Source organism: Colias philodice, chromosome 22 (assembly GCF_061535455.1).
Source record: "Colias philodice isolate Cphi_HAF_F1 chromosome 22, ilColPhil1 Martin Lab GWU primary, whole genome shotgun sequence".
Classification (NCBI taxonomy): domain Eukaryota; kingdom Metazoa; phylum Arthropoda; class Insecta; order Lepidoptera; family Pieridae; genus Colias; species Colias philodice.
This window is the reverse complement of record NC_143107.1, coordinates 591,261-724,116: the sequence shown is the minus strand read 5'-3', so window position 1 is coordinate 724,116 and position 132,856 is coordinate 591,261. Positions and strand designations below refer to the sequence as shown.

Here is a 132,856-nt window from a genome sequence, read left to right as displayed (position 1 = left end):
ATTCTATGAATTATAAATAATTCTTAAGATAAATAGAAAACTAAATTCACAACAAATTAATGTTAAAAGCTCAAGCTTTTACTCTTTCAAACTTGTCCTTGGTTTTGACATTTAACGTTTATTTTCTGTCATGATACGGGTGGACTTTCAAATCTTAATACGACCCGTATCTTTTACAATGAATACTCATAACTTTTAACTGGATTGCTGTTTTTATAAATAAAATATCTCGTCTCTACTACAAAGAGTATTAAAAGTAAGTACACCCTTATGAAGAGTACTTTTAGTGGAATATGTTTTTCAACATTAAACCTTCACTGAATAGCAGAATATACTTTTTAATATACAAAGAAACAATACATTATATCTTTTATCGCAGTGTAATACTGAATACAGACGCAATGAAACCACAAAATATAAACGCCTGCGGTATATTATTAGCAATGACGTTAATAAGCATTGCGATAAAAATTATCGCAGGCACTTAAAATCTCTACGAAGAAAATCGCGAATTAATTTCACATGCAAATGCAGAACAATTAATTAATTGCATTACCATGACATGTTAATTTAGCATGATGCATCGCGTTTCATACTGGTCCATTAGAGTAATAAATCAGATGAAGTGTTCAAATAGGTTTGGCTTTAAAGAAACCACTCGAGGATTGTAAATTTATATTTCAAGTGCACTTGATGCATGCGGTACTATTATCTTAATACGTTGCCACAGGGTAGAGAAATTGGTTGTACGGTTACTGTGCTGTGTTTACTGTTAGGGTTATATTATGAAAAAGGTTTAATCTGTGATTATTATGCTTGGTTCTTACGACCACAGTATAACACTTTTATCACAGACTAATAATAATATACTACGTATACAACTTTTATATACATATACAAAATTTCCTCGAAGGTTAAAGGTTCTAAAATGCATTTAATTATCATACATCGATGGAAATAAGATTTCTGATTTCCATCGTATTAATACGAAAATCACTTACCTATCTTAACAATATAATATGAGCGTAGTTTAAGATTTGTATTAAGTATGGGAGGATCTGTCAAAAGTTATTTATGTAAAAATATATTTTACACGATGAAATTTTGCATAAACCAATCATTCAAGTCCAATCTTCACAAATCCAAAGCAGATTTATATCGTAAATTTATCTGTGTGTTTAATTTAGCTTTTGCGGTCGAAAAGAGATGTTATACCAACAAATACAATATTAATTTCGACCATTGGTATTCATAGTTATAATAATTGAACATTCAACATTCATAGTGTATTTTACTCTGTACGAGATAGAGAGGTAGGAACATGGTTTTTTCCGACGAGTGGAAAGCGTCAATGCCCCCTGGCTTGGAGTAAAACATGTGACAATGATTGAGGGGATATATCTGAAGATTTATATTTTGAAGTGAAACTTCTTTAGGCGCGTTGAGGGTAAAATTTCAAGATTATGCAATACAATGCAATCATGGCAATACAATCACGTTATGGAGTAAAACAACGATTCTGGATCTTGCCAAAAAAGTTTCATTTCTGACACGTGTGCTCGGCACACACGCTTTTTTTAAGATTCTCCACTCTTTCGATTTATTTGTCTGTGATTATCATATTAATATTAGTACCTAGTTAATTGGTATAAGTTTTGTTGAACTAACAGGAGCAGAAGTAAGCTCTAGTTCACAGATTATCTACCTACATATACCTAGTTTTGTAAAGTTGTAGAACAATGGGAACAATTGTATCAACGGTTCAGATAACAGTTGTAACACAGTTTAATTTTCTATAGGGTATTTATGATAAGAACAAAGATTTCAGCTCTTTAATAAACCTTAGTTTAGGTTTCTATACAACAATAGATGTAGGTAATAAAAATAACTCAAATTTTAAAAGTTTATTATGCAAAATGAGAAGCAGATATTCAGTTTCAGTATTATTTCAGTTCCAATCATATTAGGTACTCAAACACATTATTCATAAAGTTAATAAAGTTAGCTTCATAAAGTCTCACATTGACCACTGATTATTATCAGTTAATTCGGAATATCACCAATTACTGTATACAGATGCACTGAATGAATTAAAATCTTCTTTCGGTCATATCTCAAGACTTAACCTGAAACATAAATGCATTGTATCCTAAACTCGATCGACCGACAGCCAATAATTGATTGCAGAGATGAAACGGATATATGCAAAACAATAGGTGCGAGCGAGATGCTAAACTGAAAATGTACAGGTGCATTTTAACTGGGAAATATCTTACTTGCATGTGTTTAGGAACACTGTATGTGATATGACCTCCTTGTTAAAGTGGTTGTAGCTTTTCATTCGAGAGGTTCTGGGTTCGATCTTTGGTAGAGATAATATGAATTGTATCGGACCAGGACTAATCGTCATACATATTGCGTATATATAAAACGTATATGTATATAAAATATATAATAGATATTAGACAAATATTGTTGATTACTGAAGCATGTTGTTTTTTCTTAAACAATCACACAAATTTACTTAATTTACTCGTTTCAAAATAAAAAAAATCCTCTTTATAAAGTCAGTATAGATAATTAAGAGTTATTATGTACACACGTAATACATAATATATTAAAAATAACAACACCTAAAATTAACCCTACCCAAAAAGACTATACCTTAAAAAATACATCCTGTATTTTCAACAAACAACATACAGTGAGCGATATTAAGTCTTAAGCTGAAAAAACATGATACAGCTTACAGCCGCCGAGGCGCGAAATCAATGGGCCGTTAAAAAATATTACATACAGAGTGTTCTGAATAATTTAACAAAATATGACATTGAATGAATTAGTAATTAAGTTATTCCTTTATATCATTTATTTCTAACTTTATTATAGGTAACAATTTGATATAAACTGCAGAAAAATAATTCACGAGTACCTAACTACAAAATATTGAAATGCTACAAAATGTTATCGTGATTTTTATTGTAATTTTTTATCAATTAGTTTAGGTATCTATTGTATAATATTGCTTTAGTCCATAAGACATGCCTACATCGTACAAATGTTTTAATATAGCAAGACAAAAGCATTCCTAGACGTTATTAATATAGATTTCAATATACACAACTTAGTGTAGCCATGATACGGACTAAAATTGCATACGTCAATACTGTACTTCAAGGTAATTTATATTAAATTGTTTTAAGATTAATCGAATAAATTTCGTTTATGCTATGTATAGTTAACGTATTTAAAACTGATTTTTTTCAATTTTAAAATAATATGCCTGACGTAAAATAATAGCAACCCTCAACATCAGCGTCATTCACAATGTTGCAATGCAAATTACCAAGGCGTAACATTTTGGTTACAATTCTTCATTAATTATAAATGGATTCGATACGAAGTGTTATATAGTAAGATTTCCAACTTGTATACCAAAAAATGATAAGATGAAAATATAATATACAAGATACTTTTGTATAAATATTATTAAATTATACTTATGATAAGAATTCGGCGCCTACAGCTTTTTCTAATGCAACGAAGAATCAGTCTGTATAAAGTGACGTCACATGTAAAAAATACTTATTCGGACTACTAATCCCACGGCGTTCCAATTTGGCTACTTAACGTTTTTATTAACTTCTATAGCTATGTATTAGAAACTGTTAAATATGTGCAGCTTCACCACAGATTTTGATGGGGTCTTTAATAGATATAGTGATTCAAGAGACCCGACAGTTTCACTTTTACCGTGGTTTCATAAAACCAGACAACATTTTAAATATTTTTTTCAATTTCAGTACTTAAATTCTGAGATAAGATTATTCGAATGAATTCTGCAGCTTTAAAATGTTGGTAATACCTAGATATAGATTTGTATTTTACTATTAAATTTTCGTTACTTTATCGTTCTGAAATACCTATATGTAATTGTAATAAATTATACCTAATCTGTTTCTCATATAAAACAATTCCATTGTCCCTCTATATTTCAAGACGAGACCTCATTGTTCATACTAAGACTACCTTAATGCTGAAAAATACACTATAAATAAATGTTAGATAAATCATTGAAAATGTTAAGAAATACGTAGAAATATAATTTGAGTTCCGCAACGAATCGTAAGCAGTAATAATAACATCCGTAGTACCACAGTATTACCATTATTTCCTACAGTAAGGAATCGCCTTTGATGTCGCGCGATGCCGCCGCCAGCGTAGGTAATGACGCTGCCAAACGAAAATACGCTAGGGTTGAAACAAATGGGAAATAAAACAATTGTGATTATTAATATTATGATGAAATCTTTATTCATATGTACATTCAAAATAATTGCGATTATTAAATCTGATGTAATTATTTGTTCATAAATATATAATTACAGATATTGCACTGCTAAATATTATTTACGTGGACACTTTATTTTTGGATGTTCTTAATTGTATATTATAACATTTAACTAAGTAATGCATTCGCATTGGGATGTACAATCTGACTAGAAAATAATGAGGACAACATGTATAACATAGCTTTGATTTTAATTCAACAGATACAATTAATACAATCTTTCTGAAATATTGTTTCCTTCTGGGATTTCAATGTAGATTTACATCCGTAAACCGAACAGTTTGTGCGCGCCATAATAGAATATGTAAGTAACTATGTATAATAAAATTATTACACCAAAAATACGACTGCGTCATCCTTTCGCGCTAGGTAAAGCGAACTAAGCGTGTTAGCTTTACGCGGCCCGCGTCGCCCGACCCCCGCCAGTTCCCCTCCGTTTCTCTGCACAAGTACATTCGTCGCACTACTGTAGGAAATAATGGTAATACTGTGGTAGTACTTTATACTGTATATTTGTACCACAGCGAGTAAAGAGTAATGAAGCTATAGAGACAGAATATTATAAATTAATTATGCAGAGTTTTTAACATGACAAATAATTAATTGGACATATTTCAATCTATGTAATGCTTTCATATCGTGGATTCATTAAAAGTCACAATAAATTACGTCGGTGTAAAACATGTTGATTCGGTGAAATTTGAACGTTTTGCAATGTATATATTCAATCAGAATAAATTTTTGTCTTATCAATGTCTGAATTTAGTAAGTACCAACATAATATTATGAAGGTCAAATAAATCAAAACAAACGAAATCAGGACGATGTATTTAATATAATATATAATATATAATATAGTAGCGTATTCTTCAATAGATTAAATAGAGGGAGGAAAAGAGTAGCGCCCAAAAGTTTTACTCTATGTTCCAACTGAAAGAGATCCCTGGTCGTGGCTTCTATTATAATGAGTAAAAAAAAACTGAACATGGTGCAACGAAAATACTTAACAGTCACTCAGAGTTACGTCAATCCTTCGCTTATAATATAGTATACGCAAAAATGGAAGACTTCTACAATGTAGAGCCTTTTTATTTACCTACCTCTGGTTTTCATCACAGTGCTGTTAAATTTTATAATTTAACAATATTATCTTGTATGTACAAGTTAATCAACAATACATTTATAGTAGTGTAGTATATTCACGGGATATTTTGTACCTACAAGTAAATGCGTTGGTGGTGTAATGGTCAGCATAGTTGCCTTCCAAGCAGTTGATCCGGGTTCGATTCCCGGCCAACGCACACTTTTTATATCGTCTCATTTAATAATAAACATAAATTAAGTGAAGTATTGTCTTTACCTCGCAATATACATGATGCATAAAGTCTATGAAACATTTTTATTATTTTTCCCTTTTATATTTTGCCATTAACAAACTAACTATGTAGTTATATAGCACCTCAAACTCTACATTATTTCCGAACACCAAAAAATATTAGTACAATAATAAAAACGTCTACGTCAAAGCTGCTCTATGCACACCCCATTTAAGATGTAAACACATAAGTATAGCACACCCCCTACAGGGGGTTGGTTTCAGTCGCAGCGGCGTACTGCCGCGAACGGACGCGAAACGGCGAAGCCTACGCCATTTTGAAAAAGGTTAAAAAAAATAAAAAACATCCAGCCTGCAGTCAACAATCAATAAAAAATAAAAAATATGTTCTTATGCAGCCAGCCATCATATTCGACCTTTTTGTATTTAATTTACTTTTTTTGAAATTTAGAACTAAAGGTTTAAATATGATTGCTGGCTGGTGGAACAGATACATGAACTATTTTGCAAATATTTCGCTATAAAAGCTTTTTTAATGTGTGTTGTTTCATTTTTTTAAATAGGGGTGTATTTTGTTGGTTCGTCATGCCTTGAAAATCAATTGAGTAAGTATATGCCTATACATAAACAATGAATAAATGAATATGTTACAGTTTTAATTATTCATTATGTTGATATTTTCCCACATTAATTAATAAAAATCATTTCATATTACCTAAGTCAAGCTTTTTAATTTGTATGGAAAAAATATAGAATAATTATTTACTTCTGCATTAGTTAAGTCAGTCCATTTAGGACAATTATTAAAAAAAATCGAAATCAATATCAATAGCCCTCAGATATAAACTCAAAATAGAGCTTGATCAGCATAATAGGTATTAAGTATAAAATAATTTTCCTAAATAAATAAAATAAATAAATATTATAGGACATTATTACACAAATCGACCTAGTCCCACAGTAAGCTCAATTAAGGCTTGTGTTGTGGGTACTAGGCGACGATAAATATAATATTTAATAAATACATATATATAGATAATAACACCCAGACCCAAGAACAAATAATTGAGTTCATCACTAAATAAATCCTTTATATGTATCATATACTCTTCTATCTTTATATGTATATCGAAACATGAGCTTTTCAGTACTGTAAAACATATGAACGAAAAAAAAATCTTAATACTTAAATACAATTTTGGGCCAAAGCTTATTTCCAAAAAGCTCGAATATAATATAATACGTTATTTTAATACATTAGGGTTGTGTTTATGTGTTATTTTAATATGATTATCTGTACACCATCTACCCTAATAAGATGAGGGTTTGCTGTCTTCAAAGCTTGTAAAATTAATTCAAAAGGTCCCAAAAATAACTCTACAGATTTTAATATTTATTTTAACAGCAGAAAGCTTCGCTATTCCGGTGTGAAATAGGCTATATTTTCTTTAATTTAAGGATAGACCTAATCGTAGCCTGGTTAAAAAATCAGTCTTAAAAAAACATTAAAAAACAAACATATTTTTATATTATTTCAGAAGAAAATCCAAATCAGTATTATTTTTTTAATATTTAGTATTTACTAACATTATCTTAATCTTAATTCTTAATACTATTATAAAGGCGAAAGTTTGTAAGGATGTATGGATGTATGGATGTATGGATGTTTGTTACTCTTTCACGTAAAAACTACTGAACCGATTACAATGAAATTTAGCATACATATAGAGGGTAACTTGGATTAACACATAGGATAGGTTTTATCCCGGAAATCCCACGGGAACAGGAACTATGCGGGTTTTCCTTTGAAAACGCGGGCGAAGCCGCGGGCGGAAATCTAGTAGCTTATATAAGTCACGTACTAACATTAATGGTCCGTCATCTAATTGTTTCAAATAAATAAATAAGACATTCATTATAACTTAATTGTGTTTGAACAATGAATAAATGTTTGAATTCGAGTCTGAAGATGGTTTGTAAATACGGGTCCAGACATTACAGAATGTATTTATACCTTTAATAATTGAATTTCGTCTTTCAATTAAGTTGTTTAACAAATGGTAAATTTGGGCTTAGACAACATTAATGTGTGATATCTATACTGATATTATAAAGCTGAAGAGTTTCTTTGTTTGAACGCGCTAATCTCGGGAACTACTGGTCCGATTTGAAAAATTCTTTCGGTGTTAGATAGCCCATTTATCGAGGAAGGTTATAGGCTATATATCATCACGCTACGACCAACAGGAGAGGAGCCACGGGGGTGAAACCGCGCGGAGCAGTACTTATATATACTTTAAGTGTAATATATTCGTTTCCACTTCGGGATAATAGGCTTTTTATGAGGGTTAAAGTCATAAGCATAGTAAAATACTAGCTCGTTCGATCCGCGCGGTTTCACCCCCGTGGCTCTACTCCTGTGGGTCGTAGCATGATGATAATATTATATAGACATCCTCGATAAATGAGCTATCTAACACCGAAAGAATTTTTCAAATCGGACCAGTAGTTCCCGAGATTAGCGCGTTCAAACAAACAAACAAATTCTTCAGCTTTATAATATGTATTAGTATAATAGATTAGCTAAGTTGGCCAAGTGCGAGTTGGTAGATAAAATATTGAGTTTTTTCTTAACTACTTATGTTTTTCTTTGCCAATCTGAGCAATGGCGAACTATGAATGATTGATTTTTAACTATTTTAAAGTGAAACTTTTATTACATCGTCTCAAACTTTTTGGTCTGTGTAGCGCATGTCGCGTGTATAGGTGTAGGTATACCTACTCGGTAGCCGACCGACACGCGATATTTGCTACACAAAGCAGTGTTCGGAACCGTTCGAACAGTTTCACTTTTACCGTGGTTTCATAAAACCACACAACATTTTTTTGCATTTCCACTGTATTGGTATTTTCCGAAGTCTGTGATTACGTCCACGTTCTAAAAAATAAAAACGTATCTATCAACCAACGAGAGTCATATTAAAATTAGCCCAGCCGTTTTAAATATTACCCGGTGGCCGTGACAAACACAAAAACGAAAACGGTAGTATATTTTTCGGTATATTTTTAATAACAATAAATTCTCAAGAAAACATTCGTTCGAAAATCACAGTCATATCAATTCCACTAATACATTAAGATATTCTATTCAACACAATTACGGTCACAATCCATTTAAAACATCATTAATCACGCAATCAGTCAATACATTACTGGAATCAATTAATCAAACAAACAAAAGAACGAACACAAAGCTATAAATATTACCTCAACCGTTCTATTGTTGTTTACTTTTGTTCTCAACGAATTAATGTTTTTTTTCATGGCTTCATTGTACAAAAGCTTAGGTATTTTTACTTAACTGTATTCAGAGGGGTAATGCTTTTCGAGTATACAGGGTGTCCCACTGTTGGTATAATAAGCTCAAAGGAGGTTATAGTTTAGCATTTTTTAACAAGCAACCCGCCCAACTTTGCAGCCAGCACGTGAGCTATCGTTTAAGATTATGTTTTCATCTATTAGTCCATGGTTTTCATAGACAAAATGCTCATATCAGCGAAGCGGTAGGTATATGTCGGCTGCGCGAAGCTAGAGAAGAAAACATGGATTTTCAGGAAAAATTTAGCAAAAAAATTTTGACGTACTAGTAATTTCGTTGTTTATGTATTTTTTTCGTGATCAGTGTATGCAAAACTACAAGTTCTTTCGCGCTTAGTATACCAATAGTGGGACACCCTACTCCTAGTAATGTATTGGTATGTTAAATTATAGTTCCGTGTCCCTTGTGGGGTACAGGAGATGCATTTTACATCTGTTTCACTGATCGATTTTACTTACAGATATAGTATCATGGCAATTTAAGTGATCAGCTTTTTATGCTCTGCGAGCCTGAAAATTTGCTGTTTATCTTTGTAGAAGGTCGAACCGAGACAAGGATCAAGATGTCTTCCATGCTGGTTTAATAAATTTTTGTATAGGTTTTATATAAATATGTAGGTACATAAATTATATTCGGTAGGTACGCTCTGTAGTGTGCAATTTCATGAATTTTACTTCAAAAGGTGTCTTTCTAAATCTCTAAATATAAAGTAAAGTATACAATTGATGAAGTTACAGATATCTACACTAATATTATAAAGAGGAAAACTTTGTTTGTTTGTTTGTTTGATTGTAATGAATAGGCTCATAAACTACTGGACCGATTTTAAAAATTCTTTCACCATTCGAAAGCTACATTATCCACGAGTAACATAGGCTAGGTTTTATCCCGGAAATCCCACGGAAACGGGAACTATGCGGGTTTTTCTTTGAAAAACGGGCGAAGCCGCAGGCGGAAAGCTAGTCTTAAATAAATTAGACAAAAATATAGTATGCCTAACTCTACAAAATATACCATTACTATTGTAAAATTAATTTGACATTTAAACTAATATCATATGACCGAAGTCAACGAATGAAGTGAAAAGTTGTTTTGAAACTGAATTTCAGCAACTAGGTAACGTTGAAGTTTTATGAAAAATCGCCAAAGTATTTGTACGTTGAGAGTTAGCTTTTAAAAGTTATAATGATATACGTACTTCGAGTTGATTTCAGTTCCGCAATAATATTTCTTATTTTATAAATGTGTAGGATTATATTGACGTTATAGAAGAAAGTTCATTGAACCCAAATACATGTAATGAATTCTAGTTGCAAACTACAGAGATGTTTTGTGTCAATCTTGATTTCGTGGAGTTTTCAAACCAAGTGATCCTGGAAAACGTAAAGAATTATTATCTAGTCCAACTACACATTGATAAATCTACAGTAGAACTCCAATTATCCGAATTAATGGGGACCGGGACCCATTCGGATAATCAAATATTCGGATAATCGGATTTAAAAAAAAATTGCCATTGGAGAGAATAAAAGCTACGTTTTGATATTGCACTATTTTTTTATTGAATTAAATGAAAGAAACATGAAATTTTCACATGTTTTAAATATTTTTGCAATCATTTTTCTTATTTCCTCTAGTGACAACGCATCTTTATCATCATCATCCTCTCCATATTCTTGTTAGGGGAAGAATAATAGCGCAATTTTTTGTGATTCGGATAATCGGCGATTCGGATAGTCGGAGTTCGGATAATTGGAGTTCTACTGTATTTACTAGTTACTTAATGGACATTTTTGAAGGACTACATTTACTACTACATCTAAAAGATTGATAGAACAGTTATGAGTTATTAAATACTAGCGGTCCGCCCCGGCTTCGCCCGTGGTCCATTTTTCGCAATAAAAGGTAGCCTATGTTCTTTCTCAGGGTCTAAAGATTATCTGTGCCAAATTTCATCAAAATCGGTCCAGCAGTTTATACGTGAAAACCATACATACATAATTACAAACCTTTCCTCATTATAATATTAGCACAGTATTACAATATTATTTTTGTAATACTGTGATATTAGTATAGACAACCAAGGCCACTCCCATACAATTTTCCATCACTATTCCATACACGATCCGAAGATCCATCCAAAATATACACAGTGATAAAACGATACGAGAATGTTCCAATATATTGTGTGGGACGATAATTGGATTTGTTTTGATTTACAGCCTCCTTGCGTATCGAGTTACGTCTCAAGGACGGATATGAATACCATCCTGTAATTGAGTATTCAAATTTATTGGAAAATTTGCGATTACGAATTTTCTAAATCTGATATTAGGTATTGAATCTTTAAATAAAAGCTTTACTAGCTCTGGAATAAACAATTTATAAATTTAAAGTTAATAGTGATCGCAATGAAATCAGAAAGAAATATTTATCGAATTTATTGCATACTTACTTATTTTAATTTATCCTTTTAAACATTTTGGTAACTTAAACCGGAATCTGCTCTCGCTATTTCTATTAAATAAGGCTCTACACAATATACTACCTTTTTTTTTTTTTTTTTTTTATAGTGGGGAAATCTTCCAAAGATACCCACGGCCCCCGGGACACAATATACTACCTACTGTTTCACGAGATGCTCTGATAAAAGTTGCCTAGGTATCTTATTTTGTAGTTACTCAAATCATGTCCATCTTCCGTTTCTCTGTAAATAATGAAAAAACACACCAAATAACTTCAATATTAATCACCTGACCCATTTATCAATTTCATCAGTTCGAACCATAGGTTTGAAATATTGGAAAAATGTATTGTAAATTTTAATCTATTGCATACTATTCACATTCTTCTCTACTGAAACAATACAATATAGTGAATGCCAATTAAATTTTTGCCCAATTTCCATCAAATCAAACTAAAAGCGTATGCAGGTGATCCGGAATAATCCGGTTATATCCGCTTCGATCCAATAATTTCCGGATACAATGTGTGCGTGTAGCATTCATACATATTTCGCTGTGTGTGTGTGTTCAAATTATTTGCCGCGGTTTATGATATTTTCAATACAACCTTTGTGAATAAGCGTAGTTTTCGAATGATTAGTTCTATGTTTTAATCTAGTCATACATATTAGAGTTTTGATTTCCCCAAAAAAATCAATAGAATTTGAATTTTTTTAGTCGAAAAGTAACGTGAAATATATTAAATTAAAATATTTTGCCACGCTCTCAATAACATTTAGACAAAATAGGTTTCAATTATGTATTAGGTATAAGTTTTATTCAAATTTAAAGTCGATATAGAGCAACTTAGTTTAATTCTAGCAATGTTCTAGAAAATAATTGCTGTTCTACTACCATTCAAACCACGCGAGTAAAACTAGATTTCTGTAAACTTAAGCTAAGAGCTTTAGTTCTCGTAGTTGGAAAACTTGATTGATTGATACCAATCTTAATGATTGTTTGATTGATTGTTCGCGTTTGATTCCATCGATTGATTAATATTGTGGAAAAAATAGTTAATTTTGTAGATAAATTGATATTGATAATGGAAGTAATGCTTCGTTTTGGAAGTCACGATATTATTCGACGGCGGGTAAGCCAGATGTTGATAACATTTTATTATGTTGTATTAAAAAATACCTATTTCACAGCTTTTTTTATATTGGTGCAGATATTTATATTCCTTTTTACATAATATACGTATGTCAGTTCCAATCTAATATGGCTAAAATTAAAACTCGAATAAAACACCTTAAAAGCACAAACACATTGTGAATTGTATAAATAACTAGCGGTCCGCCCCGGCTTCGCCCGTGGTACATAATATTTACGTTTTCTCTACATAAGAACCATCCTCGTACTTCAAGGAATATAATAAAAAAAGAATCATCGAAATCGGTGCAGCCGTTCTCGAGTTATGCGCTTACCAACACATTTTGCGATTCATTTTTGTATATAAGATAATTGCTTGTATAAATAATAATAGCTTGTCCAAAATTCCTTCTAAGAAACCCATGTAAAATGCCTTTACCCATACCCTCGAAGGAACAACTTTAATTACATATTCCGTTCACATCTTATTGTCTTTAATCACTGAGGAAGAAACTAAGAGGCTCCATTTAATTTGTCTATAGCTTTTAATCTGGCTCTTAAATTTTCATTTGTTTCCACATTTCTAACTTTCCTTGCTTAATTTGTGAATGTTAATGTAATAAACAAACGCTATCATAATTATTTATTAATCGACTTAAAAAAGGAGGCGGTTCTTAATTCGACTGTATTAATTTCTCTTTGGGTTCGTTACCGCAGAACTTTCTACTGGGTGAACCGATTTAGATGATTCTTTTTTTTTCAATTTAACTCAAAACTTTCCGAGAATGGATATAAACATCTAGCTGCTCTTATAAGCAAAATTATTGAACAATCAGATTTGAATAGCAAAGTGTACCAAAGCACAGAAATAGATTAAACAGCGAGAAAATCCAGGATCGTGAACTTGTAATAAATATTTATATTTAAAAGAAAAGAAAAAATCCCGCAAAGCAGAACACGAATAAACTTTCAAAGATAATAAAATAAGTCGATTTACGCAAACCAACTGGGAACTATCCCCATATAATGTAATATATTGTAACTTGAACCCAGTCGCTTAAAAGAAATATTACTCTGCGAACAATTCAGACCGACCAAGGTCGCGGGAAAATGTCGAAAATTGAAAAAGCGACGTCTTTGTATGTCTAACTTGACCATATTTCACAAGCGTTGAGATTACAAAAATAACATAGTTTTAACTGTCCCAAATCGAGTTTATAATATGTAACTTGTATATGAAACTAATAACTATATACTATAGGTAATCAGAAATCCTATTGTTTTTGCGTTGTGTGTATCATTGCAGAGAATATTAAAAAATATTCGTAACATCAAACCAGACAAGCTTTTATGGCATTTTTAATGTAATTTAAAAATTGCCTTTTATTTCCAAGACTTTATAAATAAAACTATTCACTATCTAGTATTTTTTCTATTCAATTAGGTCATCTAAACATGATTAAAAACTTTCCAACAAACAAATATAATAAACGGATACATTGTGAGATTGAGAAGAAATTTTCCCATACAAAGCACACTACAATCAAGAAATGTTGAATTACGTACTGAATTTCCTGACATTAAGTAAAACGCTCTATTTTTATTTCTTAATGGTTGTGGAGTGCTTTGTCAAGCCAATTTATCAGTTTTTATGTATTCAGTAGGTATAAAAAACCTGATATAGGTAAGTATTATGTTACTAGTTGTGTCCAGCGGTTTTACTCGCATTGCTCCTATTGGTATAAGCGTGATGATATTATAATAAATATAGCCTTTCTCGATAAATGGACTATCTGACACTGAAAAAATTTTTCAAATCGGACCCTTAATTCCTGTGATTAGCTGATATTTTAATTATAATAATTTCGAGCAAAAAAGGGACCACAAGGCACAAAGTACCAGAAATTATTATCAAAAGTCATAGCCATTATTTCATTAATCTTCTCCAGTAAGTCCAGGGCACATTCTTTTTTACTCACGGTATACCTTTACCAAGGGACTTGAAATATTTTAATCCTCTATAATAAAGGCCAAGTTATTCTTGCCTAGAAGTATTTCGTCAGTTCTTATTGATAATATTTTCCGTATAAAAGACAGCATTTCTGTCGCAGTGCGACGACACGGCTGCCAAATGGCATTTTATTAATTGACATGCCTATCGGGCCTGCTCGACCAGTGAAATATTAAATTTTTGATAATGTAAACCTAGCTTTTGAAACTATTAAAAGGCTGGTGGAACAGCTATAACCTAAAAGTAATATTTTATTGAATACTAGCTGTACTCTGCGGTTTTACCCGCGTAGCTCCTCTCCTGTTTGGTCTTAGCGTGATGATATATAGCCTATAGCCCTCCTCGAAAAATGGGCTATCTAACACAGAAACACAGTTCCTGAGATTAGCGCGTTCAAACAAACAAACTCTTCAGCTTTATTATATTAGTAAAGATTTGTGAGGAAGTATTTCCGAGATAAAAAATTTGTGTCAATGAGTCAACAGAAGCTAGAAAACAATACCTTTCTAAGTTTCTACATAGTTGTATATCCAACGTAGGGATCAGAAATAGGAGCACCTAGCTCTTACATATCCTGCATGTTGTGTGCTTTTCATAATACAAGCTTAGTTGGCAAGCAAATCTGTGAAATTGATAATACTTTATAATTTTAATGAATTGTAAGCTTGACCATTTTCAGAATATATTTATTTCACGAAATTGATTGACCATAATATGGTCGGTCTGTTTACCGACAAGCAATTAATCTTTGTCAAACTGTTTTAAATAGTAGGTAGATATAATGTAAAAGGTAAAAAATAAAAAAGTACTTTTCTGCAAAGCGTTTCTTAATTAAAACAACAGTAAAATAATAAACATAACGCTCCATAAAAAAGCTTTAGACGATAAAGAATATTTTATCTAGGCGTTTAAAAACGCAGAACAGACAAATAACAAATTGATTTCCTCATTCTGAATTCACTTGAAACAGCTATTTCTGCAAAAAATCTTGTAGGAAAGTTAAAAGGCACAATTTAAATATCCTTATTGAAGATAGGAGATCGGAAATTGATCTCTTGCGAAAAAGCAGCTTGGGAAAATACGGGTCAAGTTTTTACTGCTTTTGAGGTTTTTTTAATGGTGTGGGTTTTTGAGACGTGTTGTGCTAAATATAGGATGAAACATTTTATTAAGCTTACATTTTGATAAAAGTAGAAAGTGCTCTCATAGCAATGAGATTGGCAAATTAGGATATTCTTGTTATGTGTAGTGTGTTAGTTGTAGTTGGTTAACGATTTAAACTGGTCTTTATTTTATCATTTTTATTTCATTCATTTTATGTTGAGGTTACTAGTTACGAAAATTATACAATTTTGTGAGTTGGATCTTCTTTAAAAATTTCGATGGTGGTATGCTGAAAAAGCTTCGCAAACTTACTATTTGTTATAATTAATTTTAAGTAGGTATTCTTAATAGGGTAGTAAGGCATAACTTTGCTTTTAGCTCGGCAGTTAGTTTTTAGGTGCATTTGTGTATTTTTCAATTTCTTCGAACATCATTATGGTAAGGTCACATAGTAAGTTTGACCTTGGTACTAGATCTAAACGGTTATTGTTAGTGTTCTCATCATAACCTAATTAGAACTAAGGTCGGACGTGCTTTGTTATCAAAATCTTGTACAAACTGGGTTAAGAAGAGCATTGCCATTATTAATTACTTTCGCTGAAAATCGTATCGTTTTTTGTTAAATTTTATCTCATTGCAATAATAACAAATGATATAATTCAATGGGTTATGCGATTAAGGGCCGATTTTTCAATGCTTGGATAAAACTTATCCGTCTAATAAAGTATTACACGATAATATTAAAATGTCACGTAAACTGTCAAATACGGGCAATTAGAATACGTTTTTAAAATGATAGTTTTATACACTATTCGACGAATAAGTTTTATCCAAGCATTGAAAAATCGGCCCTAAATAATTTATTGGTGAAGTTTGTGTGACTTGCAGTTTTAGTCTTTAGAGCTGTTTTTTAAAGTAACCTCCCGTCAGGCTCTAGGTGCTAAGACAGGCCGTTACCTATTTTTGTATAGAATGCCTGTATGTTTGCAAAAAAAAGTAGCAGTTTACTTATTTATCAGTCCATGCTATGCTGACCAATAAATAAATTGTTTAAATTGTTTGTTTAAATTGTTTAACTTATTTATCAGTAGTATTGCTCTACAATTCTATGGAATTTAAATAGATAGAGTTTTAAGGGGAAGGTTTTAATACATAATTTATTAGGTTTTAGACAAAGCGGGCGAAGCCGCGAGCGGAAAGCTAGTATTATATATTATAGTGGTTTTACCATAAATAATAGGATTTCCACTACCGTCGTATTTTCACCGGATGAAACACATGACAGTACAACGCTTCCCAAATCTTGTAACCTTGGCCTGGACGCAGAAGCTTATACTATAGCCAAATGTTTTAAATATAGGTTTATTTGAAAACATAAATATGCAGTTTTCTTTATTCTAGCACTTTGGTGAATGTATGTGGACTTTAGCCACATTTGGTTGGAATACAAGACGTAGTAGGTATTATTATTAACATAGGTAGGTACTTAATTTTTTATTTATTTGTTGTATTTCAGGTGACATTTTAAGTTTACATAATTCAATTTAAAAAAATATATTCGCCAAAATTTTTAAAAGTTACATTAGTTTTACTTTCGGTACTGTCATGGGTACGACCATTTTTTTATTGTGAACATTTTATTGTACAATTAGTATAATTTTACTAGCGGTCCGCCCCGGCTTCGCCCGTGGTACATATGAAAAATAGATGTTGGCCGATTCTCAGACTTACCCGATATGCACAGAAAATTTCATGAGAATCGGTCCACCCGTTTCGGTGGAGTATGCAGACTAACATTGTGACACGAGAATTTTATATATAAGACTAGCGGTCCGCCCCGGCTTCGCCCGTGGTACATATGAAAAATAGATGTTGGCCGATTCTCAGACTTACCCGATATGCACAGAAAATTTCATGAGAATCGGTCCACCCGTTTCGGAGGAGTATGCAGACTAACATTGTGACACGAGAATTTTATATATAAGATATTATCTGTGGAATTGTGAAATTTAGCTTATCCAGTTATCTTTAAATAGCACAGTATTAACTGTATGTAATTAAATAAGCTTACAGGTCGTTAATTTTAAAGGGTAATTTACTACATATAAGACGTTTAGTAAACGGTTACATTTAATTGTTTTGTACAATTAAGGGCCGATTTTTCAACACTTGGATAAAACTTATTCGTCGAATAATGTATAAAACTACCATTTTAAAAACGTATTCTAATTGCCCGTATTTGACAGTTTACGTGACATTTTAATATTATCGATTAATACTTTATTGGACGGATAAGTTTTATCCAAACATTGAAAAATCGGCCCTTAGACGATTAATATATCAATTATTTTACATCGTTCTATCATCATTACCATCTCATCGGTGAAGGAAAACATCACTAAATAATTTGGAAAATCCAAAAGTGCACGCCTCATAATTTTTTTTTAATAAATACATATTTATTAATTATTATTTTTGTTTATTTAATAACAATTAAACCACATCGAATCAGACCCTGAAAAATGAAAGGGTTCTATTCCTGAGCATACTCAAGCGTAAGAGAAAAAAAAAGACTCGATTAGTAAAGTATTTCGGTCGCTATCGTGTTAACAAGAAAAAGGATCCGCACATACAGACACACGGACGTCCAAGACAGAACTTTTTTAAACTGTTTTTTAACTAGTTTAAATAACAAAAATGACATCAAAAATATCATGAACGTTAAAAATAGTGTTTTTTCTTAATATGTGTGTGTATGTATTATCTTACAAGTGCAATGTATGATACATAAAGACATTTTAAGTTTGAAAAATCAGATGTTTTGCGCGAAGTGACAGTAGTACCCACCTCAACGCTTCGCTTATGAGGCGTGCAATAAAGATTATTAATGAGTTTAACAATTTTGTTTACGCTTTACTACCTTTCACGGCTTTTGTTCAAAACTTTCCAAAAAGTGTGCATGAACCTTCCTCGAGAACCACGCTATAATCCATTGGTGAAAACGAAATTAAAATTAGTGCAGTAGTTTTTGAGTTTATCGCGAACAGACAGACAGTGCTTTTATAATATGTTGTGATTCTGACAGCGACACATCAATAAACCTTCTTCTTCGTCTTTCTCTATGACACTTCAGATGTATAATCCTCTTATAATAATTCTAGTCCCTAGAATCTTATTTTAATAATCTGTGGCAAATGACATTTGAAACTTAGCCAGAGTATGGTAGATAGTACCAAAGTTGGTAAGGTTATCTTCAGAATAACATTACCCGGTTAAACCCCAAATTAGTCTTGTTAGGTACTACATAGCAGTGTGAAGATAGGCTGATGATTGATAAGAATTATCAGAATATTATTCGAGTTGTTATGTTCAATTATTCTGTTTGTTGCCTTAGGTTTTAGCTCAATAAATTGCTTTATCAAATGTAAGTTTTACTATTGAAGCTAAATTAAATGTTATTTATTTCAATATAACTAACAAATGCCTAATCCTCGATATAAATATGATTTTCTGAATAATGTGATCCGTTTAGGACGTAGTATATTATTATTAGTCTGTGGTTTAGGGGACGCTTTGTTGCCGGCTTATCGGACGTAAAGATTCGTACTGCACTGCGTCACTTGTAGTGATGTGCGGTGTTTATCGATATTTTGTCGACAATTTATCACATTTGGATGTGAAAAGTCTTTTCATCTTTTAAATCAGTACCAGTTGTTGGGTATCATGTCGGGAAAAGGCCGTGGTGAATTGAAAAATATCGTCTAACTTTAAAAACAAGTATTAGTATAAGTAATGTAATGTATAGTAATGTATTAAGTAATCGTAGAAAAATTTACTTAATGTTCTTATTTCGAATGAATTAAATATAGTTCTATTTCAGTCTCTAGTCCAGCTTAAAACCACTATCACGTTTCACGATAAATCCAACGGCCACAATTGGAAATACTGCATTGAAAATATTATAATGTTATTAATTTTTGTCAAATATGAATATTGAATAGTATCACGTTCACAAAATCATTCATTTAATTCAACTTGTAGGCATGATTTATACATCACAATATGCTCATTTTGATTTTCAACAACAAGAATCTATAAATAAAAACATCGACACATTACAACACTATTTGTCCCGTCAAAGACCATTTTTAACTCGTCAACCCCGCGTCTCGATTTACGAGACTCGTATGACTGTAAAAATGAATTTATTCATATAAACAAATTCTTCTTTGAATGCTCCGAATTTGTTGTACAAAGTAAAGTGAGATATTTATTTTGGGACGAAAGGTGAGAGGTAAAGGTACCTACTTATAAGTCACATCTATAGCACGGATAATCTATACTTACTATCTATACTAATATTATAAAGCTGAAGAGCTTGTTTGTTTGTTTGAACGCGCTAATCTCAGGAACTACTGGTCCGATTTGAAAAATGCGGTGTTAGATAGCCCATTCATAGAGGAAGGCTATAGACTATATATCATCATTCATCACGCTAAGACCAACAGGAGCGGAGCCACGCGCATGACACCGCGGGAATAACACTGAAAAAAATAAAAAAAAAGGTTCATAAAAAGGACGAAAAACATTTTTTTTAATGTCAGAGCAAGCATAGGGGCAAACATTTAGTAGAATTGACGAGAGATTTTCCTCGAACTTTAAAAATTTAATACTGTAATAATAAACACTCTTAACAACTATATTTTGTACGTTTGAGATATACTTACTACTATGACTATAAATCCAAATCATTTCTATACGTTCCAGATTTCAACAGCATCTAATAAAACGGTTAGCATCCGCTCCAACCGTGGTTATCAATTATGTTAAATCAATCGAATTTGCCACTAGCAATAATTGCATTTCGCTTGCAAATTAATTCATTGAGCAATGCGTTGACTGCGATGGTATTACACCAACTATTTTATTGACTGTATGATTTCGATACTAATTGTTTTTCATGTGTTTGGTATTGCAGAAAATAAGTTGTCGTGTCCATGCTATACTAAAATTAAAAGGATTTGCATGTAAAATATGTAAGCTCAGTTCTCTTAAAAAAGAAAAAATTACCTTTGGGAAAAGCTCAGAGAAAAGCTACTTATTTTACGATTATGTACCTATGATAATTTATTTATTAGGTAAGTTGCAATGTTTAAGTTCGAAGTGTAATTTAGTTGATTCGAAAGCCGAAGCTACTATAAAAAGTTGTTTTGTCTCTATAAATATCATACATTCATCTCATTTAATTCAAAGCCATTATTGCATCATTATTAACATTTTGTTTATTTATTTACTTTATCAGTAATTCAATCTTATACATAATCTGCATTAATTAACAACTCGATATGCTGTCCGTCCCTATAATTTATGCTTAAATCTTTAAAACAACGGAACGGATTTTGATACGGTTTTTTTAATAGATATAGTGAGTCGAGGTATATAATTTATTAGGTTTTAAAACAAAGCACGTAGGAAAGCTAGGGCGAAAAGGTAGTAATGAATAAATACAACAAAAACCAGCATAATAATATATCCTATCCTATCCTACTAATTAAGGTATATTAAGAAGAGCTGGAACGTCAACACATTTACACATTGCACATGTTAGGCCGGGAGATACTGACACAAAATTTCGGGTCATTTGTAACAGGATGGCGGTCTAGAGGGGTCTTAGTAGCAATGACAAAAAGAAAAATGATGGTCAGAACGCTGGTACCGGTGGACTAGTCGCGTGGGCGTTAGTCACACTCGTCGGATAAATAGCAAAAGTCCAACGATTTGTAACACAAAAATTTTAGAATTTACCGATAGCCCTTAAAAAAGATGTAGGCGGTAGTGTCATGCCATACTTTGACGATGTGACTTACAGTCCGCCATACCGACGTGAATGCGTTGATTAAAAAAAAAAACAATTCAACCATTTGTACCGGGCTAACTTTTGCACAGGTAACCATCGTCGTGCAGCCATTTACTAAAATCGCCATGCCATACTTTTCGGACGATTCCAAATGGTCGCCATACCGCGGAAAATCTGCAAATTTTTGAATTTTTTTTTCTCGCCAAACGATTTGTACCACCCTACATTTTTTTTCAACAACTCCTGAATGATTATAAATAGAAGTGTGATAATGCCATACCTGTGGGAGGTGACGAATGTGTATAAGATTTTTTTCTTATTGTAAGATTTTATTCGTAGTTTGAACGATTTGTAGCAGTATGGCACTAATTTTTCCCTCTATTAAAAGTATGGCAAATATAATAATGGTCACGTTGCATCATATACTTTCCAAAAATGCCGTACTGGTACAAATCGCCAATTCTTTTCATTTTTTTTTGCGTCTTGGCTTAAGTCTTACAATCATCCGCCCCATGTTTGCATTCTGCGATATTTTTTTCTAGGTAGAATTGTATACAAACAAACAGAATATAATGATCCCATACTGTAAAAAAATATTTTACGTATTGTACAGTCGTATTTTTGAAACGTGACGAATAAATTAATTTTTCAAGTATGGCAGCACTTTTTCCCCCTACTAGAAGTATGGCAAATATAATAATGGTCACATTTTATCAAATACTCTCCAAAAATCCAAATGCAATACTGGTACAAATTGTTTGGCGAAAAAAAAATTTTTTTTTTGCAGATTTTCGGCGGTATGGTGGCCATTTGGAATCGTCCGAAAAGTATGGCATGGCGATTTTCGTAAATGTCTGCACGATGATGATTACCTGTGCAAAAGTTAGCCTGGTACAAATGGTTGAATTGTTTTTTTTTAAATCAACGCATCGCGTCGGTATGGGGGGCTGTAAGTTACACCGGAAAAGTATGGCATGACACTACCGCCTACATCTTTTTTTATGGGCTATCGGTAAATTCTAAAATTTTTGTGTTACAAATCGTTTGACTTTCGCTATTTATCCGACGAGTTCAACTAACGCCCACGCAACTAGTCCGCCGGTACCAGCGTTCTGACCATCATTTTTCTTTTAGTCATTGCGTAATAAGACCTCTGTAGAACCGCCATTCTGTTACAAATGACCCGAAATTTTGTGTCAGTATCTCCCGGCCTATGTATGTGTCATATTTTTCAATTGTTTATAAATACAGGGTGATGTAATTGGTGTAGTACGAATATCTAAAAATCTATGAAGAATTTTGTGATACAGTAAATGGAAGAATTATAGACTATTTTACAGTATTTAATAAAATCATTTAATTTTTTGTTCATTTTCATTAGAAATGTCAATTTTTCTCACCAAGGTGGAAATTTAGATGATAAGGATCTTGTTAGAAAAATATAAATTTTGACTAAAATCGGCTTTTTTACCAATAACAGTGTGATAATGAGCTTTTACTAAATCAGGCACACTTCTCGAACTCTATATTTTCTCTTGTATCGGCTTTTCGGTAACATTTCAAAAGAAAAAATTTCATCTGATCAAAGTAACGATACCACAGCTAACATTTGACAGTATGTACATAAACAAAATGATGTCGATAAAAACATTTCAGGTCGTTTGAGAAATTTGCCATTGCCAAAAAAGCTCATTATCACACTGTCTGTATGCATTTTCTGAGTAAAAAATTTACTATGGTAATGTATATTATATTTTAGACCATTAGAAAGTAGATATTTCAACGAACAAAAAGCCCCCAAACTTTTTGTAAAAAGCTGATATTTCGACGTCAGAATTTTCGATTGAAAATTAGGTTGTTGAAGGCGAAAAAATAAATATTTTCAATCAAATAAATTGCAGTGTATTTGAGACACAATAAGGTAACTTTTCACCAAATATAGTAGAAAAAAAATTTTTTTTGAAAAAGACATAAAAAACCAATAACTTGTTTTTTTGAATATTTCACCTAAATTTTGAGGTTATGTGAAAAAATTGTTAATACAAAAGTACAACTTTTGTACTTTTTATTACCTACAACTTTGCCATTGAACTTTTTTCCATAGGACTTGTAGTTTTGTTGGAAATCAAGAGAAACCATTTTTTAGCCTTAAAAGCTCCCCCCCTCCCACTTCCCGAACTCGGATTGTCTGTAATTTATTTTTCCTTTAATTTTTATCACATTCTCCTCCTTTTCTAATGGGTTTCATCCTACTACTATTTTTTTTAGGTTTTTATCATTTTGGAAAGGATTGGCCCTGGTGTATGTTGGGAGTGAGCGCACGTGTTAGTTGTATTGTTTTTATGTCCTGAAATTTAATTATTATTTGATAATTGAATAATTATTAATACTTTTATCCAATTGATTATTATTAGAATAAATAATTAACTTCATCAATTGATTTACTTTTAAATTATAATTTTACAGGTAAATTATGAGAGCTTTCATAATTACTTATATTTGCATATATTTATCTTCAACGCACCCATTTTACAATTCAAGTCTAAAATGAAACTAGAGCCGCATTTATTTTTGAACATACTGTAAGTGAAATTGCATAAGTGTGAGTACTGTGAACATGCCAGCTTTCCTTAATTGACCGAATATCATACGATTGTTACTCTTTCACGCAAATACCGATTACAATGAAATTTAGCACACATCTAAAGGGTACCTTGGATTAACACATAGGATAGGTTTTATCCCGGAAATCCCACGGGAACGGGAACTACGCGGGTTTTTCTTTGAAAACGCGGGCGAAGCCGCGGGCGGAAAGCTAGCAATGAGTAAATAACCCAAAAAAAACATAATATTATACTCATACAAAATACGTATAAGTATAACAGTTGTAATATTTGGCAGAGTCACGACAACGCAAAAATTCGCTTCATTCCACACAAAAGTTCCAAGGTCTGCCGCTATGCGACACTAATTTCACATTCCAACCCATCCCAGAAACTTTGAATTAAATAAATATACTGAAGAATAATAGTTTAGTGGTTAAGGTTTAGTTCATTGAAAAGGTGAGACAACGTGGGTTTAAAAATTGAAGTGTATTTTGGTTTCATCCGCAGAAGGAATATTTTAGTAATATTTTTCATGGCTGCTCTGCATAATATAATACCTATTCCATAAATTAACATAATAAATTTGTAGATATGAAGCAAATTATCAAAGTACCAACATAATATTATTATTTATTTTATATCAACACTGATTAAATCGATGAAAGAAAATATTCAGAAAAAATGGGCAATGGGCATTTTCAGTAGATAAATTAGAGTAGGTAGAGTCTATTACAATTTAAAACTATTTTTTTTTATTTATCCCCGCTGCATAGCGGTAAAATATTAATTATTTATTCGATTCATTATTTTAAGAAAATGCCGCATTTCGTGAATATTGCGACGTTGTTGTAATTTTACGAAATAAATTATAGATTTTAGCTTTTCATAGAATAAAATTTGTTTCATTAACAAATGCCAATACTAAAATATTATATTCCTGAAAATTATAATTATAAGAAAAGTTTTAAATTGAAAGAATCTGCATCATTTTATTTAAAAACCAAATCTATTAGAAGTTTGAACTTATACCTTTTACAATACATGTAGGTACGTACGTAGTTAAATGCGGTTAAATCTGTCCCTACAAGTTACAACCTACTTCTATATTTTTTCTCTAACGTCTTTCTCTCTACGTCTGCAATGTCGAAGTCTCTTCAAATTCATAAGAATAAACGACATACAATTGAGAAGCATCCACGCAGTCAAATCCTCGTCATTAACTTGAGCGGTTCGTTTATTATTAAGAAGTATTTTGTATTGAAATTCCAAAACCTTAGGGGCTCAAAATGCGATATCTTACTTCTTAAATGGCCATTGACTCAAGCAAATTGTCGATCTAAATAAATTACTGTGGAATTTATTCGATTCATTATTTTAAGAAAATGCCGCATTTCGTGAATATTGCGACGTTGTTGTAATTTTACGAAATAAATTATAGATTTTAGCTTTTCATAGAATAAATTTATTTGTTTCATTAACAAATGCCAATACTAAAATATTATATTCCTGAAAATTATAATTATAATAAGTATTTTATTAAATTTTCATTTCTTTCCAGACAGCAGGATGGCCGGGTCGCGTGAAAGGTTACTGTACGACAGAAGATCAGACTTTGACTATGAATATGACAGAAGACGACGCTACGAGCAAAACCGCTACGAAGCATGCCGTTCCGAAGTAAACCGTTCCGAACCAAACCGGTACAGAAGTGAGAGATTCCAACGAATCGATCGTCCACGTAGAAACGGTTACGTTTACGAAGACATTTATTCCGACTTCGACGAAGCTCAGGGCCGCTTGTCATTATTCAGACCAATTAGACCAGAATACTTGAACCTACCAACTAATTATACTAAATACAACTCCCTACCCAGACCTCATTACAACGAAAGGAGATATAAGAAAGACTATTACGACTTTAGAATCGAAGAAAGAAGGCCGCGAGAGCCGTATGATTATGAACGAAATAAGCGTAGAACTGACTACGCAAAACCAAAAAATGTGGCTGTTTGTAAGCCTCTTCGTATACCAGAACAAAACGTACGTTATTGGACAACCGATATACCCAAAGAGAGGAAAAAGAAAGACGAAACGAAGAAAATAGTGAAGTTTTCAGAAGTGTCGGGTTGCCAGAAAATGGTGGTCGATGATCCAGTTTGCGGTAAGAAAACCGTAGCAGCTAGGGAGTTAGAGGTATCCTTGGACCAAATGATACAAAACGGTTATTTCGAGAAGCACAATATTCCGATACTGAATGATAAAAAGGATGATACAGTGAAAGTTCCAAACGGAAAGTGCTTATCAGCAGAGACGCCGGCACCGCGCAGATACCGACATTTACCCCAGGTATGTATGCTTCAGATTTTATCTTGTCCATATTATCTAATATGCTAAGCTACAATGCGGTTAGCAAGCAAGTTGAAACGGTTATTTGCTCTTGCAGTTTTTGGTGTCTGCATACAGATCTTGTTTTTAAATTTTAATTTAAGTATAAATAAAACCTTTTTACTTTTTAATACTAAATATTGTATACGAGAGAAACTTCTACAACAGGTTTTGAGATAACAATGTATAGCACTACATAGACGGATTTTGAAGCGGTTTTCTTTGAATATAGAGTGATTCAAGAGGAAGGATCAAAAACATAATTTCTAAAGTTTTTATAAAAATGACGAAGCCACGCGCGGAAAAATTAGTACTACATATAACTGAAGTACAAATTACAGTACCAGTAAACACTCAAGCTCTCAAATAGAAACATTATGACATGTAAAGTGATTATGAAACATATTTATATAGATTATGCCATTAAGTTTAGTCAAGATGGATAATTACGGGCATTAGCCGACCCGAGTTCGGGTCCGTCCTTGACCAAAGGGTCTATGTAGTCACTATGTAGTACATGATCGTTATATCGCTAAGTATTACATTAAAATCTGTTACATTTCAATTTTGCAAAATGTATTTTTCATTTTTAAGTACTTATAACTCAATTAAAATGAAAAGCTGGTTCAAAATTTGCCTGTTGTAGGCAACAAGTTACAACACACACGTACCTACCTACACATCTAGTCAGTTTATAACTTGCTTTATCAGCTGTTTAATTAACAGCCTAGCCATTTTATTTAACGATCCGGTTTAACGTTATCCGCGTTTTTATTTTTTAATCCATACTAATATTATAAATGCGAAAGTAACTCTGTCTGTCTGTCTGTTACTCAATCACGCCTAAACTACTGAACAAATTTGCATGAAATTTGGTATGGAGATATTTTGATACCCGAGAAAGGACATAGGCTACCTTTTATTGCGAAATACCACGGGCGAACCTCTAGTACTCTATAAAATCCGTATAAGTACAGGAAAAATATCCATCTAATTTCTTCCAGACCCAAAATTCGTAGCAGTAACTAACATCATATCCTCACAAACTTTCACGGATATAATAATAAACTTCTTACTATAGTAGGATTACCTATATTCGCCGAGACATTGTACATAATATAGCTATATAAGAATAGTATTATATTATCTGTGGCTATCTTTTCGATAGTTTTGATCTCTACTCGGGATAAGTACATAATCTATGAACATATTTATAAGTATTGGCTTAACATTTACTCTGATATTATGGGCGGGGCATAATCTTCATTGATTTTTACTTGACCGATATGGTAAGGCAAAATTTTCTTTAATCTTGGACTAAACTGACTGAGAAGACGAGATTTATGTTTCGTATAATATTATATTACACGTTTTTATTTTTCATTGTTCAAAAACTACTATACTTTCGCAAAATGTCTTTCAAACTCAAACTCAAACATTTATTTATTCAATTAGATTTCTTCTAGAAGCACTTTTGAAACTCATTAGGTACATATTTTTAACATTTACCACCGATTCGGAAAGCAGTATCTACGGAGAAGAATCGGCAAGAAACTCCATAGTTGCTCTTTTTAATCATGTCAGTTTTACAATTTTACAATTTACATATGTAACATCATATATTATAGTAATATGCCAAAGAACAATATAATATGCCTGTATTTCAATGCGATTTCCTTTAATCCTAATATCTGAGAATCTGATCATAGTTATGATGTAAGCTTTCTGATCCCCAATCGGCTTGACTCATCACGTTACAATTTGACGCAGAAATGATTTATTCTCTCTGTTAGTGGCAGATTAATAATTAGGTCAGCGCCATTGAACTAGCGGGTAAGAGAGCGGAGAGCGATTTGAAAAAGTTATAGGCAGTATTTTCTAGTGTTTGATTTTACGCGAGTATTATACATTTAGAAATTAAAGACTTTTTAACAGATTTTAAACGCGATTTATTCATAGTCAAAAGTTATAGGTGTTTTTGTTAATTTATCGCAATAACGTATCATAGGAGTAAACGAGCGAAATTTTCTTTTCCGAACATAGAAGACAACGCACGGTATAAAAAATAGTTCCATAAAACGCTGTTTGCGTAGCCCATCCCGTGGTAACCACAAAGTCCAGCGCTTAACGGATTTCTTCCCAAGAGAATTATTTCACGATGAATGCCAGCTATGGACAGTTCCATGACTTTATAAAGCTTTGTGTACAATTTGCCTTTTGTCAAGGAATTATGAAAGCGCTAATTGAAATACTAATCTTAGTTCTACAGCTTTGCAAGGCATTCCTATTGTTGCTTATGTTATAACAATTCTGATTTTATATGAAAATGTGAACATTTTATCTTTCATTTCTAAGCTCTTAGTTTCTCAAGGTCTTATGTTTTAAATAAATTTTAAAATATAACTTCTATTTCATCATGTATAAAGAAGTATTATAGTACTTTTTAAGTTGAATTTCTATAAGCGCGTTGAGAGTAAAATTTCAGTTTCGCGTCATGGCAATACCATCACGTAATAAAGTAAGGCGACGCTTTTGGTATCTTTGAATCTTGCCAAAGGAGTGGAGTTTCAATTCTGACACGTGTGCTCGGTACAAACGTCCTTTTTTTAATGTCATGTCAATGTGGATATCACGTAAAAAAATTTTAGAAAAATTATAGTAGAATAAGTTAAAGTATATCCAACTGATATTTTTATTTAGAGCCAATTGGTTCATATAATCGATAAAGTAGTAATTACATAATTTCAAGTAGGTACTTAATCCACGATATATTATATAAAGATTAAAACATCGCATAATTGAATTATTTGAATACATATCAATTTAATTTACATAAAATCTAATTACGCATAAACTTATTCAGAAGCTGTAGAAATACATTTGTTTGTTTTGTGGATTAACATCACGACCTTTGTATAAGTATATAAATTAAGTAATATTATGTTCTTAGTAAATAGTACCTTTAATACATACCTATTAGTAAAAGCCAGTAAATCACAATCGAAGTAGAACCATTTTTATGTTTACAAAATATATTATTTGTATACTTTAATTTAAAGAACATAATGTCATAATTATTTGCTTAAATAATTGTCTAATTATAATACAACAATGCTTATGTTTACAATTAATATTAACCGAAGTTTACAAACATAGTAATTAGCATGGTAACATTTTGCACGTAGTTTGCTTAATTAACCGTAAATGTAATAATAAATAATGAACTAAAAATCATAATAAAAGAACTATTCAATATTTTTTCTTTTGAATGTCAAGTCTAATCTATACCATTCTATACTAATACATATTATAAGCTGAAGAGTTTGTTTGTTTGAACGCGCTAATCTCAGGAACTACTGGTCCGATTTGAAAAATTATTTTGGTGTTAGATAGCCCATTCATCGAGAAAGGCTAGAGGCTATATATAATTATTAATTCATTACTCCATTTAATCCATTTCATTCATTCCATTCATTCATTCTGAATATTTCATAATCTGTTTACAATTAATATAATACTGAATTAACAAACTGTCAAACTCATTCGTTATTTCATTAATCAAACATTCATTAAATGAACGAAGTTTTAATAATAAATTAAAACAATTGAAATACGGTATAGTTTATTGACGATTTCATGATCTGCTGGCCACAGCCCACATCATGAAATGCGAGCAAATCTACGATATGGCCACGACATATACATACTTAGTTAAATAACAGATACTTTTTTAGATAGTCTTACTGAAAATACAATTCAATCATTAATTTATTTTTTATCGAATGACGTCCCTCATCATATTAATATGTATAATATTATATGGAAAATTGAGACTCCATCACATATCTCATAAACTTCAAAACACACTTTCTTCACGTTCCCTTACAAAGTAAATACACTTACAAGAAATAAAAACAAAATAATTCCATGTCACGCACTGTACGTGCCTAAACACTGATGGATATTGTTTACCGCTCCTTTAGGTGCCAAGGTACTTATGTTAACGGGAGTTGCTTGTACCATAATTTAATACTATAGTACTTGTACAATGTAGGTACATACAGTAAATTCTAGATTATTTTGTACTAGTAACGCGACCCGCGGCGTCTCGCGTGTGTACCCGGGTTTAAAGTAGAATATTTGTTAATTCAGATCTATCTATCTCGGAATCATAAACAGTTTTTGTGTAAAAGGGTAACAAACATCACACAAAATTTAGTATTATTAAAAATACTAGATGCTTGCACTAACGGCTTTTACTTTACTTAATTTTCAAATAGATGGCATTTTACCGTTTTACCAACATTTTAAATCAGTTTTCTGATCAGCCTGCGCGCCTGTGATCAGTCTGTTTTATTAAAAATACCGCGCTATTTTCAAACAAAATTTCAATTTTACGACAAAATTACCTATAAATATAATCAAGTTGGAAACTTATTAAATTTTTCATCGAATAATAACAAAATAGGTCAATAACCTTTCAAGTTTTTCCTTCGAAAGCATCGTTAACCCTTTTAAAATTGGATCCTTGAGTTTGGAAACGTTTGCAGAATTATTAATTTTGGATACGCCGATTTTACTGCCAAGTGCGATCAAGTGCCTACTCCATTTTAAGATGCTTTTTGTTGTGGAATTTAGGTATTTTATTTTTATCTGATGCTTTCTTAAAGTCTCTTGATGACAAAATTAATGTTGTTGACTTGTCCATATTAAAATTCGGTTATATATAAATTTTAAAACGATGGATCAGTAAATGATAGTGCAGTATCTCTATTATGTTGTGCAAGTTTGATTTTTACTTCTAATTTGCCTTTATTTTCATCCAGTGTTTTGCTGTATTTTTTTAAATTAAGTAATGTTCGGTCTTTATAAAAAAACTTTTAAAGCATATAGTAATATACAAAGATTTTCATGACCCGTTAAATATAATTGTTTCGTAAACTATCGAATTGTATCAAAATTTTCATCGATCGATTACCACATCCACATTTTCCCAGTTCCTGTAAACACGATGACGTAAGCAGTTTGGAACATAACCGGGTCAAACGTTAATGCATCCAAAGTTCAGCCTTTTTCACGATAATTTGTATTTCGGATTATTACGTAAATTGGAACGTTATTTTGCGAAATTAATAGCATCAGGATTAATGGCGGTATAAAATTTGTTAATAATTGAAGTGAAAAGTTTTTAACGAAAGAATTTTAAGCAAATCAGCAATTAGTAGGAATAAAGCAGAATCACTTCCCGCATCCTGTATGTATGTATGCTTATATCTTTAAAATTACACAACGGATTTTAAATAGATATATATCAGTTCTTTAATTAGATAGAGTGATTCGAGAGAGGAAGGTTTTAGTATATTATAATTTATATCGTTTTAGATAATACGGATGAAGCCGCGGACGGAAAGCTATATACCTAGTATAGGTAGCTTATAAGCCGTGTTGTGTTAGATTAGCTACTTATACATTAATCAGATAATACTTCTTAATAATACTTTTAATGTAACGAGACTGTACTAGAACAATATCGTTACATTATTATTCTCATTTCTATAGATACAATTTTAACTACATTCGCCATGTGTTTAAATTCGACCTACTCTCTCTAACGACACTCACATACATTCTGCGTCGAATGAAACACACATTTGATAAATGTGTATGAAAACAACGATATATTATGTAGCATATACGTGTAGAGAAATAACTGTGAATATACACTTGTTTATTTTATAATTTAAATGAAATTATACCTACCGATCCATATTAAATGCATCTCATCTTATAATACACGGGTACATGGCAGGCTTACATGGGGACACAGGTCCAACACGCAGAGGCCCTTTAGAGAATTTTAATGTGTTGTTAGCCACCAGCCGCAGCCTTATTATTGAAATCTTAAAACATATACATTTCTGTTTATGGTATGATAACTATGTATAATATGATTTTCTCTCTGCTGGAAACATGGCTGGAAGCATGTTTTATTTTATTATTTACTAGCGACTCCCCGACTTTACATGGGTAGATACAATTATGCAAGAAAAATAATATTTCAATATGAATCACTGTATCTATAAAAATCCGTAACTTCGTTTATAGATCTAAGCATACACAGAGCAGGCAGCTACTTTTATTTATTTATTTATTATACATTTATTTAGGAAACATTTTTACAATTCTTAAATACTAAACAATTAAAAAAATACACGTATTTAGTGTAGCCAGTCTTATAAATTGTTTTAGTACTAATTTCAGTTACTAAATTGTAACTTACGAATATTGTACAACTAGGCGGTTAAAACGTCAATATAATTTGGTCTTACTTTGAGTGTGGTTTACTATATGAGACATAATCAAACATGAGCTAGGCGAAACTAATTTGACTAGAGCTTTAATAACCGACTTGTGTGTAAGTTGGTAGAATTAGATTTATTAAGGCATTTACAAGGGAATATGGTAGTATTATGACAAACCTCTTGTATTAAATTGACCCGGGATAATAAATAATTATAAGTAGACTGTGTTAGTAGAGCAGCTTTTGATTTACATTATAACGACGTAACAGACAAAAGAAATTAATTGTTTCCTCTATAATAAATAAGTTTATATTTATATTTTGTTCATAGAGACGACAAATTTCGTGATATTACCTATCTACGAAAGTTCGAAGTTTTTTATAACAATTTTGGACATATTATGAATCTACTAAATTTCGTTAACGTCTTATGTTGTTTATTTTTCTGTATTTGCCATTATTTAAAAAAATGAGTAATTTTTCTTGCCTTTAAGCATTATAAAAAATACATTCAGAACCAAAACAGTTCAACAAAATCCGAAGGAACGAACATGAAATTTCTCGACGTAAAAATATGATATCTTCCCTCTATTAGGCGCCATGTTGAATTTATTATGTGATATAGTCTATCAACGATCAAGATGTCATCATCAATATCTCATTTCACAATTTTGAAGTTTTGCACAGATTTAAAAGTAAAATTATTAGACTTGTTTCAGTTTTGGCGGGGACATCCCCGAAAAACATAATATTTATTTGAATGGCCGAGAAGGACAATCGTACTAAAACCACGGCATACTAAATTTAATAATAATTACGTACAAAAACTATATATTTTAATAAATATAGTACTTAGTTAGATGTAAGTGTGAAATATAAATTACTAGCTGCGCTCCGCGGTTTCACCCGCGTCGCTCCGCTCCTGTTGGTCTTAATGTGATTATAATAATTATTATACAATTTTTAAATGTTACTTATAATATTTATGTAGATAACTAATAATATTTTAATGTATCCTACTTTTTCAGGTGATAGCAGCTCTAGCAGTCTCCCTAGCGCCGTTCTCAGCGGGTCTGGGTAAAGGTTACAGCTCGCCCGCAATCGCATCCCTCCAGGGTCCAGCAAATGCGACCAGACGCGACTTCCAACTGACAGACCAGCAAGCGTCGTGGTTGGCGTCGCTGTCCTTTTTGGGTAAGTTTTACTTTAATTTTTAGGTTATGATACTATAGATATATATAATGAAAACAGTGTGATATTACAACCCTTTAAAGCACAACGTTTAAAAGCATTAAAATATGTAGGTATCAGTTTATCACTACCTAAGAAAATGAACAGCTAATACATTTTCATAATCATATCTGATGTAGTCCAAGCTGTCCAAGTGATAATAAAGCCCACATTGTGGATACCTAATAATAGCAAAAATTTCTGAAAATAAATAATATCTCCAGAGACAGTCGACTTACCCTCGACTCTTAGAAAAACCTTTTCCTAAAAAGTGCAATCTTAAAAATCCTTTTCATAATATTACCTGTGAATTGTGATATTACTATTATTACTACTTTCACATATAACATGGATATAATAATTAAAACATTAATTAAACATGGATATAATTAATCATGAATTATTTTGCCAAAATAAGATAATACCATGCATTTTCCAAAAATCTGTTTTCATATTACAGGAGCGCTCTTTGGCGGCATGGCGGGCGGCGCGGCCATGCGTCACGGGCGGCGCCGCGTGCTGTCCCTAGCTGCGGCCCCATGCAGCTTATCCTGGTTGCTGACTGTGCTAGCCACGTCGGTTCGAATGATGTGTATTACTGCCTTCTTGGGGGGATTCTGTTGCTCTATATTGACTATGCTTTCGCAGGTATGTTATGACTTATGAATAACTTGTTGTTGTGTGAAAATGTGTGTTTGTGTTCGTGTATGTTTTCTTATGTTTGTCTAGGTCAATTAGATGTTAAAAAAAATAGACGATGTCAGCCACTTCATCTGCTTTTCTTACTTTTGTTTCAAATTAAAAATTTTCATCTCAAGTCTTCAAGTTACTATTATATTTACTAAAAATAACAGTTTTTCAAGTGATTAATTCCAAGTAAGTTCAGTCATACATACAGTCTTTGTTTTTCTGATTATTCGAAGTTATCTTTAGAACGGCTGAAACGTAACCTACGTCCTTAAAATATTATTATTATTTATTTTGTTTATTATTTTGAAGTTTTCTAAAATCTAAATCATGATATTATTCCATATTCTACGCTAGCACTCAATACAACTAGTTATATGAATATTTTATTATACGCAATAACTTCAAATTGACGAAGGGTATAAGATATTTCTGTTATATTAGGTCCCAGTCCCTAAAAAACCGATCAATAATACGGATGTCAAATATTATCTGCTCCATACCCGTCGAAGGAAACGAATTTTCTCTTTATTATAACAAATATCCTCGTCAATAGATAAAAATATGATTTCCATATATTTCATCTCCAAAACTCTCTATTTAGTATAATTTATACTGTATTGATACCTCTATATGGAAATGCATTTAATTGACTATTATTATTATTCACTAGTTCCACTTTTATTTCAATTTTAATTCGATTTTATGTAGGTAACGAAATCGATCGTATTTTGGCATTTTTTAAACTAATTTGGCATTAGCGAATTGTATGTTTCTTTAAAAAATCTTAACTCTATTTAGATAATTAATAACCCTGATATAAACTGTTCTTTCAAACTTTATACTGTATTTTCTTTAATTATTATTTTCCATCTAAAACTATCATAATGCATGCTGTAAACCAAATTACTAACAATATTCAAAGACTAATATATATTTTTTTCTACAATGTCCTTATTACATATCTCTATGAAATAATTTTAAATATTTTTATTAAATTGCTGAAAAAATGTGACCCAAATTCTTACACAGCTACATACTGTAAGTAATGACAACATTAAAAGCAATAACTTCCACACCCCCCTTAATTGATTATAAGAACTTCTAGAACTTTCCGGAATTCCCTCACGACGTCGTTGACTAATTTCGTAAAATTCCCCAAAAAGGGAAACTTTTACAAGATAACGTTATTATAATATACAAAGCCTGAGCCTTAATTCCAGGCTTCGAACTTTATATTAGGAAATCCGTAGAGATGGCGTAATTTAAAAAGTTTTCGGGTATGTTTGTTTATCAGGGCTTTGTCGTTGTTAATTGGAACGTTAGGACCAAGGAATGATAAGAAAATTCGTTTGGAATAGATCATCGTTTATTGATACGAGTTTGTAAACAACTTCATCAAATTAAATGTAAACATATCTCCGATTACCCCATCGAGGCGAAAATTCTTTTAGATTTGAAGCATCCTGTTTATTTTTGATTAAATAATTTTTTTCTGTATCGTTATTAGTTATTTATTTAGGTAATACGCAAAAGTTGCAAATAGTTTTATAAACATTTTGATGACAGGGCAAGTGAAAATGTATAAGGATTTCTTCCAAAGTCTTAGTCCAAAGTAGTTAGCGACTGCTTTTATCATTTAAAAGTATTATTTTAATTTATTAAAAAGCAAAAGCCATAAATATTAAATTGAACTTACAAAGAAACTTTTGCTTTTATTTCCTAAAATTAGTGACTATCCTAAACAATTAATTTAATTATTTAACTACTGATAATAATTGCGAGTTTATCCAAAACAGTTTTTATTTATTTTATTTTATTTTATTTTGGTACAGTAACAGATTGCAGAACAATTCCTTATATCTAGCTCTTATCTAATAATACATATAAATTCTACAACCCAATAAATACCGTACACAGCTTTGAACCAAAAAACAAAAACCGTTTACATTATGACCATGTTTTTGTTCCTAATCCATATCTATACCAAGCTATAGCCAGGAACAAACATAAACCGAGAAAAAAAAAATTCTAACAGAGAGAAAAAAAAAAAGCTACTATTTAAAATACAAAAAAAAATAAAATACAATACGTTGTTACAGCAATTTGTGAACATTACTTCTAAAAACATCCAAACTACCCAAGAATAAGTCACAATCCGGATCTAAATTATTATACAGGCGGCACATTCTGTGTACAGGATTGTTATGCGAAACATTGTTTTTGGTAGGTGGTATGCTGAATAGACGTGGGGTGCGTGAAGGGCGGGTAGGAGCTCTAAAGTTAAGGCTAGCCAAAAGCTCGTTCCCTAATAACCCATTGGCTATTTTATGCAGATTGCACAAATCAGTCAGGGTCCTACGGCTTTCTAAATTCATTAGGTGGAATTTACGCAAACGCTGATCATATTCAGGTATTTTACGCCGTAAACCTAATTTACCACATAATGTACGTAAGAAACGCCTCTGCACAGCTTCAATGCGGTCTTTGTGATTATTGTATATTGGAAGCCACACCGATGAACAATATTCCAATATACTTCTTACTAGGGTTAAATATAATATTATCCACGACTTCGGATTTTTGAATGGTGAGGCAGTACGTAAAACAAAGCTCAAACTTTTATTGGCCTTACTGACAATGTAATCGTAGTGCGGTCTAAATGATAGTGAAGAATCGAACATCACACCTAAGTCTCTAACGACCTTGACTCGTTCCAGTGTTACATGACTAATGTTATAATTAAAAATGATCGGCCTTTTACTTTTAGTAAAACACATTACTTGGCATTTTTTAACATTGAGGGTCATACGATTGGTATTGCACCATTCACTGACGACATCTAAATCCCTTTGTAAGGTCTGACAGTCACTATAATCTTGTATTCTGTGGAAAATTTTGACGTCATCCGCGTACGCAAGAGTATTACATGAGATTAATTCAAGAAGATCGTTAATATATATCAAGAATAGCAGTGGCCCCAAATTGGAACCCTGCGGTACACCGGAAGGGGATAAGAATGGAACAGAGTCATAGCCATACAATGCAACCAATTGTGATCTATTAGCTAAATATGAACTCATCCACCTATACAGACTACCATGTATGCCAAGATGATTGAGTTTTGAAAGAAGGATAGTGTGATTTACAGTATCAAATGCTTTGGAAAAGTCTGTATAAACCGAATCCACCTGTAATTTACTATCAAATGATTCTGTCAGATAATTAGTATAAATGAGTAAGTTTGAATTTGTTGAGCGACCAGCTACAAACCCATGTTGTTTGTCGTTTAATCTATGTTTGATATGACTATACATATGTTCGTATATAATGCTTTCAAATACTTTAGCAAAGCAGTTCAAAATACTAATTGGTCGATAATTTTCGACATTTCTCTTATCACCGGATTTGAAAATTGGTGTCACTTTGGCTAGCTTCCATAAAGACGGAAATGTTCCTTCGATTAAAGACTTGTTAAATAACAGAGTTAACGGTTTAACGAGAGATGAGGAACATAAACGTATAAAGACTGGTGGTATGCCATCGGGCCCAGTGCTCTTGGTTAAGTCGATTTTCTTTAGATAAGATAATACTACGCTCTCAGATATGTGTATGTTGTTTAGTGTGTAGTTTGATGAAGCAAATTTGGGAATGTAGGCAACTTTGCAATTTTGCTTATAAACCGAAGAAAAGTATGTAGCGAACAAATTGGCTATATCATGTCCTGTGTCAGCAACTTGATTTTTGTAGTACATACTGCGAGGAATGTCGTTTGTAATTTTCTTGTTTTTTGTATATCGCCAGAAAGACTTCAAATCTTTAGTGAGACTGGATTCGATATTACCAATATACGACCTGAAACAAGAATCTATTAATTTTTTCGATCTAGATCTTAGAATTGAAAAAGTATCATAATCACGAGGATTGGAGTACTTTTTGTAACGGTGATGAAATTTCTCTTTAGATTTAAGTATTCTTTTTAAGTCCTTCGAGAACCATATGGGATAGTGATTCCGGTGGCGTTTTATTCGTGGTGTATATTTTTCGATAATAGTATGAATATTATTATAAAATAGTTGGACAAATTCATCTATCGGTAAGTTCAAAGCAAGTTGTTGCCAGTTTATTTTTTGGATATGGTCGTTACAACTATTGAAATCGGTTTTGTAAAAACACAGCTTGTCAAAAGAATTATTTTGATTCAGAGATACGAGCATGTAATTGAATGTGATTTCCAAAGGAGGATGATGATTGTCAAGGCGGCTTAAAGGAGCGCCGTTAGTAATTTTGTATAAATCTGGCGTATTTGTGATTACAAGATCTAAGAACCTACCGTTTGTGTTGGCTATGTTGTTAATTTGGGATAATGACGTGCACTGTAAAAATTCGTAAAGTAATTTTGTTTTTGGACATGAGTAACTATTGAGGCCGCCATTATCTGACCATATTAAATTGGGAAAGTTAAAATCACCTAATATAAGAGTACTACAATCAGATGAAGTACCTAAAAAATGGGAACATTTTTCCATATATTCAGATACCACACTCGTTGACAAGTAATCAGGTAGGTAAACAATACATAGGTTTAATACAGCACGATTTTTTAATTTAATATGTAGCCATAGGTCTTCTAAGAGTTCGGACTGCAAATCATTCCTTTCAACGACATCAAAATCTTTAGACAAGGCTACCAGCACGCCACCACCATGACTTTTGTTATATGCACTACAGAATGCTTCGCTTCTATCTCTACGTATCACTTGATATCTATTATCAAAAATTTCACTCGAGAGAACAGTATTATTTAACCAAGTTTCACAAATACATATGATGTCATAACTATTAATCAAAATGGAATTAGAAATTTCTATGGTTTTACTCTTCATACCACGTATATTCTGATAATAAATTGAGAAAGCCATTTTCAAAAACCAGAAAAAATTAAGAAACAAGTTAATCTAAAAAAGATAAAAATATTAATTTAACTAATGCATTAAATCTAAACTTTTACTGTCCTTAATGAATATATATTGCGATCCGGGGTCTTTTCTCACAAATATGCGGCCACTACGAACCCAAACGAATTTGTACGATAACTCCTTAGCTCTCATTCTTGCTGCAATGTGTAGAGCCTGATTTTGAGGAGATAAGTGCTCAGATATATAAACGGGCTTCTTTTCACCGGCCATACCTAATAAGGCAGTATTGAGTTTATTATCAGGATTTGCTTTATTATATCTATAGACAGCGGAGTAAAATTCATCTCGTCGTCTCTCGCTGTTAAATTGCACAATAATTGTACGAGGAACATTCGTGTTTTTGTTCTGTTTAGCCACACGGTTACACTTCACGACATCACCATCGGCAATTTTGTGTCCAACAATAGAAGCGCACTGCTGTATTAAGTTAAGGACATTTTCAGATGGGTGCTCAGGAACACCTTTTATTTCCAAATTTTTGTCCCTAAGACTTTGTTCTATTTTGTTAAGTCGGTCAGACAATTCATGGACAGATGATTTTAAAGCATCATTTTCAGATTTTAATTGCTTGTTATCCTTCGACAAAGACTTTATATTTTCACGCATCTCATCATTCATATCGCTCAAAAAAGAAACAGATTTACGAAGTTCCAAGAGCTCTTCCTTAAAGGTGACCAATTCCTTCTTTAATACTTGGGATAGCAAAGATGGTATTTCAAGCCTAAGGGAATCGAGAAGTTGATCCTTCAAAGAACCGCTTACTTGATCAGTTGGACTTACAATCAATTGAGGTCCTGTGGGAGGTACCTTAACTTCCAGAACCTTTGTGTGAGTCGGACGACGGGCTGTGACAAAGTTAGGAGAAATGCTATCCTCGTCGCTACACGACACCTCAGCACCAGTATCCGACTTTAACGAACGTACAGGAGTGTTGGAATTGTCTCCCTTGGGACGCTTATTTCTACATGCTTGACAGGTCCAATTCTTCTTGTGCTCTTTAGTCATAGAATTTAAGAAACGCCTTTCAGATATGTTTGCGCACAGAATGTCATATATCTTTTCACATAGGCTACATTGTATGAAGTGTTTCCCGGAGATTGGGGTCAAACATCCAGCACAGGAAAAATTATTATTTTTAGACGCCATTTATTTTATCTTATATGTCTATAAGATAAACAAGACTATTGTATTCTGATTACAAATAACTTGATGAAATTCAATAAATAATAAAAGATCAAATTTTTAAATCATTAGTCTCTGTGAGGCACACGCATATGTTATACCACTCGACGTATCGGAAAGTTCCTTAATCTTTGACGAGCGATGAGTAGACGACGACACTGGGGCTGTGCGTGCGAAAATCACCCGTCCGCACTAGCAATAACGGTGGCGTTCGCATACACAATGAATCACACTTTTTCTTCGTACCGTCAGATGATATTTTGTTGCACTAATTACTTTGAAATTGTTAAACGAAAGAAACACTTTATTTCTTCAATTGCACAGAAACAGAGTTAGTTTTAATTTTTAATGTTATTTGAACTTTCGAAATAAACAAAGTTTTGCACTGGCTAACTCGAATTAGATTATTTATACTATTATTTATCACAGAACAACAAACTTACAAAGTTAACAGTTTACCGGTTGGGTCAAAGATTGTGTACGTGATTGTTTATTTGATTATGTACGGATATTTACGTATTGTTTTGACAAATTTCAGGTGTACATCAGCGAAATATCCGTTCCCGATATACGCGGCTGTCTCAGCGCCGTGCTCAAAGTGGTCGGCCATCTTGGAGTTCTCTTCAGTTTCACCATAGGAGCCTACTTGGATTGGCAGCAACTAGCTTTGTGCATATCAGCTGCTCCACTACTACTGTTCTGTACGGTTCTATACATCCCAGAAACACCAAGCTACCTCGTGCTAATCGGTAAAGACGAAGAGGCCTACAAAAGCCTGCTTTGGTTACGCGGTCCAAACTCAGACGTTGCCCAGGAACTAGCAACAATACGCACCAATGTGCTGGCTAGCAAGAATTTCAGTCAACGACAGAGTCAAATGTCTAGCAGTCAATTGATAAGTTCTTTAGACGTTAGAACTATGAATCGCCTACTTGGACCCATTTTAGTAACGTGTGGACTCATGATGTTCCAAAGATTTTCTGGAGCTCATGCATTTTCGTTCTACGCTGTGCCGATTTTCAGAAAAACCTTCGGTGGTATGAATCCTCACGGCGCAGCAATAGCAGTTTCTTTCGTACAATTATTGGCATCGTGTCTCTCTGGTCTTCTAATAGACACAGTCGGTCGTCTTCCACTACTTATAGTCAGCTCTGTTTTAATGTCCATGGCCTTAGCTGGTTTCGGTAGTTACGCTTATTACGAAGAGGTTCATAGGAACCAGAGAATTCAGAATGTCATGTTTCATCAAACCGTTGGGCAGAATGATTGGATCCCCTTACTTTGTGTCCTTGTTTTCACGATTGCTTTTTCTTTAGGAATGAGTCCCATATCTTGGCTCTTGATCAGTGAATTGTTTCCTTTGGAATACAGGGCTTTTGGCAGTGCTATGGCTACAGCGTTCAGTTATCTTTGTGCGTTTGTTGGTGTTAAAACATTTGTAGATTTTCAGCAAGCGTTAGGATTGTATGGGGCTTTTTGGTTGTATGCTTCTATAAGTGTGGGAGGGCTTTGTTTTGTAGTTTGTTGCGTACCAGAGACAAAGGGTAGAGATTTGGATGAAATGGACCCCAATTATGTCCAAAGTTTAAGCCCCAAGAGGTAAGAGGGTACTGCCATTAGCTTCGTTTGAACAATTAGGTAATTATTTGTTATTTTCTCAATCTTATTTTGAATTTGTTGCTATTAGAAATTCAATTAAAAATATAATATAGATTAACTAATTGTCATATCCCTAAAAGATGTTTCTCAGTAATTCTTAAATAAATCATTTCGATCAATGAAGACAAATCTTTTTGAAAATAATTAGATAATAATATTTTTAAACTATCGAGTCCACTGCAAAATTTTGGCTGTGCTAAATAAATTAAATACTGACATTTTTATCTAATACCACTGTTACTCTTAGTAATTTATACCTACATATCCTTTATCATATCTTAATTCAAATTATTTTTAAATCCCTGAAATATTACAAATAGCAGTTATCGATGAAATCTAGAAAAATCTAAATACAAATAACAAAATATATTTAAAAAATGTAAAATAAAATTTTGTAAATAACTTCTCTATTTAGCGGTCCATTAATATTATACAATTTATTATTTTAAATAAGCTATATTCCTAATATACAATGAAGCCTTAATTTATTTTCAATTTAATCCAGTTAGATTAACTGAAATTTAGAAGAACGAATTCACAACCGGTACTCAACTTTGACAATAAAAATAGACAAAGTTGTAGGTATACAGAAAGAATAGAATTTCTTTCTGTATACCTTGAATGTATAGAACCACAGTAAACAGAATACGAACAGTAGCGTAACTCTCTACAAAACGTTATAAACCGCTCACTCACACAAACATACGCATCGACGAGACTCCGAACTCCGAAGCGACCGCTTAGAATTTTTGCTACCGATCGTATCTGTTAACTTTAATAGAACTCTCTAGATATGAGGTGAGGAACGGCAGGTTTAAGCATAGCGGGGACCAATAGCGGTACACGAAATATATCTTTAAACGCTTATTGGCTCAAAAACTGATTAAAAAGTTGAGTAACGCTTGCAAATTCAAGTGCAAAAATAATCTATAGTACTTATCAAAAATAATCAAAATGCGTTTACCCTATTTACTATTTTATCGAGCTTTCAATCTATTGAATAACGTGACAATAAATAAGACAATAAACTTTAGATAGTAGGCTTATATTACGTATATGTATTGATGTACAACAAGTATTTTCCTCCATATAATATTATGTCATTTAGATTTACTTGACTATGGAGTATGGAATGAGTATGGACAATTTCGACAGTAAACGAATGAATAATTTGGAAAATCCAAAAGTGCACGCCTCATAATTTTTTTTTAATAAATATTTATTAATTATTATTTTTGTTTATTTAATAACAATTAAACCACATCGAATCAGACCCTGAAAAATGAAAGGGTTCTATTCCTGAGCATACTCAAGCGTAAGAGAAAAAAAAAGACTCGATTAGTAAAGTATTTCGGTCGCTATCGTGTTAACAAGAAAAAGGATCCGCACATACAGACACACGGACGTCCAAGACAGAACTTTTTTAAACTGTTTTTTAACTAGTTTAAATAACAAAAATGACATCAAAAATATCATGAACGTTAAAAATAGTGTTTTTTCTTAATATGTGTGTGTATGTATTATCTTACAAGTGCAATGTATGATACATAAAGACATTTTAAGTTTGAAAAATAAGATGTTTTGCGCGAAGTGACAGTAGTACCCACCTCAACGCTTCGCTTATGAGGCGTGCAATAAATGTGAAGTAACACCTGTATTTGATACAACAAGGAATATTATATTTGAGTATCAAATGCGCAGTATTTAACTGAAAATATAGTTTGAATTTTTTACCCGTACAAACACAAAATAGACTTCTCTTTTCTGTGAACACGAAAAATAAAAGCACAGAAAAAAATGGTAAATGTAGGTTTGGGTAGTAACAATAACATCGATCAAAAAGTAAATAAACGAATGAAATAATAAAATTATGACGAAATGAGAACACTAGTTGCTGCTAAATTTATGTTTTTGCAATTGAAAAAAGTTATAATATTTTATCATAATAAATAAGTGGACACTATTAAAATAAAAATTATTGTTCTTATATTTTAAAATTATTTTTAAAATGTTTTTTTTACTACAGCTGTCAAAACTTAAAATGTAATACGATACCAGCGCCAATGTGTTGAAACTTTAATTACTTACTGCTTACTTTATCTGGATGTTTTTCATGTAATTTTCTATATTAAAATAGTATTATCTTATATTTATATCATCATAAAACCTCTACAAAACTCCAAAACGAGAATTCTTTGATAAACCTACGGCTACGCATAAATTAAACATAGTTTAAATCGAAACTTGACAATAAAATATTATTTTTAAAGAATTGTTACGATTGGGAGATTCTCTATATAAATCTATTTTTTTTTGTTAATATAGTTATTTGTATTAATTTATCTGAGCGTTTATCACTGTTAAAATATATTATAATACTTTTAAAAATATGACAATAAAGTTATGCTGAAATAAAATACTGAAATAATTTTTGATCAAATTTTTTTGTAATTGTAAAGGAATTTAATAATTTATTTATTCTAATATGTTATCATTTTTAAACAATAGTCTATGCAATTGTTTAATGTTAGATTTAATAGGATTTTCTTTCTAAAGGAATATTAGTAGTTAGTCCTTAGGAAATCGTTGATAAGAACCAACACTGTTTTCTTTTAAATGATTTTAATAATTCTTGAAATCAATATGTATCCCTAAGTATGTATTGTGTATTCTTAAGAAAGAGCGTGTGTGCCAAGCACACTTGTCAGAAGTGAAACTTCTTTGGCAAGATTTAAAGGTACCAAAATCGTCGCCTTACACCATGACGTGACGGCATTGCCATGACACGACCTTGAAATTTTACTCTCAACGCCTGGAGAAGTTTCACTTCAAAAATGGAACAATGACGTGAATATTAATTTCATGGAATATTCTGTTATTTAAAGCTATGAATTTGTCGAAAAAATATAATAATTAATAATATTTTAAACAAAAAATTTCGAATTGACATGTTAATGTAAATAAGAAAGATATTATTAAATTGGTTATCGGAGGCCTAGAACCCAAAATTAGTTAGTATTTAGTAATTATGCTAGTAGGATTACGGCTAATCGATTTGATCCCAAATAATAAAAAAAAAAACATAAAATCACAATCTTATATTAAAAGTAAAATAGACAAATTAATAGGTTGTGAATTTATACATTTTCTAGATTTTTATAATAAAAATTATTAATATTCTATTGAAAAATAGCTTCAAATGTTCCAAATAATTGCTTGCTGTATGGATAATAAGTAGATTGGATGTCAATGGTTTTCACAACTTATAGAAAATTGTAAATATTTTTCATTTATTTCATAAAACGCTTGCAAGTAAATTTAGATGAACATATTATTTTGTCAATGAAATTGAAAAAAACTGTCAATTTAAAACTATTCCATCAATATTCTATGCTGATTTATGGCTGATTTAAACAGCGAAATTTATAATTAATTATTCATTTGTTTTTATTCACTACTGCCAGTACTATTCATATTATTTTTAAAATCTTTCGTCTGTTTATAAAAAAAATAACTGTGACAGCTGTCAGAAATAATTTTTAATTATTTTTTTTACTTTTTCTTTACATAGAGTAACTACCTATTATTTTTGTTGGATAAAAAATATTTTATCGTAAATAATAAAAAGTAATATATAATAACTGATGTACTTACTTAATGTAAGATTTTTATTTATTTTTACTCGAAGATTCTATTTAGGGCTTTCATCCAATAAATTAATGGCATAAAAGAAAAAAAAATACGAAGATATTTCCAAATGACAGATGCCACAGATTATAAATATTACTTATATTCTTTTCACTTGTGTAAACTTAGCCGTACGAGACGCCTAGCCTTTTAGCTTGTGATGTGTTAGCGTGCCTGAATAAAATATAATTCCTGTTTTAGAACTTAGACAATAATATAATATTATACTTAGAAAATTATTATGAATCAAAACAATCTTATGGTACGTTGTGAATCTGGTATTGAATTTTGTTATAACGGCCAAGTCATGTTTATGTAATTAATATAAAAAAGCGGTTTTAATATATTATGTCTATAGGATTAAAAATGTTAATGAAATCAATTATATAGGCTATTTATTTTGTGTATGAATATTATGTTTCAAGAAATATTTTCCTACTTATTTGGTTTAACATTAAAATTATTTTTCCTACCTACAATATATTTTCCACTAAAGTATATGTACCTCTTTCTATAATTTCTCTAATCATAGTTTATTTAATAATACTTTTTACATTATGATAATAAAAAAACAATTATTAATATAATAAGGTAGATAATTAAAATAGAACGGCTTTAATTAGCTTAGTGTTTTATTAAATGAATCTAGATTGTATGAAATTGTGTGAAAATGCAGAAAGTAGGGTCTTGCTATGTGAACATTTTTGTGACAGAGGAAATTTGATTAATAAAGGGAACTGAATATTGTTAATCATAATATTATTTTACTGGCTTTTTATTGCTTTTATATTATCAATGTAATAATTTAATTATGTCAATTTTAATAGAGCTAACTATATATAGCAAAAAATATATTTTCACTGTATAATAAAATTATGTTGTGCCTATCGCTTATCAGTATTTGACATATAACAAAATGTAGGTACGTATGCATTCTATATTATATAAAGTAGGTGTCTGTTATCTTTAATATAACACACCCTGATTATTTATCAAATTTCCTATAATATTTAGGAATATATGACAATAATATTGCGACAATAAAGCATGTAGTGAAACTATGAGATGCACTTCACATAATTTATTAATTTAATGAATTCAAACTTAATGAATTTTTATTCTAGATAAATCGTGTAACGCTGAAATGCCTAATAAAATAGATTTATTTGTAATGTCGTTGTTTTATTACGCCTACATCCTTTTTAACAAAAAATTATAATTTCCTCAAGCGCAAGTTTGCATAAACAGACAGTAAGGATATAATTTTTAATAACGAATAGAAAAAATTCGGTCACAAGGCGGGACTCGAGCATTCAAATGCTTTATAAATTTATATTTATGAAGCATTTGAATGCCATAAAAACAAAACTATCAAATTCAGACAGTAAGGATTTTTTGTATGTAGGTATTTAATTTTATGTAATGTCATCACTCATCATTGTTATCTTATCAAACAATCAGTACTAGATGGCTATGCAATGATACTTTCAAATAGGCAGATAAATAATGTAGATAATATGTAAATTACATTTGACAGCACTGTGATTTACAATTAAAAGTTAAAACATAAACATAAACATAAACTATTATGTATTTTGTGCTCTTAGTTTAATACCATATAGCTGAGAAGTTGGTGAGTTTGGTTTTAATTTCTACAAAAAAAACAATATAATTATTTTGTTACAGGAACAATATAATATTTTATGAGTAAATTTTGTCATTTTAAAACACATACTTAACTTTGAAAGTAATGATGATTTTCATGAAGGAATACTTAAGTACCTACACTAATAGAAAATATTCAAAGAATTTTACAAAACGAATACAAAATATTAACTTTTGAAGAATGCAAATGTTTTTTTTTTTTCAGAATTAAATCTATGATTCTTAAAATTGAGTAAAGCGCCATCTATCACAATAACTAGAAATTATTTTATAGCATGCAAGGTGCATGCGGTAGACTAGCGGTACAACTTTTAATATAGTTCTAGTGATTTTGTACAGATGGCGCTAATCTTAACGCATAAATTTTTTGCAAGTTTCAGTAATTATATGCTCAGAGATTATATGCATGTTTTTGCTTATATTTTATTATCTTAGGTTTACCGTCATAATATTGCCATTGCTACATGTAAAGCAAAAACTATATTGTACATTGTTTGGATCAAAGAATTCAAAGATCATTATTGTTAGGTATAATATCGTAATATACCTAATACCATAGACTAATACACTCAAGAAGACTTACAATCGCCATAGTAAAAAACGTAACTCGTTTCTCAGTTCCCAATTTTGTCGATAGATGTCACTCACAGTAGCATTTGGCATTTTTATAAGCTTTTTTATACGTTTAAGAACTAGATGTCGCCTTAGAGCATTAAGTCGGTTTAATGAAGCTAAGAGATGTCGCTACAAAAAAAATCAATGTGCCAAATAGTATCTTGACGTAAAATATAATACGCAAAAAACGTAAACTATAACGTAAAATATAATACGTAAAATATAATACGCAAAAAAATATTTTTATTTAAATGTTATTTTTTGCTCTGAATCGCGCAAGCGAAATGTTTTCGTTACAGAGCATATATACAACTTTCCGCCATTAATAATCGGGGCCTTTACGGCCGGCCGGTCGAGTAGACTAGTCTCTCCCTTTTTCGATTGAGGAAATCCACCTCCCTACCTCCACATCATTTTGTTTTAGTTTTAAAGATTTAATAAGCGTAAAATAATACTTTCTTCATTTTTGTATTTTGAGTAAACGTAACACTAATAACGGTTAGTTTGACCAGAGGCGACTCGTGACAAAATTGTATGGGTGTTTAATTAAGTATTGAACTAAAGTCTAAAACAAAGAAAATACAGTAGCGTAGTAAATTCATTACAAAAAAAAGCACCACAATAAGGGTGCTATTACAGATTTTTAACAAAAAACGCTATTTTACGGTACAATTTTAACTCAAAGCATGAGAACAAAGTAATATCTTAAATCTTTATATATAAAAATGAATCGCAAAATGTGTTGGTAAGCGCATAACTCGAGAACGGCTGAATCGATTTCGATAATTCTTTTTTTATTATATTCCTTGAAGTACGAGGATGGTTTTTATGTAGAGAAAACGTAAATATGTACCACGGGCGAAGCCGGGGCGGACCGCTAGTTACAAATAATTGGAATATTTCGATTTGCAACAAATACTAATGTTAACGATATTTTTTATCAGTTAAATAGTTTAAGAGATAGATCGTAAATACCATTTCAACCGCTATTTTCAAGATGGCGGCCGTGGGACAAGGGTGGCGACCCCACAAACTTGGTTTTAGCTTCACACTGACCCCCCCCTACACATCAAAAAAACAAAATTGCGTCCTCTAAAAAATGCAAGGTTAGGGCTAAAAAATGTAACATTTCAATGGATCACTAATAAAAGTAACAAAATGAATTTTTAAAGTTATCGTCTGGAATCAATTTCAATAAAAATATAAAAAAATAATACTATCAAGTATGAAGATGATCTATAAAATGGATTGCGCTATGTTTACGTGATCTTTTGTTTCGCGAAGGACTGAAAATTTCTCTTAACCTCTTATTGGATTCCGTATTTAGGCATTTGATATTCGTATTGGAGTTTAGGTATACGATAAATTTAATTTAAAATTAAAGATATATTAATTGTTAAATGAATGAGCACAACTTTATTATAATTATTTATGGGAGTTCACTGCACCAGCGCTCCTTAGGATGGACCGCCTATTTTTGTCACTTCGTTCATCGCTGTTCGAGAGTGACTTCGTGACCACCATGGACTTAGATCATTAAGTAATCGATAACACTCGCAGGTGTTTCCCCTTTTGTCGAGGTATAAGATTATTCGAATCGAAAAATCTTATGCTTTCATAAAAACTACTTGCGTAATCGATTACAAACACTCTGCGTTTTCCTAGGCTAAAACATCGAAAGGACGTCTGCGAGTGCTCCGCTAAAAATGCCGTTTTGCACTGTCAAGCCTTGCAGAAGCAATTCAAACATGTCGAATATTAAAAAAGATGGAATAACCTTTCATTTGAATATTTTTTTTTAACGTACATTTCTAATTAAATGCAATTTCTAATAATCGTCGATGTATCGTTTAGCGATATGATCAAGACAAATAATCGAGTCGTTTACTAGATCATTGATGCGGCCCCACGAGACTATCATGGAAAGAAAATATACAAATTTAATCTTTATGAACTAAGAGATAAAGTTGAATTTAAAACCCGATAATGAACCGCATTCCTTACGAGTCTATCTTTTAGCCCCTTGACCACCGAGCGGCCCGATCGGACCACGGCCCACGGGCCACGACACAATAGATTTTCTATTGTGTCTGTGATTCCGGGGGCTGAGGCATTAAAGAAATACAAATTTAATCTTTATGATCTAAGTTATAAAGTTGAATTTAGAACGCGATATTGAACCGCACTCCCCACGAGACAACTTGGAATGAAATACAAATTTAATCTTTATGAACTTAGGGATAGAGTTGAATTTAAAAACTCGTCGCTTAAAAGGTCATAAATTTTTACGACTTTCGTGACACAAATTATTTTTGTGAATGTGTGATTGTGTTTCAATAGTGTGAGTTACCTTCCCCGCACCAAAATCAGCAGAAAGTTTAGTTAGAACATTTGCCAGCGTACTCCATCCATTACTTAATGATCTAAGACCATGGACCACGTTGCTATGAACTGTTTTTGTCAAAGAATTACTCGAACAATTAGAACATAAATTTCAACGTAAGATGTATAGGTGCCCGTAGCTGTATTGATGAGTCTCGTACTTAAAAACCGATAGATGCTGGTTCAAATCATTGCCGTACATCTTTTTTTTTTTTCCCGTATTTTATGGTCATATAAATAATACTTTTTACAAGGGAATAATTAAGAAGAAAAAAGATATAGACATTTTTTTAACAGAAAATAAAGAATTTAAATAATATATATTACTAGCGGTCCGCCCCGGCTTCGCCTGTGGTACATATTTACGTTTTCTCTACATAAAAACCATCCTCGTACTTCAAGGAATATAATAAAAAAAGAATTATCGAAATCGGTTCAGCCGTTCTCGAGTTATGCGCTTACCAACACATTTTGCGATTCATTTTTATATATAAAGAAGACTAGCAGTCCGCCCCGGCTTCGCCCGTGGTACATATTCACGTTTTCTCTACATAAGAACCATCCTCGAACTTCAAGGAATATTATAAAAAAAGAATTAACGAAATCGGTTAGTCCGTTCTCAAGTTATGCGCTTACCAACACATTTTGGGATTCATTTTTATATTATAAAAAGATATACACTACTCTGATCACTATGTCGAATGTTTGTAGTGGGTGTCGAAATCTTATTAAAGGTACTCTCTTCCTTAAGATGCTCCACAATCCTATATAAGTTACTCTATGATGCTCCACCACCGCGTTGCTATGAACTGTATTTATCAAAGAAATACTCGAACAATTAGAGCATAAATAGACTGGAGTAGATAATTTTTGAAACAAAAAAAAATCGCAGTCGGATGAAACCCATTAGAAAAGGAAGGGAATATGATAAAAATGTAAGGAAAAATAAATTACGGTCAATCCGAGTTCGGGAAGTGGGAGGGGGGAGCTTTTAAGAGAAAAAAATGGTTTCTCTCGATTTCCGACAAAACTACAAGTCCTATAGAAAAAAGTTTAATTACAAAGTTGTAGGTAATTAAAAGTTCTACAACTTTTGTATTCACAATTTTTTCACATAACCTCAAAATTTAGGTGAAAAATTCAAAAAACCAAGTTTTTGGTCTTTTATTTTTATCTACTTCAAAATTTATTTTTTTTCTACGAAATTTGGTGGAAACTTGCTTTATTATGTCCCAAATACACTGTAATTTATTTGTTTGAAAATATTTATTTTTTCGCCTTATTTTGAATTAATACCAAAAAAACAACCTAATTTTCAATCGAAAAGTCACCCGTCAAAATATCAGCTTTTTTCAAAAACTTGGGGTGCCTTTTATTCATTGAAATCTCTACTTTCATATGGTGTAAAAAAAAATAAACACTACTATAGTAAATGTTCTCAGGAAATACATACAAACAGTGTGATAATGAGCTTTTACTAAATCAGGCACACTTCTTGAACTCTATATCTTCTCTTGTATCGGCTTTTCGGTAATATTTCAAAAGAAAAATAATTATCTGTTCTAAGTTTAATATTTTACAGCATATTCAAAAGCAAAATGATGTCGATAAAAACATTTCAGGTAGTTCAAGAAGTGTGCCTGATTTAGTAAAAGCTAATTTTCACACTGTTTGTATGCATTTCCTGAGAACATTTACTATGGTGGTGTTTATTTTTTTACACCATATGAAAGTAGAGATTTCAATGAATAAAAGGCACCCCCAGTTTTTGAAAAAAGCTGATATTTTGACGGGTGACTTTTCGATTGAAAATTAGGTTGTTTTTTTGGTATTAATTCAAAATAAGGCGAAAAAATAAATATTTTCAATCAAATAAATTACAGTGTATTTGGGACATAATAAAGCAAGTTTCCACCAAATTTCGTAGAAAAAAAAATAAATTTTGAAGTAAATAAAAATAAAAGACCAAAAACTTGGTTTTTTGAATTTTTCACCTAAATTTTGAGGTTATGTGAAAAAATTGTGAATACAAAAGTTGTAGAACTTTTAATTACCTACAACTTTGCCATTGAACTTTTTTCTATAGGACTTGTAGTTTTGTCGGAAATCAGGAGAAACCATTTTTTTCTCTTAAAAGCTCCCCCCTCCCACTTCCCGAACTCGGATTGACCGTAATTTATTTTTCCTTTTATTTTCATCATATTCCCCTCCTTTTCTAATGGGTTTCATCCGACTGCGATTTTTTTTATCTTTTCATTATTTTTAAAGGCTTCTACCCCAGTCTAAAAGGAGAATGACCACGGGTGGTATCGGTAAAATTTTAGTTGTGCCACGTATTCGTGATATTGTTAATTCCTATTTGTATTTATAATGATCATATGTATCAATATTAAGTCTTAATTATACCGGATAAATTGAAATAATAGTAAAAGTTATTCTTTTGAAACATATTGTATGACCACGTATGGAATCGGTAAAATACTAGTTGTGTCACGTGTTTGTGATATTGTTAATTCCTATTTGTATTTATAATGATCATATTTATCACTATTAAGTCGTAATTATACCGAATAAATAGAAATAAAAGTAAAAGTTTCTGTTTTGACACATTATATCTATCTCTCTTGCAAGCGTCCTGCGTCATATGTCATAGTTGAATGAATGTGTTCGACGCATTGTTCGACGTTATTTATTTTGAATTATAATGTTTATTACGATTTACTTTTCACATTTGTCTTGTAAATTAAAATATTACCTATGTAATAAATGTAAAACTTAACGTTCATCGTTAGTATAAACTCGATAAAGTATTTTTTGAAGCGTTGAATAAAACTATTGTTTTATTTTTATTGTCGTGAACTGCGGCTTATTTACATAAAAACTTTAATCGTTTCTAAAAGAACTAACATCAAGCTTTAAATTGAGCTATATTTCATCTTGACACAATAAGTTTGATTGCGATACCAAGTGCCATAGTCACTTCGGCAATCTCCTTTCAATGTAAGACGTATAAGTGCCGGTAGCTGTGTTGACTGAGTCTCGTACTTTAAAATCGATAGATGCTGGTTCAAATCATCGCTGTTCATCCACATTTTTTTTTCTTTTCCCGTATTTTAAGGGTCATATAAATAATACTGTTTACAAGAGAATACTTAAGAAGAAAAAAGATATAGACATTTTTTTAACAGAAAATAAAGAATATATATAATATACACTACTCTGATCACTATGTTGAATGTTTGTAGTGGGTGTCGAAATCTTAAAAGGTACTCACTTCCTTAAGATGCTCCACCACCGCGTTGCTATGAACTGTATTTATCAAAGAAATACTCGAACAATTAGAGCATATTTTTCAATGTAAGACGTATAAGTGCCTGTAGCTGTGTTGACTGAGTCTCGTACTTTAAAATCGATAGATGCTGGTTTAAATCATCGCTGTACATCCACATTTTTTTTTCTTTTCCCGTATTTTATGGTCATATAAATAATACTGTTTACAAGGGAATACTTAAGAAGAAAAAAGATATAGACATTTTTTTAACAGAAAATAAAGAATATATATAATATAATTATATTATATACACTACTCTGATCACTATGTCGAATGTTTGTAGTGGGTGTCGAAATCGTAATAGAGGTACTCACTTCCTTAGATGCTCCCTAAAAACTAAAATAATAATTCAAAAACACCGGAGTTTTTAAAACAACGCCCTCTAGATGTAATAATTGAAAATCGATAGTTTGCTGTTTCCTTAGTTCTAAAATTGGTCACTAGGTGGCGCTTTTAAAACTGCAAATTAAATAATAAGCTCAAATGAGAGCGCCATCTAGCAATAAGCTGAAATTACGGGGTACGATCTCTAGTATGACAATCATCAGTCCTCTTTAGATTCTATTAGTCCATGCCTAATACCTAAGTAACTAATATTAAAACAAGTTGTGTAGTTAGGTACGATTACATTGACTGGGTATCATTACCTCGATATTATTACATTCAAGTATAGAAATACATACTTGAGTACCTCATATCTCAACAAAATAATATTCATAATCATTTAGTACACTGCTTGAGCATTCAACAGTTTAAAAATATTCAATCGTGGGTTGAGACGTATAAATTGCTGTAGTTCACGATTAAAGGTAATACCTACACACTATTTAATATTTATCTACATTCGTATTTTAAGCGCTATTAACGTTTTTCCCAGTATAATGTGTAATGTATCTAAATAATAATATGTACTTACTATATTTTTAATACATAAAAACTTGTCTAACCTATTTTAACAACATTGAGGTTATCTTAGAAACAAAAACACAGGTTGATTCAGAAAACTTTAATTAAATAACTATGTTCAGAAATGATGAAATAAATATTTGAAATGCTTAATTTTTTTTAATGCTATTTAGAGTACGAGTTATCGATTTTTTATCTTATCTCTATGGTTAAAACCGGCCGGTACGGCAAACAAATTATTAAAATTTTCAAAGTCACTATACTCTATGACCTTTGATGTTTTTTAAAAAGTTTTCTCGTGCTCGATTTATACTTTTTTTACTCAAGTCGATTCAAATGCAATATTGTGTCATTCTGATACCAATCAATATGAATAATATGCATGTGAAATAGATAAACATTAATTTGAATTTTAAATGAAAACTTTGCAAGATTTTTATTTATTGATAACACGATGATACAACAATACATTCAGATTACATATTGCTTGCTATCTACCGGTACCCTGTCAACAATACTACAATATGTATTGTTATAATGCGGCCATACATTGCGGCCATATAAAAATGTTCAATCGAAGCCACTCGCGGTCAAGGCGCTCACTACAATTCAATTTATGAGGTTTATAATCTAAGATTGATACAAGATAATAATAGAATGGTGTGATAAAAATGTAAAATTCGACGTTATCTGCTTGCCATTGCAATAAATTATGTTTTGTGTTTGTATTTGTTTATTTTTCCATGTTTTTTATGCACTTTATAATAAAACAAATAAGGCAATTAACATTTAAAATAGATGAAAATCTGATCAAGGCGAAATAGAATAAATTTGTGGGTTCTATTTAATTATGAAGAAAAATATTTTTGGGATAACTAAAAAATATTTGGTTTAAAGCGATGGTTTAAAGTTATGTGTTCATTGTATTTGAAATGAATAAAAAAAATAAGGCTACCTACACAAATAATAATGAATTTTGAGACATGCAAGCAGATTAAAACGACCATTCATTAGGAGATGTAAAGTAGCTATTTATTAGACCTGAATATGATGACTGACCAGTGACCACTTTGAACACCTTTTTAGGACGAAACGAAGTCAGAAGGCAAATTGTTCAAAATTTCCCGTAAAATCCGCTGTCGAAATGGGCCAAGTTAAAAAAAGTTTGAAAATTTGACCACAGACCATAAAAAAAGAAATATATAACGTCTTTGTCACAGACCAACTATAAATAAAAATAAAACCGGCCAAGTGCGAGTCGGGCTCGCGCACAAAGGGTTCCGTAGCAGCAAATATAATAAATTACAGTTAAATCAACCTATCTCAAAAACTATAAGAGATACTTTGATCAAACCAAAAATCGTTGAAAGAGTTAATTAGCATGCATCACCTCTATTTTTTTTAGAATTTTATACCCCGTAGTTATAAAAATAGAGGGGGGGGGACATACTTTTTACGACTTTGAGAGCTGATATCTCAAAAACCGTTCACTTTAAGAAAAATGTTTTTTAGAAAACTTTATATCATTTTAAAAGACCTTTCCATTGATACCCCACACGGGTATGTACATCGAAAAAAAAAATTTCATCCCTCAGTTACATGTATGGGGGGCCCCACCCCCAATTCTTTTTTTTACTATTTAGTGTCATATTTTTGTAGCGGTTCATACAACACATATTCCCATCAAATTTCATCACTGTAGTACTTATAGTTTCCGAGTAAATCGGCTGTGACAGACGGACAGACGGACAGACGGACAGACGGACATGACGAAACTATAAGGGTTCCGTTTTTGCCATTTTGGCTACGGAACCCTAAAAAACGAAAAATCAAGCGCGAGCGGAAGAGCTTGGAGAGCGACAGCGATAGCTTTTTTTATCTATCCTAATTTTAAAAAGATAATTTGGCGCCAGTTCTTCTTAAACATAAAATTTTGTAGTTTGTGTTACGATTACGTTTTAAATAGTGTAATATACTCACCATAATTATTTTAAGGTAGGTTGAAATATACGAAAATATTTTACAAAATGGGTTTGCTTTGCGTTATCATAACTTTCATTCAGAATAATTGTCACGATTTCATGACAACGGTATAATATTGGTTCTATTCTTGTTAGTAAGGTACATAATTAAAATTAATAGCTAAGCGTAAAACTCGAGAACGCGGCCATTTGTTTTCAACGTTTTTTACACACAAGAAGGTTTGTTATGGAGAGAGGGAAAACACGAAAAAGGGGCAATAGCACAGACATAATATATTAAGAAGGGCCAACAACGTTTGCTTGGGCAGTATTATTATAAATTTAGTATTCTAGTATCCCTATTCATTTATATATTTTAATCAACGTAAATAATCTCTACATAAGACAAATATAACAAAGTCAGAGCGGGTCGCTAGCTAGTTTTTTTTTACCAGAATTAATTTGAAATTTCACCCCGGAACCATAAAATGATTCACATGAAATAAAACTAATCAACGGCACTATATAAAATCATTTAAAAGCCTTCCGTCTAAGTATAAACAACTTGTGTTAAATTTTATGCTTAATAAAATAGGTAATATAATTTATTTAATTATTAGTACAAAATAATAGACCTGTGCTACTGTGCTATTACTATTTACGTGAAAAATTTTCACTTTTTAGTTACATTTTTTATGTGACATTATGTATTTTTTACATATTTTTTTTCAAGAGGATAAGGTAAGTAATCGTGTGTGCCTTTCTTATTATCCTAATTAATGCTTTACGTATTGTGATGATTTTTTTTGGTCTGTTAAACTTTTACGCCGCCGCCTATTTTTTTTATTTGACTCTCCGTTAGGCTTGGTTGGTAGTGGCCTTGCCTTCCAAGCCAGAGGTCGTGGGTTTGATTCCCACCTGGGGCAAATATTTGTGTGATGGGGCAAATATGGTGTTAATTATCTATAAAAGTATTTATTTGAAATTACCTATATATGTATGTTTATCAGCCATATGGTTACCATAACACAAGCGAAAGCTAAGTATGGGATCAGATCGTGCCGTGTGTGAAAATTGTCCTGAAATATAAATTATTTATTTATTTGATACTTTATTAGCTAGTAGATGAGTAGAGTAAATGGAAAACTGGAAACATATGATCGCAATGTTTATTATGGTATTATATGAATTTGCCAGTCAGTTTAATTCACGGCGCGGCGTACTGCACTTTCTGGAAATAAGTGGTCATAAATCATAATACGGCCCCAGAAGCAAGTAAATAATAATTTCTAATCGTGTTTGTTTGCCTATCCTTATACATAATAGAAGTCAAGTATTTAAATATATTACTCTAAATCAATAAACATAAAGATATTTCATTCACATTTTTTTATAATACATAATAGACATAGTAGATTTTTCAGCGTACTTTCAATAACTTTTAAGTTTTCTATTACTAATAGGTACATTGCGATGTTTTCTTTCAAATTATTGTAGTAGTGGAGGCACAGATAATATAAGTACTATATAGGTAGTATATGAAGTATAGTTCCCCTTAGCTTTGGTCAATAGACCCAGTCCTGCAAGTCAATTGTTTTATAATTTGCGACATCCTAGAGTTAAAGGTAACAGAACAAGGAATACAATTATTATTGTTCTGAGATTTTATTCTGAATATGTATCGCAAAAATTTACTTCTGAAATTGATGTCTATAAAGTATGAGATTTAATTCCTATTCGAGAATGCTATTATTATATTACTAGTGGTCCGCCCCGGCTTCGCCCGTGTTACATATTTCGCGATAAAAGTTAGCCTATGTCCTTTCTCGGGTATCAAAATATCTCCATACCAAATTTCATGAAAATTGGTTCAGTAGTTTAGGCGTGATTGAGTAACAGACAGACAGACAGAGTTACTTTCGCATTTATAATATTAGTATGGATATTTTAATTGTTTTCCGCCCGCGGCTCGCCCTCGGCCTCGTAGTCAAAGAAAAACCCGCATTCTTAGTTCACGTTTCCATGGGATTCCCGGGATAAAACCTATCATTACTCCATTCAGAGCTCTAACTCTAATCTGCATTCCAAATCGAAAGGTGATCGGACTTTCGCATCTAATTTATTAGAGATTTTTTGCAAACAAATTATTAATTTCAAATACATCTGATGCAACATTTACAAATTGAGATAATAATCCATTATGTATTCATTTTTACAAGATAATTAAATATATTGTGTTTGCATATTATCTATGATTAGGTAGGTATGTCCAGTAATTATTTGTCTGAGTCTATTTATCGAAAAATACTTATTTAATTTCGCGATAAAACATACATTCAATTAATACATTTTCATTCAATAATGTAATTAATAATTATAATATATCATCGCGGTACGTGAAAGGAACATTGAAATTGTTTCATCAAGAGCCTAGGCCATTAATGAAGCGGCTGATTTAGCCAGATGCGAAAAAATTTATATTTTCTTGATTTTTTTAGGTATTGTCCCCTTTTTGTGTCACACTGCTTCGGAAAATAAAAGTTTTAACTTTATTTTGTTAAATACAATCTAAAAGTCCCCTTTATATTTTACAGATGGCAAAAATGCTGTTCTTTACGCTGACGGTGCTCATAATTTCTGGAATAGTCTGGTATGCTGCTAAAGTGCTGCTGCCCCAATCACCACCCCAGTTGGATTTGGAGGAGTGGTGGGGGCCAAAGGAGATGAAAGGGAAGGAGGATAGAAGCATTCGCCCCTTCCAAGTTAACTTCTCTGCTGAGGTATGTATCAAGAAAAATGCAATAGATTCATCATCATCATCTTCCCATATACCAGTTCCCACTGCTGGGACACGAGCCTCTGTGAGGGTATGGCAAAGATTAACATGATATGATTGTAAAAATAAAGTTCATAAGTAATAATTATTTTATTCATCTTGTAATTTGTAAAGAAGCTTTATTTCCATGATGATGATGATGATGAAAAAGTAACACCGAACGCGTTTCGCGTTAATCACTTTAAGAAGAATTAAATTTACAAACACACTGTTAATCATCTCAATAGATGGCGCGCGGTGTGTCACTTAGACACTTAAAACTGAAAAAATAGAATAAATTCGATCGCTCTGGCGGGTCACGATTGGCTAAATTGGTCAGGCATCCGCCCCGGAATGGCGCGAAAGGATGCGGGTTCGAGTCCCGCCTCGTGATCGAATTTTTTCTATTCTTTATAAATTTATATTTATAAAGCATTTGAATGCCATAAAACAGAATTTTCTGTTTTATGGCAGTGAAATTGATATTTATCAATTTCAATAAAAACACACTGACAATATTATCAACACAAACATTTTAGATTAATAAATACTGCTATATTCCCAGCTAATAACAGACCTGAGACAGAGACTTAAAAGCCACAGACCAGCGGTTCTGCCGTTAGAAGATGTTGGATTCCAATATGGCTTCAACAGCAAGGCTTTAGATCCATGGGTGAAATACTGGGCAGAGGAATATCCATTTGCTGAAAGGCAGAAGTTCCTGAATAAATACCCGCAGTTTAAAACAAATGTTCAAGGACTGGATATACACTTCATTAGAGTTAAACCTGAGGTAATGTTTACTTTTATCTATACTAATATTATAAAGCTGAAGAGTTTGTTTGTTTGTTTGAACGCGCTAATCTCAGGAACTACTGGTGCGATTTGAGAAATTATTTCGGTGTTAGATAGCCCATTTATCGAGGAAGGCTATAGGCTATAATATATCATCACGCTAAGACCAATAGGAGCGGAGCAATGCGGGTGAAACCGCGCGGAACAGCTGTAGTAATCTGATATGTTTTAATTTTTATGTTATCACCGTTACTTACTCGTACCTATTTCATTTGAAATATATGTAAATGCTTCAAAAAGAAACAAAACAGTATTAGTTCGTATAGGCAAAATAATCCTAGATATTGTAGTAGGTACGTATGATGTTTGCTTGCATTTGCTTACGATATACAAGTACATAAGTAAATACAATGTACAAGTGTGCTTGTACCTTCATAATAACACCTGTTTACATAATGTTATTAGACAGCTAAACCACGTGACTTCGTCTGCTTCGTTCAGTAATTCCTAATAGTCTTGATAGTCATATTATAATAACCTAACCTTCTATTAATAATTTTATATTCGAAAAGTAGTTCCAATGATTAAATTTTTCAAACAAACAATCAAACAAATTTTTCAGCTTCTCTATGCCTATTACCTGGCCTATCTTAATATATAGGTATATAAATCTCGTGTCACAATGTTTGTCCTCAATGGACTCCTAAACCACTAAACCGATTATAATAAAATTCGCACACCATGTGCAGTTCGATCCAACTTGAGAGATAGGATAGGTTTTATCCCGGAAATCCCTCGGGAACGGGAACTATGCGGGTTTTTCTTTGAAAACGCGGGCGAAGCCGCGGGCGGAAAGCTAGTAACACTATATATTTTTATAATCCTAATCCTAAATAATGTGAGTATAAAGCAATGCCATCTATGAATTTTCACGTGAAATTGTAAACTACCGACATAACTTTACATTATTTGTACGTAGTGACATCTAGGAAGACTCTTAAAATAATAGCACTGGTACGTAGTATCACAGACTAATAATAATATACTAGGTAGTATATTATTATTAGTCTGTGGCACTGGCTATTAAAAATACTTTCTATACTACATATTTTCAAAAGGGTATCCAGATTTAGTCACTACCACACCAAAATTACACATATTATTATTATTTACAAGTAAATCATGTATTTATTTTTATTCCTGTCTTCCAGGTCTCCGAAAAAGTGAACGTAGTACCTCTCCTCCTATTACATGGCTGGCCGGGCTCTGTCCGGGAGTTCTACGAAGCAATCCCCTTGTTGACCAAACAACAAGACGGCTACGACTTCGCGTTCGAAGTTATTGTACCTAGCCTCCCGGGATATGGATTTTCTGATGTAAGATTACAGCATTTCTAGCACATTTTCTGAATGCTTGGATGATTCTGCAATTAATACACGAATCAAGTTTTGTGTTGGTAATTTTAGTGGGATTTATAAAAATGACTTAATATTTCGAATGGGACGCCTGTTGTCTTTCTGCTAATTAATAATGCATCAATAATTTTTCGACATAAGTATTCTTTTGTTCTCTTTTTTTAACACAACGATATGATTGATAAATATAAAACCAACCTATGGCCGTTCCCAATATCGTATCTATCTTCGGTTTGACCCTACTAAAGATAGGAAATGCTATCTATCTTTTGTTTTGGCGTCCCAATAAGCTTACTAGCGATAAGCTAACCTATCTCTGATCGCTATCTATCGTCTGGAGGCCTAACTGCTTCTAGAGGTATATTTTTCTCTTTGAATTTGTCTATTTGAGCGTCCCAATAACGTTTTGACAGCTGTCAGCCAATGGCCGTTCCCAATATCGTATCTTACGATAGATAGAGCCTTATTAGAGCCTATCGGAGATAGCTGTCTATCTATAACTTGTATACGTAGTATATTATTATTAGTCTGTGCTATAACCGTAGTTTGAATATTGGGAACGGCCATTAATGGCCAAAGACGGCCATTATATTTCTACATAATTATATTTAAATTTATACAAGATTTATAGCTACAAAATTTTCTTTATTGTAGAGTACCAATAAATTCATTCCTAATCTATTCTTCACATGTCCATATAACCCTTACAGCCAGCAGTACGTCCCGGTTTAGGTCCCGCTCAAATGGGCGTAATATTCCGCAACCTGATGAAGCAGCTCGGCTTCAAGCAGTTCTACGTGCAGGGGGGGGACTGGGGCGCGGGGGTCGCGGGGGCCATGACTGTGCTCTTCCCTAAGGAGGTTCTGGGATATCATTCCAATATGCTGTTCATTTCTGTAAGTAATTATCGTTTAGTTAGATTTTCGATGTTTCATCGGTATTGAGCAATAATTGGTCTCGTTAGAAAATAAGTAAGAGTTACTATAAAAATAAAAATAATTGGTTTGTTGTAACGCGATTTTAGAGTAGGTAGAATTTGTTTAATTTTTTGTATTGTTATGAATTTTGTGTCCTGATACAGATATTCAATCTTGGCATATTATGCTGAACTCGATCCTTTTTGGCGATACGCTTACGCTATGTTTTTCATTTCTTTTTGCTTTTAATGTATTGTGTCTTAAGCTGTTTACAAAATAAACGTATTTTCTTTCTTCTTTCTTTCTTTCTTCTTTTATCACACAGAAATTATAAATTCCATCAAAATTAGGTGTTTACGCCGTTTAACGTGTTTTCTATTTACCTCTAGTACAAGGTTCAAAGAATCAATATTATTTATTTATTTACTTCGACTACTAAAACTACTTCCAGAACAGTCTGTCGCGTATGCCATATCTACCATATATTTTTTTAAATTAAGATAGTTTTAATTTGTTATCGCCAATAAGGCTTGTTTCTTTCTTTATTCATATTATTACAAGCTGATAATTATTTCCAGAATGGCTGGTCCCAATTGAAAACAGTTTTGGGAGCCTTCATTCCATCCCTTGTAGTGGAACCTCAGCTTACAGACCGCATGTACCCTTTAACTAGGTTCTTTGCGTATTTGATGGAGGAGTTCGGATACTTCCACTTGCAAGCCACTAAACCTGATACCGTTGGTAAGTAAAGAAAATTATTTAAAATATAAGGGTTATGTTTAACACCGAAAGAATTTTTCAAATCGGACCAATAGTTCCGGAGTTTAGCGCGTTCAAACAAACAAACTCTTCAGCTTTAAAATATTATAGTAGGTATATAGTACCTATAGATTAGTTAGGATGTTGCTAAAAACTTTTAATAATAATAAAAATATTACAGGTATCGCTCTAACCGACTCACCAACCGGACTGCTAGCGTATATTCTAGAAAAGTTTTCATCTTGGACCAAATTCGAAAACCGCGCGTCACAAGATGGCGGCCTCAGCAAGTTCACGCGGGAACAGCTGATCGATAACCTAATGATGTATTGGGCTAGTAATAGCATAACTACATCTATGAGATTGTATTCTGAAGCTATGACTAACAAGAATCGAGGTCTGGGATTGGATAAGTAAGTATATTATTTATTAAATAAAAAGCCTATATGTGAGGAAAAGTGTGAATATTTAAATAACTAGATATTTCAGCGATTCGCCCGCGGGCTATAGCAAGAATTACTACAGCATAATATATTCTGATACATAAGCTACATCCCTCTCAAATATCATGGAAATCTATTCAGTGGTTATCGCATGAACGAGCAACAAATATACATACATACATTGTGATCACCATGCCTGACCCATCTAAAAATGACCATACCTATAGATAACCTAGAACTTATTAAAATAACAACGCTTTTTAATATTTTAGTTATATAGCATTCCTATGCTTTTTAAATGAGAAACGAAAAAGGATTCGAACTTCAGTCTTTTTGCCAAACCGGAGCAACGCCTAGCCTGTGAAAATAGTTTCTTACCCTTAAAAACTTTAAGTATTTTTAATATTTTTATACCAGATATACAACACCAGTACCAACATGGGCGCTACAAGCGAAGAACGAACTATTCTACCAACCTCCAAGCATTTTACGCATAAAGTTTACCAACCTCCTCGGTAACACGGTATTGGATGAAGGCGGCCATTTTATAGCATTCGAACTGCCGGACGTTTTTGCTAAAGATGTCTTTAAGGCTGTACAGAAATTCAGAGCTTTTCATGGCATGAAAACTGAACTTTAAATTTGATAAAATATATTGTAGACATTGGTTTACAGTAATGTTTTATTATTATTTTTATTGAAGTAAGATTTATTATTATTTTTATTGAAAATATATTTAAATGGTACACTGACGGTCTGACGGTACACGATTTTTTGAAAATATGTATATACATATTAAGTACCTACTGTTTCATGAAATCTTTCTTCTTCTTAGAATCTTTGTAGAACGTTTTCGTAAATATTGTTTTCTTTCCTTATACATAACTATAAGGAATAGGATGATAATGAATGAATGAAAAATTCTTTATTGCAAAATAATAGCGATACTAATATACTACTGATAATAGCGATAGTTTAATAATTTTTAAATTTGTAATATTAACGAGCATGTTTAATGTTTGCGTCTGCTACTCAAGTATCTTGTGTTTTTATTTGTATGAAATAGGATAGGAATCAACATTTTTATTAAACTTTTCATACAATATACATTATATTCTTTAGATTTTAGAAAGATCTTTTTGTTGTAAGTATCTTTTTCAAGTAAAATATAATTTCATATAAATCGTGTTTTCTTTAGCAAATAATATGAATAATATATTTTTAGATGATTCTTATTATAAATTTTATGATGAAAAACTTTCATCAATTGGATTTGGATCATGTTGAAAATGTGTCGTAGTATAGTTAGAATTGTTCAATAGGGCTGCGGGTAATGAATTATTATTATATTTATATTTTCTAAGACCAAGTTTTTTATGTTAAGTTAATAAGAATACATTTTTTTACAAATAAAGAACATTTTATATATATTAAACTGTATTTTATTTCACTTCCTTCTTCAATCATTTACTTTTACACAGATTGTATGAATTTAAAATAAAGTTTATATTATTATTATCAGCTAATTGTCAACATTAATTAAAAATCTTCTCTTGACGATAACAATACTAATGATTATCGGTCTAGCCATTCAATATCATTAATTGCAGTAGTTACAATATATACAAATAAAATAGCCTCACACTACAATACCCCTTATATAAACACTTCCTTAATCCAATATAAACGATAAATAAAAATATAAACAAGCGAGTGGCAGCCCTATTGTTATCCCCATATAACGGCGCGAGGTGGCAACCCGGCACGCGTGCGAAGTGCTGATAACAGTAGGGTTGCTCCCAATTTGTTTTGGATAAGTGATTTTAGGGCTGGCAATCTTTTAATGATGCAATTTATATCTATTTGTTATTCTGAGAGTGATAAAATACGTTTAAGTATAACACATTCACTACTGGTGTTATGAATAATATTTATATAGTTTTTATAAAGATGATAATAACTAAAGAATTTTAGACAAATGACACATAAATTGTATTTTATGTTCATTTCATAACGTGTCATTCACAACATAAATAATTGAGAACTACTCGTATGTGACAATTTAATTTAATCAAAATCGGTTCACAATTTTTTGGTTTTATAATACAGACATGACAGGAGAAATTCATGTCGATACAAACTAATTATTTATGTTCATTTTAATTTATCTAATAAAAGGTTTTAAATATAGCTTAGCTTTGAGCTTTTAAAGCTTTAAGATAGAGTTACAATTATTATCATACGTTTCACCATGGTTTCCTGTTTCACCTAATAAAAAATGTTCGGATAATAATTTAATTCTTTGCATAACACCCTTGTCCAAAGATTAAGAATTATACGCAGCTAAAGAAATTTTAAGAGTAAGGGATTAAAAATAAGTCTTGAAGTTTTAATTTTTTCGTACCATTACAAAATAAAAGGTCAAGTAATTAATTGAAGATTATTCGCCGCCATGTTTTATAAACACCGGAAAGTATAGTCTGTAAAGATTAGGAAGTAATTATCTTTTATCCTCTGGAAACTTTCATAAAAAGTGTGAAAAATACGACTGTTATTTTAAGAATTACGTTTATTATTTTGGTATACATACTCTCTTTACAATATCCAAGTATTTTTTAAGTTTTTAAGTTCATTAGGAACGTTTAAAATCCTATCATATTTTTACTTATTTAATGAATACCACCAATCTTATCATCAGGACCATGATACTTAACACAGTTCAAAGTACATTTCCCTCGAGATTTTGAGTACAGATGAATAAATTTAGGGTTTGACAAATGACATCACAATTCACACGTGACTGGTAGGCGCGATAGGGTAGTTATTATTTATCTTTATATTTTGTGGTTTCATTGGCTATGAATATACGATCAAAATAATAGAAAACTATGAGGCTTTAAAATGCATGTAACACAAGTAGATATATATACGGTATACATTATAATATATACGAACTGGCACCAAATATCTGCACTGAATTTCATACAGGCTTCAAGTGTACCTACCTACCAAAGATCAAAAACCTTCACGTTTATAACATTAGGTAATAAGTTAATAATTAATAATAAATAAAGGAACAATAATTCTGTTCATAAAATAACAATAGATCTGTAAAGTGATTCTTTATTCGATCAAAATTAGTTAAAAGTCACTATAACAAAATGTTAAAACTATACTTTATTAATAGCAACTTGTTTATTACGTAAAATGTAAATAAATTAATATAAACAAAATTATAATAATTACAGTACTTACTTATCTAATTATTCACTTTACAGTTTTAATAAAAAATACAAGATTTGATTTTTCAACTGGGCTTCACAAGCGATGGTGGTGTAATGGTCAGCATAGTTGCCTTCCAAGCAGTTGATCCGGGTTCGATTCCCGGCCATCGCACACTTTTGTATTTTTTTTTATTTAATCCTTAAATTAATATTCTAATACATGCAATATTTTTGATTTTATTTTCTCTTATTTTTACAAGGAAAAAAATATTTCTAATATTCTTTTTTTTGTTCAGAAAACCAAAAAAATAAATTTACTTTAAATCTTATTGATAAGGAATTATCCAAGCAATGAATTGCAAATCTCAAATTAATACAAGGCAAATATTTTTATCGCAACCGCGAGCGGCGTCGGGTCACGTGTCTTGTGCTAATATCCTTATTGGATGCGTGCTTTATCATAATAATAAAATATATTATCTATTACCCGACTGTGTTAGGAGGGGTCATGATTTTCAAAAATATGCACGTATGACATATTATGTATGAATATTTATTTCTCTTGAAATATAAAACCTCACCTTAGCAAATCAAGCGCGTCCGGTCTAAGTTATGGTCCACGGAAGGTGTCCGGTTATGTTCAATATTTAATTATAATGATATTGTAAATAAATTATAATAGTTTTGATGTAGCTAATTGCTTATTATATTATGTTTGGTTATTATGTTTTATTTATTAGGTATGGTATGGCCAAAAAATATACATAATACTTACAAAGATAACGTAGTTCATAAATTACCCTCGTACAAAGTATCATTTATTCGCAAATGGCAAAATCAGGGTGAGAAGCTAGTATAAAATCAAAATGTATCCAACTGAATAATCCCCTCAATTCATTCGAGATCACAATTGACGCGTGCTCGACTTTTTAATACCCCTAATGTGGGGTGAGATTAACTTTTATTGATAATATATTCTATGGGAACACATACATATAATATGTTTCAATTTCAATTTTTTTCCTGTTATAATATATGTGTTGTGAAGCATATTAGTCTATATATTTTAATAGTGAATATTAGTGTTTGTTTCAGTCTTTATAACAGACTAGCTTCCCGCCCGCGGCTTCGCCCGCTTTGTCTAAAACCCAATAAATTATATACCTACAAAAACCTTCCTCTTGAATCACTCTATCTATTAAATAAAATGTATGCGTGTACTAGAGTACACACGTAAGAAGTAAAACTTCTTTATGACCTTAAAAATGTCACGAGTATGGCGTAACGCAAAAATGTCACGCGTACGGCGTAATTAACGCAAAAATGTCACGCGTACGGCGTAACGCAAAAATGTTACATTAAATTTTTGTCAAACCCCGATAAAGAAGTTTCACTTCAAAAACCGCATCCAAATCCGTTGCGTAGTTTTAAAGATTTAAGCATACAAAGGGACATAGGGACAGAGAAAGCAACTTTGTTTTATACTATGTAGTGATGATTTAAAAAAATTCCCATGCCTCATCTTATTTTCTTATTTTGTAAGTTGTAACCTCCTCCTTTTTTTTACCTTATCGACAGAATCGGTCTATACCTACTGTACTGTTACCAAATATTGAACATAAATGTAATTTAGACAAAAAGCGTGCTTGCCGAGCACACGTGTCCGAAGTTAAACTTCCTTGCCATTTACCAATATTCAAAGACACCAAAATCGTCTCGTTACACTATTACGTGACGGTATTGCCATGACGCGACCTTGAAATTTTACTTTCAACGCACCTAAAGAAGTTTCACTTCAAAAGTCAATGTTTATTCGTGAAGAAATATATGGAGTGGCAATTACCGCTCTAGATTCCAAAACAGTAGGTACAGAACGACAGAAATTAACTTTTTGAAGTAAAAACTGTAAAAACGAAATGCTAATATTAAATACTAATCCATACTAATATTATAAATGCGAAAGTAACTCTGTCTGTCTGTCTGTTACTCAATCACGCCTGAACTACTGAACCAATTTGCATGAAATTTGGTATGGAGATATTTTGATACCCGAGAAAGAACATAGGCTACCCTTTATTGCGAAATATGTACCACGGCCAAGCCGGGGCGGACCTCTAGTATTAAATAAAGCTAACAGATCTTAATTCTTATATAGATTTCTGTGGGCATAAACTAACTTTGAACAATTAGAAGTAAAATTTGAACAACGAGTTACATAGATAATCTTGAAAAGTGGAAATTTCCTACTTTTTATGTTTGAGTTTTTCATCACTGACATAAATAAGCAAGATTGTGCAGTTGGTACCTCAAATTGTAGTCTATAATTATTGATATTTGCTGGTATATAATTTATTGTTCTACCAAGTGGACTGTTGAAAATAAACGACACCATATTTTATACCATTTATTAAGAAACATTTACAATACATACTTACAAATAAATTATTGCACATAATATTATTTAAGAATAATTTTTGGAACATTTTTTCACGTTTACCATAAATTTAGATTCACTATAATACTCGAAGTAAAGTTGAAATTATCCAACAGTGCCATCATTACTAACTATTAATTAATAAACAAAGAGATTTCCTTCAATACTACTTATGTAGTAACATCACCTACTGCTTAGCTGCACATTGGCTGCATAGATATCATTTTAACTTTTCAACACTTCTCATTTTGTATAAAAACATCCTATCCTTTTATTTTTCACCATCTTTCTCATTATTTTTATTTTTACCGATAATATCGTCTTCCTTCCCCGGCGCTATCATAAGCAAATTATTCCCATTTCTCTCTCCCGTCAAATTCCTGAACGGCATTTGCCGCCATTTCGTCTGCAAATAATACTGGCTGCGGAGAATCTTCAAATCCTTACCAAAGAAAAAGGTTTTATTGCAATGTGCTCTCATTTTGAATTCCTCGTTTTCCTCATTGCCGTATCTCAAATATTCTACGTCTTCTGGTCTTCTTATTTCGTCGTATGGTCTTTTGAGACGCATTCGACGGGACAAAGGGCTTAATGGAGATTCACATTTGATTGCGAGACCAGAATTCTCCTTGTTAGTGAGCAGACCGTGGTTCTTTTGCCACTCCAGTACTTCGCATAATAAGCCTATATACCTGTAAAGAAACAACGATTAATATATATGTATGTATAAGCACTTAATCCACTATGTAGAGATAGTCTAGGTATAGTTTGGACTATTAGTTACTTATTATTTGTAATTACAATGTACCTGATAGCCATCCTTAGTATCTCGTTCTTGGAGAGCTTCTTATCATGCGGGTACGTGGGCACCAGCCGCCGCAGCTCCGCGAACGCGCCGCTGACGTTCTGCTGCCGCCAGCGCTCCCTGCAGTTCGTGAACAGCTTGCGAGGAGGCCGTAGGAGACAGGCGTTCAGGGTTGGCATGTCCTCTGTCAGATTCTATGGACAAAACTTCGTTATTCATAAGGCACATAATGCAAAAGCCTAAAATTTTGGTGATTTTGATTGAACCTAAACTTAAATCCTTTTTTTATAAAACTTTGCATATGCCTTGATGAAATAATGTGGTTAAAAGACGGGTTGAAGATGATTAACGTACTTTACTTTGTTAAATCACATTTTAATACATGTGTTATAAGGTACACCTTATTACCTGTGTGGTCCTGGTACACTGCCTGTCGTCATCACTATCAGGCAGGCAAAGATCATCGCTCAGCATCTCGCTGTCTGGCTCCTCATCCGAACATGACTCTTGGTCTGACGTCATAGCGTTGGTGTACGCTAGGAGGCACAAATTGGCATATTAAATATATTACCTATCATCACAACACACACCCAAAGTTACTTTACACCAAGTTATATCTGTTTAAAAGGGATGGGACTGAGGCTCTAATCACAAATGAAAATTCAAATTAATATTTAATTATAACATGAATTATGAAATATAATTCACCGCATTTTGGAAATCATTAATATAAACTAGAGAAATAGCAAATGTCCCATAATACTTCTTTGTGGCACACCATTTATTATATGTATATTGTATATTATATTTGTTTATGATTGAAATTTGCGATTTCTCTACATTGTTATGACTTATGAATGATACCTACATAGAGTAACTACCTCCTCTTGCCAAATCAATGCCTCTAATCCATATTAGAACCCATGTTCTAATACTTAGTTGGGACTTGGGAGTTAAACATCATTATAAACAAAATCAAATGCTTTTGTCAAATCTAAAAACGTTGTTATTCCTTGCTAATACTCTTTTATAATTATTTATTTATATGCAACAGAGCATTGATAAAAAGATGCACTGAGAATAAATAAAAATACTTCAAACTGATGTGTTAAGACGATACACAAAAAAAAATCTACTGCTTGGCGGGCGGAGTCTAATAGCTCGCTATCGCGAACGCGGGTGTGCGCGAAGTCATTCTTGCAAACTCGCCGCGCTGCCGCTGGCCGACTCGGGACAAACATGTATGGAGTCGTCATACAGTTATAATATTCTTATACATATATTTAATTGTTGATTTATTGGTTTTATTTTCTTGCTTATAAACAAATAATCTTTTTAACAACTACTTAGACATTATTAATAATTATTATTATTTCGTAATGTTTACTTTATTACAAAATAATACAGGTTATAAATAATCTTTAAAATAACAAAAAATATTGTTACTCTGAAAAAATGAAATGGTACTCAATAACGCGGACTACTGAATGGATTTAGATAGAATTTGATGCTGACGTAGATATTACGTCATGCCCAGAAATGAAAGGTAATATTTCTGAAAGAAGTTATAAACCCTAATTCTTCTCAGTCAAAGTCAAGAGTGGAAGATATCACTAATACAGTAAAACTGATGCGAAACTTTGGATGTTAATTTGTATATTTTTTTGTTAGTTGTTACTTAATCACGTCAAGACTACATTACCAATTTTGATAAAATATAGCTAATTGCCTGGATTTACACATAGGATACTTTTTATCCGAACTGAACACTTCTGTGGGATAAGACAGGATTCACGATATAATCTAATTCCACGCGGGCAAAGCCGCGGTCGGAATGATATTTTTTTAAATAAAAAAATTGTTTAAAAAAACACACAAAATATATTGACGCATGTATTTATTTTTTGCACTCTATTATAATTGTAATTATTCATTACAAATAATCAAAATAAAATAGCCAGAACAAAGTTAGGCCCTGGTAGGGTAGGTAGGCAGGTACAGCAATGTGAGACGAACACTGGCTTATTTATACCAATAATAATGTATTATAAACATTAAATTAAGTTTACTTTCTAACAACAAAAATACATAATATTAGCTAATGTGAAAGCGAATCAACCAATCATCCCACAAAAATCTTCCGGGCCCAATTGTGTTTCCAGATCACCCAGGAACTCAATTTAATATATGTACATACTTACACAAAATTTTTCGAAATGAAAACTCACATTACTATGTAAATCTTATACAGGGTGTCCCACTTTCGGTATACTAAGCGCAAAGGGACTTGTAGTTTTGCATACGCTGAGTACGTAAAAAATAATTATAAAATTCCAGACGCATTTTTTTTTTAAATAGAGGAATTCTTAAAATTCCATGTGTACACCCCCAACAAGCAAACCGCCCAACTTTGCCACCCGCATGTGAGCTATCGTTTAAGATTATGTTTTCATAGACAAAATACTCACATTAGCGAAGCGGTATATACCGGCTGCGCGAAGCTAGAGACGAATACATGGATTTTAAGGAAAAATTTAGCAAAAAATTTTTCGCGTAATTTTGTTATTTAAGTATTTTTTATGTGATCAGTGTATGCAAAACTACAAGTCCCTTCGCGCTTAGTATACCGAAAGTGGGACACCCTGTATATAAAAATGAATCGCAAAATGTGTTGGTAAGCGCATAACTCGAGAACGGCTGAACCGATTTCGATAATTCTTTTTTTATTATATTCCTTGAAGTACGAGGATGGTTTTTATGTAGAGAAAACGTAAATATGTACCACGGGCGAAGCCGGGGCGGACCGCTAGTATGAATATAAACCTGTTTTATTACTAAGCAATTTCCCGCACAGGTGTAGTAAGTATAAATGAAATAAATATCAACATCAAATTCTTTATACAACATACTTATCTACCACCTTCTAAGAAATGTAATTCTTGAAATTATTTCGTATTTTTTTTAAATATAATACTACTCCAATGAGCTCCTGTTCCATATTATGTCCGCCATACTTCCACTAAGTTCACCATGATTTTTTATTTCTTTGCACTTTGTTGCTTTTTGCTAAAAATGGAATCATGCGATAAAACCAGTAGAGCTTTGATAACATACATTTTTGACTGAATAAAGGTACTTACGAAGGAGTGGATTCACATTGTGAACAATCAGTGGGTTTATTTTCCTTCTGGATTCCGGATTTCTGAACAGATTATTTATGCTATAAATGAAAAAATCTTACACATTCGTTATGTACTTAAAACAGGGGTACATATCAAACATCGTCTATAATACAATTATCATCAAATTTAAAATAAAACCAACTTACTTCATTAATTTGTTCCAATTGTAAGCATTCTTTTTCCTCCAACCTTTATGTTTCTTCTTCTTATTTTCTTTATTGTCCCCATTTGTCTCATTTTGTCTTATTGTGTTGTCACCCTTTTTTACGATTGCGCGAGCGACACAAGTTCCCCGTGTGACGGCCGTAGCGGGAATGACTCGTGCAGCGATCGGGGTAGGAAGATACAGGGCGGCTCTCACTATATTGGCTGGTCGCGCGCTAATTTCAAGTATTTCTTGTTTATTTCAAAACCATCGCGTATTTCAAAATTCTAAATCGGTAGACGTATAGGTTGTATATTTTATAGTTAATATCCAAAAAGTCGTAACTTTACGTTTGTTATTTTGAAGATGCCAGAGATTAAAAAAAAATAACAATGATAACTTTGTATTTTTTTTCTATCGAGAAAATATCATGGAATCATGTTTCTAAAACGGTAGACGTATTGTGTTACTATTGAACTTTCTTGTGAAGAATTTTCATCACGACAACTTTAATAATATAAAAATTACGAAGGTTTGAAAAGGGCCGTAAATGTTAGAAAAATTAATTCATCACCTTAACGTTATTTTGTAAATTGTAAAGAGAGCGTTCATTTTTCCGTAAAAATTTGCAAAATAATATAGAAATTAAAGTGATAGCACGATAATTATTGTTAAGATCGCTTCTATTTTCTTTAATGCATTTCAGGAAATAGGTACCACTTGGTTGGAACATTTAAAAAATTAAGTCTGTATCTAATGCCATCACAAAGTAAATAAACGGTACTGAAAATAACTATACACATACGAAAAATACAATTATAGGTACATACTAAGTATTTATTTATTTAAAATAAATACCAACCGATGCATCATTTCCTGTGATAGCAACATCCGGCAATATAAATAGAAATTAATTTTAAATCATCACATTGTATTTTTAATTATCTGTACCAGACTAAATGAAAATTGATAATTGTTCTACTTTATTTTGACTATATTATAATATTCAAGTTATTTAACCATTTTGGTATTTTCTTTATGTATTGTGATAGTGGTTTAGCAATGTCTATATAATAATAAGACAGTGCTTTGGAATTTGATGCGGAAATACTAAAAAAACGGTATTAGAGATGTTTGGATATAGCGTATGTACGGCGTGTACGTACGTACGTATTTTACATATTATTCCATTGACCACCGAGCGGCCCGATCGGGCCGCGACACAATAGATTTTCTATTGTGTCTGTGATTCCGGGACTGAGGGATTATTATGAGAACATTTATTAATTTACTTTTAATAACCCTTCAAAAGAAGGAAGTCTCTCTAGTTTATGAAGCCTATTTTCAGGATTTTCATTTATATTTATAATCTTGTGCTTTTCAAGGGGTCAATTTGAGTACCTAGTATTTTATTTATAAAATAATATAGTTAATTCTAACCTTTATCTTCAGTATTATTCGTTACGGTTGGCATAAACACTGATCACTATAAAGCAATCCACACAAATTATTAAAACACAATGAAATTATATTTCTGTAGAATCCCTAAAGGATCCTTTCCCATCAGAGGTCATAATAGAACTGAAATAAAATAATGCTGAATATTCAAATTTCGAATAGGGGTCGGGAATCTGATTTCTGATTGGTTACTGGATCATATTTTCCAACCAATAACAAGCGAGGGCGGAGTGCCCTAGCCCTCTTGTTCTTTTATTTAAACCTTATATCTATTGTAATAAGGACAAACGAGAAAAACCTTTGCGAAAATCCTATTAACTTTCAAACATATCTATTATAGGGATATTCAATTAAATTTGATAGATGAGAGACTATGCTTAACTTCAGACTTACCTACAGTATTGTTACTGCTTGTCGCAATGTTTAGTGAACAATGTGCGAGTTAAGTTGCGAAAAAAATAATATAATAGTCAATTATCGTGCGACAATTTTCATATAGAAGGAAGGATAAATAAAAGCCATATTCAATAAAAAAAAAGTTTATTTACAACTCAGTTCTACGTGCTTCTTTCTCCTTGTGCCAATTTCTAAACGTCGTAATCGCGGTTAAAACGTCCTTAGCGTATACTTCAGGCAACTCCATGGCTAAAAAGTGACCGCCATCTTCGAGATCTGTAGATTTCAGAAGGTTGGGGTACTTTGTTTTCAAGACCATGTCTGGTACGTAGGAGATTTCATTTTTCGCCTGGATTACGAAGGTTGGCACTTGAGTTGGTATTCTGGAAATGGAAGGGAATTTTAAGGTAAACGATTTTATTAATTGAAATGTTTTTCTGCAAATAGTGTTCCAAAGTCTGGATAAGACCACATAATACACAGAATACGCACTAAACATGCCGCAAAGAATACTCACTGGTCGAGCCCCAATCCAAGGTACCGCTTATTAAACGTCTCCGAATACAGTCTCATAGACGTCGTGATACAATTAGACACCCAGTAGACCATCACGTTATCAATCAGCTGATCCTTGGTGAAGCGCTGCGTGAGCCCGCCGTCGGGCTGCGAGCGGTATTCCGGTTTGGTCCATGTCGAGAATTTCTCGAGAATGTACGCTGCTAAGCCTGCTGGAGAGTCGGCGAGAGCTACGCCTGATAGGAGATGAGATTGGTATGATATTATACCATATATGTACCTTTTTTCAAAAAAGGAACTTTTGATAGAATTTGAGAAAGTTCAAAAGAAATAACAAGACAGCAATTAAAGTTATGCAGCTTATATATAGCCCCTTTAGTATTTGTTTATATTATAGTAAGGTGTTAAAAAATAAAAATATGATGAAGAAGTTCACTATAAACTCATTTTTATAATATTTACAAAAAAAGACGTGTGGCACTCGGGGACTGCCGCGGTAAAGCTATTGCATGCTATGCCTTCAAGCCACACCTCCGCGCCCGTCGGAGTGGGGAGCGTGAGGTTTTTTCGTTACGGAATTTCTGGATTCGGTCCCCGCGCTCAAAGCCCGCAATAGAAGCTATCCAATAGCTTAAAAAAACTGAATAAGTGTATTAACCCGAAGACTTGATCTAGACAAAATCAGACCAAATTCACTACATTAAATTCATAACAAAGCTATCTTACCAACTGTATCAGGTTTGGTAGACTGCAGGTGCATGTACCCAGTCTCCTGCAGTAAGAAGCCGACATGTTTTCCCAAAGGATACATCCTATCAGCCACGTTGGAGTTGACCACTAGCGGGGGATATATCGCTCCCAAGATTCGGACTATCGAGGTCCATGGACTCATCAAAAATGGTAAATTCGTGTGGTATCCTAGAACTTCCTGTAATTGTTAAGTTTTATATTATTAGTTCTCTATATAAGGTTACTTTATATATTGTATGTATGTATAGCAGCCATTTGGTTTCCATAACTAAGCTTTAGTATGGGATCAGATCGTACTATGTGTGAAAAATGTCATGAATAAAGCGCGTCACACACGGTGAAGATACTATAATATTTTATCTTAAGATACTGTTATATTTTATATTACAGTATCTTAACGCATCCGGTATCAGCGTTCGGTTATAGTATCTTCACCGTGTGTGACGCGCTTTATTCGAAATTAACTATTAACATAGACTAATACACTCAAGAAGACTTACAATCGCCATAGTAAAAAACGTAACTCGTTTCTCAGTTCCCAATTTTGTCGATAGATGTCACTCACAGTAGCATTTGGCATTTTTATAAGCTTTTTTATACGTTTAAGAACTAGATGTCGCCTTAGAGCATTAAGTCGGTTTAATGAAGCTAAGAGATGTCGCTACAAAAAAAATCAATGTGCCAAATAGTATCTTGACGTAAAATATAATACGCAAAAAACGTAAACTATAACGTAAAATATAATACGTAAAATATAATACGCAAAAAAATATTTTTATTTAAATGTTATTTTTTGCTCTGAATCGCGCAAGCGAAATGTTTTCGTTACAGAGCATATATACAACTTTCCGCCATTAATAATCGGGGCCTTTACGGCCGGCCGGTCGAGTAGACTAGTCTCTCCCTTTTTCGATTGAGGAAATCCACCTCCCTACCTCCACATCATTTTGTTTTAGTTTTAAAGATTTAATAAGCGTAAAATAATACTTTCTTCATTTTTGTATTTTGAGTAAACGTAACACTAATAACGGTTAGTTTGACCAGAGGCGACTCGTGACAAAATTGTATGGGTGTTTAATTAAGTATTGAACTAAAGTCTAAAACAAAGAAAATACAGTAGCGTAGTAAATTCATTACAAAAAAAAGCACCACAATAAGGGTGCTATTACAGATTTTTAACAAAAAACGCTATTTTACGGTACAATTTTAACTCAAAGCATGAGAACAAAGTAATATCTTAAATCTTTATATATAAAAATGAATCGCAAAATGTGTTGGTAAGCGCATAACTCGAGAACGGCTGAATCGATTTCGATAATTCTTTTTTTATTATATTCCTTGAAGTACGAGGATGGTTTTTATGTAGAGAAAACGTAAATATGTACCACGGGCGAAGCCGGGGCGGACCGCTAGTTACAAATAATTGGAATATTTCGATTTGCAACAAATACTAATGTTAACGATATTTTTTATCAGTTAAATAGTTTAAGAGATAGATCGTAAATACCATTTCAACCGCTATTTTCAAGATGGCGGCCGTGGGACAAGGGTGGCGACCCCACAAACTTGGTTTTAGCTTCACACTGACCCCCCCCTACACATCAAAAAAACAAAATTGCGTCCTCTAAAAAATGCAAGGTTAGGGCTAAAAAATGTAACATTTCAATGGATCACTAATAAAAGTAACAAAATGAATTTTTAAAGTTATCGTCTGGAATCAATTTCAATAAAAATATAAAAAAATAATACTATCAAGTATGAAGATGATCTATAAAATGGATTGCGCTATGTTTACGTGATCTTTTGTTTCGCGAAGGACTGAAAATTTCTCTTAACCTCTTATTGGATTCCGTATTTAGGCATTTGATATTCGTATTGGAGTTTAGGTATACGATAAATTTAATTTAAAATTAAAGATATATTAATTGTTAAATGAATGAGCACAACTTTATTATAATTATTTATGGGAGTTCACTGCACCAGCGCTCCTTAGGATGGACCGCCTATTTTTGTCACTTCGTTCATCGCTGTTCGAGAGTGACTTCGTGACCACCATGGACTTAGATCATTAAGTAATCGATAACACTCGCAGGTGTTTCCCCTTTTGTCGAGGTATAAGATTATTCGAATCGAAAAATCTTATGCTTTCATAAAAACTACTTGCGTAATCGATTACAAACACTCTGCGTTTTCCTAGGCTAAAACATCGAAAGGACGTCTGCGAGTGCTCCGCTAAAAATGCCGTTTTGCACTGTCAAGCCTTGCAGAAGCAATTCAAACATGTCGAATATTAAAAAAGATGGAATAACCTTTCATTTGAATATTTTTTTTTAACGTACATTTCTAATTAAATGCAATTTCTAATAATCGTCGATGTATCGTTTAGCGATATGATCAAGACAAATAATCGAGTCGTTTACTAGATCATTGATGCGGCCCCACGAGACTATCATGGAAAGAAAATATACAAATTTAATCTTTATGAACTAAGAGATAAAGTTGAATTTAAAACCCGATAATGAACCGCATTCCTTACGAGTCTATCTTTTAGCCCCTTGACCACCGAGCGGCCCGATCGGACCACGGCCCACGGGCCACGACACAATAGATTTTCTATTGTGTCTGTGATTCCGGGGGCTGAGGCATTAAAGAAATACAAATTTAATCTTTATGATCTAAGTTATAAAGTTGAATTTAGAACGCGATATTGAACCGCACTCCCCACGAGACAACTTGGAATGAAATACAAATTTAATCTTTATGAACTTAGGGATAGAGTTGAATTTAAAAACTCGTCGCTTAAAAGGTCATAAATTTTTACGACTTTCGTGACACAAATTATTTTTGTGAATGTGTGATTGTGTTTCAATAGTGTGAGTTACCTTCCCCGCACCAAAATCAGCAGAAAGTTTAGTTAGAACATTTGCCAGCGTACTCCATCCATTACTTAATGATCTAAGACCATGGACCACGTTGCTATGAACTGTTTTTGTCAAAGAATTACTCGAACAATTAGAACATAAATTTCAACGTAAGATGTATAGGTGCCCGTAGCTGTATTGATGAGTCTCGTACTTAAAAACCGATAGATGCTGGTTCAAATCATTGCCGTACATCTTTTTTTTTTTTCCCGTATTTTATGGTCATATAAATAATACTTTTTACAAGGGAATAATTAAGAAGAAAAAAGATATAGACATTTTTTTAACAGAAAATAAAGAATTTAAATAATATATATTACTAGCGGTCCGCCCCGGCTTCGCCTGTGGTACATATTTACGTTTTCTCTACATAAAAACCATCCTCGTACTTCAAGGAATATAATAAAAAAAGAATTATCGAAATCGGTTCAGCCGTTCTCGAGTTATGCGCTTACCAACACATTTTGCGATTCATTTTTATATATAAAGAAGACTAGCAGTCCGCCCCGGCTTCGCCCGTGGTACATATTCACGTTTTCTCTACATAAGAACCATCCTCGAACTTCAAGGAATATTATAAAAAAAGAATTAACGAAATCGGTTAGTCCGTTCTCAAGTTATGCGCTTACCAACACATTTTGGGATTCATTTTTATATTATAAAAAGATATACACTACTCTGATCACTATGTCGAATGTTTGTAGTGGGTGTCGAAATCTTATTAAAGGTACTCTCTTCCTTAAGATGCTCCACAATCCTATATAAGTTACTCTATGATGCTCCACCACCGCGTTGCTATGAACTGTATTTATCAAAGAAATACTCGAACAATTAGAGCATAAATAGACTGGAGTAGATAATTTTTGAAACAAAAAAAAATCGCAGTCGGATGAAACCCATTAGAAAAGGAAGGGAATATGATAAAAATGTAAGGAAAAATAAATTACGGTCAATCCGAGTTCGGGAAGTGGGAGGGGGGAGCTTTTAAGAGAAAAAAATGGTTTCTCTCGATTTCCGACAAAACTACAAGTCCTATAGAAAAAAGTTTAATTACAAAGTTGTAGGTAATTAAAAGTTCTACAACTTTTGTATTCACAATTTTTTCACATAACCTCAAAATTTAGGTGAAAAATTCAAAAAACCAAGTTTTTGGTCTTTTATTTTTATCTACTTCAAAATTTATTTTTTTTCTACGAAATTTGGTGGAAACTTGCTTTATTATGTCCCAAATACACTGTAATTTATTTGTTTGAAAATATTTATTTTTTCGCCTTATTTTGAATTAATACCAAAAAAACAACCTAATTTTCAATCGAAAAGTCACCCGTCAAAATATCAGCTTTTTTCAAAAACTTGGGGTGCCTTTTATTCATTGAAATCTCTACTTTCATATGGTGTAAAAAAAAATAAACACTACTATAGTAAATGTTCTCAGGAAATACATACAAACAGTGTGATAATGAGCTTTTACTAAATCAGGCACACTTCTTGAACTCTATATCTTCTCTTGTATCGGCTTTTCGGTAATATTTCAAAAGAAAAATAATTATCTGTTCTAAGTTTAATATTTTACAGCATATTCAAAAGCAAAATGATGTCGATAAAAACATTTCAGGTAGTTCAAGAAGTGTGCCTGATTTAGTAAAAGCTAATTTTCACACTGTTTGTATGCATTTCCTGAGAACATTTACTATGGTGGTGTTTATTTTTTTACACCATATGAAAGTAGAGATTTCAATGAATAAAAGGCACCCCCAGTTTTTGAAAAAAGCTGATATTTTGACGGGTGACTTTTCGATTGAAAATTAGGTTGTTTTTTTGGTATTAATTCAAAATAAGGCGAAAAAATAAATATTTTCAATCAAATAAATTACAGTGTATTTGGGACATAATAAAGCAAGTTTCCACCAAATTTCGTAGAAAAAAAAATAAATTTTGAAGTAAATAAAAATAAAAGACCAAAAACTTGGTTTTTTGAATTTTTCACCTAAATTTTGAGGTTATGTGAAAAAATTGTGAATACAAAAGTTGTAGAACTTTTAATTACCTACAACTTTGCCATTGAACTTTTTTCTATAGGACTTGTAGTTTTGTCGGAAATCAGGAGAAACCATTTTTTTCTCTTAAAAGCTCCCCCCTCCCACTTCCCGAACTCGGATTGACCGTAATTTATTTTTCCTTTTATTTTCATCATATTCCCCTCCTTTTCTAATGGGTTTCATCCGACTGCGATTTTTTTTATCTTTTCATTATTTTTAAAGGCTTCTACCCCAGTCTAAAAGGAGAATGACCACGGGTGGTATCGGTAAAATTTTAGTTGTGCCACGTATTCGTGATATTGTTAATTCCTATTTGTATTTATAATGATCATATGTATCAATATTAAGTCTTAATTATACCGGATAAATTGAAATAATAGTAAAAGTTATTCTTTTGAAACATATTGTATGACCACGTATGGAATCGGTAAAATACTAGTTGTGTCACGTGTTTGTGATATTGTTAATTCCTATTTGTATTTATAATGATCATATTTATCACTATTAAGTCGTAATTATACCGAATAAATAGAAATAAAAGTAAAAGTTTCTGTTTTGACACATTATATCTATCTCTCTTGCAAGCGTCCTGCGTCATATGTCATAGTTGAATGAATGTGTTCGACGCATTGTTCGACGTTATTTATTTTGAATTATAATGTTTATTACGATTTACTTTTCACATTTGTCTTGTAAATTAAAATATTACCTATGTAATAAATGTAAAACTTAACGTTCATCGTTAGTATAAACTCGATAAAGTATTTTTTGAAGCGTTGAATAAAACTATTGTTTTATTTTTATTGTCGTGAACTGCGGCTTATTTACATAAAAACTTTAATCGTTTCTAAAAGAACTAACATCAAGCTTTAAATTGAGCTATATTTCATCTTGACACAATAAGTTTGATTGCGATACCAAGTGCCATAGTCACTTCGGCAATCTCCTTTCAATGTAAGACGTATAAGTGCCGGTAGCTGTGTTGACTGAGTCTCGTACTTTAAAATCGATAGATGCTGGTTCAAATCATCGCTGTTCATCCACATTTTTTTTTCTTTTCCCGTATTTTAAGGGTCATATAAATAATACTGTTTACAAGAGAATACTTAAGAAGAAAAAAGATATAGACATTTTTTTAACAGAAAATAAAGAATATATATAATATACACTACTCTGATCACTATGTTGAATGTTTGTAGTGGGTGTCGAAATCTTAAAAGGTACTCACTTCCTTAAGATGCTCCACCACCGCGTTGCTATGAACTGTATTTATCAAAGAAATACTCGAACAATTAGAGCATATTTTTCAATGTAAGACGTATAAGTGCCTGTAGCTGTGTTGACTGAGTCTCGTACTTTAAAATCGATAGATGCTGGTTTAAATCATCGCTGTACATCCACATTTTTTTTTCTTTTCCCGTATTTTATGGTCATATAAATAATACTGTTTACAAGGGAATACTTAAGAAGAAAAAAGATATAGACATTTTTTTAACAGAAAATAAAGAATATATATAATATAATTATATTATATACACTACTCTGATCACTATGTCGAATGTTTGTAGTGGGTGTCGAAATCGTAATAGAGGTACTCACTTCCTTAGATGCTCCCTAAAAACTAAAATAATAATTCAAAAACACCGGAGTTTTTAAAACAACGCCCTCTAGATGTAATAATTGAAAATCGATAGTTTGCTGTTTCCTTAGTTCTAAAATTGGTCACTAGGTGGCGCTTTTAAAACTGCAAATTAAATAATAAGCTCAAATGAGAGCGCCATCTAGCAATAAGCTGAAATTACGGGGTACGATCTCTAGTATGACAATCATCAGTCCTCTTTAGATTCTATTAGTCCATGCTATTAATATGGACAAATCTTAGTCGTAATATATAAATTTTGGTTTTCTTACATTTGGGAAGTAAGTAGCCATAATACTGGTAATCAGTGCACCCCAATCTCCACCTTGCGCGTAGTATTTCTTGTAACCGAGTCTAGACATCAGGTTTCTCATTACAACAGCCATCTTATCCGCTCCAAAACCAGGTCGCACTGCACCCTGCTCAAAATAAATTATTTGTTTGAGATAAATATTATACAATTTGTTAATTATCTGTACACATTTTAACATTTTTTTTTTAATTTCAGTTAATTTAAATCAAAAAACACACACAATAGTTGAGTTTTACTTGTATTAGGGAAAAATATATAATTTTCACATAAGTGGTCAGTGTTAGGGCCTGTTCAGTGCTCGGCGGACAACAGTCACGCGGAGCGGATGTAAAGTACTGTCGTTGTCATGGCGGCTGCGTCAAATGTGCAAACCGAGAGGGTTACAACTTACAGTCGATCCCGATCCGCATCGCACTGAACGACAAAATCATCCGCGACGGACGCAAAACCTAGTCCGCGTGCGGACGGTCCGCGTCGCACTGAATCGGGCCTAAATCAAATTCGAAGCCGTAGTAGGTACAGGTAATATAATACCAGGCCGTAGTAACAAAAATAAAATTGAAAAATAACTCACACTAGAAAAGCCATAACCAGGGAGGCTAGGTATGATCAGCTCGATTGCGAAATCCCTGTCCTTATTCGCAGCAGTGAGGAGTGGTATAGCGTCATAGAACTCCAGGAAGGAGCCTGGCCAGCCGTGCAGTAGCAGCAGTGGTACCACCTCTTTACCTGCAGGGACCTGATTGGACATAAAATATGAAGTGGAATGAATAACCTAATAAATGAATAAAATTATACGGTTGTTTCATTTCTTATCCTGGTGTACAATATTATGTACAACCTTGGTAACTTTTTATTAATGACAAGCTTTATTATCGATAGTTAGAAAACTGTTTCTGATATGTAATTACTGAACTTCTATGCTCTACCTCTGGCGTTACTCGGACGAAGTGTATGTTCAATCCTTGAATATTTGTCTTGTAGTGTTTATATTGGTTTATGTATCTTTCACGAGCGCTGAAACAAATTTGTCAGTTAATTATTCAATCAAAATATGACCACAAGCAATTCAATTTATCAGCCTTAAATATTCAAGAATTATTTATTATCAACACAAACCTGAATGGATATTCTTCCGCCCAATACTTCAGCCAGGACTCCAGCTGTTTGCTGTTGAAGCCATATTCAAAAGCGATTCCGTCTAATGGCGGAGTAAGCGGGTGACGGTCTCTGAGACGTTCCTTGATGTCTTTCACGACCTTGAAATTTGAAAGAAGATTGTACAATAAAGTGTTTCAAATCAACAAAATAGAGTATTCAGATAGAAAATAATATATCAATAATCTCTTACCAAATTACTGAACTCCACTTGGAAGGGTACGATACTTTCATTGTACTTGGATTTAGCGAGCTTCGGTCCCCACCACTCCTCCAGGTCGATTTCTGGTAGTGGAGGGTGACTTTTAAAGTAGAAGTATATTATTGGTGCAGCGATACCCGCCAAAGCGCTAAGGACTATCAAGCGAAACATCTGGAAAGAAGATAAGATGTAATGTTTGGGCTGTAGAAGCAGGTCTTTAAAATGAAACTGACTAGTAGAGCGAGAGCGAAGACTAGACGCTCATTAAGGGCTATATTTCATTTATTTTATTATTATATAAAATAAATGAAATATAGCCCTTGTTGCCTTCTAATAAGGTAGCTTTCTATTAGTGAAAAAATTAAAATCGACCCAGTAGGTACCTCTTTATAATATTATTGTAAAAAGCCAAATTAAAAAACAAAAACAAACCGGTACTAGGTGTACATATCTAGACAGGTTTCGAGCATTTTTTATAAGAAACTTCTGTACGATCCGCCCGGACTGACAAAATAAATTAACCCTAAAATATCACACGGTGAGACCATAAAACCATGGGCATGAGCAAATAGTGAAAATATCATAGGTAGGTAGTTCTATTTTAATTTTTTAAGATACCTACCTACCTAGCTAAGGTATTTTACTTATTATTTATTTACGGGGTCTTAAATTATATTATTCCCGTGCTTTTGAAAGCATTATTTCTGCTTACATGGGTTATTTTTAAGAAGCCAAATGATATTGAATAACCACTTATTACCGTCAATTTGGAGTGAAGAATTAACGGCATCTTAGCCAACGGTAGGTAACCCGTTCGAGCCAAGCGAAACGTGACGCACATAACCTATTCTCGAATAATTTCGCCGGTTTTTGACCGCTTTTACGACCTCAAAATCAACACGAAAATTTTCCTGCTATCAACAGATAAAGAAGTAATCTATTTGTAGCAATCATTAGTTTTGTTTTAAATAGTTTCATTTCATCACAAACAACAAAAATATAGCAACTAAAAAATATAGCAAATATAGCAACAATATTATATTTTAATATTAACCTTTGAATATCAATTATTAACCTTTGTTATCTCGTTTCCACCTCACCAAATATCATATGTGTGAGAGAGACAAAAACAGATAACGCACACCTGTTTTACACGTTCATTCTCTATCACTATAAAATACAAACTGAAATCTGAATCGGTTTGTTCGTGTTTTTATCAAATTAAAAGATACATACCTCTTAATGCGAGCGAAAATGAATCCTAATTTTAAAATAATAAGGTACATTTTGAAGTGGGAGCATTTCGTACTTAAGTCGTTTCGTACATGACTATCTTTCAAACTGAGTCACAAGTGAAATAATTTTGTTGTTGTCTATAATAAGTAAGTTAAATAACTTTTGGAGAATTATTAATGGTCGTTGTTATTCCGTTTTGAACTTTACACAGCATCCACATAAGACCACGTATTGTTTATATCTTATTATTCATTATTATTAGATTTTGGCAGCATCACCATGAATAATGTTTTGTTTTCTCGATTTTTGACATTTTATGTACAAACAATTGTATGAGTAGGCACTCATACAATTGTTTTGTATGTAGTATGTAATAATATGGTCTATGTGGTACCTAAACATATTGAATTGAAGTCTAAAATAAATTAATCAAAATATGTAATAGAAATATACCTAGTGTAGGTAGGCAAAAATTGCCTTCGTATAGGTATTCGATAAGAAAATTGTATTAGATTTAGGTACCAACTTAAATAATATTTTTTACATCTATAGCAAGTCATTATGTTTTTAAGATGTACAAATAATAAAAATATTTGTGGGCAATTACCTATCTTATCGGTTTCAAATCACAAACGACACGTGCTTAACTTATTAATGCCCCATATTTGGGGTTAGATAAAAATATTTGATTGATGTAATTTCTTTCAAAACATTAATTGGTATGGTATTGTTATGTATAAATATATAAATCCATTTCAATTAACCTTAGACCTATTAAGTTATGGTCCACGGAAAGTGTCTGGCATTATAATATTTAATTATAATGATATTATATTAATATTCTCATTATAAGTTTGGATATTCGTTTTCTTTTAATAACGTTCAAATATACACACTATAACTATAACTACTATGTATGTAGTTCATAAATTTACTTAGGTACTCATAATATCTTACTTTATTCGCAAATGGCAAAATCAGGGTGAGAAGCTAGTATAAAATCAAAATGTATCCAATCAATTTGTGATCTCGAATGAATTGAGGGGATTCACAGTGGACGCGTGCTCGACTTTTTAATGCCCCTAATGTGGGGTGAGATTAACTTTTATTGATATTTTCTATGGGAATATATGCTTCATTTTTTTACCTTTTTTCTTGATATGTATTGTGAAGCATATAGAATATAGACTAATGTCTATATTATTTAATAGTGATTATTTTTCCGACCCAAATATCGACCAATAGAATTGCACCATTCGACGTCACGTGGTACAACCTACATGGTATTATACTGATAATTTTTTGAAAATTTTCTCTGGTCGTTGACGTCAAACTGACAGGTTCAATTCAATTGTGAAATTATTGGCCGACATTTGGGACGGAAAAATAATCTCCCGAATACCACACGAGCTTCAAAATTATCTGGCATTTCCCTCAAGGTTCCCTGCAAACAAATAAAGTCGTCAAGTTTTTCAGGAAAAATCACTCGCGCTTCGCGCTCGTCATTTTTTAACCTTGACTAAAAACTTGACTCCTTCATTTGTTTGCAACGAACCTATCGGAAAATACCCGATAATTTTGAAGCTCTTGTGGTATTATAAGTGAATATTAGTGTTTGTTTCAGTCTTTATAACAGATGATTTAAAAAAATTCCCATGCCTCATCTTATTTTTTTTATTTTGTAACCTCCTTTTTTTGAAGTCGCTTAAAAATTAGCACCATTTTACCTTATCGACAGTATCTATATTGCACTGTTACCAAATATTGAATATACATGTAATTTAGACAAAAAGCGTGCGTGGCGAGCACACATGTCAGAAGTGAAACTTCTTTGCCAAGATTCAAAGACACCAAAATCGTCTCGTTACACTATTACGTGACGGTATTGCCATGACGCGACCTTGAAATGTTACTTTCAACGCACCTATAGAAGATTCACTTCATAAATCAACGTTTATTCGTGAAGAATGGACTATGGAGTGGCCATTACCGCTCTAGATTCCTAAACAGTAGGTACAGAACGACAGAAATTAACTTTTTGAAGTAAAAACTGTAAAAACTAAATGCTAATATTAAATAGAGCTAACAGAGTATATGTATAGATTTCCGTGGGCATATAAACATAACTTTTAATGTGAGCGACAATTTGAACAATTAGAACTACATAGATACGAATGGAATAAATAGAATCTTGAAAAGTGGAAATTTCCTACATAATACTGTTACTTGTTTTGAACATCATACTTTTTAATCATACAAACAAAACAACGCATGTATCAATCTTAAAAAAATGCAGCATCACGCTGAATATGTGTTTGGGTTTTTCATCACTGAAATAAATAAGCAAGATTGTTAATGAACCTTGAGGTACATTTGAATTTTGAATGTTGGTTATGTAATGTTGGTACTTCAAATTGTAGTCTAAAATTATTGATTTAATATATGTATAGGTACCTTTATTTCTCTACCAAGTAGACTGTTAACGAACGACTGAAACGACACCATATTTTTTACTACATATTTATTATGAAACATTTACAATACATATATACTTACAAATAAATTATTGCACATAATATTATTTAAGAATAATTTTTGGAACATTTTTTCACGTCTACCATACATTATTAGATTCACTATAATACTCGAAGTTAAGTTGAAATTATCCAACAATGCCATCATTACTATCAATTCATTAATAAACAGAGAGATTTCCTTCAATACTACGTATGTAGTAACATCACAATTATAATACACGATCTTTTAAAATGGCTACTAACTACCTATTAGCTGCACATTGGCTGCATAGATATCATTTTAACTTTTCAACATTTCTCATTTTGTATAAAAACCGTCAATACTGACTGTTATCTAATCCTATCCTTTTATTTTTCACCATCTTTCTCGTTATTTTTATTTTTACTGTTAATATCGTCTTCCTTCCCCGGCGCTATCATCAGCAAATTATTCCCATTACTCTCTCCCGTCAAATTCCTGAACGGCATTTGCCGCCATTTCGTCTGCAAATAATACTGGCTGCGGAGGATCTTCAAATCCTTTCCAAAGAAAAAGGTTTTATTGCAATGTGCTCTCATTTTGAATTCCTCGTTTTCCTCATTGCCGTATCTCAAATATTCTACGTCTTCTGGTCTTCTTATTTCGTCGTATGGTCTTTTGAGACGCATTCGACGGGACAAAGGGCTTAATGGAGATTCACATTTGATTGCGAGACCAGAATTCTCCTTGTTAGTGAGCAGACCGTGGTTCTTTTGCCACTCCAGTACTTCGCATAATAAGCCTATATACCTGTAAAGAAACAACGATTAATATATATGTATGTATAATCACTTAATCCACTATGTAGAGATAGTCTATAGTTTGGACTATTACTTATTATTTGTAATTATGTACCTACCTGATAGCCATCCTTAATATCTCGTTCTTGGAGAGTTTCTTATCATGCGGGTACGTGGGCACCAGCCGCCGCAGCTCCGCGAACGCGCCGCTGAGATTCTGCTGCCGCCAGCGCTCCCTGCAGTTGGTGAACAGCTTGCGAGGAGGCCGAAGGAGACAGGCGTTCAGGGTTGGCATGTCCTCTGGCAGATTCTGTGGACAAAACTTCGTTATTCATAAGACACATAAAGCAAAAGCATACAATGTTGGTGATTTTGATTTACACTAAACTTAAATCCTTTTTTTAATAAAACTTGGCAAATGTCTTGATGAAATAATGTGGTTAAAAGACGGGTTGAAAATGATTAACGTACTTATAGCTTTACTTTGTTAAATCACATTTTAATACATGTGTAAGGTACACCTTATTACCTGTGTGGTCCTGGTACACTGCCTGTCGTCATCGCTATCAGGCAGGCACAGATCATCGCTCAGCATCTCGCTGTCTGGCTCCTCATCCGAACACGACTCTTGGTCTGACGTCATAGCGTTGGTGTACGCTAGGAGGCACAAATTATCATATTAAATCACAAAAAACACACAGTACGGTACTCTACACCAAGTTATACTTGTTTGGAAATTTTCATAAAACTGAGATTGAGACTCTAATCACAAATTAAAATTAAAATTATTTATTACAGCATGAATTGTGAAAAACGATAATTCACGTTTTGGAAATCATTAATATAAACTAGAGAAATAGCAAATGTCCCACAATACTTCCTTGTGGCACACCAATTAATCATTTCATGTTTATGAATGAAATTTGCGATTTCTCTACATTGTTACGAATGATACCTACATAGAATAACTACCTACTCTTGCCAAATCAATGCCTCTAATCCATATTAGAACCCATGTGGCATGTTCTAATACTTAGTTGGGAGTTATACATCATTATAAACATTATCAAATGCCTTTGTCAAATCCAAAAACTTTGTTATTCCTTGTATCATATTTATTAAATACTCTTTTATCATATTTATTTATATGTATAATACATATAAATATAAATAAATAATCATTTTAAGGAGCATTGATAAACTTAGCACTTAGTTGGAACATTTAAAAAATTAAGTCTATATCTAATGCCATCACAAAGAACAATAAACGCTACTGAAAATAACTATATACATATGAAAAATACAATTATACTAAGTATTTATTTAAAATAAATACCAACCGATGCATCTTTTCCTGTGATAGCAACATCCGGCAATATAAATCTGGGGGCACGGCAGTGCCCCCGCCAAGTCGAGCAAAAAAAAAGCGGCACGGCCGTACCATCCTTTTCTCGAAGCAATTCGGGCCTTTTTCGACCCCCTATAATTCGGTTGTGGATAAAGCAAGAAACCTGAATCTTCAGTAACTAATCCGGCATTGTATAAACACGGAATATTTAAAATTTCAGTCAATTTGAACCAGTAGTTTAAGAATGACAACTTGTTAAAGTTTCTAAATTTTGTCACTCACTGACTCACCGATCATCAAAAGTCCAAGGCACTTCTAGCAGACTTAGAAGCTTCATATTTGGAATACATATAGAGTTTAGTGTCTTAATCATGGGAAAACTTAAATATTTTGTAATTTCGGTCCAGTTTTCCAAATACACCAACTGCATCAATAACTTTGTAATCCCATATAAATATATGGGATTACAAAGTTATTTATGCAGTTGGTGGTTGGTGGTGGTATCAAAAAGAAAGGCTCTACAAAAAGAAGTGAGATCCCATCAAAAACATCCTGTAAAAAACCCAAGTCTCGCAGCTCAGTCTTTCTACCGTCAAAAGTTGTGAGATCCATGCAATGTAATACCAAGTCGGTTAATCTATTTAGTGTCTACTTGAAGGACCTTCTGTCTTAAGTTATTACATAAGTTATTATCATGCCAATATTAAAAATATTTAACGTTTTAAACAAATAGATCGACTTGGACATCGCATGAAAACAAAATGAATATTACAATATTATATTAGATTCTTGACACCTTGGCCACGGACACCGGCGGCGCGACCGACGGCGCGACGGGCGGCGCGGCAATTCGCGCGGCGCGGTAAGCATGCCACGGGCAGTTGCGTTCGCCGCCGCGACCAGTGTAGACGAGGAGACGAGATGGCTTTATCAAAGTTAGCTCGACGTTGTTTGGAGTAGCAGCTTTTTTGCTCAAGATTTAATGTTTGGAAGATATAGTGGAGTACACGAATTAAATAAAAATGGAATTCTCCGTCTGTAACAACAGACGGAGAATTCCACCAAAAATATGAAAAATATAGGCATGATGAAAAATTATGTTGCGGGTGGCTAGACTTCCAAATAGCTGGTCTAGCTAGAATTTCTGCAATAAAAGCTTCCGTCTCCATTTTCGCGAAAAAAAAACAAACTATTTTAAATTAAGTTCGCTCCGGGAGTAGTCGCCGCGTCTGCCGCTCGACTCCGTGGCCTGCGCCGTAATAACTCATACATTTGTTTCGATCGCTAGTCGTGCCGCGCGATTCGCTCGGGGAAATTCGCCGGTCGTCTCGCTGGTCGCCGCTGCGCGTGGCATGCCCAGTACATTTCCATACATTTGATTCATTCGCAAGACGCGCCGCCAGTCGCGCCGCGCGAATTTTCGCTATAGCGAATTGTCCGTGGCCAGCACGTTAGTCTCTCGCGCCTCACGCGATTGAAACTCTCGTTCCTGTTGGTCGCTGGCCCGTCGTGCTGTGTAGTGTGATACATACTAATAATCAAATCAAGCGATGTCCAAGTCGATCTATTTGTTTAAAACGTTAAATATTTTTAATATTGGCATGATAATAACTTATGTAATAACTTAAGACAGAAGGTCCTTCAAGTAGACACTAAATAGATTAACCGACTTGGTATTACATGGATCTCACAACTTTTGACGGTAGAAAGACTGAGCTGCGAGACTTGGGTTTTTTACAGGATGTTTTTGATGGGATAGAAATTAATTTCAAATCATCACATTGTATTTTTAATTATCTGTACTAGACTAAATTAAAATTGATAATAATCTTATATATAAAAATGAATCGCAAAATGTGTTGGTAAGCGCATAACTCGAGAACGGCTGAACCGATTTCGATAATTCTTTTTTTTATTATATTCCTTGAAGTACGAGGATGGTTCTTATGTAGAGAAAACGTAAATATGTACCACGGGCGAAGCCGGGGCGGACCGCTAGTCTTATATATAAAAATGAATCGCAAAATGTGTTGGTAAGCGCATAGCTCGAGAACGGCTGAACCGATTTCGTTAATTCTTTTTTATTATATTCCTTGAAGTACGAGGATGGTTCTTATGTAGAGAAAACGTAAATATGTAGGTACCACGGGCGAAGCCGGGGCGGACCGCTAGTTATCAATAATTATTATTCTATTTACTTTACATTGATAATATTTAAGTTATTTAACCATGTTGGCTATATAATATTATGCCAGTGGGTTTAAAATGGATGCGGAAATAAAAAACAATATAGAGATGTTTGGTTTGGTGGTGTATGTACGGCGTGTACGTAATTTACTTGTTATATTTACGTTACTTAGTTACTTATGAAAATTTACTTTCGGTACATTGACTTCGAGAATCTATATAAAATTACTTTTAATCCACCCTCAAAAGGACGAAGTCTCTCTAGTTTATGAAGCCTATTTTCATGATTTTCTTGTTCTTTTCATGAGTAGTTTCTTTAATTATAAAATAATATACTTAATTCTAACCTTTATTTTCAGCAGTATTCGTTACGGTGGGCATAAACACTGATCACTATAAAGCAATCCACACAAATTATTAAAACACAATGAAACTATAATATTTCTGTAGAATCCCTAAAGGATCCTTTCCCATCAAAGGTCGTAATAGAACTGAAATAAAATAATGCTGAATATTCAAATTTAGAATAGGGGTCGGGAATCTGATTTCTGATTGGTTACTGGATCGTATTTTGAACCAATCACAAGCGCGAGCGAGTGCCCTAGCCCTCCTGTTGTTTTATTTGAACCTTATATCTATTGTAATAAGGACAATTGAGAAAGACTTGCGAAAATCCTATTAACTTTCTAACATATCTATCTATTATAGGGATATTCAGTTGAAATTGACAGTTGAGACAATAACCACCTATAAACTTTAGTCTAAAGTACTTAATGTTGATAGTAGTGTTATGTTTTTGCGTTAAGTTGCCCAAAACATGACTATGTAAAACTAGCTATAACTGACTAGTTATATATATTGTATCGAGTTACAATTTTCATATAGAAGGAAGGACAAATAAAAGCCATCTTCAATAAAAAAAAAGTTTATTTACAACTCAGTTTTACGTGCTTCTTTCTCCTTGTGCCAATTCCTGAACGCAGTAATCGCGGTTAAAACGTCCTTAGCGTATACTTCAGGCAACTCCATGGCTAAGAAGTGACCGCCATCTTCGATATCTGTAGCCTTCAAAAGGTTGGGGTACTTTGTTTTCAAGACCATTTCTGGTACGTAGGTGATTTCATTCTTCGCTTGGATAACGAAGGTTGGCACTTGGGTTGGTATTCTGGAATTATATTTGCGGTTTTTTAGAGCTGATGACAGTAGCATTTATCTTTTGACATTCAAATAATATTTAAAGTAAAGATTTTATTAATTGGAATGACATGCATATAATTTAATATCACCTATTTTACGACTACATTCAAATTTGAAATTACCAAAATATCATTAATCAAAAAATAGAAAGGTCATTTCAGGTTATTAAATTTGTATCATAATTCTCATAATTTTGTATCAAAAAAGGTCAAACTCATTTGATATTATATCGATAGATCTCTCAAGTATCAAACTTAAAAACAATAGCAAGCCATAGGGCTAAATTATTAACACTCGCTGAGTATGCCGCATAATATACTCATCAACTCACTGGTCGAGCCCCAATCCAAGGTACCGCTTATTAAACGTCTCCGAATACAGTCTCATAGACGTCGTGATACAATTAGACACCCAGTAGACCATCACGTTATCAATCAGCTGATCCTTGGTGAAGCGCTGCGTGAGCCCGCCGTCGGGCTGCGAGCGGTATTCCGGTTTGGTCCACGTCGAGAACTTCTCTAGAATATACGCTGCTAATCCTGCTGGAGAGTCGGCGAGCGCAACACCTGATAGGAGATAAAATTTGTATGATGGAATGTTATACCATTTACTTATATAGGTTTTGTTAACTACGAACTTCAAATGTAATTTGCGGAAGTTCAAAAGAAATAGTAAGGCAGTAAATAAAGTTATGCTTATATTATAGCCCCTTTAGTATTTTTTTATTATTATAATAAGGGGTTAAAAATATGATGAAGAAGTTCACTATAAACTCATTTTTATAATATTTACAAAAAAAACTGAATAAGTGTATTAAAACGAAGACTTGATCCACACAAAATCAGACCAAATTCTCTACATTAAATTCATAGCATATAAAAGCTATCTTACCAACAGTATCAGGTTTAGTAGACTGCAGGTGCATGTACCCATTCTCTTGTAGCCAGAAGCTGAAATGTGTTCCCAAAGGATACATCCTATCAGCCACATTGGAATTAACCACTAGCGGAGGATATATCGCTCCCAAGATACGGACTATCGAAGACCATGGACTCATCGAGAATGGTAAATTTGTGTGGTATCCTAGCACTTCCTGGAATTGTTAAGTTTTATATTAGTCCTCTATATAAACGCTATTATATATATGTATATACATATTTCAAATTACGTATGTATGTATACCAGCCATTTGGTTTCGATAACTAACCTTTAGTATGGACTATGGGATCAGATCGTGCCATGTGTGAAATTGTCATGAATTATTCGAAATTAACTATTAATATGGCCAAATCTTAGTCGCAATATATAAATTTTGGTTTTCTTACATTTGGGAAGTAAGTAGCCATAATACTGGTAATCAGTGAACCCCAATCTCCACCTTGCGCGTAGTATTTCTTGTAACCGAGTCTAGACATCAGGTTTCTCATTACAACAGCCATCTTATCTGCTCCAAAACCTGGTCTGACTGCACCCTGCTCAAAATAAATTATTTATTTAATATAAATAATAGATTTCCGCCCGCGGCTTCGCCCGCATTTTTAAATAAAAACCCGCATAGTTCCCGTTCCCGTGGGATTTCCGGGATAATTAGGATTAACTCCTATCCTATGTGTTAATCCAAGTTATCCTCTATATGTGTGCTAAATTTCATTGTAATCGGTTTAGTAGTATTTGCGTGAAAGAGCAACAAACACACACACGTACACATCCTCACAAACTTTCGCATTTATAATATTAGTAGGATTGTACTATTATCTGTACACATTTTGACATTTTTTTATTTAAATCAAAAGACACAAATTAGTTGAGCTTTACTTGTATGATAAATATTATAATTTTCACATAATGTTTCACATAATGTTTTCACATGTGTAAAACAAATTCTAAGCCATAGTACAGATGATATAATACCGGGCCGTAGTGACAAAAATATAATGGAAAACAACTTACACTAGAAAAGCCATAACCAGGGAGGCTAGGTATGATCAGCTCGACTGCGAAGTCCCTGTCCTTATTCGCAGCAGTGAGGAGTGGTATAGCGTCATAGAACTCCAGGAAGGAGCCTGGCCAGCCGTGCAGTAGCAGCAATGGTACCACTTCTTTACCTGCAGGGACCTGATTGGACATAAAATATGAAGTGGAATGAATAACCTAATAAATGAATAAAAATATACGGTTGTTTCATTTCTTATCCTGGTGTACAATATTATGTACAACCTTGGTAACTTTTTATTTATGACAAGCTTTATTATCGATAGTTAGAAAACTGTTTCTGATATGTAATTACTGAAGTTCTTTGCTCTACCTCTGGCGTTACTCGGACGAAGTGTATGTTCAATCCTTGAATATTTGTCTTGTAGTGTTTATATTGGTTTATGTATCTTTCACGAGCGCTGTAACAAATTTGTCAATTAATAATTCAATCAAAATATCATTATACCGACCACGAGCAATTTAAAGCCTTAAACATTCAAGAATTATTTTAACAACACAAACCTGAATGGATATTCCTCCGCCCAATACTTCAGCCAGAACTCCAGCTGTTTGCTGTTGAAGCCATATTCAAAAGCGATGCCTTCTAACGGCGGAGTGAGCGGGTGACGGTCTCTGAGACGTTCCTTGATGTCTTTCACGACCTTGAAATTTGAAAGTTGTTTTTATAAATTTACGAAAAAATGGGAATGTACAATAAAGTGTTTTAGCTCAACAAATAAACTATTGAGATTAATAAATATCAATCATTTCTTACCAAATTACTGAACTCCACTTGGAAAGGTACGATACTGTCGTTAAACTTGGACTTCGCGAGCTTCGGTCCCCACCACTCCTCCAGGTCGATATCTGGTAGCGGAGGGTGGCTTTTGAAGTAGAAGTATATTATTGGTGCAGCGATACCCGCCAAGGCGCTTAAGACTATCAAACGAAACATCTGGAAAGAAGATAAGATGTAATGTTTGGGCTGTAGAAGCAGGTCTTTAAAATGAAACTGACTAGTAGAGCGTAGTTTATTTATAAAATATTACGACCTCTTGACAATCAGGGTTGAAAAAGAACTCTAATTGAATTACAAAGTAAATAAATGGTAAATGTTAAAAATACTATGTAATGACGATTCGAAAGTGCTACTAAATAGTAGTCTAATTGAATAAATGAATGTTTGAGTTTTTTTTGAATAAATCTAGGAGAAAATTATTGTAAATACTGGGAAGGCTTTGTCTTTGAATATGGTACATTAATAACTTTGTCATTACATACCTAGTCCAAAAACAAATTAGTTAACGACGCTTCCTCATAGACTTTAAATAATAATAGTATTTGTTTAGAATAAACATTTTTCAACGTTTGTCTTTCAAAAATACTGTAATTAACCCATTGAGCCCCGAACGGCCCGATCGGTCCACGACACAATAGATTTTCTATTGTGTCTGTGATTCCGGGGCCTGAGTTATGATTGTATATTATGATGTTCTAAAACTTGACGATTTCATCGAAATGTACAACAGTATGTAATTATTGTAAAATAACTTATAGCAGGTTGGTTCATATCAAATCCTAAGTGTACCGTACTACGCGATGGGGTAAGAACGAAATAAGCACGTACATGTTCAAATAACAGCGTACAAGAAGCGAGTACGCAAGTACGCTACAGTTATCGTAATCCCAGTATAAATCGTTTCTTGTTCATCTACGATAAAAATTATATTTTATATTGATATGCTTAAAAAGCTTAAAAAGTGATAGCAGTTGAATATCGAAATGACTAGGAATGTACAGAAATGCACATACAAATTACAATACGCTTCACACTTCGTGTACGTACTAATTTGAATTTGTACGTCGTACGCGCATTCTCTCTGTACGTAATCGGTAATACACCGTACGATACACTTAGGTCTTAGGATAAGAAGTCTGCTATACACTTTCATGGAAATTAAACATAGCTGTAAGCTGATCGTCAGCGGTCTGATTATAATTTATAAGACACTAGGGCTATATTTCATTTATTTTATTATTATACATTTAAATAAAATATAGCCCTTGTTCTTTTCTAATAAGGTGAAAAAATTAAAATCGATCCAGTAGGTACCTCTTTATAATATTATTGTAAAAAGGCAATTTAAAATACAAATACAAACCGGTACTAGGTATGTTGCGATATCTAAACAGGTTTCGAGCATTTTTCATAAGAAACTTCTGTACGGTCCGCCCGGACCACAGATCACAGAAACTAAAGGGAGATATTATGGTTAGGGGGCGGGGCCGGTGTCGCAGCAATATGCCCAAAAAAAGAACAAGCTGTAGTGGTGCTGTATACGTACGTCACTTACAATCTAGTGTGCGAACGAATAGTCGCTCTCATATATTTTTTGTGTGATGACACGCACACAACGCGAAGTATTGTTTTGATTTTGTTTACTGCAGTTGTGTGCGTAAATTTGTAATGAGACACAATTTCGTACTAGTCAGCGCAAGCGATTGGCATCTCTCTAGATCTCTATGGCCCGGACTGACAAAATAAATTAACCCTAAAATATCCCGAAAATTTTCCTGCTAAACAGATAAAGAAGTAATCTATTTGTAGCAATCATTAGTTTTGTTGGAAATACAAGTTTCATTTCATCACAAACAACAAAAATATAGCTTATTTTGTCGGATTAGTAAACGCGTTCTTAACCCTTTACAAAGTTATAAAAATAACTAAACTATCTTTAATATTTAATAATTACGTAATATTTATCAACAATAAATTAATAATAATACAATATTACTTACGATTGAATATCAATTAACCTATGTTATCTCGCTTCCACCTCACCAAATATTATATGTGTGAGAGAGACAAAAACAGATAACGCACACCTGATTTACACGTTCATTCTCTATCACTATAAAATACAAATGAATCGGTATGATCATGTTTATTGTTTTTATCAAATTAAAAGATACATAACTCTTAATGCGAGCGAAAATGGATCCTAACTCTCAAGGAATAAGGTACATTTTAAAGTGGGAGCATTAGGTACTTAAGTCGTTTTGTACACTATCCTTCAAACTTGACTCAGTTTCACCACGACTCCCCTAGACTCACCCTCAAGACTCACCAGTCACCACGGTAATAATTTTGTTGTTGTCTAATTATTATACATAAGATAAATAACTTTTATTTGGAGAATTAATGGGCGTTATTATTCCAGCATCACCATGAATACTGTTTTGTTTTCTCGATTTTTGACATTTTATGTACCTACCTACTCATACAATTGTTTTGTATGTAGTATGTAATATGGTCTATGTGGTACCTAAACATATTGAATTGAAGTCTGAAATAAATTAATCAAAATATGTAAAAGAAATATACCTAGTGTAGGTAGGCAAAAAAATTTCCATCCTATTATTTTTTTTTTACAAAAAACCCGTTTTCGTTAATAAAATCGTATAACTAAAACAATCTTTTTTACATCTGTAGCAAGTCCACAAGCAAGTCATTATGATTTTTACATGTATATTAATAATCCATACTAATACTAATATTAATATTATAAATGCGAAAGTAACTCTGTCTGTCTGTCTGTTACTCAATCACGCCTAAACTACAGAACCAATTTGCATGAAATTTGGTATGTAGATATTTTGATACCTGAGAAAAGACATAGGCTACTTTTTATTGCGAAATATGTACCACGGGCGAAGCCGGGGCGGACCACTAGTAAAAAATATATTTGTACACAGTTATCCATTTCAAATCACAAACAACACGACGCGGACGTGCTTAACTTTTTAATGCACCTTAATTGGGGTTAGATAAAAATATTTGATCGATTTATGTAGGTAATTTCTTACAAAACAATAATTTGGTATGGTATTGTTATGTATAGATATATAAATGGATATAATTAACCTAACTTATTTATTTTCAAAATATTAGTCGTACATTTTACCTATACCTATGATAAAAATGAATCGCTAAAGCTCGAGAAGGGATCGACCAATTTTATTCGGTTATTTTCGTTACGGGTACAGCTGGTTCTTATGAAGAGAAATCACGACAAAGGGGCAATAGGGCATAAAAACGTCTTCTGGGGCAGCTTAAGCTAGGATAATAATATAAACTTACGATTTCAAACCGGTTGATCTTATTAACTTCGACCTTCAACCAACGCTCTCATAAGTGAATGCTAATTGACGTTCACTATTTCACGAAATAAATAAAACTAAATCGCTTCGATTTGTTATCATTTTATTATAATGTTATGCTTAAGTCTGACCCGCACTACTTTGTTATCAAAAGGGCAACTGCAACATTTTTCATTGCAGCTAAATTCGTACGAACTTCGTTCGAACTTTGTACACTTATCAAGGATCCTTTCGTTGACAAATGACAATATACATACTGAGTTTACGTCGTACGTTTTTAAAGTTTGTGTGTTTGAACGCGCTTATCTCAGAAACCACGGGTCCGATTTGTAATTTACTGTTAATAAAAAAAAATCACTGGTATGTACACTACGGCCAACGTAACTTGGCGGGCCTGAACTTCGCGCAGAAGGCTGCGCACAAACGTTTTTTAGGAACGAAATGGTCCCGTCCGATTAGGGCCCTTCTGGCCTCCTCCACTCAAGCGACAGCTCAAGCCGAGGTTCGTGGTCCCCGTCAAGGGGGGACGCCCTTGTGCATGTCGCTACCAGGGTGAACCTTCAGTTCACCCCCGCGTCCGCGTTAAAATGTAGAAGCCCTTCTGGCTAACATTGAGAGACACCACACAAAAAAAAAAAAAAAAAAAAAGAACGAAATGGTGGCATGAGGCGGCGTGCGCGGGGCGGAGATCTAGGCTAGGGATTGACTCTATGTAAACACAATCATCCCTTTATTCGAACGAATATCGCAATCGATTTTTATCGATTTGAAATTTATTGATTTTTGTTTATATGAGATACTGAACGAAATAGCTTTACAAACTTATTGAATTTTGTCGTTAGTAAAAGAGATTTCGAGTTTAATAGCAAAAAAAAACTAATAACATTTTATTTTCATGGTTGTAAGACATGATTTAGTTAAATATCATTTATTTATAAACGACCACTACAATAAGGACTGATTGAGAATATTTGAAACCTATTATAAAATTAAATATAAATATATTTCACAATTCAATTTCAATCGATTTGAAAAAAAAATCGATTAATCAATATCCTCAGACACGCATAGTGGACATCCCTTTTTGTTTACGTCGTATAACTTCGTGCATATTCGGCAATTCTCGGTACGCAATTATGTATCTCAGTCACACGTTAACATTGGTGTCGTGTTCGTGTCGCTATCTCTGTCTTGAGTACAGGCGGTTACAAAAGTTTTCGTTGAGTTGATCGTTATTATTTGTTATTATTATATTGTTGAGTGTTAAGTTTAAATTTGTTCGTGTTTAAGTTTGTTTTAGTGATAATTTGGAATATTCTACTTGGAATTTTGTATAATTGGCGAACAAAGATGCCACCAAAGCATAATATGGTTTTAAATCGCCAGGCGAGAAAAATAATATTCGATTTAACGCAGTATTTTAAAAAAGTAAAAGAAGAAGGCGTAAAAAATGTTGACAAAGTTTTTTTAAGAGTTGCTGAGTGAATCCTGAATTCATTAGGTTATTTTTATTGCTTTATGTCTCATAGCGTTTTGATATTTATTTTATTTGTACTTGGTCTCTGTATAAGGAAATTTTTATTCGAATTTCAGTTTAAAAGAAATAAATGCCTAGATAACACTTTTTTTTACGAGTGTACATGCGCAAAAGTTCGTAGAGGCTATGTTCAGGCCCGCCAAGTTACGTTGGTCGTATTGTACATATACGTTTTACTGTATAATTATATTAGGTAATTTATGTTCAATACTGTATTCCGATAAATTCGATATTACTCAATATATTCTAAAAATAGGTCATAAATACAAGATGAGTTTGCATTACTTATATAATTTTACTGATTTAATTTTAACTCAATCATTCTGGATTGACATAAAAATTGCAGAAATTTCACAATGTTAAATTAAGTTAATTAGGTAACTTTAGTAATTGTAAACATGATAAGATTTTCGGATATTATTAATTTTTGTATAACTTAATTACCTTTATCACAATACAATAATTACTATTCTTTAATATTATTTACTATGATATTTACCTACTTAATTTATTGTAGGTATACCTAATGTAAATAAATATTTTCATAATAATAATAGTGTGTGTTTCACATTTTTTGTAGCTGTTAGCTGTGCGAGGAAGATGCGCATCAAGATGATCGATCAATGCGATCAAAGTGTAAAAATTATGTTTTACATGTACACTACAATACCGAATTGTAATATGACATGATTTTAAAAGAGCATTTATAGAACTTCTTCACTGTAGAAAAATATTTCCGTACCGGCGATTCAAAAAAAGTATTTCTAACTAGAATTAAGACTAGAAATTAACATTAGATTTAGTAGAATGAATAAAATTTTGAGTTTGAGTTTGAGTGAAGCTCTGAAAACTATATCGACCAAGATGCTGAGAGGCCTCGATCTTACACACACTTTAGGTCCCTACATTTTGTTGTTTCAATATATTTTATTCTTAAGTCTGCATTTTTTATTTGTTATTTTTATCTATATTTTCTTTAATGTGTTACCTAATAAGTTATTAAAAAAATATCTATAGGTATATTCGATAGGCTTTATCGCTATTAGCGATTTATTTAATCAATCCTAATAAAGTTTGAGCATAGTGACGAAATATAGACAGACTGCTAAAATCTGTTCATAGGGGGGCTGCCCTCCTAGTCAAGTGGCTTTCTGTTAGCGTAGCGTTCAATAGAATAGACTACGAATGTATGAGATTGACGTAACCTGTAGATACGTTTATCTACAGTACTGAGTATGAATCTGAATTCTTTCCTTTTTTTGAACAACAAACAATAATAACAAAAATACATCAACAGTAGAGCCCCCCTAGTCAAGTGGCTTTCTGTTAGCGTAGCGTTCAATAGAATAGACTACGAATGTATGAGATTGACGTAGGCTGTAGATAAACGTATCTACAGGTTACGTAACGTATTCATACTCAGTACTGTTTTATTGTAAAACTCTTTCTTATTTGAGTTAAGAAACCAGTAACTTCTTATGAAAGTTCTTCAATTTTATATGCTATCCAAAATTAGAACGGATTACTCATGGATTACTATTACTAATTTTGGATAGCATAAACGATTACTAATTTTGGATAGCATAAAAGTGAAGAACTTTCATAAGAAGCTTTTTGACGTCACTTTTGTAGTTGTAGTCGTAAGATTGTAAAAACGGTAAGATTATAAACTAACTAGTGAGATTGCAAGTTGTCGAAAGATAGTGACATTCGCTAATATTTTATGGTTAGGTTGTTGTGCGAATCTATCGTATTTACGTATTATGCGAAGATTTTATAATGCTACAGGTTACAATTTTAGAGTGACATAGTAATTACATATAAATAAAATTCCTGCTAAATTCCATGTTACTTCTTGTATCCGTGTTTGTTATCGTTGATCTTATCATGTTTGTTAAACAATGTGCTTAACCTGCCTGTTATGATAAGTTTTTAATAAAGAGGAGTAAGTTGTACAAATAAAACGCATATTTTACAACAAAATTTATTTACAACTCAGTTCGACTAAATTGCTTGTGCCAATTCCTGAACGAAGCGATGGATGTCAAAACGTCCTTAGCAAAAACATCAGGTAACTCCATAGCAAAGAAGTGACCTCCATCTTCAAGGACAGTAACTTTTAGAAGGTTTGTGTATTTTGACTTCAAGATCCATTCTGGTTCGTAGAATAGCTCGCATACTTCGGCTGGAGAATGCTGGTTAGGACTGGGGTTGGTATTCTGGAAATATATATGGAGATTATTATAGAGCTAGTAAGAGGGAGTTGCGTCGCTACGTGCGCGCACTTTCTTACTAGCCCATAGAGTCACATATTGTAATACTGTGATAGAGTTGAATATGGGAGAGACAAAATAGTTGGAGACAAAAGTTGCTCTTGCGCGCTAGCTCTAAGTAATGGATATAAAAGAGTTACCTATTGCTTTTATAAAGATAATCCTTCTTTGTACGTCTACAATTGAGGTTATGGGTCATTTTCGGGCGCATTAAAAGTTATGTAACTTACATAATTTGATAACACAATCAAAGCGATTCAGTTTTAGTTATAAGGTGATATAGAGTGAACGTTAGTCTATAATTTTTGGTCTCTGTCACTCATATGAGCTTTACTGAAGTTAAAGCGAGATAAAAGTTTGAAATCGTAAGTGATCATGTAATTTTTTTATTATAATTATTTGGTATCATTATAAAGTGATTTTAGAGTTGAGATTTTAACATTTTAGCTCAGAGCTTCTACTTACAGGTTTATTAAAATCTTGGACAGATATAAAAATATGATATAGAGACAATTATTTAATTAAACATAGATACCTACTCATGTTCCATAAATATTCTATAATGGGTAACGGGATTCGGGAATAGTCCTGTACGCGAGTATAATAAAATTTATGTTATTTTATTTATTTTATGAGTTTTTTTTACATTTTTTCATACAAATGATTTATTATGGGACTTTTCAGATGTTCTATAAGCCCGTGGAAGTACTTATAATTATTGAAATCTACCTACGACGAGCTATGGAACTTATTCCCTATGGAAATCGATTCAATAAACAATTTTATTTTATAGACAAACAATTGCATGATAATTTTTTCTTTATTGTTCTTATAAAGAAAATTACATAAAATTCTTAATTTTCATACCTAGATAAAATATGAAACTAAAACAAAATTCTTATTCAGATAAATAGGCATTTGTGTTGAAAAACATAAGCCGAAATACTCAATTTTTTTATATTTACATACATTAGAATAAAATTAGTTTAATGATCATGAATCGTATTATTATAAAACAAAACAGATAGTTCTGACCTTGACCGATCATAAAAAAATATCCATCGTCATTCTGGAGCCATCTTGTTTGCGAAAGATTTATCAATTTATTTTGTTGTATCCATTACATAAATAAAATTACCTTTAAAAGTGAAGTCCCGTGTCCCCTAGTGGGGTAAGGGGCAGATGCATTATACCTACATCTGTTTCACTGATCGATTTTCTTTAGGGACAAGTAGGTGATCAGCCTAATTCTATGTCCTACCAGACCGATACATTTTTTTTACGCCTATACCTTTGGTCTCTTCAAAAAATTTAATAAAAAATGGAATTTAGAAGCTGCAAGCTTTTTTGTTTCCAAAGAAGAGTTTGTTTTATATACTCAAAACAAATATGTAATATTAAATACTATGTTACCATTATTTCATTTTAGCTGCAAAAATTAACCAAACAATATAAATTTTTTATATAAAAAAACGTATCACTAAAATATCTGTACGCGCAAAGCTCTCAAACGACTGCACCGAATTGGATCAATCTTTATTATATGTGCTCGTATCGTATATAGTATCAGGAGATGGTTTGTATGACTGATAAAATTAATTACAAATGACGGGGTAAATAAATCCCTTAATGTGATTATCATAGTAACTTGACGTATCATACTATGACCGTAACAGGAACGTATCAGGACCGGAAAGTTACAAGATATTTTCTATTATGCCGATTAGAGTCCTTAATGAAAAAATATTATTTATTATCAAATCTGTATATTCCCCCGATGCATTATATTATTAATTGAAGTCTTATTAAATATTACGTTATTGATATTAATTTTTATTTTTATTATTTATCTTTTGTGATAAAACTTATCATAGACACGTGGTTGTAGTTCATTCAATTTTAATTCAGTCATTCATTGGCTTAGATTTATGTACCTACTGTTTATAAAAGTGTATTGTGAAAACTTTATAATAATATTATGTGTGTAGGTAGCGATTATAATAGGGGCATTTGTGAAATATAAGGTAAAAAATTTATTGTTTTAGATTCTGTAATATCTATTTGTATAATGAATAATTCAGTTCTTACCTTTTATAGCGATTTTTTATTGCACCGAGTAATTTCGATTAATAAATTCTTAAATTGAGACTTTTTGTGGGACTTTTTGGTATTATAATTATTATAGAACAATATTTTATTTATTTATTCATTTTAATTCAGATTTACATCCACATAATACAGATTTTCATCCACCTTATAATATGCCGAATCAAAAGCGCTTCTAAAAAAAGAATTGGTTGTCTGTAAAGTCGGTTTACTGACGATAGTTGAACGTGACAACGTCCGATTGTGCTTCTTTGTCGCTCGTTCCGCGCTCTTGCTCGCACTTCAAGCCTAATTAATGAAAGCACTAAATGAAGACAGTGAGCGTGGCGTAAAAAGAGCTTGCTCTTTACACTTGACCTAATTAAGCTGGCTAAACACAGTGTAACCGCGAATTCCGAACTTGTCGTACGTACATAGAGTTCTCATGGGACCATCAAAATATCAAAGAATAGGGCTCGCCTTGGCTATGGTTGCGTCGAGCTCGATTTTAATTTATTAAAAAAAGACGCAGGAAGTGTCGGGTGAAAAAATATTTGCTCTTAAGAGAAAAACTATCAACAACGTATCCCATAAATAGGGCATTTCCTTATACAAATCCAATAATTTTAATATTACTTCTTTTTCCTTCGACATTTCGACCTGTGATTTCGACGGCACTCCACCGCGAGTGGCAGTCGGCGGAAAACTGAAGGCATTCTTTGACTAAATCGCTTTACACGTGGCTAAATTCAGCATGCTAACTGATTTAGATCGGCAGTGACGACTCTGATTGTCTAATTAGTGTGTCTTACAGTCTGATTGTCTTTAGACTTGTCTAAATTTAGAGACTTTTTCATTTAGTGCACTGAATTTAGCCAAATGTAAAGGCCGCTTTCCATGGAACGCCTCAGATGAGTCAGAGCGAGGTAACGCCGCATGAGTCATGTTTTTTCGTGCGTGCAGCCGTCTTTATCGAATTATAAGACGCTGTCACGTCAATAAGTCTAACTTAATAATTGAGTTTTAAGCTGAAATAATTACTGAAATAAATACATACATTATATTCCACTTATACGTACATATATCTTCTTTCTAGATGTTACGCTTGATACTCCTAACCATCTTGGTGGGTGTTTCTGCTCCAATACTGTACTTCTACTTCCAAAGCCCCCCTCCACTACCAGACATCGACCTGGAGGAGTGGTGGGGACCGAAGCTCGCTAAATCTAAGTATAATGACAGTATCGTACCTTTCCAAGTGGAGTTCAGTAATTTGGTAAGAATCTTATATTGAAGGAATTGAAAATTATCTAAGAAATTAAGAATTCAGGGTCGTATGTCGCGCGGGAACGGGAACTATGCGGGTTTTTCTTTGAAAACGCGGGCGAAGCCGCCGCGGCCGGCGGAAAGCTTGCATTTTATATTAATTGTCTACCAATCTCTACGACTCTACATAGTGTAAAACAAAGTCGCTTCCCGCTGTCTATAGATTTATTATTATATGTACTTGATACGCTTATATATTTTATACTACGCAATCGATTTTTATACGGTGTTTTCTTAAACGCTATAGAGTGGAGAGACAAAGAAGACGAAGCCGCGGAAAATCTAGAGATCGTTTTTTATTCAAATCGGTTCTGCCATTATAGTATTACATTAAATTTTATAACTAATTCATTTTGTATATCACTAGAATAAGATTTTGCTTTCAATTTCAAGATCGTCAAAGACATCAAGGAACGTCTCCGAGATCGTCACCCGCTCACTCCGCCATTAGAAGGGATCGCTTTTGAATATGGCTTCAACAGCAAACAGCTGGAGTCCTGGCTGAAGTATTGGGTAGAGGAATATCCATTCAGGTTTGTATTATTAATAATTTAAATATAAATTTTATTATTAATTGATTCTTTATAGGGTATGCCGTATTATATTAACATTGGTGGCCACGCTCTAGGTAGAGCTTTCTAAATTTTGGTTAAAATAATTACGATGATAAATTATAATAAAAATAAAATCATACAAATATATTATCCCATTGTAACACCTCTGTTTCTTGATTACTTACTTCTCTTAGGGCGTATTCAGAAAGAAAGCTTGAAACTTATAAGCGCTTATCGGCGCTTGTCATGTTCATATATTTTCCTGTCAGTGCTGTCAACCCGCGCAGGAAAATATATGAACATGACAAGCGCCGATAAGCGCTTATAAGTTTCAAGCTTTCTCTCTGAATACTCCCTTACTCTTTGAATAAAACAATGAAAGTGCGGATGCCTAGAAATGAACGATTAGGTACCAAAATTTTCTCTCAAAAGTGAATAAACTAAAAAGCAAATACCAAAGGTTCTAATATTAATAATTAAAGTAACTCTATCTAATGATCTATTAAATTTTATGTACATATTTAATTTGTATTTCAGCGCTCGTGAAAAATACATAAATCAGTACAAACACTACAAGACAAACATTCAAGGATTGAATATACACTTCGTGACAGTTACACCAGAGGTAAATTATACAACTTTTCAATAAAATATATCTAAAATATCCCTTCAATAAGCTAAATTTAAAAATAATAAGTTACGCATCCTGATGTACTTCATCAGGAGAAGAAATAAAATTAGAAGATTTTCCTGTTATTTTCATCCAAGATTTTAGCCTTATCGATTTTATGATATTCGTAAATATGTTTATTATTTTGCGGGATTATGAAATTAAAAGAGACGTTATATATATATATATATATATATATATATATATATATATATATATATATATATATATATATATATATATATATATATCCCCATCACCGTATCTCTACGTTGACGGCGTGGTGGGGCTTGTGTGTTTCGATGACTCTTGGGGCTAAGCCGGTAGAGCTTCTCATGCCGGAAAGGTCCAAGACGAGATACCAGACAAAATGAGATACAACCCAATCCAAGGTGGAACAGCAAATGCCGAGGGATGCATGGCTAAGGGGAGCTTAGTCACAAATTTGCGAACTCCGGAGACCAGGGAAAATCCGGTTTCAATTACCCTTACCATGGTGAATGCGGGGCTCTGCCATGGTGGACCGATTATCCCTAGCTACTCGTGGGAATCAAATGAAGCGTAACAATGGGAAACATAGTAGTTATATGACAGGGGGGGATAGCCAGGATGCGACAGCATCACATGTAAGACGTAGTACTAGGTTAAGATTAAATAGAGTAGGGAGTATAGAAATTAGAAGTAGGTCTTCAAGTGTAACAACAGATGAATTAACAGATGATACTTTGCAGAGTAGGGATCTTTCTCCCACAAGCTCAGCCGGTACATCGGAGTTGACCACAGATACATTAAACGAGAATTCGAAACAAAAGTGGTCACGTTCTGAAATTCACGAATTACTATACTGTTATTACATAGCTAAAAGGGGAGGCCCGGGTTATATTAAAAGATTGGAGAAAATATTTAAGGATAGAAATGCGGACAATCCTAAAAGTCGAAGATTCACTGGATACACGCTTTCAAATCAAATACGAAGTATACTAGCCCGGCGGAAAATTTCATTAGAAATTCTTCAAGAAATACAACATAGAGCAGAAGATACACATTTAACAAATGACACTCACATGCACTGTACACTACAAATGACACACAATATACCAAATACACTAAATAATGAAGGTACAAACAATAGAGAAGAACCATTTCAAGTAAGTAATACACAACAACAAGTCGATGATACTTTGCGGAATAGAGACGTAATACTCACAAATTCCGCCGGTACATTGAACATCACCACTGAATTATTAAATAAAGATGCAAGAATTAAGTGGACTCATACTGAACTACAAGAACTTATGTTTTGCTACTACAAAGCTAAAACCGAAGGACCTGGTTACATAAAAAGACTCGAAAAACTCTTTAAGGATAGAAACTTGGATACTAAATTTCAAAAATTTACCGGTTATACACTGTCAAATCAAGTCCGTACCATATTAAAACGACAAAGTATCTCAACCGAACTACTGAACGAAATTAAGAGTAGGGCGGAACAAACAGCCGAGTCATCATTTTTTAATATCCATACAACAACACTTGCCGAACAAAATAATATACAAGTTGATGGAACTTATACAACTGAAAATAGTGCACAAATTACTCATCCAGTAGAAAACGAAAACACATACACACAAGAAGCAAACATTACAATAAACCAAGAAGCACAAACACCCGACATAACAGTAAACGAAGATTTGGACCCTTTAATTCTTGAATTTTTGCAAACATTATCTGAAACCAAAGAAACCTCAATAGAAAGCAGGGCATTACTACCTAAACCTAAATTTAATAAAACATTCATAAATAACCTAAATAAAATAAATAAATACCTCCCGTGTATCCTTGAAACAAATCAATCATTGCGCGAAATAAATAATATAATATATGCGGCAGCTAAAACTTTAATACATATAAATCAACAAAAAGCATATGTTCCTCCGGATGTATCTAGACCAAAAATAGACCCACCGTGGAAAAGACGAATAAAACGTAGGATAGATGACATAAGAAAAGAATTAGGATGGTTCGTAGAAATAAAATCAGGTGTAAGCAGTAGAAAAATGATAAAAATCAAAAGAAGACTTTTTGAAAAATACAGGATAATTAATGAAGGAGATTTGGATTATAATGTAGAGATATTAAAACAAAAATTGAAAGCTCAATCCGGTAGGCTATTAAGATATGATACTATAAACCAAAAGAAAATTCAAAATTCTCAATTTACTGAAAACCAACATAAATTTTTTAGATCACTCAATAATAAAAAAAACGTACCTGATAAAATTCCATCAAAAGAAGATATAGAGAATTTCTGGGCATCGATACTTTCAAATCCTATAACATATAATAAAGAAGCACCGTGGATCGCCGACATACACAATTCGGCAGACGATTATGAACAACACTCATTTGAAGAAATATGCGAAGAAAAAGTGAAAGACGCAATTAGAAAAACTAAGAATTGGAAGACACCAGGTTTAGACAAAATTCAAAATTATTATTTAAAGACACTAACAAACACACACAAATACATAGCCAAGTTATTTAATCAAATTTTAAAAGGTCAGGAGCCGATCGAACAATGGTTTACTACAGGTCAAGTAATTTTAATATCAAAAAATGATAATACACAGGATCCGAAAAATTGGCGCCCAATAGCGTGCTTACCAACTATGTACAAAGTTTTTACCTCCTTATTAGCTAACGAACTGTATACTCATTGTGATATAAACAAATTAATAGCACCGGAACAAAGAGGATGCCGAAAACGCGCGCGTGGGTGCAAAGATCATTTAATGATTAACAAAGCCATACTGGAAGATGCACATAGAAATAAGAAAAATTTAAGCATGGCCTGGGTCGATTACCGAAAAGCCTTCGATAGTATATCACATGACTGGCTATTCAAAGTGTTGGAGTTTTATAAATGCCCAGCTGCTATCGGAGACTTTCTTAAAATAGTAATGCCTAAGTGGAATGTGGTCATGACAGCTCGTGGTTTGAATTCCTCAGTAACTACTGATCCGATTCGTATTCGCCGAGGTATATTCCAAGGGGACTCACTATCTCCCCTTCTTTTTTGTTTAGCTATCAATCCAATATCACAAATCCTCAATAGATATAATAATAAAGGTTACAAGCTAAAGGACGATACTGTAATTAATCATTTATTGTATATGGATGACTTAAAAATTTATGCTAATAACGAAATAAATCTTAGAGTTTTAATAGATAGTACTGAAATTTTTACGAGGGACATAGGAATGGAATTTGGACTCAATAAATGCAATATTCTTCATATGGTAGCTGGGAGAAAAACGGAACATTATGGAAATGGACACTTGTTATTGAGCGGTGAAGAATTTAAACATTTACAGGCAGATGAAAACTACAAATACTTAGGAATTAATGAAGCAGGAAAAATAGATCATCATACAATTAGATTACAAATACAACATGAATATTTTCGACGAGTCAAATCCCTAACGTCTTCACAATTAAATGCAAGAAACTTACTCAAAGCAATAAATATATACGCGGTACCTGTTTTACTTTACACTTTCGGAGTCATTAATTATAAAACATCGGACTTAAGAAAAATAGACGTGAAAACGAGAAAAATTCTAGCCATGAAAAAAGCACAACAACAGAAAGCTGAAGTTGAAAGACTCTATTTACCACTAGAACACGGAGGTAGAGGATTAACATGTCTAGAAACTCTGCATAAGACCCAAATAATTAAATATAAAAATTATCTTGAAAATGAAACCGATCGTATTATCAAAGCTATATTTAATCATGACAAAACCAAAGAAAAATATTCAATAGTTAAGGAAACGCAAATTAACTTAACGGAAATAGGATTAAATCAGTTTGAAATTTACAGAGACAAACAATTAAAAGAAGCAATAATTAGGACCAGAATTACAAAAATAAAAGCAAAACCATTGCACGGCCAGTTTTATAGATCAGTTTTAGACAAGGAGAATATAGATAAAAATCAATCATTTAGATGGCTCAATAAACAGAAAGTATCCCCATCTTTAGAATCATCCATATTTTCTATTCAAGATCAAGCGGTGGTTACGAGACAGCATGAAAGAGATATATTAAAGAAAGCAGTAGATGGTAAATGTCGATTATGTGTAGTGAAAGACGAAACAGTGCAACACATAATATCGGGATGCGAAAAATTAGCTGGAACTTATTATACAAAGAGACACAATAATTTAGTACAATATATATTTTGGGCGCTAGCAAAAAAACACAATATAGAAGTTTCTAAACAGTGGTGGCTAGAACACTTGACACTACCTCAGGTGAAAGAAAATATGACTGCGAAGATAATGTGGGAAATTCCAATACAAACAGATCAAACAATAGTACATAATAGACCGGACATTATATATATAAATAAAACAGATAATAAAACATATTTAATAGACATAACAGTACCATCAGATTATAATATAGGACCAAAAGAAATAGAGAAATTAAGCAAATACCATCCTCTTAAAAATGAAATAGCCCGGCTATGGAATACTTCTGCAGAGATTATACCAGTAGTGATAGGAGCAACTGGAATCGTTGCTAAGAGTATAAATAAGTACTTAGATAAATTAGACGCGAACATCAACATACAAATATTGCAAAAACAAGCAGCAATACATTCAGTCACTATCATAAGCAAGGTGCTAGGAAACACAGTATTTATAAATAGAGATTCCGAACCTCCTCTTCCTTGAGGGTCTCAAGGCGGGAGTTAGGAATAAAAATAATAAACCGAGCTACAGCTCGAGTAGAAAAGTTTTTTCAAAACCATAAATATATATATATATATATATATATATATATATATATATACAAACTTTAGAAACTATATCAGGAAAACAAATAAAATTAGAAAATGAATAAATCAAAATATCTTTTCATGTAGAACATTTCACGCAAGCTTCTATATTAAGCCCAATTGATTTAATGATGTACCTGTTTATTATTTTACTTGATTAGGTCATTAAAAGAGATGTTAAATACTATCCCTTCGTCTCAGCCCTTCATACTACGGAACTATATTATTTACTCTGTAAATTTAATGCAAATTATATTCATCTAATATTTTTCAGGTCCCTGCAGGTAAAGAGGTGGTACCACTGCTGCTACTGCACGGCTGGCCAGGCTCCTTCCTGGAGTTCTATGACGCTATACCACTCCTCACTGCTGCGAATAAGGACAGGGACTTCGCAGTCGAGCTGATCATACCCAGCCTGCCTGGTTATGGCTTTTCTAGTGTGAGTTCCTTTTTTTTTTCTTGTTTGCTATGTATACCTGTAGAGTGTAATGATAAAAATTGTTTTACTCCTCAATTTAATTTAAATAGTTCAGGCATTTTGCAAAAAATACACCTAAAAAAGTAAACTTTAGGACAATAATGCTTGTAATTTAATATTAAATTGTTTGGTTTTTATATATCAGCCATCATACCATGATTTTTAAAAGCAGTGGTACTTCCATTGTGGAATAATGACAGCGCGCGCTGTAAAGGTCGTTTAGCGCCATCACTTTCCCACTCTGGAAATAATACTGTTATTTGACGTCTTTGTAAACCAGATACTTGTTTAGAAAATTAAAAGTAGATTTGATTTCTAAACAAGTATCTGGTTTAGAAATTAAATATAGTTAGGAATATAAAATTATTTGGTAATTTTATATATCTTTATTAAACAGGGAGCAGTCCGTCCTGGTTTAGGAGCTGATAAAATAGCCATAGTGATGAGAAATCTTATGTCTAGACTCGGTTATAAGAAGTACTACATCCAGGGTGGAGATTGGGGCGCAATTATCACCAGCATTATGACTACTTTCTTCCCAAATGTAAGAAACAATCAAACTGAAATTCATATAATATTATGTTTTTATTATGTACTTTTAGAAGCGTTTATGATGTAATTTTCTGTACTGGGTACTCCACGATTTGGAAGGTCGCTTCTGCCGAGTAGAATCGGTAAGAAAATCGATATTCAGCGCATCGTTTTTTAGAACAAAAGCACAGAATACGTAATAGTAGAGCTAAGGCTAGTTCAAAAGTTAACTAGTGTATAAAAGAAGACGTAATAGGAAGATTACATGCGTTTTAGAAATTAGAAAACATAAGTAGTTACAAGTTTTATTTCTAAACTTTATTGCACACAAAACAGAAAATACAAATTTTACCATTTGATGCAAAAGGCGGCTTTATTGCTTCAAGCAATTTCTTCCAATCAACCCATACGATCAATGACATAGTTAACAATGACAATGTTGAAGCCCTCTCAAACTTTAGCATATCTCCATACATGACTTAATAATTTTTCTTAGTTAATTTGGCATTTAGAACCAATCTCACAATTCCAGGAAATACTAGGCTACCACACCAACATGGCCTTCCTTATGACGCACCCATGGTCTTCCATAGTTCGTCTCTTGGGGTCGATATATCCACCTCTAGTGGTCAGCTCTGACGTGGCTGATAGGATGTATCCTTTGGGAGAACACTTTAGTTACTTGCTGCAGGAGTCTGGATACTTGCATATACAGTCTACCAAGCCGGATACTATTGGTAAGATACAAATTTTATTGAGAGTAGAATTTCGTCCGATTTTGTCACCTACAAATCTTATAATTTAAGACTATTTTATTGCATTTATGCGTGAATGTTATTTTTAATAAACTTTTACAGTTTACACCATTAATTATTCCTATAAACCAATACAAATGATGCTATGATATATGCTACTACTTTAGAGAGCTTTCAACATGCTGATCATGTTGCTCAGTTTAATAACAGACGTATAGCGAGAAGCGACAACATTTAAGCTATCCAGCAACATTGTTTATCAACTGTTGCTCAACAAATGCTTTCCATGAATACTTGGCTTTTCTAAAATTCATTGTATATAAAACTGCATGAACTCATAGAGTATAATGACAAATAATTTGCTTTTTATTTTTATCCCCTCCCAGGCGTTGCGCTCGCAGACACTCCAGCAGGATTAGCAGCGTATATTCTAGAGAAGTTCTCGACGTGGACCAAACCGGAACACCGCTCGCAGCCCGACGGCGGGCTCACGCAGCGCTTCACCAAGGAGCAGCTCATTGATAACGTGATGGTCTACTGGGTGACCAATAGTATTACTACTTCTATGAGACTGTATTCGGAGACGTTTAATAAGCGGTTCCTTGGACTGGGTCTTGATAGGTGAGTTGATTTTTAGACCTTTGCTGTTCAGTGATGGATATTTTTTTAATCGGTTGGAACTTACAACTAACAGCCTCACAAAGGTAACTTTGTGAGTGCTCATGGGCGGTGGTGTCACCTCATTAGGAGATCCACCTGCTCAGTTACCTGCTCTCATATAAAAAAAAACTTCTTTTAAATGCTATGACTGTTTTTGCTAAAATTACAAAACATAATACCTACTTAGGTTAGTAAATACACCGTTTAGCATTCTCTTCAATAATTGAAGGCATTCATAAGATTTTAAATTTAATACAAACATCGAGATATGTGTACATATATCTCGATGAATACAAATGCAAATGCTTTGTATATTTTATAAATCTAATGACCCATTAATATGCTCAAATTGAATCACTTGCAGGCATTATTTGCACTATCCTGATATTTATACTAGCTGTGCCGATATATAACGTTGTTCTGCGCTGCTCTTATCACTTAGGGGTATACAAAATAGATGTTAGCCAAATTTCCGATCTACCCAATACGCATACAAAATTGGCAATCGGTCCAGCCGTTTCGTTAACATTGTGACACGAAAATTCAATGTGTATAAAGAAGATAATCAACCCTTCGTATCGTTGCATCACTTGCAGGAATATTATAAGCACTATTCTTATATTTATATTATTAACTTCCAGAATACCAACCCGTGTCCCGACCAGCTTTCTCCAAGCGAAGAATGAACTAACCTACGAACCAGAATGGGTCTTGAAAGTCAAATACCCAAACCTCCTGAAAGCTACTGCCATTGATGATGGAGGTCACTTCTTAGCCATGGAGTTACCTGATGTTTTTGCTAAGGACGTTCTAACATCGATCGCCTCGTTCAGGAATTGGCACAAGCATAGTAGGAGCGAGTTGTAAATAAAGTTGTAAAATATGGATTTTGTTTTCTTAATTCCTCTGTGTGTAATTCTCTGTATAATAATACGGTTAGGAAACATGCTCTTGAGAAATTTTTTCGCCTTTTTAAAAAATTGCGGCAAAAATGATCACCCGTGTTAATAATGAATTGTGGTAGGATACAAAATAAAATAAAGAGTGTAGTTTTATACTATCTATGATAATAATTAATAATATATGAGTATTATAAAATTAAAAAAAATACAGTGGATATTTAAAATAAATTAATGCAATCCAACTTTTAATGGTTTGTTAAATAAATTAACTAATAAAGATCGTTTGTCTATTTTGCAGTTTTGTAGTTGCCTACTTTTTCTTTTTTAATGTAAATAGGTAACTAGTATTAATTTGGAAAGTTTTCAGTTTCGAATACTTACCAAATTACCAACGTACAGTTTCGTAGTTTAAAATTTAAATCACTGTAAACAACTAGGTAGGAATGTGTGACACACGCACAAAGAGCAACTCCCCCGAATCCCCGATACACTCCCCCGCAAACTTTTCCTGTAATTCTAAGAAAATAAAATAAATACTTTCCCGTCAGAGGCTTAGCTTATAATCCATACGCTTATAACTCTGTCTGTCTGTCTGTCTGTTACTCAATCACGCCTAAACTACTGAACCAATTTGCATGAAATTTGGTATGGAGATATTTTGATACCCGAGAAAGGACATAGGCTACCTTTTATTGCGAAATATGTACCACGGGCGAAGCCGGGGCGGACCTCTAGTCATTATATAAATACAAACAAACATTATCATTAACTTATTATCTATCCACGCGCTAAACAAATGTAACACCTAATCTATAAAAATAAAATCTCACAAAATAATATCCATCCCGTTATGATATAGTCATTATAGTCAGAGAGCTAGCAACAAATAGTGATATAAAGATTTATGCACAGACATAGATAGACTACGCAAGTACCGCGATCTGTATGAAAACCAAGCGTGTCATATTTTTTGTACTGACCTTGACGCGTTATGACGTCACGAGCGCTTTTTAGTGATGGTAATTTCATTTTACGCTAAATCGATTAGGCCGCCACTCGCGCGGCGATTCTAGTATCGTCCTATCCCATCGAAGTAAATCGAAAGAAATCAGATCAAACTAGATCTATGTCTAAGAGGTAATTAAATAAATGAATCGTAATCGATTACTAAATCGATTCAAGACAGAAAAATGATAATTACCATAGACAGAGGAATGATAAAATAAATTTATATAAACCTTTTAATATTCTAACAAGTAAACTAATGTGTTTTAGCTTTTTCTTACATATGCCCATTGAGTTACCGTGTACTACGTACTAGAGAGGCCATCGAAAGAAAGTAATGAAACTGTCAATCAATCAATCTTTATGACCCGTTGCATCAATCCATTTTTCTTTTATGTTCGGGTTACTTGGAAAACTGAAAAAACAAACATAGTCTAAGCAATAAGGAGTTTTCTTAAAAAACTCCCAAGATGACACTTTAACTAATGGCGTCCATGTCATAATATTTATTTTTAGTACCTTTGTATTAAAATACTTAAAAGTTCTAGGTCAAGTCGTATTAAATGACAAAAAAAATCTATGCCTTTTTTTCTGAAAAATTGCTCCTTCAAATTATCATTTTTCTGTTCGATTATAAAATCGATTAGAATCGAGAACTGTTGCATCAAATGAACATCACTAACCACAAAATTGGACAGAAAAATGAGAACAGAAAAATGAGAAGACGCTATTCATTGCTTGTTATCATACGACTCGATCTTTACCGTGCCAAGTAAAAGCCGCAATGTATTCCGAATCATTTCGTATGATTTGGTATCCGTGTTTGTCACGATCGTTTTCCACAGATATTCTTTATTTGATTTTAAAATAAATAGTGCATATTCTGATTAGAAAATTACTTACCGGTGGAAGGAAACATCTCTGCTAACTCGGCCACTCACAGCTGTGGAGTTTCTACAGTTTATAACGGCGTAATTCGGCATTTTACTTTATTCAGCTTCACGTCTTTCCTTGGCGAACTGCAAGCGCGGACTGAGTGTAGGCCAGCGTCAAGTAAGTTTCATAATCTTAGTTTGGACACGGGAAGTACATACACTCGCTTAGTCTATCTTGATACATGTCTGTGGATTTATGGCTTCATAAGCAGTATGAATAATAAATGGAGATAAAACACTACAAGCGTTTAATAATACGAATCGTGAAATTTTACTCTGTTTTGTATAAGTACCTACTTTGTAACATCTTCTAAGCTTTCCTTTATATAATTTGTACATTGTATATATATATTTTAAATTTCAAAGTACATACCTACCTAGCTTTTTATTATTTAGGAATTCTTACGATAGCACCATAGTGATTCTAGTCTTCTACGGCATCGGATTCTAGTCTTGCACAACAAAAGAAGATAAAAATACAAAATACCTGAAACCAAAGATGTCCTACATAGATTGCGATGACTTCGCAGTTCGCACTGATAAGAAATAGAGCGTCTAACCGAAATACGTCGTTGTCTCTCGGCCTATACAATAGCATTTATAATAATATCCAGTATCCACGATATTTTTAAACGTTATCGTTCAGTCGTCGTGTGACCATTGTAGTGAGTGCACGTGATTGTTAATTGGAATAAAGGTTATTGACCTATGTGTTTACGTGTTTCTTTAAGGTAAACCTAGATTTTGTTTTTAATTTAGTGCTATTGTGCTGGTGAACTTATTTTTTATTTTTATCGCTTAATACAGTTATTTATTATAAAAATATGATAGTTTTATACGAATAAGATGTGAAATATAATCCTTACCTATGTAAAAAATGTTGTTTTGAAGTCATCATAAAGAATCTGAATATTAATTGGGTATTTGACTTCTCTAATCATAAGTTAATATTATGTTAACATTCAGTCATCCACATATTATTTATTTTAAATAGTTTTAGTTTTAAATATTATTTTATACAGATTTGCATTTATTTAAAACATTGTATTGTCGTCAACTTCCGCGATGACAATGAGCAACCTCGTTTTATATTTATCTTTATTTACGACTGCTATTTTACGCAAAATTCAAGAGATAAGTCTCTATAGTGAAGTGGTTAGAGCTATTTGTATTTTAGAGCGTGATAAATTAATGATACAGGCTTGATTTCAACACAAAAACAATCATAAATAATATTAATAAATCTGTATATTATCATCAGAAAATTATTACAAAGAAATAACTATTTTCATAAATTTTTTATCCAAATGAAAATATTTAATGAAATCAAAATCTCGTATTACATAGCTTCAATAAATATAAATTAAAAACATAATCTTGACTTATAAAACCGTATACAGCATTAATAAAACATTTGATTGTATGTTTACATTTGACAATATCACAGAAAAGTGTGGAAATTATCAAACTACACCATATTAAAAAATTTAAAATTATAATTTCAACTCTTTGATCCTCTTCAACTTATACGTAAGTACCTATACTACAAAACTTTTATATTAAAAATCACAAATTAAAACACAGATTAATTTTAAATCTAATTCAGAAATAGGCAAGCTCTGATTTTAATGCTATTTACTTACTATTTCTTTGATCAGATATATTTCAAGTAATAAAACTCGTTTAACCCTTATTTGAGTTATAAAAAACCACCTTTTTTTTATAGTGGGGAAATCTTCCAAAGATACCCACGGCCCCCGGGGAAGGAGCCGTGGGTTATGTCGGATTCTTACCGACTAAAACCCCACCGTGTTCCGTCGAGCCGCTTTAATGATGGGGCCGCGGGTATTTGTTAGAATTATTCCGCGACTAGGTATACAGGGTGTAATCGTTAAGTGTGCACAAGCGATTATTCCGTAACTATTGCAGATATCAAAAAACTTTAAACTGATATCGAAAGTACTTAACCTAATGAGTAAAATGGCCATAATAATTTTTTAAAAATAAAACGAGAAATAACCAAAAATGTTACATTAAACGCTCCCATACAATTTATTTCCCATACATTTTGTATTCATAGTAGATTTTCGAAGTGACGTCCTTATTGTGCAATACAATGAGGAGGTCTATTTACAGTTTCTAAATGAACTTCCCTCCAAATTTGCGAAGTAATTAAAGCAGAAAACCAAAAAAACAAAAAAAAAGCTAAAATCTTTCATATTAAATGTATAGGTTGATCCAAAAGTAATGATAATTGGGTATTTCCTGTGCACATAAAAATATAAAATAAATGTTTTATGCTTGCTCATGTCATCACTAAGTTATCACAAAAAAATTATATCTACAGGCCACGTTTCCAAGTATTAACATTAATTTTAATGTGAACAGTGCGAGCCAGAATGTTTCCCGACGAAAAGAAGAAACAACGATTCGACATTTTGAGGGTGAATTTCTAAATTTTTAATGAGATCAGGATAATTTTTTGTCACGATTTGTGACCATGGGCGTTACCTGGGTTCACCATGTTTATGCTGAAACCAAGAAACAATCAATGGCCTGGATGCGAGCTTCCAAAGTGACGGTGAAGATTTTCATAGTGAAAATTAGTGGGATAGATTAAAGCCGTAGTTTTTTGGAACGCTGAAGAAATGTGGAATATTTTAAGAAGGTAGCCACTACTACACAGGGCTCTTACTACACAGACCAAATTAAAAGATTGCGGGTAGGTTAGTAAGAAAAAGAGACATGGCAAACTTCAGTCTTGAACGTTGGTTCACCAAGACAACGCACCAGATCACAAAGCGTCAGTTGCGATGGCTGCCAATCAAAAATCGGCATTGAAAATGCTTGAACACCCACCCTGTTTGTAAGATCTAGCTCCTAGTTAATTCTATCTCTTACCTCGGCACAAGAAACACCGTCGATACAAGAAATTTTAAGACGACAGCGAAGTGATGGCCGATTTTGAGGGGTTTTTGTAGATGAAGTCAAAGTTTTTTTTTTTCTAAGTTAAGGAAAAAAAATATCGAAGTATATTATCTAGTTAGAAGACTATCTAGAGAAATACATAATTATTTTAACTGTAATGACCTTGTTTAATATTGATTATCATTACTTTTGGATCAACCCATGTACATGGGATATTCATATCTCATACTAAATGTATGGGAGGGCTTAAAGTTAATTTTTTAGATATTTCTCGTATTATTTTTAAAAATTTATTATGGCCATTTTACTCATTAGGTTAAGTACTTTCGATATCAGTTTAAAGTTTTTTGATATCTGTAATAGTTACGGAATAATCGCCTGTGCACACTTAACGATTACACCCTGTATAAAATACCACCTACTAAATTCTTATCAAATTGAGTAAAATCACATGATTTCTGAGTCTTTCTTAAATATTTACATTGAAATTCGGAATGTTAATAAACACGAATGTACGGATTTACGTTTTAACCTTAAAAGCTTTTAAAAATAGATTTCAAGTAAGATTTTACATTTCATAGTACTTGCACCATAGACAAATCAAAGAAGAGTAAATAATTTACAAAAAGATATGAAAACCCATCAAAACATACATAAACATAAAATACACATTTTCAAGTCAATTTTATCCGAGACTCTTGCATTCTAAAATAGTTATGAAATGTAATGTAGAGCCAAGAAAAACGTTCGTGGAGTAACGTGGAGTTTCTTGCCGGTTCTTCTCCATAGATACTGCTTTCCGAATCGGTGGTAAATGTTAAAAATATGTATTGACGTTTCAAAAGTGCTTCTCGAAGAAGTCTAATTGAATAAATAAATGTTTGAGTTTGAGTTTGTACTCTAGACTCTACATAAGTGAACACATTTTGCACGCCTCATAAGCGAAGCGTTGAGGTGGGTACTACTGTCACTTCGCGCAAAACATCTGATTTTTCAAACTTAAAATGTCTTTATGTATCATACATTGCACTTGTAAGATAATACATACACACACATATTAAGAAAAAACACTATTTTTAACATTCATGATATTTTTGATGTCATTTTTGTTATTTAAACTAGTTAAAAAACAGTTTAAAAAAGTTCTGTCTTGGACGTCCGTGTGTCTGTATGTGCGGAGGATTTTCTTGTTAACACGATAGCGACCGAAATACTTTACTAATCGAGTCTTTTTTTTTCTCTTACGCTTGAGTATGCTTTTCTCAACCCTTTCATTTTTCAGGGTCTGATTCGATGTGGTTTAATTGTTATTAAATAAACAAAAATAATAATTAATAAATAATTATTAAAAAAAATTATGAGGCGTGCACTTTTGGATTTTCCAAATTATTTCATTTTGCGCCATCTGAAGTTCGCAAAGTATTTTAACTACCGGATAGAGTTGGTAAAGAAAGCTGGCTTGTAGAGTTAGACGCTTGACTCTACATTAGATAACTTTTTCGTTAGTTCGTAAAACAGCCAAATCACTGCACAGTTTTAAACTACGGTATAGGATTTGTAAGTTGTATGGCTTTAGCCAGATCTAAACTTTCTTATAACTATTATGTACCAAGCACTTATACACAAAACAAGCTAAATGATTTCTCATATAAATAACATTTATTTGATGTTATCTAACACAAATATGTAGTGGTCCACAATAACGTATGCAAGGTCTATTATTAAATGTTTTTAATGTATTCCCCACCACGTGTTGCCGCGTGTGACATAACGTTAGGCATTCGCTGTTCTAATAATATTGAACTGTTTGTTTTGTGGTTTTACCTGAAATATTTTATTTGATAAAATTGTTTGTCTTTTTGGAAAATACGTGTCAAAATAATGATGATGGAGAAGATAATCAATTTGAATTGTTATTTTTTTTACAAAAGTGTGTGTGTACCGAGCACACATGTCAGAAGTGAAACGTTGGCAAGATTCAAAGATACCAAAATCGTCGCCTTACTCCATGACGTGACGGTATTGCCATGACGCGGACGCCATGAATTATTACTCTCAACGCGCCTAAAGAAGTTTCACTTCAAAATATCATGTCATTTTTACAAGGTTCTTTTTCCTTTCAAATTTCAATTACCTATACTTAAATTCGTAGATTTTTTTTTTGTTACTTTTTCTTAGACTAACAAATTTCGTTTAAAATTACATCTCGTCTGCTTGTATTGATGCAAAATTAGAAAATTAGACTTTACTGACCTAGTGCCCGGGTAAAAAAAAACCTATTTAATATTCTAGACAACAACAGAACTATTTTGCATAGGAACGCCATACTAAATTCCTTTTCAAGTTTGTTGTGAACATTTTGATGACAGACCAAGAAATACATATACTTACATACAAAGAAAATATAAGATTTTGTAGTGTTTTACAAGAATTCGTTATATAATATGTTGTTTTTACCCACGGCTCCACTCGCTATAATGTAAATGCCGTAGGCTACTCATGTGGCCGTAGGTACATAATATTTCCAAATTATTATTATCTTAGTCTAGGTCTTCAGCTACCTACATACCAAATTTCATTATAATCGCTCGAGTAGTAGGTATTTGCGTGAAAGAGTAACAAACATCCATAATTATATCTTCACAAACTTTCGCATTTATAATATAACTAGCTTTCCGCCCGCGGCTTCTCCCGCTTTGTCTAAAACCTAGTAAATTATATACTAAAACCTTCATCTTGAATCATTCTATCTATTTAAAAAAACGCATCAAAATCCTTTGCGTAGTTTTAAAGAAAAGCATACGTGATACAAAGGGACATAGGGACAGAGAAAGCGACTTTGTTTTATACTATGTAGTGAAGTAGGATGTGCAACAGAATTTCTCGTATAATACAGGGTGTCCCAAAAAGTAGTGATGAACGAAAGCTGGGAGGTAGAGGACCAAGAGGGCTATCCGAATCACCCCCATGTGTGTTATGCGATTTTTCGTATTTTCGGAGTTATTACATTTTTTTCAATTTTTCATCTTTCGCCGAGTACGATGAGATTTTTATTTATGGTGACGTGAATTATTGCGCTAGATGCTTGATTTTTTTTGTGTGCTAAGCTGAAAGATAGGCCAATTCAGTATGGTAACATTTACTATCGTTAGATCTTCGAATGGAATAAAAAAAAGAATTAAATGTCAAGAAAGATAAAATTACCCAGTATGTCCATAACTTCAAGGGCCCACAAAAAAATAAAATCACATAAAAAAGGTTTTCCATTTGGCTTTTAAAAACTTGCTCTATCGATCAGGTAGCTACCCTAAAAATTTAATTTTATTATTCTAAAGGCTTCAATCGAAAAATTGAAATCTAAATGTGGTAAGTGCAAAATTTTTATTAACATGATGATCAATAAAACCAATAAATAGGTGTTTAATTACCAGAATTTTTTTTAAATAGCCCAGCTGTTGCTCAATGCAAGTGCGACATCACCGTAAAAAGTTGTCTTTTAAATGTCTGAATGCTTTTTTATCATTTTCAATGGTTTCTTCTGCTACTATGAATTTCCGGGTTATTTCGTCCAAATTGTGGTATTCTCTCAAGTAGCCGAGGTCTTTTTAGTATCCTCATTAAAACAAATCAATGGGGTTTAGGTCGTGGGACCGTGGAGGCCAGGCTTTAAAGCAGGCATCACCGGCGCATGCGCAGGCTGCAACGACCAATCCATCTTTCAGAGTATTTTTGCCCTTTAGCCTGGCCTCCACGGTCTCCGGACATAAACCCTATTGAATTTTTTCCGTGGGAATACTACAAAGACGAGAGACTGCCACAATTTGGACGAAATAACCCGGAAATTCATAGTTGCAGAAGAAACCATTAAAAATGATAAAAGAGCATTCAGACATTAAAAAGACTACTTTTACGGTGATGTCGCACTTGCATTGAGCAACAGCGGGGCTATTTTAAAAAAAATCTGGTAATTTAACAGCTATTTATTGGTTTTAATGATCATCATGTTAATAAATTTTTCCACTTACCACATTTAGATTTCAATGTTTCGATTGAAGCCTTCAGAATAATAAAATGAAATTTTTAGGGTAGCTACCTGATCGATAGAGCAAGTTTTTAAAAGCCAAATTGAAAACCTTTTTTATGTGATTTTATTTTTTTATGGGCCCTTGAAGTTATGAACATACTGGGTAATTTTATCTTTCTTGGCATTTAATTCTTTTTTTTATTCCATTCGAAGATCTAACGATAGTAAATGTTACCATACTGAATTGGCCTATCTTTCAGCTTAGCACACAAAAAAAATCAAGCATCTAGCGCAATAATTTACGTCACCATAAATAAAAATCTCATCGTACTCGGCGATAGATGAAAAATTGAAAAAAATGTAATAACTCCGAAAATACGAAAAATCGCATAACACACATGGGGGTGATTCGGATAGCCCTCTAAGTCCTCTACCTCCCAGCTTCAGTATATCACTACTTTTTGGGACACCCTGTATAAAAAATTCAACCCTATGCTTTTCTATGAAAACTCTGCGTGAGCGTGACTCTAATAAACCTAAGGCATGCTTGATACACGTGTTAGAATTAGAAGGCACGTGTATTTCATACTACCTACTATGTCCTTAAGGCGCTACCCGGCAATTTCGACTATGTTCAACCTCTATAAAGTCTGGTACAACATAAAGCACAATACCGAAAAAAATATATAAAATAGGATGGTCTTTGATCTTTAATTGCTCGCGAGGACTTTTTTCCAAAGTTAATAGATTTCTAGAAAAAAAATGTGCCGTGGTCATCGATTTTTCCGCAAATACTCTATAAACTTCGTAACCTGCTGACTTAGAGCTCTGAAAATTTTATGTTTAATAAATTATCAGTTACACAACAATCCCTGACGAGGATTTTTTGTTTCACTGATTGGTATCTTTTTAAATACAAAATGCGAGGAAAAAAGAAGGTGCAGCGGGAGAGGTTTGAGATCCGTCAAGTATGGTCAAGGTTATTAGCGCATGTAAAAGCCTTAAGTAAGAGCAATGTCCTTCTGTGTGTATGATCAATATTTATATGAAAACACGAGGCGCCGACGATTGGCAGCTTGCTACTGCTTATATCCTGTCAGACCATTATGCAGTAAAACTGCATAATAAAATTAATACCAGGTGCAAGCGGTATTTGTGTATTATATTATTGGATCTATTTGAACTATTGTACACAGTATAGTAATAGAACATAATATACTCTAACGCGACGTATATTTCCGATTAGCATATAATATAGGTACAGGTTACCTTTTAGGTAGGTACCTTGTGAGTGCGCGAGTGAATTGTGAAACCGCGGGTTGAAAATAGTTATAGGTACTAAAGTTATTGTATATTTCATATCCTACATGAATTTTGGCACACAGATACATTCTAATTAACAGTTTTGCAGTTAAAAATTAGATTACAGGTACTCTGTCCTCTGAACTTTTACGCACAACGCGTGTAAAGCCGCAGGTTTCAGCTAGTTACAAGTCTAATATTGTAAACCCAAGGTCAATCTACTCAACCCACGTTAAACAGTTAAATAGCACCCGAAATTACTGGGAAATCCATTTGTTATGCCATTTTATGATCCAGTGTGAGCCAGTTTTAATAACTCCGATACTTTATTTCACTACTACTATTAGCAGTCATTTTTAACCTATAGTCTCATAATATCATCTCGTAAGTTAAGTATGTCTCGAACATCTCAATATTATGTTCTGATCAAATATTTTCAATTGGAACAAGCGGGTCTTCTGTCATAATATTACGTTTTTAGCGCTTTCCAGAATGGTTTTGTTTTCTTCGTTGGCATTTAAGTTACTTACGTCCATCTTTATTATATATTTTTTTAGTCTTAATAAATTTTATCTGTTATAGGTCATATAAAATAACGCTAAAACAATAGTTAACGAAGCATCAATATTGCAAATTACGCTGAAAAACTACTTTAGACCGACTCCCATGAGTAAAGTCACAGGCACAACTAGTGTTACTATCACGCATCATCGCTTTGGTCATAAAATCCCTAATCGTATTACATGCTAACATAATGCTAAAACTAACAACGAAGCATCAATATTGTAAATTACGCAGAAAAACTACTTTTCAACAAGAAAAGTCACGGGAACAACCAGTATTACTATAATGCATCATCGCTTCAAGAGGTCATAAAATCTAATCGTATTACACGCTAATTACTTTTATTTACATAGTATCGTTATCAATAGAAACAATACTCTATAAATAATTAGTTAGTCACAGAAAACAATACATATATAATAAATAATCCCATAATTTTTAATACCAATGTAGTTGCCTTTTAGAATGGAAGATGTTTCGGAAAATACAAGGTGTAATACAAAATATTCATGATATTAGGACCTTTATGATTGTTATGCTGCACTGTGATATTAGTTCTTATCACCTCATCATATTTAATAGGTATTATAAAAAGTCCTAAGCCTCGTCTGTCTCTCTGTCAGTTCGCGTAAAACTCAAGAGCATTGCACCGATTTTCATACTGTTCTCAGTTCTCACCAATGGATAATGTGGTTCATGAGAAAAGTCTATAAGCTATATCATTTGTTGTTTGTAACCAGAAAGCTACCAATAATAATAGTTGTAGTATATATCTGTGGTTATCATCACTAGGTACATAGTATAAAACAAAGTCGCTTTCTCTGTCCCTATGTCCCTATGTATGCTTAAATCTTTAAAACTACGCAACGGATTTTGATGCGGTTTTTTTAATAGATGGAGTGTGATTCAAGAGGAAGGTTTTAGTATATTATTTATTATGTTTTAGACAAAGCGGGCGGTATAGTAGTTAATATTCAATAAACATAATATCAATAAACATCTGAATCGAAACTTTCCATGCATGACTAGATCGGAATAAATTCACCAATTTTTGCGTCCACATTCTAAAACAATATAAACAAATGTCGTACTACTATTTACATGTATAAAAATACAGTAAGTATCTATTATTATCAAGAAAAACATGTTTTATTGTCAGTCATTAACACAGCTGTTCGCAGATGTCTTTTGTCTCCGATTTTCGATTTTAAATCGAAACTAAACATGCAAATAATAAGGGAAACCTTACAATAAAATAACGTTTTTTCAATTAACTCTCATGAATAGATACTCTATGCTTTTACCATTCTTGCAAAATAATATCATTATTTTGAATTCATGCTTTATGGCCCTTCGAATACAATTTTTTATAATAATTGAGGAAATAACTCTATGTACATGTAGTATGAAATAAGTTTGAGAATCGACGGACGCAGTAAGTACGGTATCAAACTGTCTTTATCGATATTTTATCAGTAGAGTAGGTCAGAATGGACGTACCTATTCAGCTTAATAATAAAGAGAAATAGTTTATTTTTAAAGAAAAACAAATATTCAAATATTTAAGAAAGAAAAATTTCTTTTTTTATTTCTTTCTTGTCAAATATAACCAACATGCAACAATAGAGATAAATTATGACAGACTCTAGGTTTATTATTTTGTTTTCAAACAATTATAACATTTTAATCTAGTAGCTGCGAAAAAAATATTATTGTATAATACATATTATTATAATATATTCCATTCTATAACTATTAAACAAAACCTATCACTAATCTTATATATAAAAATGAATCGCAAAATGTGTTGGTAAGCGCATAACTCGAGAACGGCTGAACCGATTTCGATAATTCTTTTTTTATTATATTTCTTGAAGTACGAGGATGGTTTTTATGTAGAGAAAACGTAAATACATATGTACCACGGGCGAAGCCGGGGCGGACCGCTAGTATTATTATAATTTTAAATTACAACAGTTCAAAACAATTCCGAAGCGTGTTTACAAACGAGTCGCGAATTATCATTTACATAATATTATATCTACATATGTGTCTATATGTAGATATAATATTATGTATATATCATACATAGTATATAATTATACATATGTGTTATCAAGGCCACAGCCAAATATCTGTATATTATTATAAAACATGTACATTACAATTTCATTATTAGTTTTTAATTAGTTTTTTATTTTATTTATATAGCATATATAAATTTTAAAATAATAGAAAAAAATGATCGACCACGAGGCTGGTTTCGCCCGGCATCTCATTTTTTTATTCTTTAAAATTTCTCGTATGCAAATTTACAATTGTTATTACACAGGGTGTCCCACTATTTAATAGGTTTACTAAGCGCGAACGGACTTGTACTTTTGCATACATTGATCACGTAAAAAATACCAAAATTACGTCAAAAATGTTTGCTAAATGTTCCCTGAATAATCCATGTTTTCTTCTCTAGCTTCGCGCAGCCGGCATATACCGCTTCTCTAATGTGAGCATTTTGTCTATGATAACATAATCTTAAACGATAGCTCACGAGCGGGTGGCAAAGCTGGGCGGGTTGCTTGTTATGGGTGTAGTACATAGAGTTTTAAGAATTCATCTATTTGAAAAAAAATGCGTCTGGATTTTTATAAGTATTTTTTACGTACTCAGCGTATGCAAAACTATAACCTCCTTTGAGCTTAGTATACCAACAGTGAGACAGTGAGACACCCTGTATTATAGAAAATATAATGGACGGTAATTTATTTGTTTAAGATAATATATTGAACTCAGAAAAACAAACCTAATTATGAATTTAAACTGTTTACAGTTTAACTAATGATAGAACAAAACTAATCATAGTAACATAGAAACTACGATAAATATAATAAAATAATTAGTTTGTACATACATTCGTATCTAAATTACAAACATTAATAATTTTTCTTTTGTTACAGATAAACAGTCATAGATAAGAGGTATATACTGAAGTGATATATATCAATATATTATATTAATACATACACGTGCCAAATATCGGAATGTATGTGATATGGATCCACAAGAGTTAGTTCCTTTGGAAGGTAAAATATTTTTATTTACATAACATAATATGATAATTTTGATTAAATCATTGAGTTCTATATTTTAATTTTTTGGCTCGAATATCCTTCGTTAAAATAAAAATCGCTGAATCCATCATTCCCTTATTTTGTCGAAATTTATTTATAAAACATGCAGTTCCCATAAAAATGATAAACACACAAAACTCTGAACAACTATAACATGAGGCCTATCAAAAAATTAGCTTATTTTAAGGGCAAAAGCATACGAAATGTGCTTCAAGTAGGCAGGGCCACCTGCAGCACCGAGAGCAGTGGTGGCTCAGTGGTGAGACCTCGGACTTCGAATCGATAAGTCCGGGGTTCGAGACCGGGCGAGCGCGCAGGAAATAAATTGATTTTTCAATTTATCTGCGCATGTTGTACTGCTCTAACGGTGAAGGAAAACATCGTGTGGAAACCGACATGTCGAAGAATCAAAAGTTCGACGATATGTGTCATCCGCCAACCCGCACTTGGCCAGCGTGGTGGATTATGGCCTGTACCCTCATAGGAGGCCTGTGTCCCAGCAGTGGGAACGTATATGGGCTGATGATGAGGGCCACCTGCCCCTTTGCTTGCTCTGACATAAAAAAGCTCATGATAGATGTTTTTCCTAAAGATAACACAAACCTCAAATAGTTTCTCCAAAACTCAAAATATTGTTCTCTAGCCGGGTTCCCCCGCATCCGCGCAGCCCGTCAGACGAGCGTCACATCACGATCTTGCTACAGAGGGCCCATTCGAATATGTCGGCTACTTGTTCTTTTGATTGTGCTGCCATCGATGTTTATATTCATACCGCTGTATATGAGGTAAGAGATTTTATTATTATAATAAGTACAAATGGTTATATAGCATATTGACTAGGTATTCAGTTGCTTTGTTGATTTTTCTATCATGGCATATTCATATAATAAATGCGGTAAGACAATTTTTAACAATCATTATGCCATCTAAAATTATTAAGATTTATTGAAAAAAATAAGTTTAAAAAAAACAACTACCTATAGAGTTTCTTGTCGCCTCTTCTTTGTACCTAGAGAGTCTCTAGAGTCTAGAGAGACTATCCGAACCGGTGGCAAAAACATAAAAATTTGATTCAGTAGGAAACAAATGGCTTATAAAATTCAGACCAAAATCAATCGCGCTGGTTGACGGAGGTTCATCACAGATAATACTATACTATACTATAGCCATCTATTTTTTAGACGTTTCAGTCACAGCAATAAAATTTAAAAATATACTTTTTTGCCCTAGCAACAAATAGGTTTATGATAAGCAAGCGAACCACTCTTTTTCATTAGTACATGAGATAAAAACTATGATTTACCAAGTTGATTAAAACATCATTTTCGGTACTCCATAAAAGTACCATTGACGCAAAGCTACCTTATCTATGAATTAGTTTCTAATCCATTACGTCACCACTAATCTATCGTAATTAT

At 32.7% G+C, this 132,856-nt stretch overlaps 9 protein-coding genes and 2 non-coding genes across 15 annotated transcripts in view; 6 read left to right on the top strand and 5 right to left on the bottom strand.

Annotated features, from left to right (window-relative positions):
- Window positions 1-5,580: 5,580 nt before the first annotated feature.
- TRNAG-UCC (transfer RNA glycine (anticodon UCC)) lies at window positions 5,581-5,652 on the top strand. The gene has a single exon. It is a non-coding gene; the product is annotated as a tRNA-Gly (tRNA).
- A 20,152-nt stretch (window positions 5,653-25,804) lies between these two features.
- On the top strand, window positions 25,805-42,676 carry LOC149478259 (facilitated trehalose transporter Tret1-like). The gene is made up of 4 exons (XM_089709242.1): window positions 25,805-26,586; window positions 33,955-34,120; window positions 34,617-34,804; window positions 41,543-42,676. Exons 1-4 carry the CDS (start codon window positions 25,807-25,809, stop codon window positions 42,605-42,607), a joined length of 2,199 nt encoding a protein of 732 aa, XP_089565368.1. The 5' UTR covers window positions 25,805-25,806; the 3' UTR covers window positions 42,608-42,676.
- Window positions 42,677-47,952: 5,276 nt separating this feature from the next.
- Window positions 47,953-65,036, top strand: LOC149478258 (juvenile hormone epoxide hydrolase-like). 3 transcript variants are annotated; one of them, XM_089709516.1, is made up of 8 exons: window positions 47,953-47,983; window positions 59,805-59,990; window positions 60,591-60,818; window positions 62,032-62,196; window positions 62,946-63,131; window positions 63,731-63,893; window positions 64,093-64,324; window positions 64,772-65,036. In XM_089709516.1, the coding sequence occupies exons 2-8, from the start codon at window positions 59,805-59,807 to the stop codon at window positions 64,992-64,994; spliced, it is 1,383 nt and encodes a 460-aa protein (XP_089565642.1). In that variant the 5' UTR covers window positions 47,953-47,983; the 3' UTR covers window positions 64,995-65,036. The 3 variants fall into 3 exon arrangements, with proteins under 3 accessions (XP_089565642.1, XP_089565641.1, XP_089565640.1); XM_089709515.1 differs by lacking the exon at window positions 47,953-47,983 and adding an exon at window positions 55,058-55,152; XM_089709514.1 differs by lacking the exon at window positions 47,953-47,983 and adding an exon at window positions 57,927-57,951.
- A 2,642-nt stretch (window positions 65,037-67,678) lies between these two features.
- On the top strand, window positions 67,679-67,750 carry TRNAG-UCC (transfer RNA glycine (anticodon UCC)). The gene has a single exon. It is a non-coding gene; the product is annotated as a tRNA-Gly (tRNA).
- A 2,268-nt stretch (window positions 67,751-70,018) lies between these two features.
- LOC149478255 (uncharacterized) lies at window positions 70,019-75,716 on the bottom strand. Its single transcript, XM_089709443.1, has 4 exons — window positions 75,585-75,716; window positions 71,226-71,353; window positions 70,821-71,011; window positions 70,019-70,704 (listed from the first exon to the last, which is right to left on the bottom strand). Exons 1-4 carry the CDS (start codon window positions 75,616-75,618, stop codon window positions 70,284-70,286), a joined length of 774 nt encoding a protein of 257 aa, XP_089565569.1. The 5' UTR covers window positions 75,619-75,716; the 3' UTR covers window positions 70,019-70,283.
- LOC149478256 (uncharacterized) lies at window positions 73,699-75,035 on the bottom strand. Its single transcript, XM_089709156.1, has 4 exons — window positions 75,007-75,035; window positions 74,146-74,379; window positions 73,958-74,019; window positions 73,699-73,883 (listed from the first exon to the last, which is right to left on the bottom strand). The coding sequence occupies exons 1-4, from the start codon at window positions 75,033-75,035 to the stop codon at window positions 73,843-73,845; spliced, it is 366 nt and encodes a 121-aa protein (XP_089565282.1). The 3' UTR covers window positions 73,699-73,842.
- A 409-nt stretch (window positions 75,717-76,125) lies between the features above and the next one.
- LOC149478254 (juvenile hormone epoxide hydrolase-like) lies at window positions 76,126-86,729 on the bottom strand. Of its 2 annotated transcripts, none has more exons than XM_089709519.1 (9): window positions 86,612-86,729; window positions 85,528-85,707; window positions 85,296-85,435; window positions 85,106-85,193; window positions 84,751-84,915; window positions 84,136-84,282; window positions 77,241-77,442; window positions 76,516-76,750; window positions 76,126-76,381 (listed from the first exon to the last, which is right to left on the bottom strand). In XM_089709519.1, the coding sequence occupies exons 2-9, from the start codon at window positions 85,705-85,707 to the stop codon at window positions 76,147-76,149; spliced, it is 1,392 nt and encodes a 463-aa protein (XP_089565645.1). In that variant the 5' UTR covers window positions 86,612-86,729; the 3' UTR covers window positions 76,126-76,146. The 2 variants fall into 2 exon arrangements, with proteins under 2 accessions (XP_089565645.1, XP_089565644.1); XM_089709518.1 differs by having other exon boundaries at window positions 86,591-86,714.
- Window positions 86,730-89,322: 2,593 nt separating this feature from the next.
- Window positions 89,323-94,079, bottom strand: LOC149478253 (uncharacterized). Its single transcript, XM_089709427.1, has 4 exons — window positions 93,951-94,079; window positions 90,598-90,725; window positions 90,188-90,378; window positions 89,323-90,078 (listed from the first exon to the last, which is right to left on the bottom strand). Exons 1-4 carry the CDS (start codon window positions 93,982-93,984, stop codon window positions 89,658-89,660), a joined length of 774 nt encoding a protein of 257 aa, XP_089565553.1. The 5' UTR covers window positions 93,985-94,079; the 3' UTR covers window positions 89,323-89,657.
- A 433-nt stretch (window positions 94,080-94,512) lies between these two features.
- LOC149478252 (juvenile hormone epoxide hydrolase-like) lies at window positions 94,513-99,693 on the bottom strand. The gene is made up of 9 exons (XM_089709520.1): window positions 99,574-99,693; window positions 97,550-97,729; window positions 97,297-97,436; window positions 97,106-97,193; window positions 96,751-96,915; window positions 96,126-96,272; window positions 95,692-95,893; window positions 95,132-95,366; window positions 94,513-94,768 (listed from the first exon to the last, which is right to left on the bottom strand). The coding sequence occupies exons 2-9, from the start codon at window positions 97,727-97,729 to the stop codon at window positions 94,534-94,536; spliced, it is 1,392 nt and encodes a 463-aa protein (XP_089565646.1). The 5' UTR covers window positions 99,574-99,693; the 3' UTR covers window positions 94,513-94,533.
- A 7,053-nt stretch (window positions 99,694-106,746) lies between these two features.
- LOC149478251 (juvenile hormone epoxide hydrolase-like) lies at window positions 106,747-117,534 on the top strand. Its single transcript, XM_089709521.1, has 9 exons — window positions 106,747-106,769; window positions 107,927-108,106; window positions 108,550-108,689; window positions 109,248-109,335; window positions 114,501-114,665; window positions 115,102-115,248; window positions 115,768-115,972; window positions 116,377-116,611; window positions 117,292-117,534. Exons 2-9 carry the CDS (start codon window positions 107,927-107,929, stop codon window positions 117,515-117,517), a joined length of 1,386 nt encoding a protein of 461 aa, XP_089565647.1. The 5' UTR covers window positions 106,747-106,769; the 3' UTR covers window positions 117,518-117,534.
- A 2,609-nt stretch (window positions 117,535-120,143) lies between these two features.
- The window catches only part of LOC149478249 (uncharacterized), a 42,875-nt gene continuing 30,162 nt past the window's right edge, over window positions 120,144-132,856 (top strand). Inside the window, exons 1-3 of one of the 2 annotated variants that reach the window (XM_089709499.1) lie at window positions 120,144-120,223; window positions 131,265-131,390; window positions 132,082-132,223. In XM_089709499.1, the coding sequence (XP_089565625.1) occupies window positions 131,360-131,390; window positions 132,082-132,223 (173 nt within the window). In that variant the 5' untranslated portion in view covers window positions 120,144-120,223; window positions 131,265-131,359. Of the gene's footprint in view, window positions 120,239-131,264; window positions 131,391-132,081; window positions 132,224-132,856 lie in introns of both variants that reach the window. The other variant, XM_089709500.1, reaches the window with a different exon arrangement.

What these genes read in the sequence shown, in the direction of transcription:
- LOC149478252 (XM_089709520.1), bottom strand. Translation starts at nt 97,729, where the DNA reads ATGTTTCGTTTGATAGTCTTAAGCGCCTTGGCGGGTATCGCTGCACCA. An exon ending in GCGGAGGAATATCCATTCAG is followed by an intron (nt 97,194 to 97,296) that starts GTTTGTGTTGTT and finishes AATTTGTTACAG; the next exon opens with CGCTCGTGAAAGATACATAA. An exon ending in CTTGGATTGGGGCTCGACCA is followed by an intron (nt 94,769 to 95,131) that starts GTGAGTTGATGA and finishes ATATAATTCCAG; the next exon opens with AATACCAACCCAAGTGCCAA.
- LOC149478255 (XM_089709443.1), bottom strand. Translation starts at nt 75,618, where the DNA reads ATGCCAACCGTAACGAATAATACTGAAGATAAAG. An exon ending in GAATAATACTGAAGATAAAG is followed by an intron (nt 71,354 to 75,584) that starts GTTAGAATTAAC and finishes TGTGCCTCCTAG; the next exon opens with CGTACACCAACGCTATGACG. An exon ending in ATACTAAGGATGGCTATCAG is followed by an intron (nt 70,705 to 70,820) that starts GTACATTGTAAT and finishes GTTTCTTTACAG; the next exon opens with GTATATAGGCTTATTATGCG.
- LOC149478259 (XM_089709242.1), top strand. Translation starts at nt 25,807, where the DNA reads ATGGCCGGGTCGCGTGAAAGGTTACTGTACGACAGAAGATCAGACTTT. An exon ending in GGCGTCGCTGTCCTTTTTGG is followed by an intron (nt 34,121 to 34,616) that starts GTAAGTTTTACT and finishes TTCATATTACAG; the next exon opens with GAGCGCTCTTTGGCGGCATG. An exon ending in TATTGACTATGCTTTCGCAG is followed by an intron (nt 34,805 to 41,542) that starts GTATGTTATGAC and finishes GACAAATTTCAG; the next exon opens with GTGTACATCAGCGAAATATC.
- LOC149478258 (XM_089709516.1), top strand. Translation starts at nt 59,805, where the DNA reads ATGGCAAAAATGCTGTTCTTTACGCTGACGGTGCTCATAATTTCTGGA. An exon ending in CCAATATGCTGTTCATTTCT is followed by an intron (nt 63,132 to 63,730) that starts GTAAGTAATTAT and finishes AATTATTTCCAG; the next exon opens with AATGGCTGGTCCCAATTGAA. An exon ending in CACTAAACCTGATACCGTTG is followed by an intron (nt 63,894 to 64,092) that starts GTAAGTAAAGAA and finishes AAAATATTACAG; the next exon opens with GTATCGCTCTAACCGACTCA.
- LOC149478254 (XM_089709519.1), bottom strand. Translation starts at nt 85,707, where the DNA reads ATGTTTCGCTTGATAGTCCTTAGCGCTTTGGCGGGTATCGCTGCACCA. An exon ending in TGGCTACTTACTTCCCAAAT is followed by an intron (nt 77,443 to 84,135) that starts GTAAGAAAACCA and finishes TAACAATTACAG; the next exon opens with GAAGTTCTAGGATACCACAC. An exon ending in TACCAAACCTGATACAGTTG is followed by an intron (nt 76,751 to 77,240) that starts GTAAGATAGCTT and finishes ATCTCCTATCAG; the next exon opens with GCGTAGCTCTCGCCGACTCT.
- LOC149478253 (XM_089709427.1), bottom strand. Translation starts at nt 93,984, where the DNA reads ATGCCCACCGTAACGAATACTGCTGAAAATAAAG. An exon ending in GAATACTGCTGAAAATAAAG is followed by an intron (nt 90,726 to 93,950) that starts GTTAGAATTAAG and finishes TGTGCCTCCTAG; the next exon opens with CGTACACCAACGCTATGACG. An exon ending in AGTGTACCAGGACCACACAG is followed by an intron (nt 90,379 to 90,597) that starts GTAATAAGGTGT and finishes TTTTGTCCACAG; the next exon opens with AATCTGCCAGAGGACATGCC.
- LOC149478256 (XM_089709156.1), bottom strand. Translation starts at nt 75,035, where the DNA reads ATGTTGCTATCACAGGAAATGATGCATCG. An exon ending in TCACAGGAAATGATGCATCG is followed by an intron (nt 74,380 to 75,006) that starts GTTGGTATTTAT and finishes ACTTGAAATTAG; the next exon opens with CGCGCGACCAGCCAATATAG. An exon ending in AATTGGAACAAATTAATGAA is followed by an intron (nt 74,020 to 74,145) that starts GTAAGTTGGTTT and finishes TAATCTGTTCAG; the next exon opens with AAATCCGGAATCCAGAAGGA.
- LOC149478251 (XM_089709521.1), top strand. Translation starts at nt 107,927, where the DNA reads ATGTTACGCTTGATACTCCTAACCATCTTGGTGGGTGTTTCTGCTCCA. An exon ending in AAGTGGAGTTCAGTAATTTG is followed by an intron (nt 108,107 to 108,549) that starts GTAAGAATCTTA and finishes TTCAATTTCAAG; the next exon opens with ATCGTCAAAGACATCAAGGA. An exon ending in CTTGGACTGGGTCTTGATAG is followed by an intron (nt 116,612 to 117,291) that starts GTGAGTTGATTT and finishes ATTAACTTCCAG; the next exon opens with AATACCAACCCGTGTCCCGA.